Genomic DNA, 107,548 nt, shown 5'->3' on the forward strand with positions numbered 1-107,548 from the left:
TGGGAGCAGCCGCCCTGCTGACAGCATGTGGTAGCTGGCACACAGTAGGCACTCAGTGGCCCATGACACTCTGCTGAGGCTTCCCCAGCACCTGAAGCCTGTGGGCCGTGGGGGCAACTGCTTTGCCACTCCCTCTCGCCTACCTCTTGGCTACTTCAGATTTCAGGGTCCATCAAGAATAGTAACCCCTTCCCCTACCTGGAAAACGCAGGTGCTAGGACAAAAAAAGAGAGGGCGAACGTTTTTGAAAACCTACAGCCGGGCACAGTGGCTCATGCCTGTAATCCCATCACTTTGAGAGGCCGAGGCGGGCGGATCACTTGATTTCAGGAGTTCGAGACCAGCCTGGTCAAAATGGTGAAACCTCATCTCCACTAAAAATACAAAAAAAATTAGCCGGGCATGGTGGCACACACCTGTAATCCCAGCTACTTGAGAGGCTGAGGCACAAGAATCACCTGAACCTCAGAGGTGGAGGTTGCACTGACCCGAGATCAGGCCACTGCACTCTAACCTAGGCAACAGAGTGAGACTCTGTCACAAAAAAAATAAAAAATAAATTAAAAAAAAAGAAGAAAAAAAGAAAACCTACTACCTGACAGGGACAATGTTAGGTCTTCACACCTATTCTGAGGATTTAATTACTAGATTAGTTTAAGAGTAAATGAATTCCTATTTACTTTTTATTTTTATTTTTTTTAGAGACAGGGTCTTGCTCTGTCACCCAGGCCGGAGTGCAGTGGTGTGATCGTAGTGATAGGGGCAGGAGGTAGACAAATGCCTAGGCAGATGGGGCGGGTCCCCCATGAAAACCCAGCTCCAAGCCAAAAACAGCCTGGATTGCTGGTTCCAGATGAGTGAGAACTTCTGTTCCTGTTTGCCTACCCTTTCCCAAACTGTTTTTTTCTGAATAATGCTCTTTAACCAATCAACTGTTGCATTTTTCAATACTAACTCCCCTATCCTTTGCCTGTAAAAACCCCAGACCTCAGCCATATTGAGGGAGATGACTTGACTTCAGGTGAGAGACCACCTTCCCATCCCCTCTCCTCTGAGAGCTGTTTTGTAACTCAATAAAATTCCCAGCCCTCATCACCCTTCAATGGTCAGCATCAGCATGACATCATTCTTCTTGGATGAGGGACAAGAGCTATGGATCTACGGAATGTGAGTACCCAGAAGGCTGTAGCACTGTGGCCTTCTGCCCTCTGCTGGTGGAGGGCAGCCGTTCCACCCAACAGAAACTGGTGGGGCTGAGCCAGTCCTGGAGCCCCGGGCCAGAGCAAGGCAAGGAGCTGACTGACCTGCTAACATACTGCTGTCCATCAGGCTGCAGATGGCAAAACTAAGAGCTAATTAGCATACTGTAACACCCCCTCTGGGACTTCAGGGTCGAAGACACCCCTGCCTGGGCACCATGTTCCCTTCTGGGCAACATGCCTGGTCCAGCCACAAGCCTTGCATGGAGACTGCTCCCTTGTTGGCACTCAGCACTTGGAAAACCAGCCGGACTCCACAGTCACTTATTCACACACATGCTCCCGTCTAGGGCTGAGTGCACAGTTGCAGGGACCACAGGATCCACACTGGAAGCTTGCTTTCAGACACGGCCCAGTGGATCAAGTTGATAGGGCATCTCCTGCAGTAAGCCTAGCAAAGGGAGAAAAATCCTGCATCAATAGCTCACTGAAGCCTCGATCTCAGCCACCTGAGTAGCTGGGACTACAGGTGTACACCACCATGCCCAGGTAACTTTTTTGACTTTTTTTTTTTGAGATGGAGTCTTGCTCTTGTTGCCCAGGCTGGAGTGGAGTGGCACAATCTTGGCTCACTGCAACCTCCACTTCCTGCATTCTGGAATTATTCTGCCTCAGCCTCCCGAGTAGCTGGGACTACAGGGGTGTGCCACTATGCCTGGCTAATTTTTTTGTAGATTTTTTAGTTGAGACAGGGTTTCACCATGTTGGCCAGGATGGTCTCAATCTCCTGACCTCATGATCCTACTGCCTTGGCCTCCCAAAGTGCTGGGATTACAGGCGTGAGCCACTGTGCCTGGCCCTTTTTTCTACATTTTGTAGAAATGGGAGTCTCACTATGTTATCCAGGCTGGTCAAGGAGGATTGCTTGATATCGGGAATTCTGACCTCAAGCAATCCTCCTGCCTTGGTCTCCTAACATGCTGAGATTACAAGCATGAGTCAAATTCCCATTTTTGTAGATAAGGAAATTGAGGTTCAGAGGGGAATACTTTCGCTTGAGTGGACACAGGCAGCAAGTGACAGGGGCGAGTTTCCAACTCCTGTCTGTCCAACTCCTCAGCTTGAGCCCTTTCTGCTGCAGGCAGGACAAGAACAAGGTATTGGGTCAAAGAGGTCAAGGTTGGTTCTGAAGCTCCCCAGGGTTCAGAAATTGTGAAAAGTAAAGTTAATGCTGATATAATTGGCAGAGTTCAATTTCAGTTCCCTGCTGGACCCCTTGAGAGTAGGGAGGGGACAACATTCCCAAGCAGAGGAAAGTGATTACATTTCATTCAAATGCTTGGCAACCTGCCCCTAAGGGTAATTAGCATTGAATGCTGAAAATAGGGAGAGATCAAAGGCTGGCTGGGGCTCCTGGGAGAAGTGGCAACAGACTATTGTTTAGAACTGTGGTTTCAACAGGGGTGGTGATGTTGCAGAGAAGAGATCTGCCTCGGTTTCAACAGGGGTGGTGGTGTTGCAGAGAAGAGATCTGCCTCGCCTTCCTCTCCAGAGCCCTCTAGGTTAGTGGGAGTGATGCAGGTGAGCCCCTTCACCATCTGCCAGCCCTGCTGTTAGGACCCTAGGACCCAGTAGCAGTTCACAACAGTGAGGCTCTGCTGGTAACACTTTTATCCATAGGCTCCCTAAACCTCAAGAGAGCCTGTTGGTCTCTGGATTGCTGTGTCTCGTGGCTGGCTGCTGTTGTGTATAGGGCACCCAACTGCAGGAAAGGTTTACTGAGCACTTACTATGTGAAAGACATTCAGCTAGTGCTTTGTGGGGAACAGAGGTTCAATCCATCTCTGTCCCCAGGGAGCTCACAGCCTCATAGAAGAGCCTCCTTGCCCAGAATAGAAAACTCTCTGGGGTGGTACTCATCTGTGGTCTTAAATAACCCCAACCACAGATTAGGAAGGTTTTCCTTTTTCAATTTTGTTTCCGTCTATCGGAGCCATTATATCTTCAACACTTCCCTACCGCTGGCTAAAAGTCTGTGGCAGGCAAATGAGATTGGTGTTCCACTTATACAATGGTGATTTAATTCTAAAATAAATACATTGCAGATAAAAGGTGGCTGGATGCTACAGCTCACTTCTGTAATCCCAGCACTTTGGGACAGGAGACTCGCTTGAGCCCAGGAGTTTGAAACTAGCTTGGGCAATATAGTGACACCCCGTCTCTTCCAGGAAAAAGGATTAGCTGGGTGTTTGGTGGTGCACACCTAGTCTCAGCTACTTAGGAGGCTGAGGCAGGAGACTGGCTTGAGCCTGGGAGGTCAAGGCTGCAGTGAGTTGTGATTGTGCCACTGCACTCCAGTCTGGGCAACAGAGCAAGACTCCGTCTCAAAAAGAAAAGCAAAGAAAAAATGCACCCAGTTGAAGAAGTCTATCTACCGAGTAACAGTGCAGGTGGCGACCCTTGGACATGCCAACAACTAAGAAAGAGGGAAGCAGCTACCTGGAATTTGAGAGAACTCTCGAGAAGTGGAACACACTGCTTCCACCCAGCACCACCGACTCACAAGTATCCTGTAGAATTTCTGTTCCACGTATTTCCAAAATATGATAAAGATTAGAGGACTTTTTTTTCCCCCTGAGATGGAGTCTCGCTTTGTCGCCTAGGCTGGAGTGCAAAGGTGCCATTTTGGCTCACTGCAACCTCCACCTCCCAGGTTCAAGTGGTTCTCCTGCCTCAGCCTCCTGAGTAGCTGGAATTACAGGCACGTGCCACCACACCTGCCTAATTTTTTGTATTTTTAGTAGAGACGGGGTTTCACCATGTTAGCCAGGATGGTCTTGATCTCCTGACCTCATGATCCGCCTGCCTTGGCTTCCCAAAGTGCTGAGATTACAGGCGTGAGACACCGCGCCCAGCCTGAGAAGACTTTCCTTTTGGCCCAGGATCAACTGGTAAAGGACCAACTTAGGATAGAGCCATGAACAAGTTTGGTATTGTTTTCCGTGGGGATGTTTCCCTCCCCCCACTAACTCCACTTCCTGGGAAAAAAATTAACATAAACAAAAGCACTTGGACTCAGTTAGCACTGGGTGAGCTGAACACTGTTTCGAAACTAAAGTTTTAAGATAATTCAAGGAGCAGTGGTAAAACAGACAAGGTCTTCCACCCAGACAGGGAGAGAGAGCAGTGAGGACTTGGGGCCACCAGTTCTGTTGTTGAAGACTCAACTCTCAGCACCAACGCTCGCTTCAAACCTTCGCCTTCCAGAACACGGGAGACTCCTCACCCACCTCTTCTGTGTAATTGGAAACGGCAACAACATTCAACTACACAAGCCTAACATACATGCCAGCACTAAAACTAGTTTATACTTTGGGATCGTTAACTCACTGAATGCAAAATTTTTGGGTAAGACGGTTGAATGGACTTTTGTTCTTGGGTTTTGTATAGATTTGGGGGATTCTCCCACTCTACTGCCCTCACTTTTTATAGTAAACCCTGGTTCCTAAGGGAGGGTGGAGCTGTGACCTGGCCTAGCCCAGGGGCTGCCGCTGAGGGTCACTCTGCTGTCAGTCCTCTGCCGGTGTTTTAGCCAGTCAGTCAGGAGCCTGCCCTGTCTCCTCTGCACCAGCTAGATTCCCAGGCAGGCAGTAATCATCAGAGTTTTCTCCACACAGACCCCCTGCACTGGGGATACTGGGAGATCAGGAAACAGTGTCTGCCCTCACAGGTAAAGAAAATGGCCCAATAATAGGGAACAAAATAGTCTCTCATTGGCTGGGCACGATGGCTCACACTTGTAATCCCAGCACTTTGGGAGGCCAAGGTGGACAGATCACCTGAGGTCAGAAGTTCGAGACCAGCCTGACCAATATGGTGAAACCCTGTCTCTATTAAAAATACAAAAATTTTCCTGGTGTCGTAGCACGTGCCTGTAATCCCAGCTACTCGGGAGGCTGAGGCGGGAGAATAGCTTGAACCCAGGAGGTGGAGGTTGTAGTGAGCCAAGATTGCACCACTGTACTCCAGCCTGGGTGACAGCAAGACTCCATCTCAGGAAAAAAAAAAAAAAAAATGTCTCTCATCCATTGTCACGACACACAGCAGCGATGAGACACATTCCTGGACTGGCAGAGCAGGGTGGGGGCCCAGACCATGCCTCATCCAACCTTATCGTTTTACAAATAAGGAAGTAAGAGTTCTGTGTTGCTAAGTGGCTCACATAAAGGAGGGCGGAGCGTGTATGCGTGTGTCATTTAATTATGGATGAAAAAGTCTTCACCGAATCAGAATAGATCTTTATTGTAAGTTTGCTGGAGAAAAGAAGAGGTTGGAACCAGGTCTGGTCGAGCTACTTAGGCATGGTGGGGAGACCGTGCGGTGGAAAGAGCTGGGGAGGAGGTACCTGTGGCGGACTCTGACCCACCTTCATCCCTGCAAATGGCTGCTTCGTCTATGAGCAGCCTCTGTATCTCAGCAAGCACAGAAGCACTAAGATCGGTACTCCTTGGAGGAAATATTTGACATGCCATGACCAGCCCAGTTCTGAGACCTGGAGAGGGCTCCCTTCTGCCTGCCCAGTTCTGGGGAACATCCCCTTCTGCCCTCAGGGATGCAGTGCCCACATTCTGGAGCTGGTGGCCATAATGGTTGTCTCTACAGACCATTTTGGGTAAGTTGCTTTCTGCCCCCTGTCTCCTGACGGGAGGTCAGGTGATCCTGGGATGCAGAGAATATTCAAGTGTGAACCATCCTTAAATGGAGATGATTCTGTGCACGCTCCAGGCGCACGCAGGGCCACATGCCCGCCCACACGCCCACAGGACTTGAAGCAGGAGAGGTACGGGGGTGGCTGGGTTGTGTCTTCTCTCCTTGGAGAAATAAAAAAGTTGGATGATTTATGGCTCATTTCACAGAGAAATAAGGAAGTGAATTTTTTTGGGTAGGACATTTTTTAGTAACAGGAAACTAACGTTTGGGTGGGGGAAGCTGTGAGGCTATGACTGGAAATTCTGGGGATCTCCATTGGCTTAGGAAAGCTCCATTCGGCCAGGCTTCTCCCGTACTGGAAGTGGGAATCAGAAAGTCAGACACTGAAGCTATTTGCCCAGTGTCTTGGGCTGTAGATCTCTTACCTCAGTTTCTCTCTTGGTAACTGCTCTCTTCTCTTTTCTCAGCTCCTCAGATTCCATCAGATAACCTTGACCCTCAAGACCCAGGAGCGTCTGATCTTTCATCCCTCATGGCCAACAACTGCCCTCCTCAGAGTTTCTTAGTTCAGATTCTGATCGTGAATCTGATTGGCTCAGCTCCTCTCTCTGAGTCAGGGGACAAGACCAGGGACTGGCTGAATTCCATCTAGTCAGCTGTGGCTAGAGGGGTGTGTGTGTTTATGTGTGTGTGTGTGTGTGTGTGTGTGTGTGGTCCTGGGATGGCTGCTTAGTGCAACAGGTGCTGTGGATGGGGTATCCCCAGTATCAGGGAAGCTGCGAGCAGGCCCTCTAGGTGTGTCTGAGTTTGTTTTTTGTTGCTTATAATAGAATACTTGAAGCTGGGTAATTTATAAGGAAAAAGAATTTATACCTTACAGTTATGGAGGCTAAGTGCAAGGTCAAGGGGTTGCCTCTGGTAAGGGCCTTCTTGCTGGTGGAGTCTTGAGGCAGTACAGGGTTTCACATGGCGAGGGGCTGAGCACGCTGGTTCAGACCTCCCTCTTCTTTTCTTTTTCTCTGTTTTTCTTTCTTTCTTTCTTTTCTTTTCTTTTCTTTTTTCTTTTTTTTTTTTTTTTTTTGAGACCAAGTCTCACTCAGCTGCCCAGGCTAGAGTGCAGTGGCATGATCTTGGCTCACTGCAACCATCTCCTGGGTTCAAGTGATTCTCCAGTCTCAGCCTCCCAAGTAGCTGGGATTACAGGTACCTGCCATCATGCCTGGTTATTTTTTGTATTTGTGGACAAATCTCCCTTTAATAAAGTATTTTTTCTTTGGTTATGCCAATGGAGAGGTTTTTCATTACCTGCAACTAAAATTCTCATTAATATAGATATCTAATAAAATAATGCTTGTAGGTCGGGCGCGGTGGCTCAAGCCTGTAATCCCAGCACTTTGGGAGGCCGAGGCGGGTGGATCACGAGGTCGAGAGTTCGAGACCATCCTGGTCGACATGGTGAAACCCCGTCTCTACTAAAAATACAAAAAATTAGCTGGGCATGGTGGCTTGTGCCTGTAATCCCAGCTACTCAGGAGGCTGAGGCAGGAGAATTGCCTGAACCCAGGAGGCGGAGGTTGCGGTGAGCCGAGATCGCGCCATTGCCCTCCAGCCTGGGTAACAAGAGCGAAACTCCGTCTCAAAAAAAAAAAAAAAAAAAAAATAATAATAATAATAATGCTTGTAATAGCAGATATATCTCTTCCAAGGGACTTACAGGTATTATTGTATATAAACGTCTCAACAATCCTGTGTGGAAGTTCTTATCATTCCCATTTCACAGATGAAGCAGTGAGGCACACAGGCTCACTTGCTCAAGGTTACACAGCTCGTGGAGCCAGATTTGAGCACAGGCAATCTGACTTCAGAGCCTGGGCCAGGATCCATCACTACAGCCTTTTTATTTGCAACTGCTAGGAGCTGAGGGCTCAGGCCTTCTGAGCCCACCCCATCACGCGCTCACTCCAGCCCTGCACCCACACAGAAAACTGGAGGAGTTGGAATCTGAGGAGGGACGTTTGCCCTCTGTCCGCCTCTGCCCTAAACACTCCCACCCCCTGGAGGTAGGTGAAGAGTCCAGAGTCCCTGGGTTTCCTGGCACTGTGCACTTCAGGGTGATAAACATTAAACCCAACACTGGTCTTCCTTCCTCTGAGTGCCCAGAGACATCAGGGACCATGTAGAAGGCAGGCAAGGAGAATGGACTGTCCGGGAGGTGCGGCAAGCAGTCACTGTCACCTTCCAGAAGGGCTCGTGGGCACACCCTCTCTCCCCTGCCAGAGACCGTGAGACCCAGTGGTTAGGGGCCGAGGCTGGGAGCTGTGTGCTGGGTGCCTGATCTTGGTTTGGCCTCCAAGCCTGTTTTCATTCTCTGTAGAATGGGAACCGTAATAACCCCTACCCAGAGGGTTCAATGAGATCATGCATCCAAAGGGCTTAAAACCTGGACAAGATTGGGAGAATGATGGCGTATGATGGGAGAAGGGCAGGGATTGTCTTATGCGCCTATCCTTTTAAAGTTTTTTTTTTTTTTAAATTAGATCTGGAAATATAAAAACCAAGATGTTGGTGCCAGGGAGCTCCCACCCGCTTCCAGCCGGGCCCCCAGCGCTTGCTGGCTGGAGTCCGGCGCCCGCCCCGCGAACCGAGCCTGCGACCTGGCGTCCCGGGGAGAGGACGCGAGAAGACAGGAGGCGCCGGCCTGCGAAGGTGGTGGCGCTACTGCTCGGGCTGCTCTTGGAGTTCCACGTGTACGACGTGACAGACATTCCAAAGGGAGGATCGTGGATTACGATGACACAGGAAACTGCAGCTTCTAGACATTGTCACAGACAGACACAGACTTTGGAAACCAGCAGACCTGAAGTCAAATACCGATTTCCGCCTTGCTCCTGTGGCACGTTTGCAAGTTGATTCGCCCCTCTGACACCTTAGTTTCCTCGTTTGTAAACCACCTAACTCCCAGGGTTGTTATGATGTTAAGTGAGGTTGTTACATGAAAAGCACCTAGCGGATCACAGGCATTCCATGTTGTATGGCAGCTACCGTTTTTGTCTTCTGACTGAGCTGGAGTGAAAAGAGTCTCAGGCCAGTCACGGTGGCTCAAGCCTGTAATCTAAGCACTTTGGGAGGCCGAAGCGGGCGGGCCACCTGAGGTCAGGAGTTCGAAACTAGCCTTGACCAACATGGTGAAACCGTCTCTACTAAAAATACAAAAATTAGCTGGACATCGTGGCATCCGCCTGTAATCCCAGCTACTAGAGGGACTGCAGCAGGAGAATTGCTTGAGCTCAGGAGGAGGAGGTTGCAGTGAGCACAGATCATGCCATTGCACTCCAGCCTGGGCAACAATAGGGAAATAATGTCTCAAAAAATAAAAAATAAAAAATAAAGAAAAAAAATAAAAGGGTCTCTACATCATCAGTCATTAGGGAAATGCCAATTAAAATCTCGATGATATACCACTACAGTACCAGACGGCTAATATCAAAACACAGATAATAAGCGTTAGTGAGGATGTGGAGAGACTAGAGCCCTCTTACACTGTTGGTGGGAATGTGAAGTAGCGCAGATGCCTTGGAAAACAGTTTGACAGTCTCTCAACAAGTTATGTAAGGAGTTAACATGTGACCTGGCAGTTCCAGTCCAGGTCTTGGAGTGGAATGTACCCATTCCACTTTTCCTGGTATGAATCCAAGAAATGAAGACATCTGTCCATGAGAGGACCTGTATGCAAATGTATACAGCAGCATTATTTATAATAGCCAAAATGCAGTATGAACCCAGATGTCCCTGAGCTGGTGAATGGATAAACAAAATGTGGTGTCTTCACAGAAGGGAATATTGTCCAACATTAGAAAGGAATGAATTGCTGATACATGCAGCAACATACCATCCAGACATAAAAGACTATGGGTTGTGTAATTTTCTTTAATTAAACTGTATAGCAAAGGCAAGACAATGGATAAAGACAGAAAGCGGATCAGTAATGCTTGAGGCTGGGGAAGGAGTTGCAGTTGACTGCGGAACAGCATGAGTGAACTCTCTGAAGTGAATGAAAGGTTATGAAGCTGGACTAGGGTGACGGAGGCACAGCTGTATACACATTTCCTAAAACTCATCAAACTATACCCTGAAAATGGGTGATTTTATACCGTATAAACTAAACCTCAGTGAATTGAGCTAGAACTTGGAGCGCCTGATCCAAGTATCATAAAGTGTGATTTATATCGATAAATGTTTTAAAAGAGAGCCTTTGTTTGTCTGGTGTTTGTTTGTTTTGAGACAGAGTCTTGCTCTATCAGCAGGCTGGCGTGCAGTGGCGCATTCTCAGTTCACTGCAACCTCCACCTCCCGGGTTCAAGCGATTCTCCTGCCTCAGCCTCCCGAGAAGCTGGGACTGTGGGCGCGTGCCACCATGTCTAGCTAATTTTTTGTATTTTTAGTAGAGACGAGGTTTCACCATGTTGGCCAGGATGATCTCGATTTCTTGACCTTGTGATCCGCCCGCCTTGGCCTCCCAAAGTGCAGGGATTACAGGCATGTGCCAACGTGCCTGGCCTGAGAGCATGGTTTTCAGAAAGCTTGTGTTCAGTGGGCATGAGGAGGAGCTCCTGAGTGCACGTGTGGGTGTGTGTTGGGTCTTGCAATGAATCCAGTCCTTTGCACTCACTGAGGACTCTCGTGTCCTCTGCCTCTTGCCACAGCAGCCCCATCATCAGAATTGAAGGCTTCAGTAAGGAGATATTTAAAAAAGAAATCACACCATCCAAATATAACACTGTGAATTTAGGCTTATGCTGTTACATTCTTTCTCCTATGAATATATTTATTTTTACATTGTTGAAATTAAATGTATATAGTGTGTTTTAAATTAACTATATGAAATAAACATTTTCCATGATGTTGAAACAAACAACCACGGTGTTAAATGGGATATCTCTGTGTGATAATATTGCTAGGTATTTTAGACTACTTGACTTTTTGCATTTACACTTTCTAGTGTGAACCTAGATGATTTACATATTTTAAAATACATTGGACTTTACACATATACAATATTTTTATTATTATTTACTTCAAGATGCTTTGGCAAAGTGCTTGCCTAAATCCTAAAGCCACTGTGTGTAGGACATTTGGGAGTTGCCTTTCCAGCATCCATCCACTCCCCTCTTCTCTTTTCGGGGCAGATTGGGTGGGTTGGACTCCATCTCCATGGGTGGGCCTGGATTGGCTTAAATCAGTCATTGTGGTGACAGGCTTAGGGAGCTCAGCATGGAGACTGAGTCCAGGAGATACAATTTCAAGACTTGTGTTTGGGGAAATAGACTTATTTTCTTTCTTTCTTTCTTCCTCCCTCCCTCCTTTCCTTCCTTCTTTCCTTCCCTCTTTCTCTTTCTCTTTCTTTCTTTCTTCTTCCTTCCTTCTTTCTCTCTTTCTTTTTCTCTTTCATTCATTCTTTTCTTACTTTCTTTTTCCCTCCTTCCCTTCCTTTTTTTGATATATTAACAGTGACTTCCATGTATCACCTGGGAACCTCCATTTGGGTGAGAATGTGGCAAAGGGGAGGAGGATGAGCTGAGAAATAGAAAGACAGAAAAGCAAGGTCCTGATTGCATCATTGAACCACTGGGAAGACGCTCTGAATGTAGATTTTTTTTTTTTTTTTTTTTTTTTTTTGAGACAGGGTCTCAGTCTGTCACCCAGGCTGAAATGCAGTGGCCTGATTACTGCTCGCTGCAGTCTCAACGCCCCCATACCCTCTCCCCCCGCCAGCTCAAGCCATCCTACCACCACAAAGTAGCTAGGACTACAGGCACAATGCTCAACTACTTTTGTATTTTGTTTGTAGAGATGGAATTTTGTCACATTGCCCAGGCTGGTCTCCAAGTCCTGGGCTCAAGCCATCCTCCCGCCTTGGCCTCCCAAAGTGTCAGGATTAAAGGCACGAGCCATTGTGTCCTGCCTCTGGTTATAGACTTTTCAGTTTAGTGAGCCAATAGCTTCCATTATTTTCAAAACCAGTTTGAGAAGTTAGATTTTTTTGTTACTTGGGACTTCCTAACTGGTGATGAAACTGGTACCCGAAGTGGGATGTTACAAGTAACAGACCTTGCACTGTGGGACTTGTAGAGCTGACAAGGTAGGTGCAGGAGACCTGGACCCGAGGCTCTTGGCTGGGAGGGTGACAATTCTCAACTAGCTGGTAAAGAATTGGTTACTCCATAGCCTGCTGAACCTTGGAATTTAAACCATGTGCCCACATAAGGCTCCTTCTTTAGGAGACTTGTGGGAAAATTTTAGCATTTTAAAACGGTTGGCTGGCACTTCTTGCGGTCGTTAGTAAATTCCTACAAGAAAGAAATATGCTTCTTTTGAAATGGGCCAGCTCAAAGGAGAGAGGGAAGAACTATGGCTTTGCTAAGAGAGGCCCTTTAGACCTGAGTCCTGCAATCCAAATTGGTAGAATGTCCAGGAGTCCAGCCAAAAAGGCTGAATTCTCTACTCCAAGCTATACTTAGTGTAAGGGAAGGCCAGGAGGTAGAAGACAGCAGGAGAGAAAACTGAAGAGTCTTCGGGGTCCTCGCAAACATGTGCTGTTAAATATTCTTTGTTTGACAAGCAGACGAAGCTCCTCTCACGTGTTTGCTGGAATGTAGATGGTAGGTAAGAGGCCAATTACTGGTACCTCTCTGCCTCTGTCTATGGCTTTGACCTGCCAAGATAGAGACCATCCATTAAAACAAACCTGGAGGAATGCATAGAGCTCAAGGTCACTTGCCAGGAGATATATACTCCAAGGTTGTGTTCTGGACACAAAGACGTGGAAGGTCGCTGGGTTGGGCTATGAGTCCATGCATTTCAATGGAAGCAAATAGACTGGACATCTAGTAAGCCTTTAAGAAGAATATTGCTGGCCGGGGCTCGGCATGGTGGTTCACACCTCTAATCCCAGCACTTTGGGAGGCCAAGGCAGGTGGATCACGAGGTCAGGAGATCAAGAGCAGCCTGGCCAACATGGTGACATCCCGTCTCTACTAGAAATACAAAAATTAGCCTGGCATGGTGGCATGCGGGAGGCTAGCTATTCAGGAGGCTGAGGCAGAAGAACCTCTTGAACCCGGGAGGCGGAGGTTGCAGTGAGCTGAGATTTCGCCACTACACTCCAGCTTGGCAACAGACAGAGAATCCATTTTTTTTTTTTTTTTTTAAAGGAAAGAATATTGCTGACCGGGTGCGGTGGCTTAAGCCTGTAATCCCAGCACTTTGGGAGGCCAAGACAGGTGGATCACTTGAGGTCAGGAGTTTGAGACCAGTCTGGCCAACACGGTGAAAAATTAGTGGGATGTGGTGGCATGTGCCTGTAATCCCAGCTACTTGGGAGGCTGAGAGAGGAGAATCGCTTGAACTGCGAGGCAGAGGTTGCAGTGAGCCAAGATCATGCCACTGCACTCTAGCTTGGACCACAGAGCAAAATTTCATCTCAAAAACAACAACAACAACAACAACAAAGGAAGAAGAAGAATATTTCTAAAAGAATTCCTCATGTGGCCAGCAACAGCCTGCCATTGCCCAGGCCCTAAAGCCTCCGTAGGTTCCTGAATTTGCATCTAACAGGAAGTGGGATGCTGAAGTGGGGCAGCCTCCCAGGGGAAGCATCTCCAAGGTCCATCTCAGCGGTGTCCGCAGAAGATAGGGAGATGACGGCCAGCTGCAGTGGCTCATGCCTGTAATCCCAGCATTTTGGGAAGCCAAGGCAGGTGGATCTCTTGAGGTCAGGAGTTTGAGACCAGCCATGTCTACTAAAAATACAAAAATTAGCTGGGCATAGTGGTGTGCACCTGTAATCCCAGCTACTCTGGAAGTTGAGGCAGGAGAATCGCTTGAACCCGGGAAGCAGAGGTTGCAGTGAGCCGAGATCGCGCCATTGCACTCCAGCCCGAGAGACAGAGCAGGACTGAGTCTCAAATAAAATAAAATAAAATAAAATAAGAAGATGACCAGGCAGGCTTAGGTACAGGCAGGAAGATGGATGAATCTTGAAGAAGATTTTATGAGAGACGGTGAAAACCCTGTGTCAGAGGTGAAGATCTTCTCTCTGCATCCTGGGTATAGCCAAGCTTTTGTTCTACTTATCAGGGATGGCTTTTTTTGTTTTGCTTTGTTTTGTTTTGTTTTTTGAAATGGGGTCTCGCTATGTTGTCCTGGCTGGTCTCAAACTCCTGGGCTCAAAAGCAGTACTCTCATATCATCAGCCTCCTGAGTAGCTGGGATTACATGTATGTGTCACTACACCTGGAAGAAATAGGTTCTTTCCTGCCTCTGTTCTGGAAAATACCATGACCTGCTAAGGCTAGGCCTGCCTGAATCTGTCTTGGCCTCTGAATGCCGCCCCCAGCTCAGTGCCTTGACCCTTCCTCTTGGCATGCGGCCTTCGCCAGGGCTGAGAATAGGAAGCAACATGCTCTCTCTGAGCTTGGTACTTGTTCACAAGTCCTTTTAGAAATAAAAGACAAGCCGGGCGTGGTGGCTCAAGCCTGTAATCCCAGCACTTTGGGAGGCTGAGGCGGGTGGATCACGAGGTCGAGAGATCGAGACCATCCTGGTCAACATGGTGAAACCCCGTCTCTACTAAAGATACAAAAAATTAGCTGGGCATGGTGGCACGTGCCTGTAATCCCAGCTACTCAGGAGGCTGAGGCAGGAGAATTGCCTGAGCCCAGGAGGCGGAGGTTGCAGTGAGCCGAGATTGCGCCATTGCACTCCAGCCTGGGTAACGAGCGAAACTCTGTCTCAAAAAAAAAAAAAAAAAAAAAGAAATCAAAGACAAAATAAGGACACTGTTTGCCCGACAATGGCGTTTTCTCACAGGGCAGGCTGCGCAGGCCTTTGTTAGGGGGACTTCCTTTAAAGGCAGCTGGAGCTGGAAGATGACCCAGGCCAGGGGCTGGCCGGCTCTTAGGGTAGTGAGCTCAGGGCTGACTGCTGGGAGGGACCTGGGGCCTGGATGGAGCTGTGGATGTGAAGGGACACGGTGGGTGTCCTGTGACAGGAGGAACGGTCTGTGACAGGAGGCTGACTGAGCTGGAGAAGATGAAGCTAGCGCAAAGGCTGGACTCAAGAGAGGTTGAGGTCAGGAGCTGGGGCAGGATTAGAAGAACAAGCCTGGGCTGGGGGAAGGCTTGAGGGTCATGGCTGGTCCTGGGAGGGCATGTCACGCACTGCTCAGGAGCCCAGGCATCAGACACAGGAGGCCTGAGTTCCAACCCTCCTCCTTCCCTGGCTATCTGGGCAGTCTTCATCTCAGCCCCTCCCTCCCTCAGTCTTCACTCCCCTCACCTTCCCTCCACTGAACACGCTATTTAATGCCACACTCTGCCCTGCTTGGCACTCCCGTCCCGCTTATTTGCTCCAACTCCTTGTTCATAGCCCTATTGTTTTTTTTTTTTTTTTTTTTTTTTTTTTTTTTTTTTTTGAGACAGAGTCTCCCTCTGTTGTCCAAGCTGGAGTGCAGTGGCACGATCTTGGCTCACGACAACCTCTGCCTCCTGGGTTCAAGTGATTCTCCTGCTCAGCGTCCTGAGTAGCTGGGATTAGAGGCATGCATCACCACACCCGGCTAATTTTTTTGTTTTTGTTTTTGTATTTTTAGTAGAGATGGGTTTCTCTACGTTGGCCAGGTTAATCTTGAAGTCCTGACCTCAAGTGATCTGCCCACCTTGGCCTCCCAAAGTGCTGGGACTACAGGTGTGCACCACCATGCCCAGCCCCACTATCTTACTAACTTACTTATTAATATTATCTACCTTCCCAACTATAGAGTGTCAGTTCCATGAGGAACAACATCTCTGTTTTGTTCAGTAGTGTGTCCAATTCTTCGAGTGGTGCCTGGTGCAGAGCAGGCATCCAATAAATATTTGTTGAAGGAATAAGGTTACCAAGCCTGTCTGGGGTAAGAGCCTACTCACTGGAAAGGTGACGATGACTATAGTGACGGTGCTTCGGTGCTGCAGAGAGGAGCAAGCTAAATCTCACCTATAAAGAGATTTGCATCAGGCTGCAGACACAGAGGAAGCACCCAGCAAAGGACAGCTCACACACACCTCAGTTTCCTCATCCGTAAAGACAGAATAAGAGTTGTTGCTCTGTAGGGACTTGAGGATTCGATGGGTTAATGTGTACAAGCAGAAGAGGCGCTTCCCTGCAGCCAGCGTCCAGTTGCCCTGGCCATGGCAGTGTTGGTTCAATGATGCTGCTTCGGCTGTTGTAATCTCTTCCATCTCCTGACTTTTTGTTCATTTTTTGGGGGGGGTTCATTTTGTAACTGAGTTAAAGGTGGGGCTGGAGGTGGCACTGGGAATCAAACCACTGAATCTGAGGTTAGGCCTGGGCTTGAGACAAAATGATCCCTCAAGCCCAAGCATCAAAACAGACCTAGGTTTCCAGGCAGGCCCCCTTGCCTTTAAATAGATTTCAGGCATTCTTTTCTCCAGCCCTAGGCCACAGCTGACTCCTCACTGCCTCTCCATGAGCAGATCTCACCTCAGAGTTTTGTTTTTCTGCCTCTTTCCATTCTTTCTCCTTTATCCCTGTCCACTGAGGTCTTGGCTGTCTCCCCTTCCCCGCTACCCTACGCCCTATGCTCATGGGCTCCTGGCCTTCTCGTCTCTAACTTGGTTTTTTTTTTTTTTTTTTTTTTGAGATAGGAGTCTCACTCTGTCACCCAGGCTGGAGTTCAGTGGTGCAATTTCAGTTCACTGCAACCTCCGCCTCCAGTGTTCAAGTGATTCTCATGCCTTAGCCTCCCGAGTAGCCTGGACTACAGGCACACGACACCTCACCAGGCTAATTTTTATATTTTTAGTAGAGACTGGGTTTTGCCATGTTGGCCAGGCTGGTCTCAAACTCCTGACCTCAGGTGATCCACCTGCCTCAGCCTCCCAAAGTGCTGGGATTACAGACGTGAGCCACCGCACCTGGCCTAACTTAGCTTCTAATTCTAATGTCTGATGAACTTCTCTAAATTTCTTTTTTCCAAGGCAAAGTCTCACTCTGTCGGCCAGCCTGGAGTGCAGTGGTGTGATCATAGCTCACTGTAGCCTCTAACTCCTGGGCTAAAGAAACCCTCCCACCTCAGCCTTCCAAAGTCCTGGGATGACAGGCATGATCCACCATGCCTGGCCTGCCTAGTGAACTTGAAGGTCTAGTTTGAGGCACAAGCTCGTGGCATGCACTTAACAGATATGGAATAAATGAATGGGCAGAAAAAGCCCTGGGCTGGGAATAGAAAACCTGGCATCCAAACCCAGCTCTGGCCCTGACCTGTAAGTAACTACTGTCTCCGGCCTTGACTTTCCCCATCTGTAATGGGGACTATGAACACCTGCCGGGCACACCTTATGATGCTACTGTGAGACTCAAAAGGCATCATCAGCTCTTAGACACAGGGAGCTTGGAGGTTACATCCAATTTGCTTAGTTTTCAACAAGGAAGTGGTGCCCCAGGGATAGTGATGGAGAGAAATCTAATGTAATGAGCTGTTGCCATCAGCTGAGTGGTCCTGAAATCTTGGCACCTGGGCTGCACTTAGAGACTGTCCAGTTCAAAAGGCCAGAGGGAATCTGAACCTTGATGGGAAAAGTGACTTGCTCAGCTCCCCAGCAAGCCAAGGAAGAGCTGGAGGGTGGACTTGGATCTCCTATTCGAGGTCCAGGACTCCCTTCTGCTGTGTTGACAGAGCCGGGAGGAGGGGAACCGGGGAGCAGAGGAGGCAAGGGCTGCTGGCTGCCTCAATCTCAGTTAAATTCTCCTTGAGGGACCCAGCCCAGGAGCAGAGTAAGAAGGTGTGAGGGCAAAAGGTGGCAGGGCTGGTCAAGCAGTACAGCACCTGTTGCTGATAACCAATCCCTGGACTCGAAAGGCGGAGGGGACTTGAGGGCCAATCACAGACACGGGGGCCTAATGCTGGCCATGTGGCTCAACCAGAAGTGCCTGTCCCTCATAGCTTTAGAGAGATCAGAAGTCAGGTGACGGTTGGGCAAGGTGGCTCATGCCTGTGATCCCAGCACTTTGGAAGACCGGGGCAGGGGGATCGCTTGAGCTCAGGAGTTTGAGATCAGCCTGGGCAACATAGAAAAACCCTGTTCTCTACAAAAAAAATACATAAATTAGCTGGGCATGGTGGTGCATACCTGTAGTCCTGGCTACTGGGGAGGCTGAGGTTGGGGGATCGCTTGAGCCTGGGAGGTTGAGGCTGCAGTCAGCTGACATCATGCCTCTGTATTCCAGCATTCCAGCCTGGGCAACAGAGTGGGACCCTGCCTCAGGGAAAAAAAAAAAAAAAAAAAAAAGAAAGAAAGGAAGGTCAGGGGTGCTGGCTCCCTGTCACCATGATAGGTGCAAGGCGTGCCTCCAGTTCTCTCTTGGCTCTGCCTCCCAGCCCCATTCCAATAGCAACAGGCAGAGATCTTCCATGCCTGGGGGCTTGCCCCTGGCTCACTGATGATGATACCATCTTAACTTTCCTGGAATCCTTAAACCCTTCCTTGGCATTTGTGAGCAAATTACTGAGCCTCTTACATGTTTTAGGGCCGGCTCTGGGTGCTTCTACCTGCAATTTCTTACAGAGGATGGCATTTCCTAAACTTCAGTCTTTCGCTATCGCCACGATCTTTGCCATCATCGCCTAATCCATGAAATACATAAATAAATAGTATTTACTCCATATTTAGACTCACTTTTTTAAAACATAAATTTATCTCAAAAGGGAAACTATATCGCTCCTATAAATAAACAGTATCAATGAAAAATGCAAAAAGAAATAAAAATAAATACAAAGACATTCTTGGTTTCTGGCACCAGGCCCCCGTTCTGGCTCTGACCTTCCTAGAAGTCATGTGATCTCTCTGGGCCTTAGTTTTCTCCTCTGGAAAATGGAGCTGTTGGGAGTTAATGCATGCCTGGCCCTGAGCCTGGCACGGAGTGGGTGGGAGAGAGATTGCCTGACCTGGCTAAAATTGGTTCTCTGGGCACTAACACTTTCTCTCTGCTTCAACCTCAGCTTTCTCCTTCTGATCTTCAGGGAAAAGGAGGCTTCAGGAAGATTGGGGCTTAGATGCCGAGGAAGTCAGGGCTCCCAGCAACTCACAGTCCTCATCTTTAAATTTCTGACTGGCTGCTGTGGCTTAGAGGCACAGATTGTTCCAGGCAGCCGCAAAGGCCATAAGACCCTCGTGTTAGGAATCAGTGATCTCTCTGTTGCTGGAGGCATTCAAACAGAGTGTGTGGACTTCTCACCACGAAGTTGTCTAGAGAATTCAGTGCTTAGAGGAAAGGGAATGGTGATTCCATCAGGACTGGCTCCCCAGGAGCAGGAGCGGGGCCAGCAGCACCCAGCATCTGCCTTGGCTCCCATCTCTCCAGGATTTTGGTGTTTGATCTGTACTTCTCAAGCACTGCATCATATGGCTCTTGCACCAGCGAGAGGCCAGGAGAGACGGTGTCTGTCTGCTAAAGAGGGCCAGGCTGGTCCACATAGGTCAAGTGACTTGGCCAAGGTCACCAGAGGGGAGTTTGGAACCTGAGCTGTCTGACTCCGCTGCCTGCCCCTCCTCTGGCATCCAGGAGGCATGTCCTGGGGCTCTGGCTGGGACATAGAGGGATCCCTGCCTGGGCCCTTTACTTCTCTAAGAAGAGAGAAAGAGGGTGTCTAGGGGGTGGTTTCCCTCCAGATGCCACCCCTCCGAGGTCCCCTTCTGCTTCTTCTTGCGATAGCCAGAAAGGCAGCCCACGGGTAGGGAAGTGGGGGTGGAGGTGGAGAGTCAGAGGTGCACGTGGACAGAGACAGAGAGACAGGGACACGTGGGCAGAGACGGTTTAAAACAGAGACCTAGAGAAAGCCAGATAGGTAGACACACAGTGACAGACGACAGAAAGGAAGGAAGACAAAGACGGACGGACGGGTGGAGACAAAGACTCCCAAGAGACGCAGAAGGAAGATGCCGAAGGTAAAGACAAACAGAAGACGCGCACAGGTAGCGGGTCAGAGCCCGGGCTCGCGGAGAGAGGAAGAGACAAGCCGGGGCAGCCCGGAGGCAGAGAGCCCGAGAGCGCGGGGTGCGCGAGGGACGCCGGGGCCGAGCCACCCGTCCCTAGTTCCGTCCCGGCAGGTGGCGCCCTGGCCTCGTGGCGCGACCCGCCCGAGGGACGCGGGGCTCAGGCCGGGGGCGGGGCCGGGCTGGGGAGGGGTTGGGGCCGGGGGCGGGGGAGGGGCGGGCTGCCCCGGCCCGGCTCGGGCCCCGCGGCGGCCTTTATAAGGCGGCGGGGGAGGTGGCCCCGGCCGCGTTGCGCTCCCGCCACTCCGCGCCCGCTTTCCCGGCTCCGCGCTGCCACGAGCTTGTGCCTGGACAAACCCTCGCCAGTGCTCTGCGCAGGTAAGGACTCGACGCTGCCGCCGCCCCGGCTCCCAGGGACCCCAGCGGACGTGCTCGATCCCCGGCCCCTTCTGCATCCTCCGCTGGCCTCGTGGTTGAACTGTAATGGCAGGGCCGGGGTCTCCTGCGCCACGCCGCTCACAGCAGCCCAGACGGGACTCCCCGCAATTGATCCTGTCCCTGTCCCCGCGCGCATCCCAAGCTCCCGGCGCGCGCGCTGGGAGGGACGGGAGGTTGGACGTGGCGCCCACGGAGCAGGCGAGCTCAGGGGACCGTGCTCGGGACCGCCCTGCAGTTCCAGGGTCTCCTACCTGCCGGGCCGCTGCCTGGGACCCCAAGGTCTGGGCACCTGCCCTGGGTACCCCGTCACTTAGCAGCCCTCCTGGTACCTCCTTAGCCTTAGCTCTAGAGACTTGGGCTGCCAACCCCCAGGTCCCGTGCCTGGCGTCCTCCCAGGCCTAACACCTGACCCGGTGGGGTCTAAAGCAGTTTGGTTTGGGAGGAGGAGAGGGAAGGAGGAGCTTGGAATGGGGGCATGGCGGGAGACAGAGGACCCCCCGTGGGTGTCTTCGGGGGTGTCTTTTTGAGAGTCGGGTAGGCACTGCAGCTGTGGAGCAAAGCTCTGGAGCCCGTGAAGCCAAAGGAGCCTGTTGCCCGCTTTGGGCTGTGAGAGGTGGACTGCCTAGGGCTGCTTCCCTGCCCAGTCTTGGTAAGAAAGGGTTAAACTCATGGTCACAGTGGAAACGCCTGAGCCAAGGAAAGCCTCCCTCACTCCCTATTGTGCCTTATGACTCTTTTTCAACTCATAATGGGGTTGAAGGCGGGGCCTTTACAAAGGCCAGTGGGTGGAGGGTGAAAAATCCTTGAGATCAAAAAAGGGGGTGATTCTTAGGCCAGGAAGGGCGTTGGACCCTGGGAAAAACTCGGAGACCCCTCAGGTGGACCCAGCTACCCAGGGAGGGAGGGGTTGGCTCCCAGCCTCAGTGTAGATGACTGCAACTGTTTATTGAAGGCCTACTGTGCGTAGGGGCACCTGCTCTGACATCTCACATGCAATATTTTATTTGACAAATAGGGAAACTGAGGCTTAGAGAATTTAAGTAATTGGTGGGGACCAGGGCTTGAATCCAGACTTCAAACTCTGCAACGCTAGCCTCCTACTCCGACTCTGCAGCCTAGGAGATGTGGGGCTGGGCCTTAGATTTTTCTCCAGGCTCCTCCTGGGCTCCCCCTGGTCATCCTCCACTCTCCAGGCCTGCCCTTTCCAACTCTTTTTTGTTTTGTTTTGTTTTGAGCCCGAGTCTCACTCTGTTGCTCGGGCTGGAGTGCAGTGGTGTGATCTCAGCTCACTGCAACCTCTGCCTCTCGAGTTCAAGCGGTTCTCCTGCCTCCTGCCTCAGCTTCCTAAATAGCTGGAATTACAGGCACCTGCCACCATGCCCGGCTAATTTTTGTATTTTTAGTAGAGACAGGTTTTACCGAGTTGGCCAGGATGGTCTTGATCTCTTGACCTTGTGATCCGCCCATCTCAGCCTCCCAAAGGGCTGGGAATACAGGCGTGAGCCACCTTGCCTGGCTGCCCTTTCCAACTCTTTAGTCCTCCCCACCTGTGACTGTCCCCACCCCATCCTGCCCCAGCCATCCCACTCTCTGTCTCCAAGTATCTTGTTCTTCTGTCACCTTTTTCTTTCTTGAATTGAATGCCTGTGAATTCCCTCAGAAGAGGCCCCTGGGCGCAGCTTCTTAACGGCCCAACTGGTGAAGTCTAGGCCGAATAATGGTCCCTGTCTGTGTTTGTGGGCCCATTTGTAAAAATGGGTGTATTCCGCTTAGGGGACCATTGTGAAGAATAAAACTGAACCGAGGCCAGAACAAGATGCTCTCTTCATTCAACAAATACTTAAGCATCCACCATGTGCCAAACTCTGTTCTAGGTGCCGGGAATGCAGCAGTAAATCAAACAGACAAAGCCCTCTTCTGGAACGGATGTTTGCGTAACAAAATTCTTTCAGGCTTTGAACCTGTCAAAATTCATGGTGTACACTTGAAATCAAGCTGTTCACAAGGGAGGAGATTAAGATGCAGTCACCTGTAAAATGGATCGGCAAAACACTGGCCTTCACTTTAGCAAAGGCAACCTCGCTGTGGCACCTGGGATCAGTTCCATTCCCTCTCTGTGCCTCGCATAAGCTGTGGAGATCAATAATGTCTACCAGTGGTGAGGTCTAGAAAGGATGAATGCTTGCAAAGGGTTTTAAGCTGGTACCTGTGCTTAAGAAAATCTTGGCTATCACCAGCTCTTTTCTCAGCAGAAAATGCAATGCCAAGACTGGAGGTTGAGTTATGTCCCTGACTCAAGCTGTCACCCACTTTTTTTGTTGTTGGAGACAGAGTCTCGCTCTGTAGCCCAGGCTGGAGTGCAGTGGCACGATCTCTGCTAACTGCAACATCTGCCTCCCAGGTCCCGGTTCAAACAATTCTCCTGCCTCAGCCTCCCACGTAGCTGAGATTACAGACATGTGCCACCATGCCCAGCTAATTTTTGTATTTTTAGTAGAGATGGGGTTTCACTGTGTTGGCCAGGCTGGTCTTGAACTTCTGACCTTGTGATCTGCCTGCCTCGGCCTCCCAAAGTGGTGGGACTACAGGCGTGAGCCACCGTGCCTGGCTGTCACCACTTCTCCCCAGGCCCTTCCCATTCTGTTGGGTGGCACGTGGGGTGGCATGGTGCCCTCCGTGCTCACACTCATGCCACCTTTTGTCACCATTTTAACACAGCCTGGGCTGGGAGCACAGAGCTCCATCATGACATCAGCCCTGGAGCCATCAACTCTGCAGTGCTTCCTGTCCTCTGCCTGTTCTTGTGCGTGTCCCAGCTCAGTACCAAACTCAGCCCTGTTCTGTCCTGTGACTTACATGCACCACATTCCCTGCAAGCCAGATATAATCTTGGAAAGAGGAAGCGAGTTGCCCAAGGGACACAGATGCTACCTGGGGAGCTGGGGCTGGATCCTGCGTATCTAGAATTCCAAATCTAGTGATCTCCATGCTATACCCATCTCTGAGCATGAGACCTTTTAATCCAGGGAGTAGGATCTGGTAGCAGAGCTAGAGTTTTCACCTTGCAATCAGTCTGACTTGGCTTTTTAATGTAAAACCAGAGCTCCGAGAGAACATTGCTAGGAGAGTGAGCGAGCTGGGCTGAGAACCAGCACTCAGAAATCTCTGTGTGGCCACAGGAATGCTGACTTGGCTTTCCAGCACCATGTCGTCCTCGCTGGCAGGCTGGAGCTGGGCTTTGCGGTATGTTAGGTTTGTTTTTTTTCTTCTGGAGATGTCCTCACTTTCAGAGGGCAGCTAGGGGCAGTAAGTAGACTGGAGGTTCATTCCCAGCACTGCCACGTGACCCTGGACGTACCACCTTCCCTTTTGGAGCCTCAGTTTTCTCATCTGCAATATGGGTTAACATTATATACGTTTCAGGGTTGCAAGATCATGAATGATTTTCCAACCTTGGTTGAACCAGTGTTGATTGTTATTAAGACATTCATATTTCCTGTGGAGCAATTTCAGAAGCAGTTAACGTTATCATCAGCAGGTGAGCCTGAGGGCCCAAGGAGGAAAGTCCATGTGTAGGTTACAAAAGTCTACACAGCAGGGAGAACACTGGTTTGGGGGCCAACATCTTGGATTCCAGTTGCCAGCTGTGTGACCTGAGGCAAGTCACTTTCCCTCTCTGAGTTGTCGAGCTCTTTGGAGGCCCTCGACATCATGATGTGATGCTCAGTGTCTGATGAACAGAAAGAGTCTCCATATTTCTCTGCCTCCTTGTACCAGCCCCCATGCCCCCGCCAACACTTCGTTAACTGCTCCCAGAAAAACTCCACGCTTAAAGTTTTCCATGCTTAAATTCTCAACTTCACTGTGGCATGAAGTCAATTGTTTGCATTGAATTTGACTTCTCAAATTAAGGGGTAAAATTTGAGATGAGGGTAGGGGGTTAGGGAGGAGATGAAGATGAAGTTAAACCAGATGTGTTTTTGTTTAATTGTAGGATGGTGGTTAAGCTGCTCAAGTATTACCATCGTTCTTTCTAAATTCCAGTAACCAGGAGTCAGGTTTCACAAAAAATTGTAGTGTTCTTTCCTGGCTGGTGTGGACTCACCCTCTCTATTATTATTATTATTATTATTATTATTATTATTATTATTACTATTTTATATTCATTTGGGGCCACAAAGGCTGGCCAGAGAGGAGACCTCATAGATGCCCAGAATTTCTGTTGGAAGGCCTTTAGAAGCTGGCTTCGTCAACTGGGCTCTTGCAGACCAGGGAGACTGAGGCCCAGAGAGGAAAAGAGGCTTGCCCAGGGTCACACAACTGCCCAGGGCAGAGTGGACTGGGAATTCCATCTCCTGGCTCTAAGGTACATGATCTTTCTAAAGGCGAACACTCTCCTGAGTTTGGCGTGTTTCATTTTCCACAGTATATTCTTGGCATATCTGTTTTTTGAAAGCATTGTTTGAGGGAGGCTGCAGATGGTGTGGGTGGGTGGAGAAAGATGTTAAGCTCAGGAGAGCAGAGTTTAAGTCCTTGAACTACCTCTGTGACCTTGGGCAAGTGTCTTCTCCACTTGGGAAGTATTCCCTCTCTGAGTGTCAGATTCTAAGCTATCTGAGGAGTAGGAGTGGAGAGACGAGACTTCCCTAAGACTTGGAATGGGTCTCATTTATTCAACTGGTCCTCAAATATTGATAGCCTACTGTGTGCTGGGTTATGGGAGGTCTGTCACAAACTGCCTTTCCCAAGCCTGCAGGGGGTGGGGGATTGTTGACTTTTGCAGTGATTAAACAACTTCCATTTAGTTGCTGGTAAACCAGGCAATTTCATTTGACATAAAAATAAGGGTTTCTGGCTTCTCTGGAAAGATCAGAAGATGTGGCCATATGGGGCTATGTGCCTGCCTGGCCACAGTGGCTGGAGCTGATTAGCGGCTGCTCCATCCACTTTCCCACAGTCTCCACCACGCTCCACTGCCTCACGCCAGCCCACTTGCCTCCCTGACATTACCTGCCTGCCTTCTGAGCTTGAGGTTTCTGGGCTAGATACTGGGAGGCCATGTAAGAGAGGCTCATTCCAGTTGAATGACTGTAAAGGGCTTGGGCCAGCCCTCGGGGGGCTCAGGGTGAGAATATGGGACACGTGGACACCAGCCCCTCTTCCATAGCCTGGCAGCATCTACAAAACATGTCAGCTAGGTGGGGGAGCTTTCTTCCTGCTTCAGTCTTCCTCAGCAAGATTCTGACGGCTCTGGAGGTTTGGGGGAGATAGAACATCCGCCTGTCAAGGCTTAGTGAGCGGGGCCCAGGGTCTAGCTGGGTCAGGCATCCCTGGGTGTTTCATTCTAAAGATGGCACAGCCACTGCAGGGAAGACACACCCTGGACATCTGCCACCTTACTCAGTGCTTCCCAAAAGCCCTGTGCATTGGAGCATACCCACTTCCCAGAGACGAAACGTGATCTTGCACTCTGAACCCTCTCTGTTCTACCCCCTTGCTGGGAGCCAGGGCATGGCGATGACAGGCAGGGACCGTGGTGTCTGAGCTGGAGGGCTGCACAGGAGGCTGTGATGGGGGCTCTGGAGGCAGCTGCTGTGATGTGAGATTCTGGGTCTCCACGAATCTGCTGCTCCAGGGGTTACGAGATGGACAGGGCAACTGATTGATCGTTGATTGCTGGTAGTAACCTCACGCCCGTGGCCTTTACACCTGCAGACCAGTTCAGAAATGTGCCCTGTGTGGGAAGTGGCATTTTGTGAGCACTGTTGGGTGCCCGTGTGAGCACTTTCAAACATTACCTTTGATACTCATCTATCCCCTACCCTCTGGCATTTTGCAATTAAGGAGACTGAGGCTCAGAGGGCAGGCACCTTAGGATCACCCCTCCCCTGGGTCTCTGTCTCTCTGCTTTGACCCAGGGAAGGGAGGGGAGGACAGACTGAAAGGCCATTTCTGGGGATAAGGCGTTGGAGACCCTGTAGTGAGGCCCTGAGCCTCCAGATTTTCTGAGCCGCCCCCTCCTCCTCTGCTCCAGCTTGGGTCAGCGCTGCTTCCCCATCCTCCCAGAGTTTGTCACTCAGGTGCATGAACTTCACTGGGTCAGGTCTGCAAGCTGCTGGGCAGAGCTCAGCAAATATTTTATGTTCTTTAAAAAAGTGTTTAGGTGGCCAAAGCAAATTGCTTTGCCTGGAAAAACCATAAGTACAACCTTTATTTTTGTAGAGATGGGGTCCTGCTGTGTTGCCCAGCCTGTGTTCAAGAAGTCTACCTCCCAAAGGGCTGGGATTACAGGCGTGAGCCATTGTGCCTGGCCCATAAGTGCACCCTTTAAAAAGATCTACCAAGTGACTTTTTTTTCTGAGACTGAGTGTCACTCTGTCCCCCAAGCTGGAGTGCAGTGGTGCAATCTCAGCTCACTACAGCCTCTGCCTCGTGGGTTCCAGAGATTCTCATGCCTAAGCCTCCTGAGTAGCTGGAACTACAGGCACATGTCACCACGCTCAGCTAATTTTTGTATTTTTAGTAGAGACATGGTTCTGCCGTGTTGGTCAGGCTGGTCTTGAACTCCTGACCTCAGGCAATCTACCCACCTTGGCCACCCAAAGTGCTGGGATTACAGGTGTGAGCCACCACGCCCAGCCCCAGTGACTTTTTGTTGGGTCAATCTCTTGGCTTCTCTAGTGCACTTTACTGGATCAGTAAAACCACAGGTGAGTACTCTCTTAGTTCTCCAGCTGAGGTTCTCAGGCCTCATGCTGCCACAAGTGTCTCAGGCTTGTTTTTATTGTTGTAGTTGTTGTTGGAGACAGGGTCTGGTGGCTCTGTCGCCCAGGAGTGCAGTGGCACAATCACAGCTCATTACAGTGCAGCTTTGACTGCATGGACTCAAGCAATCCTTCCACCTCAACCTCCTGAGTAGCTGGGACCACAGGTGTTTGCCACCATACCTGGCTAATTTTTGTATTACTTGTAGAGCTGACGTCTTGCTATGTTGCCCAGGCTGTGCTCAAACTCCTGGGCTCAAGTGATCCTCCTGCCTTGACCTCCCAAAGTGCTGGGATTATGGGTGTGAGCCGCTGCATCTCGCCAGCCTGGCCTTTTGGAGGATCTCATCCCCCCTCCACCTGTCTCCACATTGACTTACCTGTCTCAGCATACAGGAGTTACTAACTTACCTGTCTGCTGCCGTTCTGGCTAGAAAGCGTCTCATCTGAGATTGCGTCTGCTGCCATTCTGGTTAGAAGGTGTGTCATCTGCGGCCCATTTCCCCTCCTCCACTCCTTCTGAGCCCTAATATAACTGCTGTTCTTTCTTTGCCTCATTCTGCTGGCCCCTGCCATGCCACTGCTAACTAAAAGTCTGTAAATGCCGACATGCATGTACTAGGCACGGTGCTCAGTGCCTCGCCTGTGATTACTCATTTGGTCCTATAGCAGTGCTGGGTGGCAGGTGCTATTATCCCCACATTACAGATGAGGAAACAGGCACAAACTCCCCTCGATGGGAAGTGAGAAACAGATGTGTTCATTCTCCACCATTACCCGTCCATCCACTCAAGGCTGCTGCTTTCTCCATGATGCGAATGACATAACCCATCTTCCCGGAAGAGTCAGTTCCCTATTTATCGTAAAACCATCAAACATAGAAATTCACGTTCTAGGTCCGTTAGCCTATCAAGATACCAGAGATAAATAGGGTTCCTATCAACAGCTTGTCCAAGCTCTTAATCACCTGAGTGATTTTTGTGTGTGTGTGTGAAAATGCTGGGTTTTTTTGTTTTTGTTTTTTGTTTTTTTCCGACTTGACCTAATCCTTATACAGACACTCCTTGATTCACCAAAGGGTTCTGTCCTGGAATTGTAAGTTGAAAAATATCGTAGGTGGCAAATGGATGTAACACCTAACCTGTCGAACATGGTAGCTTAGCCTAGCTTACCCTAAATGTGCTCAGAACAGTTACATTAGCCTGTTGTTGGGCAAAATCATCTAACACGAAGCCTATTTCATAATAAAGTGTTGATTATTTCATGTCAATTTCTTGGCTATACTATGTTGAATGTGAAAAACAGAATGGCTGGCTGGATACTTGAGGTGTGGTTTCCAATGAACACTATAGCATTTTCGTCATCGTAAAGCAAAAAAACTTTTTTTAAAATTTGAGACGGAGTTTTGCTCTTGTTGCCCAGGCTGGAGTACAATGGCATGATCTCGGCTCACTGCAACCTCTGCTTCCCATATTCAAGTGATTCTCCTGCCTCAGCTTCCCAAGTAGCTGGGATTACAGGCATGTGCCACCATGTCTGGCTAATTTTTGTATTTTTAGTGGAGACAGGGTTTCTTCATGTTGGTCAGGCTGGTCTTGAACTTCTGACCTCAGGTGATCCACCCGCCTTAACCTTCCAAAGTGCTGGGATTACAGGCATGAGCCACCGCCCTGGCCAGCAAAAAAAATCTTAAGTTGGAGACAGTCTGTAGTGAACATTTAAGGGCTTACTCGGTGTCAGAAACGGAGCTAATCACTTGGAATGACTCTACTGGATTTCGCTTGTTATTCTCTCCATTTTGTAAATGAGGAAACGGAAGCTCAGAGAAGTTGAGGAATGTTCTCAAGGTTTGGAAAGTGCAGGTGAGACTTAATCCAGGGCTCAGCACTCCTGCCCAATCAGATTGGAATCTGAATTTAAACTTGTATGTTTGAAGACAAGCTCTCAGGGCAACTTGTGGTACACACATGCATTTTTCAGTGGGTGTTCGAAAATGACTTGGGGGTAGGAGGCCCCAGGGGGAGGAGACAGAACATAGACACACCGGGTGGGGCAGCAGCGTCTGTTCTCCCAGGCAGTGGATCTTAGCCTGTTCACCCGCTCATAGGAAATCACAAGCCTAGAAGGAAGCATCCTGAGAAACCCACAGGGGCCTGGGTTTGAATCCCAGCCCTGCCATTTCAAGCTGTGGCCTTTGGCAAGTCCCTTTCCCTCTCTTAGCTTCTGGCTACCCTGCCCACCAAGCATGGTTTATTTGAATGAGGCAAGGCCTTAGGATTTTCTGGTTTGTGGATGGTGAATGGCCAGCATGCCTTCTGCCTCTCTCCTGCCCTGCACCTGCATCAGACATCACTAGTCAATCACTGCTCGCTTGCCTTCCCAGGTTCCTTCTAAATACAGTGTTCCAGGCAGCCATTAGCAATTAACATGGAGTTGGCATACAAGATAAAAGGACATCCCAGAACCAGATTAGATTGGTCATTGTGTGGGTGGAGGTAGGGAAGGGACAGGACCAGGTGGCACCCAGTTCAGTGTCACAGCACTCTTTGGTCTTCTTTTCCTTATCTGGGAAAGCAGAAAGAACTCAGCTAGACTGTACCAGGACCCGCCCCAGGTGTGGGGTGGGAACCTTTATTTTTATTTTTATTTTATTTTATTTTATTTTTGATACAGAGTCTCGCTCTGTCATCCACCCAGGCTGGAGTGCAGTGAGTGTGATCTTGGCTCACTGCAGCCTCCGCCTCTCAGGTTTAAGTGATTCTCCTGCCTCAGCCTCCTGACCAGCTGGGATTACAGGCGCGCGCCACCACACCCAGCTAATGTTTGTATCTTTAGTAGAAATGGGGTTTCACCATATTGGCCAGGATGGTCTTGATCTTTTGACCTCATGATCCACCCTCCTCAGCCTCCCAAAGTGCTGGGATTACAGGCGTGCACCACTGTGCGCAGCTGGTGGGAATCTTTTATGAGGCACGCAGCTGTGCCCAGTTCTCCCAAGGGAGAGGCAGGCTTCTGGGCCTGATCACTGCCGAAGCTTAAAGTAAGAGGGACAAGAAAGAGGCCAGTTTCAGGTCCTCCTGGAAAGTTAGGCCTGCCCCTCCCCACCCTTTGTAATAAAATCCTTAGTAGTAATAAGAGTTCTCAACATTGACGGACTATTTGTTACGCCCCAAGCTGCTCTGTGAAGTGCTTTGTACACATTTATACATTTAATCCTTATACCAGCCCATTTTTCAGGTGAGGAAATGACTCAGAGTAATTTGCCTGGGTTTGCCCAGCTGGTAAGTGTCTGAGCTACGATTTGAATTCACATCTGTGGAACCCTGAATAAGGAACTCTTATTACTACTATGGATATTGTTACAAAGGATAGGGAGGGGCAGGCCTAACTCTTTCCAGGAGGACCTGAAACCAGCCTCTTTCTCGTCACTGTTTAAACCTAGAGAGTGATCAGGCCCAGAAACCTGCCTCTCCCTGGGGACTGAACATGGGTACAGCTGTGCGCCTCATAAAAGGTTCTTACCCCACACTGGGGGCGAGCCCTGGTGCAGTCTAGCATAGCTCCTCCTGCTTTCCTCCACAGGAAAGGCTCAGGGTGGGGCTTGCAGACTCTGCACCTTTCTCTCGGCTTACCATGATCATTTCCCATTCATGAGCATGACACTCCTTTACCTGTGGAAAGTGCAAAGCAGAAAATTGAGGCTTAGAGGCTGGACGCAGTGGCTCCTGCCTGTAATCACAGCACTTTGGGAGGCCTTGGTGGGCAGATCACTTAAAGTCAGGAGTTCGAGACCAGCCTGGCCAACATGGTGAAACCCCATCTCTACTAAGAACACAAAAATTAGCTGGGTGTCGTGGTACATGCCTGTAACCCCAGCTACTTGGGAGGCTGAGGCATGAGAATCACTTGAATCTAGGAGGTGGAGATTGCAGTGAGCCGAGATCGTGCCACTGCACTCCAACTTAGGTGACAGAACAAGACTCCATTTCACACATACACAAAAGAAAATTGAGGCTCAGGTAGAGAGGGTGGTGGGCCCAGGATCACACAGCGAATAAATGGTAAACCCTGCACCAAGGAATTAGGTGCTCTCCCTGTTTCCTAGGTCTTGCTCAACAAACTGCCTAGGGGAACCTGAGGTTAGTGCTGGGAATGCAGGAGTGTTGGCCCAGCAGAGGTGGGGGTTGTGCCTGCCCCCCCGCATCCAACCCAGACACACTCTATCCTATTTTAGTCAGCCATTGACCTTGGACACGTCACTTTAACACTTGCAACCTCAGTTTCCAGGAACTTCTTATATTTTACAGGTTTTTTTTTTTTTTTTTTGAGACAAGGTCTTGCTCTGTCAGCCAGGCTGCAGTGCAGTGGCACAATCATAGCTCACTGCAGCCCTGACTTCCTGGGCTTAAGTGATCCTTCTGCCTCAGCCTCCCGAGTAGCTGGGACTGCAGGCTTGTGCCGCCATGCCCAGCTAATTTTTTTGTTTTTTATTTTGTGAGATGAGGGCTTGCTTATGTTGATGAAGCTGGTCTTGAACTCCTGGGCTCAGGCAATACTCGTACCTCAGCTTCCCAAAAACGTTGGGATTAATAGGTGGTGAGCCATCGTGCTTGGCATATTTTTCAGTTTTTAAAGCCATTTTTTATTCATGAACTCACAGAACCATCAAAGTAACCCAATAAAGTATTAATGTCATTTTGCAGAGTGGCACACTGAGGCCTGGGGAGGCAAGCAACTCGCCTGAGGTCAAATCGATGGTAAAACCAGGCCTCAAACTCAGGTCGGGATCCCAGGCTGAAGGTTTTTCTCCAGATCTGTCCCCAGCCTCTCTCATCTTTGCTTTTGTACCTGCCATCCCTCCCCTGTGGCGACCTCTCCCTGCTTATACTGCCAGTTGGCATCTTGGCTATTTTTCTAGAGCTTCCTTGGAAATCTTGAAACGCTTGTAATCTGATTCTCTGCATAGGGTCTGGCTCTGAGTCTCAGTTCCTGGAGGGCAGGAACCCCATCTGAGTTACTCATGAATTCCTGTAACTAACAAGATGCCTGCATTGAGCAAGCATTTAATAACGCTTTTTTTTTTTTTTTTTTTTTGAGGGGTCTGTTTTGTGGCCCAGGCTGTAGTGCAATGGTGTGATCTCAGCTCACTGCAGCCTCCACCTCCCGGGTTCAAGCGATTCTGCTTCAGCTTCCCAAGTAGCTGGGATTACAGGCATCTGCCACCACACCTGGCTAATTTTTGTATTTTTTAGTAGAGATGGGGTTTTACCATGTTGGCCAGGCTGGCCTCAAACCCCTGACTTCGGGTGATCCACCCACCTTGGCCTCCCAAAGTCTGGGATTATAGGTATGAGCCACTGTGCCCAGCCCATTTAATGACTTGGGTTCATGAAAGGCTGCCCCACCTGGCAAGGGTTTCCACAGCTGGCCTGGCTTGGTTACCATGGGGGAGCCAGGGAGGGATGTCCCACTGGGTGTGACACCTGAGCCACTCCAGGCGAAGCCCGGCCACCCTCCCCAGACCTTCACTGGTGTCCTTCCACTGATGACACCAGCTCCTACATGGTTAGTGATTGGCAGCAGGACAAGCCAGTGTCCCTGGGTGGCAGTTTTCCTGTTGGCAGTTCAAGCCTTTACTCATACTCAGGTACGAGGTGCCCAGTGTCATACTTCTGGCCAATACCTTTGTCCATTTTGTTCACATATGTACTCCCATTCCCAAACAGCCCGAATTTCTTTAATAATAATGATAGGCATAGCTGTAATTTGCTGAATCTGCATGTACCATGCTTCCTGGTGCATAGTAGGCACTAAATACGTATTTGTTGAATGAATGAATACTTGCAGTGAGGAGCATCTCATAGGGATTAAGAGTTGCATGACCTTGCCTGACCTCTACGCCTCAGTCTTCCTCATGTGTCAACTCCAGGAGAGGTACTCAGAGGAGTAACCAATATAGATATAGATATAGATATAGATATAGATATAGATATATGTTTAAGTTTTAAGTATGTCATGAACTAAGCTGTGTTCTAAGCACCTCACATGTATTTATTCGTGTATCATTGCAACTGAGGCTCACAGAGATTAAGTTCGCACCCTCTAGGTCACCCAGTTAGTGTCACGTGCAAATATTTTAATATCTCCCAGGACATGTGTGTTCCAAATAACATAATATGGGAACCACTTCCCCCACCAGCCTCTTCCCATAACATAGACCTCATGCCCCAGATCCTAGAGTCAGAACATATGGGAACAATAGTAGGTGAGTCAAGTGGTCATGTCGCCCCCAAATATAAATGCCTCATCCATCCAGTGTTGGGCACACAGTAGGTCTTATGATCACCATCTGTGGGACAGGCACCAAACACGGTCTGTGTAGAAGCTGGCACAAGAGAGCCCTAAATCTGCTGGAGGAAGCTGGGTGGGGGAGGCTTCAGAGAAGAAATGACAGCAGTCATGAATCATCGTAACGGTAAGAGCTTATATTAACCAAGTGGCAGAAACTATTCAAGCATGTCAGATGCGTTAACCATTTAATCCTCATATCAGCTCTAGGAGGTAGATACTATTGTCATTGTCCCCACTCATGGCTGGGGAGCCAGGCTCAGAAATAAGCTCATCTGGGCTGGGTGCAGTGGCTCATACCTATAATTCCAGCACTTTGAGAGGCCGAGGCAGGTGGATCACCTGAGGTCAGGAGTTCGGGACCAGCACGGCCAACATGATGAAACCCTGTCTCTACTAAAAATACAAAAAATAGCCGGGTGTGGTGTGGTGGCAGGTGCCTGTAATCCCAGGTACTCAGGAGACTGAGACAGGAGAATTGCTTGAACGCAGGAGGTTGCAGTGGGCTGAGATTGTGCCGTTGCACTCCAGCCTGGGCAGCAAGAGCGAAACTCCACCTGAAAAAAAAAAAAAAAAAAAGGAATTAAGTCCAGCAAGTGGCTAGTAAATGGTAGATCTGGGGTGTGAACGCCAGCACTCAGGCTGTGGCCTCTCGCCTTCCTGACTCCTGTAAATATTCATGAAGCTTTCTGCTAGGTAGTTCCTGGTGCCTCTGAGCCACCCTAGCCACTGGCAGCAGGCCCGTTCCCCGTTCTAGGGTGCACACTGGTGCTGCATGATCCCTGGGGTGGAAGGGAGTCTCCCCATCTCAGGGGCCTCCCCTATGTCACACTCTGAGACTGGGCCCAGACAGGTATTCAGGAAAGGAAATTGATCTATTACCTCACGCCTGCCTGGGGCAGCCCCAGCATGTGTCAGCTCCCTAAACCCCTGGTACTGCCCAGGACCAGCAGCAACAGGGATAACTCCAACACGGGGTGGCCTGCAACAGCTCTGGGGCAGAAAGAGGCTCAGGGAGGTTAGCAACTTACCCAGGGTCGTGGAGCTGGTGGCTGGTTGAGCTGGGATTTGGACCCAGGGTTTAGCTCTGGTGAGGGAGGATGTGTCTGCCATGGGGTTGTCTGGTCCAGAGATCCAGGCCTGGCCCTTAGGAAACTTCAGTGTGTTCACTAATAATAGCAAGAGTTGTCAGTTTCTGAATCCTTATGAATACTGCGGCCTGCCTTTTCTCCTTTGGTCCTTTGAACTTCCCCAAAGGGTAGATACTCAGATATCTGCTTTTACAGGTAAAGAATGGAAGCACAGGCTGGGAATGGTGGTACGTGCCTGCATCCTGGCTAATTGGGAGACTGAGGTAGGAGGATTGCTTGAGCCAAGGAGTTCAAGGCTGCAGTGAGATATGATTGTACCTGTAAACAGCCACCACACTCCAGCCTGGGCAGCATAGCAAGATCCCTTCTCTAAACTTGAAAAAAAAAAAAAATAAGAAAAGGTGAACAGAAGCACAAAGGAAGGGAAGGGATCACCAAGGTCCCCTAGCTCATACATGAGTTAATCCAGAATTGGAACCCGGGCAGCCTGGCTCCAGAGTCCTGTCTCACTTAATGAGTACTAGATAAATCTCTGCACGCCAGATGGCTACACTCGTCTCGAACCTGCTAGTTCTTTTGGAGCCAGATCTGGGGAGGGTGAGCAAGTCAGGAGTTGAGCAAATAGCTGGAACAGACTGTCACACTTGCTGGGAGTCACCGAGGCTCTGGCTCCCTGGGCTTAGGCATGCGAAGTTTATCCCCTGTGCGATTTCTGAGGGAAGGGAAGGACAGGGAAAGGGGCACGTGGGGCAGTCCTGGTGTCTCCAGGACGAGGGTCAGTGGGAGGCCAGAGCAATTAGCCTGCCTGAGGCCTCTGCTAACTCAGAAACCTCAGTGGGTGACTGGCTCAGGCCTCACTCCAGGGCTCTGGCCTGGAGCCTGACCCTCATGAGTTTCTATCTGAGGCTTCCAGAGTTCCTGGGGCAGTGAATCTCAAGAGTGCTGGTTGTGTGTGAGAACTTTGTTTTGAAATTTCCTCCTTCAACACCCAAATCCCTGGGCTGGCCTGCCTGCTCCACTTCCCCCTCTTGGAGGAAACGGATGCTTTCCTCTTGGGCAGCTACATGATTTGAATATTCAAGTGTTTCCCAGATGGCCTCTGGCCAAGCAGAGCTCAGCTGGGCAAGGTCCCCAGTCAGGGCACTGAGGCAAGCCTGCCAACCTCCTCATCCCGACACACACTCCAGCCACTGAGGGTAAAATACGGGAAAAATGCATGGCCCATGGACTTGCCTGGGCCGGTCCCCAGACTGTTCCTGTGACAGAGGTGGTGCTTGTCTTGGGCTTTGTCCCGTCTACCTGGAGAAAGCTGAGTGGGGAAGACAGAGGCCGTCCCTGCTCAGGAAATTCCTGCTGGAGTGGCTTCTCGTCAGCTCGACTGAGTGCTGGCGTCTTGGCACCTGTCAGGGTGGGGAGAGGAGGAAGCCAGTCAGGAAGAGGAAAGATGGGTGACGGGGACATTGATCCATTCAGCAAACATCTCGTTAGTCCAACTGCCTGAGAGGCCCGGGGCTAGGTGCTGGAGTCACAGATGGATCTGGCCTGGTTTTTGCCTTCAAAGAGTCAAAAAGTACGTGTAGGCCGGGCTCCATGGCTCACACCTGTAGTCCCAGCACTTTGGGAGGCCAAGGCTGGTGGATCACCTGAGGTCAGGAGTTCGAGACTAGCCTTACCTACATGGTGAAACCCCGTCTCCACTAAAAATACAAAAAATAGCTGGATGTGGTGGTGCGTGCCTGTAGTCCCAGCTACTCGGGAGGCTGCAGCAGGAGAATTGCTTGAACTGGGGAGACGGAGGTTGTGCTGAGCTGAGATTGCACCACTGCACTCCAGGTTGGCAACAGAGTGAGACTCTGTCTCAAAAAAAACAACAACCAAACAAAAAACAAATGAAGTTTACTGCTGACAGTGATATGTGCTGTGAAGAAAACAGATTTGTGAAAGCGCAAGGGACTGGCATGGGGAGGCTCCTGGTGTGGGCAGGAAGAGACTCAGAGCCAGTGGCCTTTGCGCTGAAGAATGAGAATGAATGAGCCAAGAAGACCTGGAGGAAGAGTGTTCCGGGCAGCGGAACTGCAAATGCGAACACCCTGCGGGGAGAGAATGAGGCCCGGGGGGTCTGGGTGGGTGAGGGGGCTTGGGACAGCAGATGATTTCATTCAGAAAGGTGGGCAGGACCCAGAGCTGGTAGAATGACGGGCTGACCCGGCTGAATGACGGGATGAGCATGGGCCTGCCAAGAGAATGAAGGAGTTAGGTGCCCTCTTGTTTGTTGGGTGGCCCCTTAGAAGCAGTTTGGGCAGGAATGTCTTTTGAGGCTGGCCACCATCGCCCTCTCCAGGTACCTGCGGGACATCTGAGGCCGGGAGAGGAAAAGTGGCCCTCTCGAGGTCACAAAGGAAGGCGGCAGGACTCAATCTCGGTCTCCTAATCACTGACTTTGCAATGTGTCCACAGAGCCTGCGTCTGGATTAAGGTGGACATTTATTAAGCACTTACTGTTTGCCACAAAAGTTAGATACTTCTCCTAGTTTGACTGGAGGAAAGTGAGGCTCAGGGAGGTCCAGGGGCCTGGTTAAAGGTCATTCATTCCTTGGGCTCATGTGATTGATTCTGGCCAGGTGACTAACCCTCAAAAAAAGGGTGACAGTAATGGTTTCTAGCTCTTAAGATCATTGAGAATTCAATGCCGTAAGATCGAGCACTCTCTGTAGTGCTTGGCACACTGTAAATTATTTGCCGAGCATTTTTGTTTTCATTTAAATTACTTTGTGGACCCAGGGATCCCTAAATGGAATAATTGTGATTCTTTGTTCAGGCACTCTCACCGTTGGTCCATAAATGGCCTCTTGTCTATTTTATCAGTAAAAATATATTTAAGCCTGGTGCAGTAGCTCACACCTATAATCCCAGCACTTTGGGAGGCTGAGGCGGGAGGATTGCTTGAGCCCAGGAATTTGAGACCAGCCTGGGTAACATAGCGAGAGTGAGACCCTGTCAATCAACAAACAAATTTAAAACACTAATGAACCATCATCCAATACCAGGACTAGAGTAGTGATAGTAATTTACAGCTTCCTTTGGGCTACATCCTCATCCCTCTCCACCTACTTCCCATCATGTGGGGTAACCACTATCCTGAATCCGGGGTTTCTCATTCCCTTACCTTTGTATTGTTTTGCTTTGTTCTTTTTTGTTTTTTGTTTTTTGTTTTGAGACAGGGTCTTGCTCTGTCCTCAGGCTGCGGTGCAGTTACGTGATCACGACTCACCACTGCCTCCGCCTCCTGGGCTCAGTTGATCCTCTCACTCCAGCCTCCTGAGTAGCTGGGACCCACAGCCACCACTCCCATTGCTGAGATGTGTCTATATTGTTTCATTCATTCATGTAGTTTCATGTAGCTGTCATTTATTTCTTTACTGCTACGTAATATTCCGCTGAGTAACTATTCTACAACATTTATTTATTCACTTTCTTGTTGATGGCATTTGGGTTGCTTTCAGATTTTTGCTGGTGTGGGAAAAGCACCTATGGATAGTCATGAAAGTTTATTCCGCATTACACAGTCAGACCAGGCTGTTTTCCAAAATGATTTTGCCAGTTTATACTCCCACTAGTGGTGCATAAGAAATTCTGTTTTTCTGCATCTTCTATCACACACAATATGATTGGACTTTTTAGTTTTTCCAATCAAATGGGTACCATGATTTCTCATTGCAGACATGATCTACAATTCTCTGATTACCAAAGAGGATGAGTATGTGTGATTAAGGGTGTGTGTGTGAGACCTTGCTGTGAATGTCTTTTGCCCATTTTTTTCTATTTGTCCTTTTTTTAAAAAAATCCTTTTCTTATTGATTTGCAATCGTTCTTTATATTCCTGAATCTAATCATGTTTCGGATAAACTAAAAACCTAAAATTTAATGTAGTCTAATTTAGCATTCTTTTATTGTCAGCACCTTTTAGGTCTTAAGAAGACTGCCTTACTCCAAGGTCTGAAAACCACTGCTTATCATTCCTACTGAATGTTTTAAAGTTTCATTTTTCACATTGAAGACTTATTCATGTATGGTTAATTTTTGTGTATAAGGTAGGGATCCATTTTCATTTTTTTCCCCATCTAGATACCCATTTTTTCTTATTTTTTTAGCTTGTTTTATTGTATAGAAATGCCATTGGCTTTTTTTGCATTTTGACCTCATCAAGCTGACTTGCTAAATATTCCATTTCCAATTCTATTTAGAGTCTCTGTAGACAACCAGTTAGAAATAATGATGGTTTGGCCAGGTGCGGTGGCTCACACCTGTAATCCCAGCATACTTCGGGGCTGAGGCAGGCATATCACTTGAGGCCAGGAGTTTGAGACCAGCCTGGTCAACATGGTGAAACCCTGTCTTACTAAAAATACAAAAATTTGCCAGGCCTGGTGGTAGGTGCCTGTAACCCCAGCTACTTGGGAGACTGAGGTGGGAGAATCACTTGAACCTGGTAGGCAGATTGTAGGATTGTAGTGAGCCGAGATCATGCCACTGCACTCCAGCCTGGGCAACAGAGCAAAACTCCATCTCAGAAAAATAAGGAAAGAAATACTGACAGTTTTGTATTTTTGAATATTTGTGCCTTTAACCTTTTTTCTTACTGCATTGCCTCCGACTGCCAGTACGATGTTAAATTAAAATGGTGATATTATTTTAATTTTTATCTAGTTTTTTATTTTAGATGGAATGTTCTAGTGTTTCTCCAATTAGGATATGTGTGTTGTAGGGTCTTTTTTATAAATTGCTTTCTTTAAGTTAAGAAAATTCTTTTCGAATCATAACTTATTGAAAGCTTTTTTAAGAAAATCACAATTTGTGCTGAATTTATTAAATGCTTTAAACAATTGTTTCGAAATGACAGTATGGTTTCTCTCCTTGTAGTTAGTGACATACGTAGGTTCTCTAATATTAAACCATCCTTGCATTTCTAGGATTAGCCTAACTTGTTTATCGTGCATGTATTTGGTTATGCTCTAACAATATCTTGTTTAGAATTGTTACATTAGTTTGTGCTTTTTTGGCTTAGGTATTGCAATTATAATAGCTTCATCAAATTAAATGGTAATTCTCTTTTACTGGTTTCTGGAAAAGTTTGGATAAAATTGAGACCATGTTTTTTTCTTTCTTTTTTTGTTTTTTGTAGAAATGGGTCTCACTTTTTTGCCCAAGCTGGTCTCGAATTCCTAGCCTCAAGTGATCCTCCCACCTCAGCCTCCCAAAGTGCTGGGATTACAGGTGTGAGCTGCCACACCTGGCTGAGCTAATGTTTCTTGAAGTTTGGCAGAATTCACCTGTAAAATCGCCTTGGCCTGTTCTTTTTTTTGGTGAGGTGGAGATTTTAACTACTGTTTCGATTTCCTTATGAGGTTACTTCTGTCTTCTTGAGTCAGTTTTGGTAAATTATATTTTTAATAATGTATGTATTTAATCTACATTTTCAAATTTATTGGCGCAGGGTTGTTGATAGCATCTTTACTTCGTATTTCTTTTCCATAGTAACTCCCCCTTTCTCACGCTCCCTCTCTCTCACTCACTTTTATCTCGCTCTTTCCTGATTAACATTGCCACAGGTTTATGGACCTTTTTGAGGAACCAACTTGTGGCTTTGATCTTCTCGATCTAAGCTTTGTTTTCTGTTTCATATCTGCTCTTTATAATTTCATTTTACTTTCTTTGGTTTCTATTTTTTTCTAAATAGAAACCAGGGTTGATCTCTAAGTTGGTTTCCCAAGTTGGACACCTGGCTTCTTCTTCTTATTATTATTATTATTTGCAATGGAGTCTCACTGTATTGCTCAGGCTGGAGTGCAATGGTATGATCTCAGCTCACTGCAACCTCTGCCTCCTGGGTTCAAGCGATTCTCCTGCCTCAGCCTCCCTAGTAGCTCAGATTACAGGTGTGTGTCACCACGCCTGGTTAATTTTTGTATTTTTCTTAGAGATAGGGTTTTACCATGTTGGCTAGGCTGGTCTCGAACTCCTGACCTCAGGTGATCTGCCCACCTTGGGCTCCCAAAGTGCTGGGATAACAGGTATGAGCCACCATACTCTGCCCAGTTTATTACGTTTTAACCTTTCTTTGCTGCATTATGTATTTTTGATATGTGGTGTTTTTAATCACTCAGTTCTAAGTAATTTTAAATTTCTACTATGACTTTTCCTTGATCCTTGAATTTTTTCATTTTTTTTCTTTTTTCTTTCGTTCTCTTTCTTTCTTTTCTTTCCTTTCTTTCTTTCTTTCTTTCTTTCTTTCTTTCTTTCTTTCTTTCTTTCTTTCTTTCTTTCTTTCTTTCTTTTCTTTCTTCCTTTCTTTCCTTTCTTCCTTTTTTCTTAAAGATGGGGTTTCACTATGATGGCCAGGCTGGTCATGAACTCCTGACCTTAGGTGATCCACCCACCTCAGCCTCCCAAAGTGCTAGGATTACAGACGTGAGCCTCTGCGCCCGGCTCAAACTTTTTCATTTCTAAGTGTATGGATAATGATTTATCCTTTGACGGTCGCAGAATGTAGTCTATGTGAAAACTTATTATTTGAACTGTGATACTTACTTTTTGTCCTGGTAGGGGATGAATTTTTAAAATGTTTACATGTTCCTGAAAAGAATGTTTATGTATTTTGTTTCTACTAGCCTACATTTTTATTTCAATTTATTCTGCTTTTTCTGTTTTATCACTTTGAAAAATTATCTGTGGCTTTTCCCTACAAAGACAGGATTAGCATTTTCTCACGTCCCTTGCTCCCTGACCTCTCTTCAGTTTCCACACCCTTCACTGACAGACTCCCCTCTGCCCCTGTGACGTCACATGAAAATTGTCTAGTTTTTTTTTTGAGACAGAATTTTGCTCTTGTTGCCCAGGCTGGAGTACAAAGGTGTGATCTCAGCTCACTGCAACCTCCGCTGCCTGGGTTCAAACAATTCTCCTGCCTCAGCCTCCTGAGTAGCTGGGATTACAGGCACACAGCACCATGCCTGGCTAATTTTGTATTTTTAGTAGAGACGGGGTTTCACCATGTTGGTCAGGCTGGTCTCAAACTCCTGACCTCAGGTGATCCGCCCACCTCAGCCTCTCAAAGTGCTGGAATTACAGGCATGAGCCACCACGCCCGCCTAGATTTTTTTTAATTGTCTAATTCTGCGGTATAGATCTATGTTCTTTTTGTGCTTTTCTTTGAACTTGAATTTGTTTTGAAAAACTATACTAAATTATTTGCTCAGTCTTCGGCTATCTTGAATGTAATCAGTAGCATTTGCTTCTGCTAATTAAATCATTCCTTCAAAATTATTTGATTCTTTTTTTTGAGGGGCTGAGGGGCTGTCTTTTTGTACAAACCTGAGTCCTTGATGCTGTGACTTTTATTAGCCTTTAACGTGTTTTTTTTTTTTTTGTTTTTGTTTTTTTTTTTTTTTTGAGTTGGCATCTCGGTTCTGTCTCTCAGGCTGAAGTGTGGTGGTGTGATCTCGACTCACCACAACCTCTGAGTTCAAGCAATTTTCCTGCCTTAGCCTCCTGAGTAGCTGGGATTTCAGGTGCATGCCACCATGCCTGGGTAATTCTTTTTATTTTTAGTAGGGACAACATTTTTACCTTCTTGGCCAGGCTGGTCTGGAACTCCTGACCTGAAGTGATCCACCCACCTTGGCCTCACAAAATGCTGGGATTACAAGCCGGAGCCACCATGCCCGGCCAGTCTTTAACATTTAAATGGCTGTCTAGCTGGACAGAAAATACCCAGCCAAATTTTTTTTCCTTTTGTACTTTGGTCAATTCAACATTTATTTCTTTTGTAAGTGTTCTGTTTTTCTCTAGACCTTTAGGATGTTTTCATTGTCTCTCTTTTTTTTGAGACAGTCTCGCTCTGTCACCCTGGCTGGAGTACAGTGGTACAATCACTGCTCAATGCAGCCTCAACCACCCTGAGTAAAGTGAACCTCCTGCCTCAGTCCCCTAAGTAGCTGGGACTGCAGGTGCACACCATAGGCGATTTTTGTATTTTCTGTAGAGACGGGGTTTTCTTATGTTGCCCAGCCTGGTCTTGAACTCCTGGGCTTAAATGATCCTCCTGCCGTGGCCTCCCAAGGTGCTGCGGTTACAGGTGTGAGCCACCATGCCTGACCTATTCAATTTCTTACTGGTATCTTTTGATAAAAAGAGGTTTTCAATTTTGATAAAGTCCAATTTATCATTTATTTCTCCTATGGGGTTAGTATTCTTTGCCTACCCCAAAATCATGATGATATCCTTTTATGTTTTCTTCTAGAAGCTTTGTGATTATAACTTACAGTTAGGTTTATGGTTAATCATGAATTAATACAGTAAGATTGGGGTTAATGTTCTTTTAACTTTTCTTTCAGTGTTCTGTTTTTGGTTTTTTTTTTTTTTTTTTTTTTGAGACAGAGTCTTATTTTGTCACTCAGGCTGGAGTGCAGTGGTATGAACATGGCTCCCTTCAGTCTCAAACCTTTGGGCCTAAGCAATCCTCCCACCCCAGCCTCCCAAATAGCAAGGGCAACAGGTGCACACCACACTTGGCTAATTAAAACCAGATTTTTTTTTTTTTTTTGTAGAGTTGGGGTCTTGCCGTGTTGCCTGGGCCTTCCAAAGTGTTGGGATTCCAGTCATGAGCCACCAAACCTGGCCAATTTTCTGTTTCTTAATTCTTTCCTGCTTCCTCCTGGAAGCGTCCACAAACTACAGCTTAGCTCTCTCCTCCATCATTCAGCAGCTAGATCCACTCTGTAATTTATTCCACTTATGTGTTTGTTATTTCAACTGGTTTTTCACATAGAATGTTTCCACTGGGGTCTTTTAACAGTTCCTCTTTCTGTTTTGCTAACATCTTTGCTCGTTTCTTTTGTATGTTTCTCACAGTTTATGGGGATTTTTTGTTTTGTTTTGTTAGGTTTTTTTGAGACAGGGTCTCCTCTGTTGTCCATGCTGGAGTGTAGTGGCATGATTTCGACTCACTGCAGCCTCAACCCCCCGAGCTCAAGTGATCCTCCCACTTCAGCCTCCTGAGCAGCTGGGACTATAGGCATGCACCACCATGCCCAGCTAGTTTTTTTTTTTTTTTTTAATTTTTTTTGTAGAGACGGGGTTTCATTGTGTTGCCTAAGCTGGTCTCAAACTCTTGGGTTCAAGTAATCCACCCACCTTGGCCTCCCCGAGTGCTGGGATTACAGGTGTGTGCCACCTCACCTGGCCCTGTTATGGTTTTTCTTTAGAATTCATTGTGCTGTGGCTGGTGGTGGGGTGGGCTGGGGTGGGCTGGGGTTGGAGAAGCCATGCACTTTTTGCCCTTAAAATTAGCAGTGAGGGAAGACATGATTTCTGGATCCTCCCTCTCAGATCAATCCCAAATACTGAAAAGCAAGACATCACTAGACCTAGGCAATTAGGGTTTTTGCTAGATCTGATCTAATATGGCTGATTCCAGCGGTATCTCTAATCAGTTTGGCTTTCTTTTGAAGTCATTGTGCTCCTTGGATACTTTTTTTTTCTTTTTTCTTTAAAGATGGGGTTTCACTATATTGGTCAGGCTGGTCTTGAACTCCTAACCTCAGGTGATCCACCCACCTTGGCCTCCAAAGTGCTTGGATTACAGGCATGAGCCACCATGCCTGGCTCTTTTTTTTTTTTTTTTTTTTTTTTTTTTTTGAGATGGAGTCTCACTCTGTCTTCCAGGCTGGAGCGCAATGGCACGGTCTCGGCTCACTGCAACCTCCGCCTCCTGGGTTCAAGTGATTCTCCTGCCTCAGCCTCCTGAGTAGCTGGGATTACAGGCACCTGCCACCACACCCAGCTAATTTTTATATTTTTAGTACAGACAGGTTTTCATCATGTTGGCCAGACTGGTCTTGAACTCCTGACCTTGTGATCCACCCACCTCAACTTCCCAAAGTGATGGGATTATAGACGTGAGCCACCGTGCCCGGCCAGATACCATCTGTTAATTTGTGGGCTTATTCCGTGGGGGGTTTCAGCTATTCTGTTTGGTGCTGTGTCTTTGGTAAGAGCTTAAGGCTGACCTTAGTCTCCCAGCTCCAATGAGTCCAAAGAGACGATAGTGCCAGGACGAGAACCCCCGGACGTCAGAACCGCTTGGGTTTTCACTAGGGTTGACATCACCATTCTCCCTCCCCCATGACTCACTCCTCGGGATTGGGCCTTTCTTTCAGACCCCAGAGAGAAACGGTGAGGGGAAGGGGCTGCATACCTAGGTCAGAATTCTTCAGACTCGGGTCTAAGGGGTGTAAGGGGTCAGGGAGCGATGGTAGATGCCCTGTGTAGTGACTGTGGGGTCCCCTCTCAATTCCTGCAGTTCCACACTGTTTGCTGCCATGTTTTGAATGGTTTTTTTTTTTTTTTTCAGACATGGTCTCACTCTGTCACCCAGGCTGGAGTGCAGTGGCACGAACATGGCTCACTGTAGCCTTGACATCCTGGGTTCAAGCACTCTTCCTGCCTCAGTCCCCCAAGAAGCTAGGACTACAGGCATGTACTACCACATCCAGATAATTTTTTGATTTATTTATTTATTTATTTATTTTTTGAGACAGAGTTTCGCTCTTGTTACCCAGGCTGGAGTGCAATGGCGCGATCTCGGCTCACCGCAACCTCCGCCTCCTGGGTCCAGGCAATTCTCCTGCCTCAGCCTCCTGAGTAGCTGGGATTACAGGCACACACCACACCAGGCTGGTCTCGATCTCTTGACCTCGTGATCCACCCGCCTTGGCCTCCCAAAGTGCTGGGATTACAGGTTTGAGCCACTGCGCCCGGCAATCTTGTTTTTTTTTTGAGATGGAGTCTTGCTCTGTCACCCAGGCTGGAGTGCAGTGGTGCAACCTCAGCTCACTGCAACCTCTGTCTCCCAGGTTCAAGCAATTCTCGTGCCTCAGCCTCCCAAGTAGCTGAGATTACAAGCACCCGCCACCACACCTGGCTAATTTTTGAATTTTTAGTAGAGATAGGGTTCTGCCATGTTGGCCAGGCTGGTCTCGAACTCCTGGCTTCAAGTGATCCACCCATCTTGGCCTCCCAAAGTGCTGGTATTACAGTTGTGAGCCATGGAGCCCAGCCAATTTTTTGATTTGATTTTTGATTTTTTTTCCCTCAACAAAGTAAGAGATAGGGTCTTACTTTGTTGCCCAGGCTGGTCTCAAGCTTTTGGGCTCAGGTGATCCTCCTGCCTTGGCCTTCCCAAATACTAGGTTACAGCCCATGCTTTGACTTTATCTCAGCAGATGCCGGTGTCATCTGCCTGGGCTGCTTTATGCAAGATGCTTTTTGTGGGTTTCATGCAAATGTGGGCTTAGTGATGGGCCAGAAGTTAATTGAGGTGGCAGAACAAAGGTGGGTTGGACAATCTGGGGCTCACGGGACCTGGAAGAGAGAGCCAAAGGGGCTCTGGGAAAAGGAAGAGGATTCTGGGAGGACACTGAGTCAGCAGAGAGGAGGACTGAGTTTCAGCAAGCCCAGAGCTGACACGGGAGACCGAAGTCTAGGGTGGAAGATGTGGGCTTTGCCAAGAGACAGGTCCAGAGGGCGGCTCTGGGGCTGAATGCCAGCCCCGCACCCAGCTCTGACCTTAGGTGTCCCAGGACAGTGGGTGTGTGTGGGGGGGGCCTGATCTTGGCACAAAGAGACAAGAGGAGAGCTCAATCCTGTTTTCTGTTCTGTAATATTCTCTCCACCCTAATGACCATGCCCTGCCTTTTCTCCTGACTGCAGCATCTCCTCCCCACCACCCTATACGCACCAGTTTAAAACTCCCTTCCTTCTCCCCAGGAGATTCTGTTTCCCCATCATTGCCTAGGTTTTTTTTTTTTTTTTTTTTTTTTTTTTTTGAGACGGAGTCTCACTCTGTATCCCAGGCTGGAGTGCGGTGGTGCGATCTCGGCTCTCTGCAACCTCCACCTCCTGGGTTCAGGCTATTCTTTTTCCTCAGCCTCCTGAGTAGCTACAGGCACATGCCACCGTGCCTGGCTAATTTTTTTGTTTTTAGTAGAGACGGGTTTCACCATCTTGGCCAGGCTGGTCTCGAACTCCTGACCTCATGATCCACTCACCTCGGACTCCCAAAGTGCTGGGATTACAGGCGTGAGCCACCGCACCCAGCCCATTGCCTAAATTTAGTGATGTTTTGCTCTGTTGTTACTTGGGATTGATGTTGAGGATGATCCAGGAGCCACATGTCTTCCCTCGCTGTTCGTTTTAAAAGCAAGGAGTGTGCAGATTCCCCCAGCTTCCGCCCCACCACCAGCCAGAGCACAGTGAATTCAAAAGGAAAACTGTAGGGGGTATTAGTATTAAAATACCAATATATTTTTTAAATTTTTAATTTTTTTATTTTTTGAGATGGAGCCTCACTTTGACGCCCAGGCTGGAGTGCAATGGTATGCTCTCGGCTCGCTGCAACCTCTGCCTCCTAGGTTCAAGTGATTCTCCTGCCTCAGCCTCCCGAGAAGCTGGGATTATAGGCACCTGCAGGCATGCCCGGCTAATTTTTGTATTTTTATAGAGACGGGGTTTCACCACGTTGGCCAGGCTGGTCTTGAACTCCTGACCTCATGTGATCTGCCTGCCTCAGCTTCCTAAAATGCGGGGATTACAGGCATGAGCCAATGCACCCAGCCCAAGACCAAGATTTTAAAATAAACAGTAGAAACACACAAGAGAAATAAGGAAAAACATTAGCAACATAAAGTAGAATGAGAGGGCATTAAAAATAAGAGCTGAATGCAAATATTCAATAGGAGAAAACGACCTCATCCTCTGCCCACTGAGCCTCTGCGAGCACCTTACAGCTCCCTGTTCTCCCGGAAAGACGTTCATGGCCTTGACATGGGCTGTTCCAGCAGTTAGACTCCCTTCCCTCCACTTCTGCTGAAACAATGACAGCACATCCTCAAGACTCCTTCCTTGACTATGCCTCATGGTCAAGGTGACGTTGAGTGATGGCATGGGGTTCTGGAGTCAGGATGCCAGGGTGCTTGCCCTGATTCTTCAACTAATTGGCTGTGTGACTTTGGGCAGGTCATGCTGTCTCTCTGGACCTCAGGTTTCTCCTGGGGAAAAAGATGAAGGTGTTGGGTTAGATTATTCCTAGAGTCCCTTTCAGCTTTGTTGTGCTGATACCATGGGGGGAACATAGGCTTTGGCGTGGGGCCGCCCACCATCCCCTCCTGGGTCAACACTTAACGCCGTGTCATGGAGCAGTTCTTTCAACACTGAAAGCCACCATTTACTTAACCTAGCATAAGGGTTAAGAGCTTGTAGTTTGGACTTGGACAATTTGGGCTCAGAATCCCGGCTCTGCTGGCCTGCTGTGTGACCTCAGGCAAGTTACTTAACCAGTCTGTGCCTTTTTCCTCATCCATAAAATGTGAATGATACTAAGAGTACCTATCTCAAAGTGCAGGAGCACAGTGACCGTAGCTGTCCTTCTGCTGGTGACAGTTGTTTCCTCTCTGTGCAGACACATCATTCAGTTCAATAGATTCTTGATGATTATCTGCCCGGCTCTGCTTTCCAAATACACTCTGTTGAATTCAAACTGTTAACACATGCTCTCCACTGCATTGTATCTGTAAAACAACCCTGCAAGGTGAGGGTGACTAGTCCTTGTTTTATGGATAAGTAACCTGAAGCTCCAAAGTTGCTTTCAAAGCTACAGAGCCAGGACTTAACCCGAGGTCCACCTCCCCCAAGACCATCTTTCCACCATGCCACAATATTCAGAAGATTAGACTGGGGCCAGGTGCGGTGGCTCATGCCTGTAATCCCGACACTTTGGGAGGCTGAGGTGGGCGGATCACTTGAGGTCAGGAGTTCAAGATCAGTCTGGCCAACATGGCAAAACCCCGTCTCTACTAATAATACAAAAATTAGCCAGGCATGGTGATGGGCGCCTGTAATCCCAGCTACTCGGGAGGCTGAGGCAGGAGAATCGCTTGAACCTGGGAGGTGGAGGTTGCAGTGAGTCAAGATCATGCCATTGCACTCCAGCCTCTGTTACAAGGGTGAAACTCCGTATCAAAAAAAAAAAAAAAAAAAAAGATTAGAATGGGACTTGGGAGATTACCAAATACAGGCAGATGGGAAAGCACAGTGAGAAGTCTCCCACCCCCTTACATGTGGATGCTTTTTTTTTTTTTTTTTTTTTTTGAGACAGGGTCTTGCTCTATAGTAGCTGCTCAATAAACAGTGGTCCAGGCTGGAGTGCAGTGGCACAATCTCGGATCACTGCAGCCTAGACCTCCTGGGCTTAAGCAATCCTCCAGTCTCAGCCTCCTGAGTGGCTGGGACTACAGGTGCGTGCCACCATGCTTGGCTAATTTATGTAGACACAGGATTTCACCATGTTCTGTAGGCTGGTCTTGAACTCCTGGGCTCAAGCAGTCCTCCTGCCTTGGCCTCCCAAAGTCCTGGGATTACAGGTATCAGCCACCACACCCGGACCTTACATGTGTATTCTGACTGTCCGTCCTTGGCCATTTGCAAGATGCCTTTTGTAGTTTAATGCAAATGCAGGTTTAGTGATGGACCCGAAGTTACTTGAGGAGGCAGAACAAAGGTGAGTTGGACAATTTAGGACTCATTTGACCTGGGATAGAGAGCCAAAGGGGCTCTGGGAAAGGGAGGAGGATTCTGGGAGGACACGGAGTCAGCAAAGAGGAGTTTGAGTTTCAACAAGCCCAGAGCTGACGCTGGAGATAGGTCTAGGAAGCGGACGTGGGCTTTGCCGAGAGGCAGGTTCAGAGGGGGCCCGCCACCCCTCACCCTGGTGTACCCCTGAGGGTCTGGGTTTGTGGTTTCAGTTTCTTCATCTGCAAAAGGGCTGCTAGTAACACTTGGTAGAGTTAGGGCACGTGGGAGCCAGGCGGCCCTGGGCAAGAACCCAGTTGCGCTGGTTGTACTGACATGTGTGGACTCGAGAGTTGATCCTGAAACCTTATCCTTCCTTATCCGTGATTTGGGAATCACGTTCTGGCCTGCGTGGGATTATTGCAAGGCTACGGTGAGATGATTTCTTGGTGAGACCTTCTCTGACCTCTCTATTTAAAACTGCAAACCTCCTGTCCTCCCTGCCGCCTCTTCCCCGCTGCACTTACCGCCACCTGGCGTTCTGTTGCTTTTACTTGCTTCCTTGTCTGCCTGCCCCACAGGCAGGGATTTGGGCTGCTCTGTTCAGCACCTAGAACAGCCCCTGGCATAGAGTGGCTGCTCAATAAACAGTGGTCCAGCAGATGTTGGTTGAATAACACATAGGGAAAGCCCTAGGGCATAGAGCGTGTTTAGTCACGGTCTGCTGGGTCTTAGAGACACAGGGGCAGAGGCTGGAGAGAGGCGGGACAGCTCACTTGGGGTGACGAGGTCTCCCATGAAAGCATTTAGGGCCTGGATCTCAGGGTAGTGCCAGTGCCCTCTCTGGCCACAGCCTGCAAGCAGCTAGCCCTATAGGAGACGAAACTTTGGCTGGGTGCAGGGCCTCACCCCTGGAATCCCAGCACTTTGAGAGGCTGAGGCAGGAGGATTGCTGGAGCTTAGGAGTTTGTGACAGTCTGGGCAACATAGCGAGACCTTGTCACTACTAAAAATTAAATAATCAGCCAAGTGTAGTGCCGCTCGCCTGTAGTCCCAGCTACTTGGTCTTCTGCTGAGGCAAGAGGATCATTTGAGCTCAGGAGGTTGAGGCTGCAGTGAGCTATGATTGTGTCATTGCACTTCAGCTTGAGTGACAGAGCAAGACCCTGTCACAAAAAAAAGAAAAAAAAAGAAAAGAAAAAGAAAGGAGGATAAAGCTGGACAGGTCGAATACTGGGGCTTCGGAAGAAGTCAAGACCTGCAGGCAAACAGGACGCTCGTGACACTTAACTTTCCTGTTTTCTTCAGCTTTGTAAACCACTCTGACTGCTCCTGAGTGGAACAAACTCTTTCAAAGAAATGACAGTCCCAGCCCACTCCATTCCAGTGACTAGAGAAACAGCAGTAGGGTTGGGGCCAGGCAGATCTGGGGACATGGGTTGGCCCTGCCCCTCTTTTTAGCAGGCCCTAGGGCAGGTCACCTCACCTTGCTGTCTCTCTCCTTTCTGCTCTGTGAAATGAGTGTAGTGGTATTCCCCCTCTGAGGGACTTCTGGGGTCTGCTAGAAAGATGAATTATAGCCAGTCATTACCTGAAGGGCCTGGAAGGCAGAGCTTGTACCTGCAGGTGCTATCACAGGGCCAGGCACACAATAGATGCATAGAACCTGGTGGCCAAAGAGTTGTTGAGCTCAGTGGACAACAACCTATCAGAAAGTGAGGGTCTGAGTCCTGCAGGGCTATTAATGCAAGTCCAGCCCGAAAACTTTCTGTAATTCTTTTTTTTTTTTTTTTTTTTTTTGAGATGGAGTCTTGGTCTGTTGCCCAGGCTGGAGTGCAATGGCAGGCTCTCGGCTCACTGCAACCTCCGCCTCCTGGGTTCAAGCGATTCTCCTGTCTCAGCCTCCCAAGTAGCTGGGATTACAGGTGCTCACCACCACACCCAGCTAATTTTCGTATTTTTAAGTAGAGATGGGGTTTCAGCATGTTGGCCAGACTGGTCTTGAACCCCTGACCTTGTGATTCACCTGCCTCAGCCTCCCAAAGTGCTGGCATTACAGGTGTGAGCCACCACGCCTGACTAAACTTTCTGTAATTCCGCAAGTTTATAGATTCCAAGTAGAAAGTGACTTTTAGGAAGTTGGAGTCTTACATTACCTCATACTTGAAACTTGTCAGCTTTAGCTTGTTGGCTAGATTTTTCCTCTGGCAGAAACTGCTGGCAGAATATGAATGACCTGACTTGGTTGCTCACAATCTAAGGGGCTCAGAAAAACTGGCTGAGCTGCAGTTCTGAGGTCAGACTCTGTGTTCCAAGTAACAGAAAAGCCAAGACAACCAATGTGGGAATCAATTGGCTCATGTAACCAGAATGTTCAGAGGAAGGCTTCAGGCATGGCTGCATCTAGGAGCCCAAGTGATGCTATCAAATACTCAAGGTCTCTACCTTTCACTATTCCATCTCTGAGAGGTCGCTTCCTCTTCAGGCTGCACAAAGTGCCCCTCCCCACCACTTCACACCCTCATAACCCAGCAGGCAGAGAGAGTCTTCCAGCTAGAGCCAGTCAGGGTCCACCTGGAGCTAGAGATGGGATCAGTCCCATACAAACCAGGCTGAAAGAGGGAGGGTCACTTCCAAGGAAACTCAGTGGTATTGTTAGGAAGGGGAAACGGACTCTGGGTGACCAAAAATGACAGGAGATGTCCGCTCCGCTCACCGGAGGGAGCACAGTGGAGAGCCGTGGAAACACCTGCATTGTACCTTAGAAGTGTGGTTCCTTCCCTTCTAAGACGTGGATACTGGAAGCAGAATGGAGTTTTATTATCCCTGCTCCACAGTCAAGGAATCAGCCCTTGAGTATTCAGCGCGAGGGTTCCGACTTGTAACCCTGGGCTGCCCCCTCATCTCAGCCTCTCTATGCAGAATTGTACACCCAGAGGAGCTGATCTGGGAGGGAGGGGGCCAACGTGACTGAAGCCCTCCCTTTGTGGAGGGGGCACTCTGTCTAGATACAAGGCGCTCAGGAAGCGGCAATCACAGGAAAGCCCATGGGGAGCCAAGAGAGCGGCCTGACATGACGACCAGCCACAAGGCAGCAGCCAGGCATGGCTTCCTGCGGCTCCTTGCCAGGACCTTTCCCCGCCCCCCACCGTACACACACACATACACACATACCCCGGCAGAGTGAGCTCATGCAGCCCCACTGAGGCAGGGCCCCCTGTGCCTGGGATGGCGGAGGCACTAGGTTTTCCATCGGTGATCGAGGTTGTCCTGGCGCGTGTGTGGGATGGGGGTGGCATGTACACTGGATGTGGAGCTGGACAGGCCTGGCCTGAATCCCAGCCCTCCCACGTGGTTGCTGTGTGACCCTGAACCTCCCTCCTTTTTCTGAGCCTTGGTTTTCCCTTCTGAGCCGGACCTGATCATTCCCACTTCACTGGAACTGGAAGACTGGATGAAAAGCCCCCAGCACGTAGTAGGTGCTCCATGAAGTGTTCCTCCCTCTTCCTCTTTGGATCCTGTTAGCAGTGATGTGACCTTGGCCAAGTTCCTTGACTTCTCTGTACACTGGGAGCAATGAGGGAGGACCAGATGGCTTCATGTGTAAAGCGCTTAGAGCAGTGCCCGGCACACTTGGGATCACTGCTGCTTTGACTAACACCTATTGTTTAATGTGTGCCAGGCCCTGGGTCTGTCTCTCCTTGCTTATTGTCTCACGGAATCATTGTTCCTACAATGACGTAGGCTTTTGCCGGGATGGTCCCCAGTTGATGGGTGAGGTGATGTACACAAGGTCACACAGCCGGTGATCAGAGGGAATGGGGGCCTGCTGAGCTGTGTGCCCTTGAGGGGGACCTCACCTCGTTAGGCCCGAGTTTCCTGTCTTGGGGCTCTAGGCGTCAGCCCCGCCCTGCTGTGTCTCAAGGTCTCCGTGGAGATCAAATGCAGAACCCACAGGAGCTTTCCGGGAGGCTGGCTGGAGCGTCCTCTGGGAATGCGAGGAACGCTGTTATCTGGAGCCCAGCTGCCCTGAGCACTGTCTCTGGGAACACCCGCGTCCTTCCTCCTCTGACCTGAGCCCTCCGCGCCGGCCACCCAGGGATTCGGCTTGTGCTGGCCGCTGCCCAGCAGACTGCAAGTTCATTGCGCCTTTCCCCACAGCCCAGCTCCTCCTCAGCCTCCTCTCACAGGGCCTGTGTGGGGCCAGCTGTGCAGTCAACACATCCTCTGCCAGGGGGAGGGGAGTGGGGAGAGCCGGGATTGGCCAGTGTCCTTCCTTGAGGGTAAGCTGAAGCAGGGGATTATGGGCGGGGGTGTCCGGGGGGCGCCCACCTGGCCAGGGGCAGAGCCAGGTCTTGAACCTGGAGTCCTCCCGTCCCTGTCACTGCAAGTGCCCGAGTGATTTCCACTGCAGGGCCGGCCACAAGATACTGTGCAAAGATCAGAGACTTGGACCATAGATGTGACACTCTCTTGCTGTATGACCTCTGGCAAGTCACCTCACCTCTCGTGTAAAGTTATGATTATTGGAAGCCCTGAAGCCCCCCCGGTCCCAGGGAACCATGGTGCAGATACAGTGAAATAACGTTTGGGAAGAGTCTAGTGAGTATGAATCAAACAGTAGTTGCATGCAATCCCTTCATCTGCAAATGTGTAATGTGTACCTGTGATGTACATACTGCAGCGAGGGTGAATGGTGGTTTGTTTCCAGTCTTGCCTGTTGCTTCTGGAGTTTATGCTTAGTCCAGGAAGACAGAAATGTCCCCAAGTCAGGCTGAATTCCGACTTGCTCACTTGCTGGTTGTGTGACCTTGGGCTTGCTCCTTAACCTCTCTGTGCTTCTGTCTTGCCATCTGTAAAATGGGGATAATGATAGTGCTTACCGTGAAGGTTGTTGTGGGGATCAAGCGAGTTAATATAGGTAAAGTGTTTAGAATGATGCATGGCACGTAGTGAGGTCTGTGAAAGGGTTTGTTATTATTACTCTTATTAATACAATGACAAAATACGTAAAATAAGGATTTTTCTAAAATAGTCTCAGTTTGAAATATTTTCATCAGCGGCCCCCAATCACTAATGTATGGAAGTCTATGACATTGGCGTCCACACTGTGCCTCAAATACTGCCTTGTCTTCCAGTAATTGCCCTCCACATCCTCAGCTGGTTAGTGGGGAGACCTATCCCTGTCCCCGATTTGCTGTGTGATGCTGGGGAGGTAGTGTGCCCTCTCAGTGCCTTCCTTTTCTCAATGTTGGTTGTGAGAGCAAGGATGGGATGGCCATGTCTCCTAGTACTGGGGAGGCTCTGACTTCAGCTCATCCTCAAGGCAGGGTGCTGGGAGAACACCTCGGATGTGCGGTGCGTGACCGCCCTCTCCCACTGCGCTCTCCACTTGGCATCTAGCCTTGGCCTAGAGCGAGGTGGCCTGTGGCAGAACACGTCCTCTCTGTGGCATGGCACAAGCCTGTGTGCCTGCAGAGCAGCCATCCCCCACCCCGACCCCTGCCAGGGTGTTGCAGGCCTCACTCATGGTGTCTCTGGGCCCCACTGTCTCCCTCCCCCGCCATCTCCCTCCCACGCCTCCCTCCTGCTGTCTCTCCGGCCATCAGTCCTCTGGCTTCAGTCCTTTGCTCACACAGTTGATCTGGGGCCTCATGACCATCCTGGAACCTCAGGGACCCTCAGAGAAGCTTTGGCTCCAGAACCCAGACCCTTGGGGTTTCTGATTCCAGCTCTGCTGTGTGGCCTTGGGTAAGTGACAGACAGTCTGAGCCTCACTGTCCTCGCCTGTAAAATGGGGCTGGAGATGGGGCAGGTAGTGAGAGGAGACGCGCAGAGGGCCTGCTGTCGACCAGGCTGTGCTCGGGAAGCAGAGCCCTTTGCGCTGGGTCCGGCCTGCCCCTCTGCCCTGACTGCCGGCCGCCTGCCCGTGCCTTTCCCCTGCCCCCACCCCGCACATTCCCGTCTCCTTGCCTTTGCACACTCAGGTCTTGCTGGGAGCATCCTCTCTTTCTGTTCATCTCAACCCCATCAGCCTTCCAGCCCGCGGCTCGTCCCACCCCCACGGACCCCTCGGGCCGGTACCCCATCCTAGACTTTCTCTCTCTCTCCCCTTCAAGATGGAAAGAAAGTCTCAGGCTACCTGATAGGTTATTCGTTTCTTTCCAAGTGCGTGTTGAGGGGAGAGAGAGATCCGGTTCTCTCTGGGGATGGGAGCCCTTTGACTGGAAGAACGGGGCCTCTGCTGCTTAAGAACATACCCCTCGAAGTGGGGGTGATCGGCAAGCACGTGAGCTTCTGGATTCTAGAGCCTTAGAGCGGGAAGGACTGTCTGCCGCCATCCAGGTGAACAGGTCTCTGGGAAATCCCGGAGTACATGGCAGTTTGGCCGAGTGGGTGGGGAAGGGTCTGTCCGTTCTCAGCTCCAGCCCCTCGTCTGCCCCACTTGCCCATGTCTGCTGTGCAGTCCCTCCACCCCATTTGCCCCCGCTCCCCATAACCCTGCTCCTGACTGACGTTCACTCATCACCTAGCACATCCAGCCTGTTTTATACGCCCTGGTGTGTACGAACACATCCTTACAACAATGTGGTGGCTTCGATTAGGCGTGGAGGGGTGAGGTCACCTGCCCTGAGCTGCCCAGCTGGTGAGGGGCAGAGGCAGGATCAGAACCCAGGCAGCCTGGCTCCAGCACCCATCTTCACTGCTGCTGAGCTGTCTCTTCAGCCGCCCACCCTCTGACCCTGTCATCCTTCCACCTAGTGACATTCCCTTCCCGCCCGGCCAGTGCCGGCCTCTGCCGCCACGGGGCTGCTGCCCTCAGCAAAGCAGGATTCCAGCTCCCTAGGAGCTCGCCATGGCAAGAGGGTGACAACCCGTGATTCTCCAAGGCTCTGATAAATGCCACCAAGGACTTCGTGGCATTGGGTTCTGGGAACTTGGGGAGGAGCCGAAACTGCTGTCTGGGCTGGGGTGAGGTAGGCAGAGGGCAGGGGGAGGGATTCATTGGTTGGACAGCATGGAACATTCTAGGCTGAGAAGCACAGGGTGCAGAGGTGTTGAGGCTGGGAGTGCTTAGGGGACAGCTGGCTTCTCATCAAAGCCCTAAAGATGCCAAAGATGCCATGGCTTGGCACCAGGCCTCCAGGGCCCTTCTGTGTCTGTTTCCTGCCAGGATGTGGGGGCTGCTGTCAGCGACTAGAAGTCTGAGCCTTACTGTATCCCCAGAACTGGCCCACTGCCCTGTAGGGAAGTCCTTCCTTGGATCTGACCTGAAGCCCACTCTGCCACCACACATTCCTGCCCAAGTGCTTCATTCAGCTCTTTATGACAGCCATAAACAACTTCCCCCAGTAATGAACACGGTCTTGGCCAGCAAGGCTTGCCAGAGATGCTGGGCTTGGTGGAGGGCGGAATTCCACGTCCCGTCCCTATGACTCTGCAGCTGCAAGCTTACTGGGCTGGTCTTTAGCAAGGCTCCCTCCCTAGGCAGCCAGGCAGAAGCCCCCCAGCCCCTGCCTCATTCCCAGTGCCCACCAGGACACAAGGGCAGCTCTCCTCTCCAGCCACAGCTCCTTAGAAGAGCCCAGAAGGCTCAGGTGACAGGCTAGGAGACGCTGACTCCAGGCTGACTCTGATAGTTCCTTCCCTGTATGTGTCTCGGGGGCAACAGCTGGGAGATGCAGGGTCTGCTCATAGTGGTTCCTCTCACCGGCAAGGCTTTCCTCCTCTTTAGGCCTCAGTCTTCCCGTTTGGGCAATGGGAGGATCTCTAAGACAAAGTTTCCCAAACGAATCTGCTCAGAAAATGACTTGTTAAAAATACAGCTTCCAGCCAGGCACGGTGGCTGACGCCTGTAATCCCAGCACTTTGGGAGGCTGAGGTGGGTGGATCATCTGAGGCCGGGAGTTCAAGATCAGCCTGGCCAACATGGTGAAACCCTGTCTACTAAAAATACAAAAATTAGCCGGGTGTGGCGGCGGGTACCTGTAATCCCAGCTACTAAGGAGGCTGAGGCAGGAGAATCTTGCCTGGGAGGTGGAAGTTGCAGTGAGCTGAGATCGTTCCACTGCACTCCAGCTTGAGCAACAGAGCAAGACTCCCATCTCAAAACAAACAAACAAACGAAAAATACATCTTCTAGCCAGGCACAGTGGCTCATGCCTATAATCCCAGCACTTTGGGAGGCTGGGGCAGGAGGATCACTTGAACCCAGGAGTTCAAGACTAGCCTGGGCAATGCAGTGAGACCCCCATCTCTATTTTTAAAATGTAAACATTAGCCAAATATGGTAATGTATGCCTGTAGTCCCAGCTACTTGGGAGGCTGAGGCGGGAGGATCGCTCAAGGCTGTAGTGAACTATGATCGTGCCACTGCCCTCCCGCCTGGGCAACGGAGTAAGACCCTGTCTCAAAACAAAAAGTAAAGAACAGCTTCCCAGGCCCTGACCCGGGAGATTCTGACGGCATAGGTCGGGGTAGGAAAGGTAGGGATTTATTTAGGGGTTATTATATCTCTCTAATCTCTTTTTCAACTTGAATATAGTCACATCCCTCCACTAAACCTTTTCTTTCCCAACACTCCGTTTATTGAAATCCAATCAGATCCTCCCTAAAACCTCACAATATAGACAGCGTAGGGACGATTAGGCCCTCGACAACCTTTCACAAATATACATATGTTTAACTATCTCTCAGGTCATGATAAAGAATATTTCTGGGCCGGGCGCGGTGGCTCAAGCCTGTAATCCCAGCACTTTGGGAGGCCGAAGCGGGTGGATCACGAGGTCGAGAGATCGAGACCATCCTGGTCAACATGGTGAAACCCCGTCTCTACTAAAAATACAAAAAATTAGCTGGGCATGGTGGCGCGTGCCTGTAATCCCAGCTACTCAGGAGGCTGAGGCAGGAGAATTGCCTGAACCCAGGAGGCGGAGGTTGCGGTGAGCCGAGATCGCGCCATTGCACTCCAGCCTGGGTAACAAGAGCGGAACTCCGTCTCAAAAAAAAAAAAAAAAAAAAAAAAAAAAAAAGAATATTTCTGGCCGGGTAGAAACGCTGTAATCCCAGCTGCTTGGGAGGCAGAGGCATAAGAATCGCTGGAACACTGGAGGTGAAGGTTGCGACGAGCCGAGATTGTGCCACTGCACTCCAGCCTGGACGACAGAACAAAACTCCCCAGGAAGTGCCCTCATGCACTGCCCAGTCAATCCTCCTCCCAGAATAGTACACTTGGGAACAAGACTTTTTCCTCAAGCACCCCAAGTGATGTTTGTAGTCCAGGGCGTTTGGGAAATCTCAAAAGACCTTCCCAGTCTGGACGTTCTGGGGCTGTGTGCTCTAGACCGGGGGCTCCCTAAGGGCAAATACTTGCCCCTGTGAGTCCTGCCTGAAACAAGCTGGGGCACATCACTAGGCTGCATGATAGAGCCTTGGAGGGTGTCCTCAGAGCAGGCTCGGGAGCTGGGTGGGCTTAAGTGGGGAAGGCCCCTGGCTGGACTGAGATGGAAGACCTTGGTATAGGGGTGTCCCTGGGTAGGTCCCATGTGGAGGCCTGTGCAGGGCCTGGCCCAGTATGTGCCGTTGATTTAACCCTGGGCCATCTTCACCATGGCTAACTGGAGCTTCATTTTCTCACCTATAAAGGACGACAGCTCTGTCTCACTGTCAGGGCTGTTAATGAGGACCACAGGAGGTCAGGTGTGTCACAGCCAGCACCTGGCGCACCGTAGTTCTTGAGTGGGCAACCAGTGTTAGACGCCAAAGGAAACAGTTTCAGAGGTGCAGGGACTGAGCCAACATCACACACCTGGGAAGCGGTGGAGCTTGGGCTTGGGTCCCATTTGCTGGCTGTGACAGCTGACCCCTCACTTTCAAAATCTGGTAACTGAGAGTGGTGCTAGGGCCCTAAGTTTGGGTCACAATCTTACCTAAGTGAGAACCTGACCAAAAAGGGGGAACTTTAAGACAAAATTAGGGGCTGGGCGCAGTGGTTTACACCTGTAATCCTAGCACTTTCAGAGGCTGAGGCGGGCGGATTGCCTGAGCTCAGGAGTTCAAGACCAGCCTGGGCAACATGGTGAAACCTCATCTCTACTAAAAAATACAGAAAATCAGCTGGGCACGGTGGCATGTGCTTGTAATCCGAGCTACTCAGGAGGCTGAGGCACGAGAATTGCTTGAACCCGGAAGGAAGAGATTGCAGGGAGCTGAGATTGTGCCACTGCATGCCAGCCTGTGTGACAAAGCAAAACTGTCTCAAAACAAAAAAAGGGCCTCGTGCAGTGGCTCACACCTGTAATCCCAGGACTTTGGGAGGCCGAGGCAGGTGGATTATGAGGTCAGAAGTTCGAGACCAGCCTGGCCAATATGGTGAAACTCCGTCTCTATTAAAAATACAAAAAATTAGCCAGGCGTGGTGGTACATGCCTCTAGTCACAGCTGCTTGGGAGGCTGAGGCAGAAGAATTGCTTGAACTCAGGATGCGGAGGTTGCAGTGAGCTGAGGTCGCGGCACTGCACTCCAGCCTGGGCGACAAAGCGGGACTCCGTCTCAAAACAAAATGAAAACAAAATTATGAGAGGCTATTGTTTTGGGCTAAATTCATACATCAGGCCCCAACAGACCACATCAAACCCAAATAGAGTCACTCATGCTAAATGTGATATCATCAAACTATAACTTTAAAAAGAACACATAAATGCTAAAACCACGTTTGGTTTGGTTTGGTTTGGTTTGGTTTTTTTTTTTAATTGTAAACAGGACATTCCAACATTAAAAAAACCCTCTACTCTAACCTTTTAAAAAAAAATAACCTAAAGTCCTCATTCCCACCTTACAAAACCCACTGTTCTACTGTTTCCTGTTTCCCAGTGGATTTCAAGACCAAGTAAGTACATTTACAATGGTGACAGTGACATCAATGACTCAAGTTTATTTTAAAAAATAACTAAATGAAGGGAATTGTTAAATCAGATTTAGTCTAATGCGGCTTTCTTATATATTTTAAGTTCAGCCTAAGGGTTTCTCTGTATATTGTAAACTATAAGAAATAGAGGTGTAAATAGACCATAGCCTACACTTGTGCCAGTTTTGGCGGGGGGGGTTTGTTTGCTTTTGAAACACAGTCTTGCTCTGTTGCCCAGGCTGGAGTGCAGTGGCATGATCTCAGCTCACTGCAATCTTTGCCTCCTGAGTTCAGGTGGTTCTCCTGCCTCAGCCACCTAGTAGCTGGGATTACAGGCACCTGCCCCCACGCTTGGTTAATTTTTGTATTTTTAGTAGAGATAGGGTTTCACCATGTTGGCCAGGCTGGTCGCGAACTCTTGACCTCAGATGATCTGGCTGCCTCAACCTCCCAAAGTGCTGGGATTACAGGAGTAAGCCACTATGCCTGGCCGCCAGTCACCAAGTTTTAGCCAGTCAAATGTAGCCAGCTGTTCAAACCGTGTTCAAATAAGACAAGTGCCAAGCTGTAACCAATCTGATTGCACCTTATTTCCATCTTCTGTACCTCACTTTACTTTTCTGTCCATAAATCTTCCAACACGCGGCTGCGCCGGTGCCTACTCTGGCTCAGGAGGCTGCCCAATTCACAGATCGTCCATTGCTCAATTAAACTCTTTTAAATTTAATTTGGCTGCAGTTTTCCTTTCATTGATGGGGCTAATAATCCCCACCCTGCCTGTATCACTAGGACATGGTGAGGATCTGATGCAATTTGAGTTACGGGAGTATTGAGAAAGAAAATGACCTAATGGGGTAACGAGATTAGTTTTCCTGCTATGGTGAGGTCAGTGGCCTTTCTGGGGTCAAGAAGAGGGGACTTGCCTTGGCACAAGAGGGTAACAGTGTCTCCCCCTGACCTTGGGTATTTTGTACCATGGGATCTGAGGTGTACCAGGAGGCAGGAATCGTGATCAGAAATGCCTCGTCTAATTGTGCACAGCTGTGCATGTGACAAGTGGCTTTACCTCTCTGGGCCGTTTCTGAATCTGTGAGATGGGAACATAACCCCTATCCTGACTTCATAGGATGTTTTGGGGACCCAGGAGAGACTGGAGCTGGGTTGAGGGGACAACTTTGGAAGCAGGGCACCTGGCACAATGTCTAGCACACAGTAGGTGCTTTGTCTGCACTGGCTGGTCAGTTACCTCCAAGCTGACGGAAACTATGTCTGTCCTGTTCCCGACTGTTTCCCTAGAACGTAGCACAGAGATATATCAGCAGGTGCGCCGTAAGTGTTTGGGAGTGAGGAATGAATGAACAAAGTCGAATGAACAAGCATTGGCCCTCCCCGGGGCTCAAATGGGAGAGGGGAGCTTTGTAGGCTGCTCCCCCTCCCACCCCAGGACCCCGTTTCATCTCTCCTGACTAATCCACAAAGATTAACCCAGGGATAAATCGGGTCACGGCCACTGACCCAGCGGAGCTAGAGTGACCGAGTGTGTGCAGGGCGTTGTGGCCGCTCCCAGGGGCGCTCTGCTCCAGGATGGCCCTCCTGTCGCCCGTCCTGGACTTGGTCCTCACAGTGGCCCTCAGCCTCCTTCTCCTGGGGCTGGCCCTGGGCCTCCTTTGTTTCTTCACTTGTCGCCTGGCCAGGCCGCTCAGGTAGGAGAACTCACCAGGCCTGACTCCCTCCCCGGCCAGATTCCCCGCCCTAAGCTCATTCCACTTGTTCCTGTGGGATGGAGCAAGCGGGGCACTGGTCTCTCTTACTCTTCATGGTGGGGAAACCGAGGCCCGGAGAGGTGGAGCCCCGGAAGCAGCCTGGGTTTGAATGGCACGTGGTCGACGACTAGCCAGACCTCAGCTCGGTTTCCTAAACTACGAAACGGGGGCTGTTCATCCTTGTTGTGAGATCAGGGATGTAAGCAGCATGGGGCTGGGTGCGGCATGAGTGCCTAAGAAATGGTAGTGATGCTCTGTCCCATATCATTTGCCCTGGATCTTCTGACACCCAGCCCGAGGCTGGCTTTTTGCCCCACTCCAGGACACTCCCAGGCCCTCTTTCCAGGTTGCCAGAGTCAGTCCTCAGAGCCGAGGCCTGGCCCCTCAGCCCCTCCACTGAACTGCCAAGTAGCCGTTCCTCTGGAGCCACAGCCTGGCCAAGGCTTCGGCACTCGCCATGCATAATCAGGCCTCCGAGGAGCCGGAAGCCTGGCAGAGAAGGGAGGTAGGGGGTGGTGATGGGGCTGGCACACACCCGGAGGCCCCATTCCAAGCTGGCAGGACATTGGAAGAGGGTAGTGGGCAGCCGGGGCCCCTGCAGCCCCAAACTGGGCCCCTCTGCTTCCAGGGCTGCCAGAGAGCCTCTGTGCCAGAGAGGAGCTTTAGGCGTGGGACCAGCATCCAGGCCCTGGGTTCTGAAGGCTTTCCCAGGTCCCCACCCCCTCCTTGTCCTGAGCAGAGGCTATGGGAGAAGGCACCTGCCTCCAGACCAAGCCTATCTCAATGCCTGTCCCTGGGGCCAAAATTCAGAGCATCCCAGCCTGAACTGGTGGCACTTACGGAACCGCTACTGGGTGCAAGGGCTCAGGATGCAGAGATGGGCAAGACGGTGGTCTTTATTCTCACAGAGCTTCAGGCTAGCGGGGAGGAGAGACAAACCTATTATAACCCTAAGAATAATCATGTGGGGCTGGATGAGCCTTTCACATCTCCTGGGTCCCTCTTTTATTTTTCTTTACTCACTCATCAGTTTTGGACTCTAGGTGCAGAGAGAGGAGGATGCATTATCTGTTTTAGCATATGACATATCTCATATGACATATGATATGAGCTCTCGGTTCTTGTTTATTCATTTTTTCCTTTGTCCCGACTCCCTGCCCCCCACTGCCATTCTCATGGCTCCCCAAAGTCCCTATGCTAGTGTATTTAATATGACCTTGGATTTGTAAGTGTCCTCGTACATTATGCAGAGTTCTGTCTGTTACATAGTGTTCTGTCCGTTACATAGTGTTCTGTCTGTGGGGGTGGTTTGCACTTACATACACTGCGTTTGAGTCTTTACATTCCTCACTCAGTCCTCTGCCTTTAGACTCCACCATGCTGCTGTTTCGATGTCTAGTTTTAATATCACTGCCACACAGACACTGCCTCCACCACTCTTACTAGTTCATTTCCCTAGTTGTGGACAGCCAGGTTGCCCCAGCTCCTCACCATCATAAGCCAGCGTTAAAAGGAGTTTGCCAAAGCTTTCTCCCATGGATATGATGGTTTCTGCAGGTTATTGGCATAAAGCCTTTTTCAGATTAAAGAAATTCTTTTCAATACCTGGTTTGCTGAGTGCTTCTGTCCCACTGATTCCTATAACCCTATTCCATCTCCCTAGATGACCCTGTCAAGTTTGATCAGGGTATTAGCTGCCACTTCTGTGCCTACAATTCCCAAATTTATACCTCTAACCCAGACTTCTCTCTCAAATGCCAAACACATATTCAGCTGCCTGTCCTCATTTCCAAAAGACATCTCCAACTCAACATGTCCAAAAACAAGTTCCTGATTGTCCCACAAAATCTACTCTACCTCACACCTCAAAAGACCACCCCAAATGCTGAAAGGCTGAATGCTTTCTTCCTTTCTCTCTTTTTTTTTTTTTTTCTGAAACAGAGTCTTGCCCTCTCGCCCAGGCTGGAGTGCAGTGGCGCAATCTCAGCTCATTGCAACCTCTGCCTCCTGGGTTCAAGCAATTCTCCTGCCTCAGCCTCTCAAGTACCTGGGACTACAGGTGCGCACCACCACGTAAATTTCTGTATTTTTAGTAGAGACAGTTTCACCACGTTGGCCAGTCTGGTCTCAAACTCTTAACCTCAAGTGATCCACCTGCCTCAGCCTCTCAAAGTGCTGGGATTACAGGTTTGAGCCATTGCGCTTGGCTCAACAGTATTTTTATGTACTAGTAATGAATAATTTCAGAAACAATGCCATTTACAGTAGCTCCCCCAAAATCGAAATAGGTATAAATCTAGATTCAGAGTGCAGAGTGCTAACCATTACACAATGGAACCCATAGGTATACATCTAATAAAACATATCCAAGACCTACAGGCCTAAGATGACGGAGTGCTGATAAAACCAAAGAACTCTGACAGTGAGCGGAGAGACTTGCTGTCTTCATGACTGGATGACTCTGTGTGGTAGAGACATAAACCCTCCCGCGTTGATCTGTGACTTTAATACTGTATCTATCAAAAACATGGTGGTGGAGGACGGATCAGGGATCACCAGATTTAGGGATGGGGGATTGTGCAACTATAAAGAGCTCAAAGGAGATTTTGCAGGTGGCAGAGCTGTTCTGGGTCCTGATTGTGGTGGTGGTGGTGGTTACGCGAATCCATTCAGGTGTCAAACATCAGAACCGTCGTTTTACACTTGGGGCAATGGAAACCCCTCCCTCCGGAGGGGGTGACTGATGGTAACCTAACTGCTAATTCCAGAATCAGGAACCGGTGGTCAGGTTTCTGCTCTGCCATCTTCCTCTCGGTAACCTTGGGCAAGTCACTGTCCTTCCACAGCCTTGGTTTCCTCATCTGTAAAAGGAAACGACAGGCCCTTTTCTGTCCACTGCGTAATTTGTTTGTGAAACCTTGTGGTGAAATGCCTTATCAAGTGTGGAGTGCAGCACATAGACTTGATTTCATTTTGTCGGTGTCCTTCTGTTTATATAAGCTCCCAAAGAGTAGTGTTTACTTTATTGAAATAAAACACACACAGAGAAAAATACGCGTATCATACACCGACAGCTTGTTGGATTTTCAAACTGAACCCACGGGGTCACCAGCACCCACCACCCAGATCGATAAGAAACAGACCTGCCCCGGCACCCCAGCAGCCCTTTCCTGTTTCCATGCCCTCCACGTGGAGCCTCCATCCTGTCTTCCAATACCCTGGGTGAGTTTTTATACCTTCTGTCGATGGAATCACCCTGGAAGTGCTCCTGGGTTTTGCTTCCTTTGCTCAGCCTTACCTTGCAGGATTCATTCCTGCTGTGAAGAGCTGTGGATCGTCCATTCTCCTTGCTGTGGCGGTTTCTGTGTTGTGAACACACACGATGTATGTATGCAGCCTGCCATAGATGGAGGCGGTTTTGAAGCCATTATGAACAGGGCTGATGTGCACGTTCTGCTAGAGAGAAGCGGGTCACAGGGCGCAGGTGGGCTGATCAGCTTTGGTAGATGCTGCCGGTTTTCCCATGCGCCTTACCGGTCTATACTCCACCGACGGTGAGCGGACGTTCCAGTAGTTACACATCTTCAGGAACTCTTGGACTTTCCTGCACACACACAGGAGAGAATTTGGGTTGGCTCTTCCCTTCCCCCAAACTCCTTCCTTAGGGCACTGGCTTTCAACTGATGTAAATATTTACCGTGCCAAGCACTAGGAGTGCAGAGAAAAACAAGACAAAGTCCTCCCTCCCAGCAGCTCCCGGTGTAGTGGCTGAGATGGCCCAGGAAAGTATTACTACCTTCAAAAAGGGAGCTAGCTACATGTGATGATTGAAGTGGCATGAAGCTCAGCGGGGGTATACAGGGATAAGTGACCATCCTGGAGGCTTCCTGAAAGAGGTGACTTCGGTTTTAAGTGATTTTACATAATAGCTTAATGTGTTAGTATTTTGTATTCAGTTAATAACATTTTTCTGATTTTAGGATTTGCTATAGGAATATTTGGAAACTATAAAGTAGAACCAAAAAAATTAGGAATCATCTGAAACTCCAAATTGTACCACTCAGTTAAGTGCTGTTAGATGTGGGATATTTCCTTTTAATTCCCGCTCTGCACGCCCACTCCCAGCCCCTACCCCAGAGCCCTCACTTCTGAGTGCAGCTTGCATGTTTTCAAGGTTGAATCAAGATCCCGTCTTCTGATGGCAGCGGTTTCTTTTTTTCTTTTTTTAATGTATTTTTAAATTAAAAAAAAAAAAAACAAAACTTTTTCCTTTGAGCTGGAGCCATAAGGAGAATTTTTTAAAAGAAAAAAATCTAAAAAAACCTAAAATACAAACATTTTTCCTAGAGGCAGGGTCTCGCTGTGTTGCCTCAGGCGAACTTCCTCCAGCTTCAGCTTCCTAAGTAGCTGGGATTACAGGCATGCACCGCCATGCCTGGCTTTTTTTCTTTAAAAAACTTTTAAAAAATGTTTTATTTTGTTTTTGCTTAACGTATAATAATTGTACTAGAGTGGGATCTTACCTGTCACAACACTTTCCTAATGGTAGAGTGTGTGTTACTGCTGCTTCCCACAACAAATGTCGTAATATCTTGGTCTTGGTTGAAGCAGTAATATTATTTCCCTGTGAAACTCTTGCCATTTAAAATTCTTCATCCTGTAACTCATGGGCACCAGGTTTAATAAGTTTCTCAGCTGCCAATGGGGTTGTTCCTTGCGATTTAACAGGATGACCACAGTGTGAAAACATTCTTATGCCATTAATACGCGCTCGATTTAGGCTACTTGGAAAATTCAAAAAAAATTTAAAAAGAGGAAATAATCACTCATAGTCTTACCACCCAGAGAAAACCACAGTTAATATTTTGGTGTATTTCATTCCAGCCTTTTTTTTTTTTTTTTTTTTTTTTTTTTTTGCCTAAGCTCTTCAATTACATCCAACTTTAAAAATATATAAATCTAAAAAAATATATAGATAGATAATACAGTATCTCAGCACAAAAGAAAATTTGGGAAATGCAGAAAAGACAATGAAAAAGAAAAATCCGTTATCTGTGATGTCACCACCCAGAAATGGCCACCCTTATCAGCCAGTCCGTTCACATATGTGACTCCTACCGTTTTTATATCTCTTAACATAAATGACAAGCTCTAGGAGAGAATGTAGCAAATGTCGGGGTCCCGAAAGAAAGGGTGTCTTTGCTTTACCCCTGGTTTTCCTGGGACTCAGTTAATTACAAGGCTAAAAGACGGAGTGCTCTAGAACAGGACTTCTCAAGGTGTGGTCTGAAAAGCAGCAGCCTCCCCTGGGAGCTTATGAGAAATACAATCAGAGCCTGTGGAGTGGGCCTGGAATCTGTTGTAACAAGCCCTCAGGGGATTCAGATGCTTGCTCTCCTTACTGTTTGAGAAACACTACTTGAGAAAGATTGGACTCTGGGAGGTGGTGGGCTTCAGATGAATTGAGTGGAAATTCACTTAGGAAATGGGCGGAACTGTTTTGCAGCGCGGAACTCACTGATGCTGACCCAACTGTTTGTGTGATTAAGCTTCCTGAGACAAGGACCACCGAGGTTTGGCATCCCAATGTCTAGCCCCATACCTGGTCTGTAATTGGTGCTCACCGAATAACTTGTTGAATGAACCAAGGAATGAATGAGTGAGTGGAAAAGTGATCTCTAGAGCTGTGCCCCACATGCTTCTTTTTCTCTTTTAATTTCTAGGATTGGAGCATCGGTTAACATCTGACCATTGCCAGCCCACCCCACCCGTGTCGCTTGAATTTCTGGGCTCCAGAGATAAAGCAGGTCTTGGGGTGCACCATGATTTCACCATTCTTAGTACTGGCCGTTGGAACCTGCCTTACCAGCTCGTTAGTGCCAGGTATGCCTGGGGACACAAGTGCAGGGGTAAATAGGTGGTGCTGATGGGGTAGGATGAGGGCAGTGTCTATGTTCAAGGTCACAGAACCAACCAAAGTATTTAAGAGCTGAAAGCAGTGTTAGAGCAGGAAACCTCAGCTCTGCTAATGCACATGTAGGTCACTATTTTCATATATATATGTATTTTTTTAATATAATTTTTTTTTATTTTTTGAGACAGTCTCGTTCTGTCGCCCAGGCTGGAGTGCAGTGGCATGATCTCAGCTCACTGCAACCTTCACCTCCCAGGTTCAAGTGATCCTCCTGCCTCAGCCTCCCATACCTGGCTAATTTTTGTATAGAGATGGAGTTTCACCATGTTGCCAAGGCTGGTCTCAAACTCCTGACCTCAGGTGATCTATCCACTTGTCTCAACCTTCCAAAATGCTGGGTTTACAGGCATGAGCCACTGCACCCAGCTTTTTCTCCTTTATATTGTACTAGTCTTTGATTGGGGTTTCTGTTCTCTCTTTTATCTTTAATCATCTGAAATAGAATGAATCCTCTGGACTCTTCTGAGTCTAGGTCCATGGCAACTCCTGTGGGTTTTGTCTGCTCATTCTCCCTCATGGGATTGCACATTTTGTTGTCATTTATAATTCTCACTAGTGAACTCGTCTTCCACACTGAGTTTTTTTGTTTTTCTGTTGGAGACTCATGTGGAAGCACTTCCATAGTGTGGCATGGTGTTTTCAGGACGCTAGGGGTTCAACTCATTCTAGACCAGTTTTTACTTTGATTTCTTGGTTTGCAGTTCTTACACTATAAATTCAGATCCCTACTTAGTCCTGGCTCAGAGTTGGACTTGAATTCACATTTCTTATGAATGACTGTCTTTCTCCATCCCTTCCATAGCTCCAAGGCCAAATGTGTACCTTAAAACAGCTTCAGCAGGCCTGGTGTGGTGGCTCATGCCTATAATCCCCATGCTGTGGAAGGCTGAGGTGGAAGGCTCACTTGAGCCCAAGAGTTTGAAGCCAGCCTAAGCAACATAGTGAGAACCCCATGTCCAAAAACAAACAATTAGCCAGACACAGTGCTGCATGCTTGTAGTCCTAGCTACTTGGGAGGCTAAGGTGGGGGGATCACTTGAGTCCAGGAGTTCGAGATTACAGTAAGCTATAATCAAGCCATGGCACTTCAGCCTGGATGACAGAATGAGACTCTGTCTCCTTTTTTTTTGAGACAGAGTTTCGCTTTTGTTACCCAGGCTGGAATGCAATGGTGCGATCTCGGCTCACCGCAACCTCTGCCTCCTGGGTTCAGGCAATTCTCCTGCCTCATCTTCCGGAGGAGCTGGGATTACAGGCACGCGCCACCATGCCCAGCTAATTTTTTGTATTTTTAGTAGAGACGGAGTTTCACCATGTTGACCAGGATGGTCTCGATCTCTTGACCTCATGATCCACCCGCCTCGGCCTCCCAAAGTGCTGGGATTACAGGCTTGAGCCACTGTGCCTGGCCCGAGACTCTGTCTCTTAAGAAACCAGCTTCCGGCCAGCCACGTTGGCTCATGCCTGTAATCTCAGTACTTTGGGAGGCCGAGGTGGGCGGATCACTTGAGGTCAGGAGTTCAAGACCAGCCTATCCAACATGGCAAAACCCCGCCTCTACTAAAAATACAAAAAGTAGTCTGGCATGGTGGCGTGCGCCTGTAATTCCATCTACTTGGGAGGCTGAGGCAGGTGAATCACTCGAACCCAGGAGGTGGAGGTTGCAGTGAGCCTTGATTGTGCCTCTGCACTTCAGCCTGGGCAACAGAGCGAGACTCCATCTCAAAAAAGGTAAGAAACCAGCGCAGCCTGAACCTGTACCTGCCCTGCCATTCCAAGCATTCCTCTTCGCATCAGCTCCTGTAGCCCCTCTGGTTTTAGATTTCCTCATTGATGCCGCCTCCTGAGGATTTTCCTTCCCCCTTTTCTTCCTTTTTCAAGCCACGTGCTACTTTTTATTTTGTTCAGCATTTCTGTATCTGGAGCTGGAGGAGACAGCCTTCCTCGGCTCCGTCCATTATGTGGCTAGAAGTCCCCACTTCCCTTCCCTGCACCCCAGTGTCTCCATCTGTCCAGTGGGGATAAGAATTCCTCCCCTTGGCCAGGGGGGTGGCTCATGACTATAATCCCAGCACTTTGGGAAGCTGAGGTGGGCAGATCACGAGGTCAGGAGTTTGAGACCAGCCTGACCAATATGGTGAAACCCTGTCTCTACTCAAAATACAAAAATTAGCTGGGTGTGCTGGTGTGCGCCTGTAGTCCCAGCTACTTGAGAGGCAGAAGCAGAAGAAGCGCTTGAACCTGGGAGAGAGAGGTTGCAGTGAGCCAAGATTGTGCCATTACACTCTAGCCTGAGTGAAAGATCGAGACTCCATTCCCCACCCCCCCAAAAAAAATTCCTCCCCCTTAGGACCGTCATGAGAGTCACATGGATAGTCAGAGTGTCTGGCAAGGAGGGATGCTCAGTGAATGTTGATCTCTTCTCTTAGGACGGCTGTATTTGAGCAGATGAGGAGATGGGGTGCAGCGGGGCACTGAACTTGAGCTGGGAATGGAACCCAAGCCACTGGGCGCTCAGGCCACTGCTGCCTCTGAGATGGCGGTGCCTTTTCTGTTGCATCCCCGGGGGCCAAGGTCATTCTGGGGTGAGGTCCCTGCTTTCTCAGCACTTACAGCCCACCTGGGTGAAAGATGAACTAAGGGATGAAAAGAGAAAAGGCGAAAAAGTGACATGAAAAATCTTCACACATTGAATGATTCCGCTTTTTGTATCTGCTATCGCCAGGCTGGAGTGCAGTGGCACAATCATGGCTTGCTGTGCCCTCAAACTCCTGGCCTCAAACAACCCTCCCACCATGGCCTCCCAAAGTGCTGGGATTACAGGCATGAGCCACCGCCCCAGCCTTTTTTTTTTTTTTTCCTTCTTCAATTAGGTATAACTTACAGAAAAGGGCACAGATCTTAAATACATAGCATGAATTTATTTTTATTTTTTATTTTTTTGAAATGGGAGTCTCGCTCTGTCACCAGGCTGGAATGCAGTGGCAAGATCTCCGCTCACTGCAACCTTTGCCTCCCGGGTTCAAGAGATTATTCTGCTTCAGCCTCCCGAGTAGCTGGGACTGTAGGCATGTTCCACCATGCCCAGCTAATTTTTGTGTTTTTGGTAGAGACGCAGTTTCACCATGTTGGCCAGGATGGTCTCGATCTCTTGAATTCATGATCCGCCCGCCTCGCCTCCCGAAGTGCTGGGATTACAGGTGTGAGCCACCGTACCCAGTGCATGGAAAATTTTTGACATATATTGATACCCGTGTAACCACCACCCAGATCAAGACAGAACATTTCTGGCCATGGGGCATCTGTGGGTTTTTCTGTGCCCTTCCCAGCCAACCCCCTCCCAAAACCAGAGGAAGTGCCCAGGCTTGCCCTGGCCACTAGAGACTCACTTTGCCTGTTTTGAGCTTCATATAAATGGAATCATACAGCGTGTACCGATCAGTGCTCTTTCCCTGTGGCATTCTATCGTCAGCATTTGCATATATCATTTAATAGTCTCCAAAGAGACTGACCTCCTGGAATCCAGTTATCCAGAGCCATCGTTGCTTAAACCAGGGACAGACCCTTCTCACGGACAGGCCCTGGTTGGCTCTGGTGGAAAATACAAGGACTCTACCCTCTCAGGACTCCAGTCTAGAGGGAATACGCACTCGAGGGAGAGGGGACTGGTGGTAGAGCCTGGGCTGAACAGAGCAACAGGTGTGGAGCGGGCTGACATCAGCCCAGCCCCGGGACCTCCAAGCTGTTAAGTCAGGGACAGGCTGTAGGGGGTCAGGGTGGGTAGAAGGTCTTCACCACCCAATGGCACCCAATTGGCCAAAGAGGCTTCATGACCAACAGCATTGTGATGTGTTTTGAGGAAGGCAGGGGGGAGATTGGAACCAGCTTGGGCCTGTGGGACCTCCAGGCGAAACCCTGGGCCTGGGACTTGCCCAGGCTCTATCTCATGTCATCCTGGAACTGCTCATGGATAGCTATGGGTCTCCCATTTCCTGGGGCGGAAACTCTTGTCCAAAGGCACCCTGTCGGGCAGAAGGGACAAGGTGCCCCCGATTCCCAGTGGGGCCCATGTGGGGACGTCTGATGTTGACGCCCTCAGCAGACACTTCCAGAAGAGCGAGGGTGGACCTGGGGCTGTCGGAGTGAGGGCAGTGGGCTAAGGGTTGGGGTGGCGGTGGCATAAGGGGAGGCCTCTTGGGGAGGGGTGTGGGGTGTGCTTGTGTCCGAGGCTCCTCGCCTGTGCTGTCGTACACCGGGGCAGAGCCACAGTGACGTGTGAATTTCCATTTCTCCTGCCGCCACCCTAATCTCAGCTTCTCCATTTCCTAATGTGGAGGAGACACTGGTGCCCACCCACCAGGGCAGCTGGGAGGAATAAGAGAAGCTGTGTAGGGGGTGCCTGGCACCTCACCCAGAGCTGGTGCATATGTGAGGGAGGAGGACTATTCTTCACCCATGGCCACCCCGAGAGCCACGCGCCGGTAGGAGCTGGGCCAGAAGATGAGGATTGTGTCCCCAGCCCACGAACATGCCACATGGCCCTGCACAAGGCCCTCCCACCCCCCTCCTGACCTCTCCCCCTGTTCTGTGTAGTGGGAGGCATCCAAAGAAGAAACTGCCAGGGAGCCTCTCCAGGCTTCCGAGCAGATTTGACCCGGGACAGAGGGGAGCCCCGCAGACTCTGGGAAGGACTCCAGCTCCCATAGCCAGGATCCTGGTCCAGCCCTGGAGGTGGGATCATGGGGGCGGGAGGCAACTTTTGAGCCTCTTCTGTACATCAGCTATGTCACTTGCCTTATCTGGCCCAGTCCCTAGAGAGACCCTGAGGGGATGAGGCATCGATCTCATTTAACAGGGGAAGAGACTAAGGCTCAGGCAGGTGACACAGCTAGTTCTTAGCAGCTCGTCTCCCTGCTGGGTAGAAGGAATGAGCACGAGCTTTGGAGAGAAGCCCAGCTCTGCCAGTGTCCGCCTGTGCTGTGTGGCCTTGGGGAAATCGCTCGTGGTCTCTGAGCCTTGGTTTCTTCATTCTGAGATGTGAGGAGAAGACCTCATGGTCTACAGGCTTTTCTGGAGGATCTGGATGGCAAAAATGTATAAACCACAGGTGTGTTGTCTGTGTAGGCAACTATTGCCCCCGCTTCCGGGTTCAATTCTTGGAGCAGCTGGGGTTTTCATTGAGGTCTGTCAGGCACAAAAGCTGTGGATTGGTTGCTGGACACATGCACTCAGGAGAAGGAGGGAGAGAGAAAGAAAGAGATGTTCCTGGTTCTCATTTTATCTAAAACCATAAAGCCCCATACAGAAGTCATTAACAGCCAAAAGGGAGGGAGGAGGGGAGGATTAGAGAGGCAGGGTGTCATCTTGCTAACTAATCCTAACAAAAGTGAGATCACTTGGCTCCTTTAAATGTGATACATTAAGCAAAAGGCAAGCTTAGCTTTCCAGCACTGCTATTAACTCCGCCACCAAGTCAGGCTCCTGTTGAGCCTACTTTAATGAATAAGCTAAGCAGAGTTTATAACTGATGGCTGATTACATCAGGGGACCCCCGCTGTTGTGTTGTTGAACAGGTGAAACGTTACTCTCTTAATTGTGCTAGCACAATTCGTCTGCTGCCTTAGCAGCCCGTCTCCCTGCTGGGTAGAAGGAATGAGCACGAGCTTTGGAGAGAAGCCCAGCTCAGCCGGTGTCTGCCTGTGCTGTGTGGCCTTGGGGAAATCGCTCGTGGTCTCTGAGCCTTGGCTTCTTTATTCTGAGATGTGAGGAGAAGACCCTAGGGTCCACAGGCTTTTCTGGAGGATCTGGATGGCACATGTGTATAAATAAACCACAGGTGTGTTGTCTGGGTAGCAACTATTGCCCCCGCCTCCAGGTTCAGGCATTCCAGCCTGAGCAATCAGAAGTGGGGTGATCTGTACGTCCGGGGATAGGAGGCTTCCTCAGCCACCAAGTAACTGCCTCTCCCTCTGTTTAGAGAAAGAGAAAGACCCCAAGTACTGGCGAAACCAAGCGCAAGAGACACTGAAATATGCCCTGGAGCTTCAGAAGCTCAACACCAACGTGGCTAAGAATGTCATCATGTTCCTGGGAGATGGTGAGGCCCGTGGGAGGGGTGGGACAGGGCACCTAGCTAGGGGTGCGGAGAGCCAGGCTGAGTTGAAGGGGGCAGTGTTGAAGCAGCTGGGGCTCTGGAGGAAGAGTGTTTAAGACAATGGAGGGCCAGGCAGTGGATTCAAGAGGTCTGCTCTGCCAGGCAGCCCCCCGAGGATCTAGGAGGGAAGGGAGAGAGGGCTGTGCCCTGTCGCTTACAGAGCCATGCCCGGTGCCAACTGCCTGAACCTGTCTTGGTACCAAACTAGAGAGCTACTGGGGACCCGAGTAGGCTGACCGGAGAGGCAGGAGCACCAGACACTGAGGCCCCCACTCCCCACTGCAGGCATGGGCGTCTCCACAGTGACAGCTGCCCGTATCCTCAAGGGTCAGCTCCGCCACAACCCTGGGGAGGAGACCAGGCTGGAGATGGACAAGTTCCCCTTCGTGGCCCTCTCTAAGGTGAGCCCCGTCCCCAAGCCCGCTTCATGTCTGTATGACCAGTGTCCAGGTCGAGCAACTGAACATGACAGCAGCCAGAGGTCCCCTGACCCCCTCCATGTCCACTCCCCACCTAGAGCAGCCACCATCCTGACCTCTGATACCACAGCGTCACTGTGCGTGTGCGTGTGCATGTGTGTGTGTGTGTGTGTGTGTGTGTGTGTGTGTTTAGAGACAGGGTCTTGCTCTGTTGTCCAGGTTGCAGTACGGTGGTACAGTCATGGCTCACTGCAGCCTCCAACTCCTGAGCTCAAGCCATCCTCCCATGTCAGCCTCCTGAATAGCTAGGACTGGAGGTGTGCACTACCACACCTGGATAACGTTTTAATTTTTTGGCAGAGATGGAGGTCTCTAATTCTTGGGCTCAAGCGATCCTCCAGCCTTGGCCTCCCTGTCTTGGGATTACAGGCGTGAGCCACCATGCTTTGCCTATATGTGCTTTTGCATGCAGTTCTAGTTCACTCATTCTTTCCCGAGGCAGTTTGTGAAGTTAATTAGGCTATAGGCCTACCTTAGCTATACTTTGGTTTGGTTCCAGGCCACTGTAATACAGCGAATATTGCAATGAAGCAAGTCACACATTGTTTTGGTTTCCCAGTGCATATAAAAGTTATGTTTGCACCCTACAGTAGTCTTTTTCAGTGTGAGATAGCATTATGTCTAAAAAGATGTATATACCTTAATTTAAAAACATGTTATTGCTAAAAACACAAATGAGAAGCTGGGCATGGCAGCTCATGCCTGTAATCCCAGCACTTTGGGAGGCCGAGTCAGGTGGATCACGAGGTCAGGAGTTTGAGACCAGCCTGGGCAACATAGTGAAATCCCATCTCTCTAAATAAAAACAAAACAAAACAAAAACAAAACACAAATGAAGTGAGCTCATGTTGGAGAAAGGCGCTGATAGACCTGCTTGACACAGGGCTGCCACCGATCTTCAGTTTGTAACAAACACGATATCTGTGAAATGCACTCAACAAGGCATGCCTATACTGACCTAGGCTGTTCAAGGCGGTGTGCACTGCTGGGTAGCTTTCATTGTTGGTGGTGGTGACAGTGGCTTTGTGTAATAACCTCCAGACCCTGGGTCAGGCCCCTGGCTCACTTCTGGGGGAGTAGCAGGGACTATGATGCCTTCTGTGCCTTCAAGGCACTCTCAGGCTGGTGGGGAAGGGAGACAGGCAGATCGTTTCGGGGTCTCTGCTAAACATCTGAATGTAGAGTGACCCTGTGATGGTGGCCACAGGGCAGGTGACAGAGAAGTCAGCACTGGTCTTGGCCCCACCCTTCCCTTCCCCAGTCCCCCTCCTCCTCACTTTCACTACCCTGTCTTCAGACCCCCCGACACCCTCTCCCTTTTCCAGGACTCTCCTGCTCCCCAACTCCTCGCTGGCTCCTGCAGCCCCAGGCCCAGAGAGAGGCCTCTGCTGACCCTGCCTGAGCCCCACTCCTCCGCAGGACACTTCTCTGTACTTTGGAGAGTTGGGGTCCTGCCCCAGTGCTGCTGGGGTGCAGGGAATGATGGCAGGAAGCAGACCGCTACGTGGTACTGTGGCTCTGGAGGGCTTCAGTGGGCAGTGGGCCTGGTCAAAGGCTATGGGGTCCTCTCTGTGCCCCTCCCGCCCCAGTCCCCATGGTGTGAGTCGAGGCGGGGTGGGCGGCCGTAGGGGCGAAGGCCTGGCCATCTCCTCACTCTCCTCCCCCACCCGCAGACGTACAATACCAACGCCCAGGTCCCTGACAGCGCGGGTACCGCCACCGCCTACCTGTGTGGGGTGAAGGCCAATGAGGGCACCGTGGGGGTGAGCGCAGCCACCGAGCGCTCCCGATGCAACACCACCCAGGGGAACGAGGTCACCTCCATCCTGCGCTGGGCCAAGGATGCTGGTGAGTTGGGGGAGCAGCGGGGGGCAAGGCCAGCCTCAGGGCCTGTCTGGGCCTCCGTCTTTCCGACTGTGTTGTGGGGAGGGGTGGAAAAGGCTTCTCTGCAGAGCTCCCGGTGCTGATGTTCTGGGAATCTATGAAATAGCTATGGGATTCCTTCCAGGACAGGGGAGGCTGGTGTTCTGGGGTTCACTCAGTGGTGGGTTCTGGTCCCAGGTCATTTTCCTGAGTCTATTCTTTATTTGACTATAAAATGAGTGGGAAACATAGGCCCTCCTAGGTTTGGTGTGAGGAGGGAGAAGACCCAGCCAGAGCTAGCACGTGGGGTGCAGTCCGTGGCCACTCCCCTTTCCTCCTCGGAATTGGGAGGCCCAGCCCATGCCCCCAGGAACGTCAGTCAGGGGCCAAGGCCAATACACAGGTGATGGAGCCACAGTCCACTGGAGCTCCCTCAGGGGTCCTGTGGGCGCCTTGTGGTAGGGGAAGACTCCAGCCATGTGCTCACAGCTCAGGGGCCTTTGCGGTGAGGGAAGAGGGTCCCAGAGGCAGTGCTCCAGCTGCTCGGCTACTTGGAAGCCACCCCCACACACCCACTGCTGTGGATGGGGAGATGGAGGCCCGGGCAATCCTTGGAACTGAAGGGAGGCCTGTCTTTAGCGGGGAGTGGGAGGGAGGAGGCAGTTGGGACACACCGATCTGTGGATGAAGCCGATCCCGCTCCTCCGGTCCCCCAGGGAAATCTGTGGGCATTGTGACCACCACGAGAGTGAACCACGCGACCCCCAGTGCTGCCTATGCCCACTCAGCTGACCGGGACTGGTACTCAGACAATGAGATGCCCCCTGAGGCCTTGAGCCAGGGCTGCAAGGACATCGCCTACCAGCTCATGCATAACATCAGGGACATCGAGGTGAGTCCTCGGGGGCAGCCGGGGAGGGATGGGTGGGGCAGGGCCTCAGGTGGGCAGGAGGCCTCAGGCCCAGGCTGGCCCAGAAAAAGTGGCCTGGCCTGGCTCCCCACACCCCTGGGAGGCTCCCGGCCCATTAGGGGATTTGCGGTTGAGGCAGGCAGGCACTGTGGGATTTCTCTGTGGCAGGGCTTTGGGAGGAATGCTCATGTGACCGCCACCACACCCCAAGAACCAGGCACCCAGGGATTCTTCCATAAATCGGAACCTGGTGCTGTGCCCCACCTCTGCCCCCCACTACACAGGGAGCTGGTAGTGGCAAAGTGCCATCTGCCTGTCCTGTGCATTCACATGGGCACAGATGGGCACATATCTATACACTCAGCCAGCACACCCCGCAAACAGCTGGTGTGTACAATGGTTGAGTGCCAGCTCTCGTGTTTAAACTTCCCGAGTTCCAGACCTTACCCTGCGTTTTGCTAGCTGTGTGACTTTGGGTCAGTTACTTAACCTCTCTTAGTCTTCCCTTTACAACTCCTTCGTGAACTGTACCTGCCTCGTAAGCTCATGCCAAGAACTGAATAAGATAATCCCTGCGGAGCTCAACACAGGGCCTGAGGCTTAGCGAGTGCCCAGAAGGTAGTAGCGCTAGGCAGGAGCCACATGTCCTCGCCCTGAAACACGCTTCAACAAACTGAACTGACTCATGGAGGCAGAAGTCAGCCGTGTGATGCTTACTCTCTGCGCTTAAGTGAGAACGTGCAGCTCATTCCTTTTCAGGCTTTTATTGCCAACTGTGGGCAAAGGCTGAGGGCATCTGGGGACTTCTGCTACTTGAGCCTGGAATGGGGATTCCGTGAGGGACAGAGAAAGCTCCCCGCCCCCCGCCACCCACCTATCCCTAACCTCTCTCCCCACCACCAGACTCACTCACCTGCCTTCAGCCCTCCATGCACTGCCCCCACAAATGTCTGGGGGTCACTTGGCCCCTCTATAGCAGAGACCCATGTCTGCCCTTTTCCCAGTGTGGTAGATTAAGCACCCCCTTTTAGGACACCCAGTGCTGTCAACCCCTTTCAGTGAGCAGATATCTGAGGCCAAGCCACCCATCCTGGCTTGCCTTCACCAGACACGTGGCCTGGGGCAAGTCCCTTCCCCTCCCTGTGCCTTGGTTTCCCCACCTATGCAACAGGAACAGAGAACCACACTTGACTGCTCCCAGGGCCGTGGGAGGCCGTGATGAGGTCATGGAGGTGAGAACATTTGTTGGACAGGCACAGGGTGTAATTACATGGGGCTGCTCCTCAGAGGGGTTTGTCAGGGACAGCCCGAGCAGGGGACAGGCGCTTAAAGGAAAACCGAGGGGAGGGGAGATGTTTCAGGTTGGCGGGGGCAGGAGGTGAGGAGGGGGCCACAGGGGCCACGTCAGGGGGCACAAGCCAGGGAGTGAATGGGGAGGGAGGACCTGTGTGAGAACCCCTTTCTCTCCTCCTCTTCCTTTCTCTCCCAGCCCCACCTGCCTCTCTATCACCACCCCCCTCCAAAAGCCCCTCAGTCCCCAGACTGTACATGAAACAAAAATCCTGGTGTCCACCCTGAAAATAAATACTGTTGCTTAAAAAAAAAAAAGAAAGAAAGAAAGAAAGAAAGACACAAACCCAAACCCCAAAGCCAAACAGCAAGTCTGTTATTTGGGAGTTTAATGAGCCCGTGTAAAGTCCCTGCCTGGCTAGAAACGATGAGGCTCCCTCCAGGAAGATTGGGGGCTTCGTCTTCCACTCGGAAGATGCCAAGAGGTCAGGTTCTGTGGGAACTGGGTGGGGGGCAAGGGACCCGTGACCTGGGGTCCTGTTCTTCTTCCCCTCCCAGCCCGCCCTGCCCCCTGAGCTCCCGTCTGCTGCGGGGAGCAAGGACTTTGCGTCTCCAAAGTGCTCGGCTCCCTACTCCTTCTGGCAGTAGGAGTGCCTTCCAGTGGCAGCCACCCCCCGGGCGCTGGGGACTTCCCTGGATGACTGTCTTTCCTCCTGTAGTAGTTCTGTGGACGGATGTTAGTTAGATTTTATTTTGTTTTATTTTTGAGACAGGGTCCTGCTCTGTTGCCCGGGCGGCAGTGCAGTGGTGTGATCACGGCTCACCGTAGTCTCAACCTCCTGGACTCAAGTGCTTCTCCTGGCTCAGTCCCTTGAATAGCTAGGAGCACAAGCCTGCACCACCATGCCCGGCTCATTTTCGAAACAAATTTTATGTGTATAGACAGGGTCTTACCATGTTGTCCGGGCTGGTCTCAAACTCCTGGCTTTGAGTGATCCTCCCACCTCAGTCTCTCAAAGTGCCCAGCCAGATGCATTTTATAGATAGGGAAACTGGGCTCACAGAGTTTAGGTGGCAGGCCCTTGGTCAGTAGGCGATCGAGTCAGGGTTCAAACCCAAGTCTGACTTCAAAGCCCATGGCCTTTCCAGGGCCCCATGAGTCAGGCTGGTCCTGGGGCGCCTTTCTACCTCACCTGCTGTCCTGTGTTCCTGGCTCCCTATGCACCCTGCAAAACTGAGATTCTAAGGTGGGAGATGGAGTGGAGGATAGAGCGGGGGACCTATGAGGTGCAGGCCTGGAATGGTGGATCTGGGGCCAGCGTCAGCCAGGCTCTGCGCTCCCAAGGTGTCAGCCAGGGGCAGTGGCCGGGGCTGGCGCCCGCGGTGACAAAAGAACACTAGTGTGGTGGTCACCTCGGGCGGCTGCTGTTATGCGCTTGGCCCTGTTTTAAAAATAGTCAGGACTTCAAACATGGACTCCCAAGGAAAACAAACAGTCCCGCGTCCGTCTGCCCGCACACAGCAGCCGGTGGGTAAAATTAGCCTGGTGGTGACTACACAGCCGTGAGGCCCGGCCCTGCTGTTTGCCCAGGCTGCGGTGGGCTGGCTCCCAGCTGGGCTGCCCCAAAGACCTCCCTGGCTGGAGCCTCTCCCTGCACGCGTGCAGCCTCTCACCATGGGAGAGGAGGCTCTGGGAGTCCCTGCCCTCAGCTGCATGGATACGGCAGGGCCCTAGTGCCATAGCTGGAGAAGCCCTGGGTTTGAATCCTGACTCTGCCACTTCCTGGCTGTATGGCCTTTGGGGGAAAAGAAACATTATTTCTGTGCCCAGTTTTTTAGTTGAAAAACAGGTGACCAGGGTTAGTTGCAGCCTTGGTATGAAGTTGAGTAAGAATGTATCTTTTTTTCTTTTTTAAATGGAGTCTTGCTCTGCTGCCCAGGCTGGAGTGCAATGGCACAGCCTTGGCTCACTGCAACCTCCGCCTCCTGGGTTCAAGTAATTCTCCTGCCTCAGATTCCCAAGTAGCTGGGATTACAGGCACGTGCTACCACAACTGGCTAATTTTTGTATTTTTAGTAGAGACAGGGTTTCACCAGGTTGGCCAAGCTGGTCTCAAACCCCTGACCTTGTGATCTACCCACCTTGGCCTCCCAAAGTGCTGAGATTACAGGCATGAGCCATTGCGCCTGGCAGAGTAAGAATGTATCTTAAGAGCTTAGTGCCTGACATACAGTGAATGCTCTGTACACCGTGTGATTCTTATTCAAGTGGGAGTTACATGGATTCTGGGAAGCCAAGAAAGGTAAGTTATCAGCTCCTCTGATACCTCATCTGGAAGCACCAAACCACAGCCCCGACAGATTCATGATTTCATCTCCCCACACCGGACAAGTAGGGCCCAGAAAGGACTGAACCCCGGCTCACCAGGCTGGGAAAGTGTCCACGCCATCCCCAGGGACGCCAGGAATCCAGGTTCCAGGCTGAGGTCACTGAGGCTTCTGGGCATCTTGGAACCCTGCAGAAGTGATGGCTCCTCTCTTTTAGGTTATTATGGGAGGTGGCCGGAAATACATGTACCCCAAGAATAAAACTGACGTGGAGTATGAGACTGATGAGAAGGCCAGGGGCACGCGGCTGGACGGCCTGGACCTCGTCGACATCTGGAAGAGCTTCAAACCGAGACACAAGGTATCGGTTTGTGCTGGGGCCATGTGGCTGCAGAGGTGGCCTGGGACGGGGAGAGGCTGTGTGACCCCCCCCCCCGAAGCTCTGTTGTCCTCTGTAGAAAGGGCATCAGAATTCTTCCTCCATGGGCTCAAATGGCCTAAGAGATATGTAAGTGGTCCATGGTCAGTGACGGATCATTTCCTTCCCTTGGAGGGAGGACCAGAGAGAGGAGGGCGGTGAGGAGGAAGCCGGGTCAGGGAAGGACCTGCGTGGACAATCAGTCGCCCTGAGGACCTACTGTGTGTAGGCCCCTGGCAGGGCATGCATGAGGCACAGAGGCTGATAAGGAAACATGGAACGCTGTGTGCCTGCTTGGGGGGGCAGACCACAAGGAGGGGCACGAAGCCCTGGGCAAGGAGGAGGATGAGGAAAGAGGCAGCGCCGCCTGGATCAGGGGAGGGCATGACGGGGAGGCCTTGGTTGGCCCCGACGTGTGAGCCATGGAGGGAGGGGGCGCCCTCCACAGTGAGTCCCCCCTTGGCTCCGGTATGGAATGGATTGGGGCAGGGAGGCTGGAGCTCCGGCAGGACCCTAAGCTCCGGCTTCTTGGAGCGGCCTCTGGCCCTTTAAATCCCAGCTGCTGGCCTGCGGGCCTGGGGCAGCTGGGGTCTGGAAATGACTGTGGTCAGGGCTGAAGACAGTGGGGAGTAGCCTGGCAGCCACTTTGATGTCACTCTGGGGTTGGGTTTCTGCAAGTTCCAGGACTGGCCCCTGGGGAGGCCTCGTGGGATGAGGCTGGGCCAAGAATGAGGTGGGGGTAGGGACCAGGGAAGGGCCCCGTGGGGTCGGTGGGGGTGTGGGACCGAGTGGCTTTGAACCCTTTCCATCCCTTCTGAGTCAGCTCAGGCTGGACCAGAGCCCCCTCCCAGCTCAAGCCAGAGAGACACCAGCCTCAGTTTCTCTATGTGGTACACGGGGCCAGAGCTTCATCCTTCTTGTCCAGGCAAGGGCTTACCCAACCAGGGGCTTGGTCTGGACCCCTAAGATGGGTAGAGAGCTTCGACACCATGGCCCCAAGCCTGCCCACGCTCAGTATCATTTAGGTCCCATGTAGACCACATACCCCTAGAAAATGGTGCCTTAAGAGTGGGCCTAGAGTCAGTTTCACCCTTCCCACTTAGTAGCTACGTGGTCAGCGTGCCTCAGTTCCCTCATCTGTAAAGCGGGAGTAACAGGAACGGCCTTGGAGGGAGAGAATATGGGAGCCACCTCCAGGAAGTCCTCCTCCCCACAACAGCCCAGGTGGCTTGAAAAGCCACTGATCCCACTATCATTGCCAAGTGAAGGCAGGGGGTCTCCTAAGGGCACACAGCAGCTCCTCGGCTGCGCTGGAACCTCCGGTCCAGGCCCACACAGGACCCTCTCCAGGCCCAGCCTGGCTGGCTTCTTTCCATGGATTTTATTCCCTTGGGAAACAGCCCTACCTTTATCTTCCCTCCTAGATGGGGTCCCCAAGGCAGAGCTGGGACTTTGCTTCCTCCCTGGCCCTCCATGGCCTCCAGAAAACACAGCCCACGCCTGTCAGCACTCAAGGACCCTGGAGACCTGTGCCTGCCTCTTGTCCCATGATCCCTCCTTCCTGACCCCAGGCTGTTCAATTCCTACATGCCCTCCAGGGCCCCATTAGAGCATCACCTTCACCAGGAAGCCCTCCCTGGTCCTGTGTCTGGGCCCGCAGCCTCCCTGGGATCTATCAGAATTCTCATCCTCTTGAATGATACATTATAATGGGCTATTGATCCATCATTTCTTGAGGTCAGGGATGGTGGGTCCTCAGGGAGGGACTTTTAAGTGAGGGAAGGAAGCGAGTAAATTCCCCGGACTCAGAGCTGCTGGGGTCAGTCCTCCGACTCTCCCTAGACCCCGGCATGTGCTGACACAGCCCTTCCTCCTAGCACTCCCACTTCATCTGGAACCGCACAGAACTCCTGGCCCTTGACCCCTACAATGTGGACTACCTATTGGGTAAGTGGAGGGGGTGGAGTGGAGGATGCGTGGCTTGGAGCCTGGCGGCCGGGGCTGCATGTGGTCAGCACCTGAAGACAGGGCCCCAGCCTGATACCCACTTAGGGGCCTGTGGCCTTAGGCTCCAGCACCTGGGAGGGGCAAGGAAGGGGGTTCTGGTTCCTGGAATTAGGGCTGAAATCCGTTGGCTGTGCAGGGGTATTAGCCCCATTGGGCACAAGAAGAAATCGAAGCTCAGAGAGGGGAGCGGCCCGCAGCATGCAGCACAGCTGACGGCCCAGGCAAGTTCAAACCCTGGCTGGGAACTGGGACTTAACAGCTCCTGGGCTGTGGTGCCTGGGACCTGGAGTCAGCTCTACTGCGTGTGTGGCCAGGACAGAAGCCAGCCCAGTTGCCTCTGTCTGTCCTGATGACTGCCCTCCTCCCCAGGAAATGGGGAGCAGGTGGTGAGGGCGCGGGGGCAGCTTCAGGTCTGGTGGGATGAGGCCCTGAGCCTCTTCCAGCTTCCTGTTGTGCTGAGCAAGTAGTGGCAAAATCTCCTGCAGACATTTCCCAGGGAACATGGCTCCAAGTCCTGGGTGTGTCATTGGAGGTTACAGGCTCAGAGCTGTGCCCCTGGCAGATCCCCCAGACACATGCACACAGCCTCTTGCTCGCCTGGGTCACACGGCTCACACCCAGTACCGCACAGGCTGTGCTTGTACCCATGCATCATGCTGGTTTTGCTCACAGATCTTAGAGCCAGAGTGCTGCGTTCAAATCCAGCTCTACCACCTCTGAGCTGTGTGACCTCGGGCAAGTGATTTCTCCTCTCTCTGCCTCAGTTTCGTCTTCTGTAAAGTAGGGATAATGACTCTCCTATAAATGGAAGATAATGGCAGGGCTGGAGACCACCTCCGTGTTGTCATGAGCATGGCATGAAGTTGTGTTGTATAAGTTATCTGTTGCTGCGTAACAAATTATCTCAAAACTTAGGCCAGGTGCAATGGCTCACACCTGTAATCCTAGTACTTCGGGAGGCAGAGACAGGTGGATCACTTGAGCCCAGGGGTTTGAGATCAGCCTGGGCAATGTAGCAAGACCTCATCTCTACAAAAAATTTTTAAAAACTGGCCAGGTGTGGTGGCACACATCTTTAGCCCCCACTCAGGAGGCTGAAGTAGGAGGATCTGCTTGAGCCCAGGAGGTCAAGGCTGCAGTGAGGTGTGATTGTGCCACTGCACTCCAGCCCGGGTGACAGAAAAGACCCTGTCTTAAACACACACACACACACACACACACACACACACACACACACACGCCAGATGTGGTGGTGCCAGCCACTCAGGAAGCTGAGGTGGGAGGCTTGCTTGAGCCCAGGAGTTTGAGGCTGCAGTGAGCTACGATCCTGCCATTGTGCTCCAGCTTGGGCAACCGAGCAAGACCCTGTCAACAGTTTAAAACAAGAGTAAACATTTATTGCCTCACTCAATTTCTTCGGGTCAGGAATCTGGGGACAGCATCGCTGGGTCTCCCGTGAGGTTGCGGTCATCTGAAGGCTCGGCTGGGGCTGGTGCTTCCAGGATGCTTCACTCACATGGCTGGCAAGTTGGTCTTGGCTGCTGGCAGGAGGTCTCAGTTCCTTGGCACACTGCTCTCTGTAGAGCAGCTTGAGTGCCCTCATAACATGGTGGCTGGCTTCCCACAGAGATCCCAGAGTACATAAACAGAAGCTACAACATTTTATGCCCTGGCCTTGGAAATCACACACTGTCATTTCAATGGCATTCTATTGCATACAAAGGCTAGCGTCGGAGGAGACCACACGAGCGCATGAATTCCAGGAGGCAGGTGTTACAGGGCACCATCTTGGAAGCTAGCTCTTGCCTGCTGCCAAAGCGCGTAGAACAGCATGTGACACAAAGTGAACGCTGTGTGCATTGGAGCGATCGTTTGGCTGTGTACACACTCACAGAACAGCAGCATGTTCTGGAAGGACACGAGAACCAGAAGCACCAGTATAGGACACAGGGTACTTTGTGCCATGGGCAAGGAATGGATCATTCTCCTTATGTCACAAGTGAGAAAACATCCCACTGAGCAGGAGGGACGGTGATTCCAAGCCTTCTGCTGTTTCGATGCACAGGCCACTGTGCCCTTCAAACCCAACATGTAAATGCACACACACCCAAGCTGCACCATCAAGTCCAGGCTATGGTCCTCTGCCTTAGGGCCATAGTACTGTGTCCTGGGCTCTGCAGGCTGGAGGCAGACTGACTGATGGGTTCGAACCCCAGGTCTACCACTTCTCAGCTGACAATAGCTAGCTATGGAACACCTCTGGGCCTCAGTGCTCCTCATCTGTAAAATGGGCATGGCGATCCCTCCGCACCATACTGGCAGGAGTGAAGATGAAAGGAATTGGGGCTGGGCGCAGTGGCTCAGGCCTGTAATCCCAGCACTTTGGGAGCCTGAGTCAGATGGATCGCGAGGTCAGGAGTTCAAGACCAGCCTGGACAACATGGTGAAACCCCTTCTCTACTTAAAATACAAAAAAATCAGCCAGGTGTGGTGGTGCATGTCTGTAATCCCAGCTACCCAGGAGGCTGAGGCAGGAGAATCACTTGAACCCGGGAGGTGGAGGTTGTAGCGAGCTGAGATTACACCACTGCACTCCAGTCTTGTTAACAGAGTAAGACTGTCTCAAAAGAAAAAAGAAAGAAAGGCCGGGCGCGGTGGCTCAAGCCTGTAATCCCAGCACTTTGGGAGGCCGAGGTGGGTGGATCACGAGGTCGAGAGATCGAGACCATCCTGGTCAACATGGTGAAACCCCGTCTCTACTAAAAATACAAAAAATTAGCTGGGCATGGTGGCGCGTGCCTGTAATCCCAGCTACTCAGGAGGTTGAGGCAGGAGAATTGCCTGAACCCAGGAGGCGGAGGTTGCGGTGAGCCGAGATCGCGCCATTGCACTCCAGCCTGGGTAACAAGAGCGAAACTCCGCCTCAAAAAAAAGAAAGAAAGAAATTGGGGGCCTAATTTTGGGCCCACAAGAGCCACCCAGATAAAGATCCTCCCGGCCACCATACACTACCCCCAAGTTGGCTGTGGAGAGCCTGCATTCCCTGAGACACCCCAGATTCCTTGGGGTGCTCCTAGCAGGGTCACGCCTCTCAGCATCCACGTCCTCCTCAGGTCTCTTCGAGCCGGGGGACATGCAGTACGAGTTGAACAGGAACAACGTGACGGACCCATCGCTCTCTGAGATGGTTACAGTGGCCATCCAGATCCTGCAGAAGAACCCCAGAGGCTTCTTCTTGCTGGTGGAAGGTAGGGGTTCCAGGTCTGCTGAGAGGGGGCTGCCGGAAGCACAGCCCTGCTGTCACGAAGGAGAAGTCCCTCTCTTAAAGGGAACTGACTGGTTTTGGGGTGAAGGGAGAGATCCCTTTGGGAGAATGGGTTGTGGAAGGAGACTGGGGCTGCTGTGGACACTCCCAGCCCAGCAAGCTGCTCTCCTTTGAAGATTAATGCAGGTCAGGCTCACTAGTCCAGGAAGGCTTCCTGGGAGAGGAGGTGGGCTTCTTCCTTCTGGTAGTCTTTCTTGGAGACCTGGCCCTGGAGGGACCAGCAGCCCCTCAGCCTCACTGCCCTGAAAGGCAAATCTGCATGCCCCAGCTTTCCCACACTGTGCGCTGACATTCTCAGGCTCTCCCAGCACTGGCCAGTGGCCCAGCAGACAGACCTGAGTTTTGGCCTGGCGCTGCCATCTGCTGGCGCTGTGACCTTTACCTGTGCGCTTCTCTTAAGTGAAGCCAAAAATAGTCTCTCTCTCTCCTAAAGGGTGATTCGCCTCCATTTGTTCATAGACAGAAAGTACTTGGAACGGGACCCAGTAAAGAATAAACCCTGTGTTTCTATTATTAGCCTTATTATGGCTACACAATAGCTAAGGCAGGAACAATAGGAAGTGTAACGAAGTGATAGAGATTCCAGAATCTTCCAATGCTAACAACCCTTGCCCACAGCTGTTCCTCGGGTTGCCCTGCTGAGATCCACATGTATACACACATGCATACATACATGCATACACGTGAACACGTTTGCACATATGCTCACCGCACACACGTGCTCAGCCCCTCCGCCTCCCAGAGGCAAGTGTCCTCCAGCCCAGCTTGGCTGCTTTCTTGCCAAACTCCGGGGTTCCCACTCGAGCACAGCGGTCTCGGCCTGGCCCCGAGCAGGCCTCTGACGCCGAGGAGCCAGCCAGAAACCAGCGGTGGCAAGCATGGGCTCCCCCGGGAGCAGTTCCCTTTGTGAGCAAGGCCAGGATGGGCTGGCCAGGCCGGCTGCTCCCAGAGCCACAACAAAGGGGGGATCTGCCCTGCCGGCCGGCCAGGCCCGCTGTGAGGCTCAGGCTGGTGGGAACAGAGGGCTGCCTGGCGCCCAGGACCCTCTGAGCTGGGAGTGTCCGCCCAAGCAATGCCCTCCCGTTAGCAAGCGAGATATTCCTTTAAGGTCACACAGCCCTCTGCCGCTGGGCCAAGTCTCCAGCCGGGGCCTGGCTGCACTCGCCACTGCATTCCCCCGGGGGTGGGAGGTGGGGCGGAGGTGGTGGGTTTAGGCTTCAGCAGGGCTCTATGGAACCTGCCGTAGGCACTGCCAAGACGCTGGGGACTTGGCCACCTCTCACATCTGGGAGCTCCATGCTTGCGTGGTTTTTTTTTTTTTTTTTTTTGAGATGGAGTTTCATTCTTGTTACTCAGGCTGGAGTGCAATGTTGCCGTCTCGGCTAACCAACCTCGGCCTCCTGGGTTCAAGCGATTCTCCTGCCTTAGCCTCCCGAGTAGCTGGGATTAAAGGCATGCGCCACCATGCCCAGCTAATTTTGTATTTTTAGTAGAGACGGGGTTTCTTCATGTTGGTCAGGCTGGTCTTGAACTCCTGACCTCAGGAGATCTGCCCCCCTTGGCCTCCCAAAGTGCTGGGATTTCAGGTATGAGCCACCGTGCCCGGCCCATGCTTTCTTTTCAGAGGGGATGATTCGAGGTGGAGATGAAAAAATGGAGTTAGGATGAATCACATCTGAAATTGACATCCCAGAAAATCCCACTGTGGGCTTCCTCACCCTAGGCCTCAGTTGCTCCATCTGTAAACAAGGCTTATCATATTCCTCTCTGCCAAGAACTGTTGTTCAGGAAAGAAGAGACATGGGTGTGTCGAGCCAGGCACGTTGTAGAGATTCCAGCCTGCCCCTTCCCTACCTCCCAAAGGCTTCAGTGCCGCCTCCAAGCAGCTAGAGAGGCAGTGCCAGGGGCGGGTGGGAGGAGCACATCTTCCCGGCCTGGTGGATCTCATTCCACATCTGGGCTTTGCCGCCCTCACACGTATGCCTTTGGCCCTGGGGCCGTCCCTCTCTGGCCTCTGTCAGGTTGAATGGCTGCGTGAGATGCCTAGGCTGTGGTGCCCGGCAAAGGTTCCTGTCCTTCCTTCGCTAGAAAAGGTTAATCCGGCAGCAGCGTCATGGGGCTGGGGAGCGGGTCTTCCTCCCTGCCTCCTTCACCCAAGGCCTTTGCTCTGTGTCCCAAGGAGGCAGGATCGACCACGGGCACCATGAAGGCAAAGCCAAGCAGGCCCTGCACGAGGCAGTGGAGATGGATCAGGCCATCGGGCAGGCGGGCAGCATGACCTCCTTGGAAGACACTCTGACCGTGGTCACCGCGGATCACTCCCACGTCTTCACCTTTGGTGGATACACCCCCCGTGGCAACTCTATCTTTGGTAGGTGGGCCTTCTTTGGGGTGGGTATTCCTGGGGGTCTCCTGTCTGCCCACCTGGGAGCAGGAGTGGGTGGGAGAGCCAGCAAGCCCAGAGCCTGGTGGGGACTCGATGACAGCTGGGTGGGGAGGAAGAGTTACTTGGGATGGTGAGGCAGGGGAGTGAGCTGCGTTGTGGTCAGGTGGACAGGCAGGTGGGTGGATGGATGACGACCACATTGGCCATGGCTGGGTGAGAGTGTGGATAGATGAATGGGAGGGAGGGTGGCTGGCTAGATGATGGCTGGATGGAGGGACAGATGGATGGGAGGGACATGGGTACTATGAAAATGGGGGGATGGTTAGTTGCAAGTAATAAGGTTTAGAAGGTGGCTTAGTAGCTTCATGGAGGCATTGCAGGGCCCTTCAAAGAAGATCCCAGGGGCTGCCAAGCCACCAAGGAGCCCAATCTGGGGGCTGGGGACTGTATTCCTGCTGCTCCAACATGACCCTGAACACCCTGTCCCTGTGCAGGTCTGGCCCCCATGCTGAGCGACACAGACAAGAAGCCCTTCACTGCCATCCTGTATGGCAATGGGCCTGGCTACAAGGTGGTGGGCGGCGAACGAGAGAATGTCTCCATGGTGGACTATGGTGAGACCTCCAGGACCCAGGGCTGGGAGGAGACAGGGTACCCCTTGGGGATGGGTTTGGGAATAGGGTGTCAGCTTGTGGTCAAGGTCAGGGGTCTTAGAATGGCTGGGACTTGAGTTAGAACAACCTCAGTTTGAATCACCTTCCACAGTTTAGCAACTCTGTGACTTTGGGCATGGGACTTCACCTTTCTCAGCTTCAGTTTCCTCTCTAAGAGGGTTCTACCTTCTAAGGTTGTCTGAAGGACCAAATGGGTCTGATGAGCTTAGCATGGTACCTGGCACATGTAGGTACTCAATATTTTACCCTCCTTTTTATTGGCTCTATAATATTCCAGTACGTAAGTCTTTGCAGTTAGTTCATCCCATCCCCTATCAATCATTTGTTCTTGATACTCCCAGTGGCTCCAGGGGGTCTAAAGACGCAGCCAATGGTAAAAGGGTCTCCCTCTCAACTCTCCCTAATCCCAGCAGCCCAAACAAGGTGAACGTTCTCTGCAGACTCCTGTGTCAGAACAGGCTCCGGTTAAATCCTGTGGCCTTAGACAAAATGACTTCCCTACATGGAGCCTCCCTTTCCCCTTCTATGAAATGGGAGCATTCAAGCCAGCCTGGGAGACGGGAGAAGCTGCGTGCGCAGCGCCAGGCCCCCGGCAGGCTCTCAGCAGGCGTTTCTCCTGGCCCACAGCTCACAACAACTACCAGGCACAGTCTGCTGTGCCCCTGCGCCACGAGACCCACGGCGGAGAGGACGTGGCGGTCTTCTCCAAGGGCCCCATGGCGCACCTGCTGCATGGCGTCCACGAGCAGAACTACATCCCACACGTGATGGCGTACGCGGCCTGCATTGGGGCCAATCTCGACCACTGTGCCCCTGCCAGCTCGGCAGGCAGCCTCGCTGCAGGGCCCCTGCTGCTCCCGCTGGCCCTGTTTTCCCTGAGCGTCCTGTTCTGAGGGCCCAGGGCCCGGGCACCCACGAGCCAACTTCGGATGTCAACTTCCCACTCCTGGTGCTGCCCATTGCCCGGCAGCCCGCCCCTCAAGGGGCAGGGAAGTGGGGGCCTCCTCGGCCTCTGCAACTGCCAGAAAGGGGACCCAGGAAACCAAAGCCTGCCGCCTGCCCACCTCGCTCCCCTCTGGAATCTTCCCCAGGGGCCAGACCCACTTCTGACCCCCAGCCTTTGCTCCCTCCCCGCTGCCCTTTGGCCAACAGGGTAGATTTCTCTTGGGCAGGCAGAGAGCACAGACTGCAGAAATTCTCAAAGCATCTTATTTTTCTAGCAAACATATTTCTCCAGACCCAGAGGCCCTGAAGCCTCCATGGAACATTCCGGATCTGACCCTCCCACTCATCTCCTTCCCTCTGGAACCCCATGGGCCCTACCATGCTCATGTCCCTGTCCCCAGGCCCAGCCCTCCTTCAGGGAAGATGAGGTCTTTCTCCTCAGGACAAGGCCTTGCTCACGCCCTCACTCCAGGGCCACTGGGGTCCCAGGAAGCCAGTGCCTGGGTGGCCGTCCTGCCCGGGGTGGCCCAGGCTGGGAAGAGCAGGCTGGCAGGGCTCACAGACCTGGGCTCTGAACACGCATGCCAGCTCCTCTCTGAAGCGACTCTCCTGTTTGGAACAGCAAAAAAAAATTTTTTTCTCTTTTTGGTGGTGGTTGAAAGGAAACACAAAACATTTAAATAAAACTTTCCAAATATTTCTGAGGACAGAGCTGAGTCTTTGTGGTCAGTGAGAAGAAGACTATAAGGAGCTTATTTATCTGGGAAGAACTGGCCTCAGGGACCAGGGCATAGGTGGGTTGGGCAGGGGGCAAGGGCCTCTGTCCTGGGGGCTTCACACTCCCTACCTTCCCACTTTGGACACACTGCTTTGTGCAGTTTTCTTATCTGTGAAATGGGAGACAACCCATTTCTGGGTTGCTATGAGGATTAAGGAGGCCGGGCGCAGTGACTCACGCCTATAATCCCAGCACTTTGGGAGGCCGAAACAGGCGGATCATTTGAGGTAAGCAGTTCAAGATCAGCCTGGCCAGCATGGTGAAGCCCTGTCTCTACTAAAAATATAAAAATTAGCCAGGCATGGTGGCACATGCGCCTCTAGACCCAGATACTCCGGAGGCTGAGGCAGGAGAATGGCTTGAACTCGAGAGGCAGAGGTTGCAGTGAGCCGAGATCGCGCCACTGCACTCCAGCCTGGCTGATGAAGCTAGACTGTGTCTCAAAAAAACAAAGGATTGAAGAGGAGTGGCTGTGTACCCAGAAACCCACAGCGAGGAGAACTTCAGGGGCCCAGCAGCAGCCTGGTTGCATGACACCCACAAACAGCACTGCATACCTTGGCCATTTCAATTATTCAACAAATATAGTCAATATTTGTTGACTGTATGGCATATATATATATATATATATATATATATATATATATAAATATAAAAGCTAGGCACGGTATTAGGCCCTAAGAATTTAGCGGTGAACAAGACAGACATGCTCCTTGCCCTCACAGAGCGTCCGCCTAGCTTAGTAACTGTGACCATTCCATTTCTGATATTCATACCTCGATACTATAAAGTCAGGGCTCCATCTGACGCTGTGGGCATACAGACTTGTCCAAGTTTGCTCCTTTTGCTCCACTGAAATGAAAATTCCTTAAATAAGGATAACAATCATGATTAACCCTGATCATGTATGACGGGCAGAGTCTGTGCTTGATGCTTTATGTGGATTCACTGCATTTAGTCCTCATGAGGAAACAGGTCCCCATCATCCGCATGTATATCGATGAGGACCCCGAGGGTTCGGGAGGTGAGGTGATTGCCCAAAGGCCCCAGGTAGTGGAGCCAGGATTCGAATCCAGGTGTTTTATTCCAAAGCTCCTGTACTTAGACCATCCTTTATTTGGTTATAACACACTTCAAACCTCCCTACAGCCAGGTCCTAAGGCTGACAATGCTAATGACTCATGACATACACCCGTTAAGTAGAAACTCAGGAAGATGAGAAACCGTAGGTCAGAAGTGGACTTCCTTCAGGATTGAAAATGCAAACTAAGCAGATTTGCCTCTGAGCTTCCTAGCAGTCCTGACAAAAAGGGGAAGCACAGCCAAGCTGACGCTGGGATAAAAGAAGAAACTACAGGTCAGGCACCATGCTGCGTACCTGTAATCCCAGCACTTTGAAAGGCTAAAGTGGGAGGATCACTTGAGGGCAGGAGTTCAAGACCAAGCTGGGCAACATAGCAAGACCCTGTCTCTACAAAAAAATTAAAAAATTGGCCAGGCATGGTGACAACAGGCCTGTAGTCCTAAGCTACTTGGGAGGCTGAAGCAGGAAGATCACTAGAGCCCAGGAGTCAGAGGCTGCAGTGAGCTATGATCATGCCACTGCACTCCAGGCTGGGTGAAGGAGTGAAATCTTGTCTCTATTTAAAAACGAAATAAACTGTCAGGAGTGGTGGCTATAATCCCAACACTTTGGCAGGCTGAGGCTGGAGGATCCCTTGAGTCCAGGGCTTTGAGACCAGCCTGGGCGATATGGCGAAACCCATCTTTATAAAAAATACAATAATTGGGGGGGTAGGTGGGGGCTTGGTGGCAGGCACCTATAGTCCCAGCTACTTAGGGGGCTGGGGGAGGATCGCTTGTGCCTGGGAGGCAGGGGTCACAATAAATCGAGATCGTGCCACTGCACTCTGGCCTCGGCAACAGAGTAAGACCCTGTCTCAAAAAAACAGTAATACATGGAAAAATAAACCATATGCATACACTCTGGCCAGGACCAAGAGGAGACCTTATCTTGAACTGTACAAGGCAGTGTTTTCCAGGTGTTATTTTCATACCATCTTCACAATTGTTGCCATATTCATACTATTATTTCCCAAACGCTCCTCTAAATTCACATTGAAGCAGTTGATTTTTCAATGTTCCCAGTATCACTTGAAGTCAATTTACATGTCTCTGGAGTGTGCAAACCATACTTCATTTTGTTTTTATTTCCATAGGTTTTGGGGGAATACGTGGTATTCGGTTACCTTACTAAGTTCTTGAGTGGTGATTTGTGAGATTTGGGTGCATCTGTCACCTGGACGGTTTCACTGAGTCCAGCTTGTAACCTTTTATCCCTCATTCCCTTTCCACCGTTTCCCCCAGAGTCCCCAGAGTCCACAGTGTCATTCTTATGCCTTTGCATCCTCGTAGCTTAGCTCCCACTTACGAGTGAAAACATACGATGTTTGATTTTCCATTCCTGAGTTACTTCATTTAGAATAATAGTCCCCAATCCCATTGCTGCAAATGCCCTTAATTCATTGCTGCAAATGCCCTTGATTCATTCCTTTTTATGGCTGAGTACATAAACATATGTATACATATATACACTTTTGGGATAGAAGATGAAACTACAGGACCATGGTGCCTGGCCTGTACGCTCAGCTCATCTTTTATCCCAGCATCAGCTTGGCTGTGCTTCCCGTTTTTGTCAGGACTGCTAGGAAGTTCAGAGACAAATCTACTTAGTTTGCATTTTCAATCTTGAAGGAAGTCCACTTCTGACATACAGTTTCTCATCTTCCTGAGTTTATACACACACACACACACACACACACACACACACACACACACACACCCCACAGTTTCTTTATCCACTTGTTGATTGATGGAGATGCTTTGGGCTGGTTCCATATTTTTGCAATTGTGAATTGTGCTGCTATAAACACGCGTGTGCAAGTGTCTTTTTTGAATAACGACTTCTTTTCCTCCGGGTGGATACCCAGTGGTGGGATTGCTGGATCAAATGGTAGTTCTACTTTTAGTTCTTTAAGGACTCTCCACATTGTTTTCCATAGTGGTTTTACTAGTTTACATTCCCACCAGCAGTGTAGATGTGTTCTCTTTTTACCACATCCATGCCAACTTCTATTTTTTTTTTTAATTATGGTCATTCTTGCAGGAATGAGGTGGTATCACATTGTGATTTTGATTTGCATGTCCCTGATCATGAGTGATATTGAGCATTTTTTTCATATCTGTTGGCCATTTGTACATCTTCTTTTGAGAATTATCAATTCACATCCTTAGCCTACTGTTTGACGAGATTGGTTTTTTATTGCTAATTTGATTGAGCTCCTTGTAGATTCTGTATGTTAGCCCTTTGTTGGATGTATAGATTGTGAGTGTTTTCCCCTGCGGGTTGTCTGACAAACTGTACTTTGTTACCTTGTGTTGGGTTTCCATGAACAGAATCTGAGACAGGAATCAGCAGAAGTAGTTTGTTTATAAGAAGAACCCAGGGGCCGGGCGCGGTGGCTCACGCCTATAATCCCAGCACTTTGGGAGGCCAAGGCGGGTGGATCATGAGGTCAAGAGATCAAGACCATCCTGGTCAACATGGTAAAACCCCGTCTCTCCTAAAAATATAAAAATTAGCTGGGCATGGTGGCGCGCGCCTGTAGTCCCAGCTACTCGGGAGGCTGAGGCAGGAGAATTGCTTGAACCCAGGAGGCGGAGGTTGCGGTGAGCCGAGATCATGCCACTGCACTCCAGCCTGGGTAACAAAAGTGAAACTCCGTCTCAAAAAAAAAAAGAAGAACCCAGAAAGCAGCACCAATCGGGGAATGAGGAAGCAGGAGAGGAAAGGGAAGGACGTTGAGAAAGGTGTGTTTTTAAACAGGTTGCCACTGAGGCTAGCCAGGACTCAATCCCACGAAGGACCTCTCTGGGAGACAATGTAGGAGTGACACTTCAGAGACATCTCACCCAAGAGCGAGGGAGCTGGGGTATTTATTCTTCAACTCTCATCTCTCATTGGCCGAGGGCTGCTTCTGGGGAAATTAACACGGGCTCTTTTGACCTTCCCCATGAAGGGCTGAGAGAAAGCCCCCAGGCCTGGTGCTGGAGCATCAATTGCTCCAAGGACACAAACCAACAGCTTCTGCTGAACTTTGGGATATACCGCTGGGGGAGAGCGCACGGGCTGTGGGTCAGATAGATGCGGGTCCACATCTCTGCTCCATCATTTTCTCAGTTCTATGAACTTGGTCAAGGGATTCAACTTCTCTGACACCCTGTGCCTAGTGGTGCTTAGCATGTAGTGAAGACTTGGGACCCCATTAGGAGCCAGGAACTCTTCCTGCCCACACTCCGGCTGTGAGACGATGTGTCCTTTGAGAAGTAGGCATTGAGATGCTCAGGCACCCAAGGCTTCAGGGTCTCTTCAAGCCTCCCTCACTCAGACTGGGCCCCGGGTCACTCATCACCTTATGTTTTAACTGTTGTGGGCTCTGAGTCCTAATTGGAGACAGGGGTTCAGGCATAGGTCCGAGTTCCATTCAAGACTATGGTCTGTGGCCATGGACCTAGACACTAAGAATGACAGTCCAGACCCCCAGCACAGGGGTTTCCGCTGCCCTGAGATGCCTTCTCCAGGAGGAAGAAAAAAGATAAACTGACACACCTTCTTGTATTCACTGCGATAACTCTCCCTTCTGTTAAAGGTAAATTCAGAAAGCTCCATAACTTGACACCAAGGATGTAGTTCTACCCCCACTATCAGGTAGTGCCCCTGCCCTGGTGGCTGAGACCCAGGCTCTTTCAAGGGGTGGCTCTGCCACCCACTGTAAGTTCTGAATGTCCTTCCCATCCGACTAGCACCTTGATGGTGGGAACCACGCCTGCTTTTTTTTTTTTTTTGAGATGGAGTCTCACTCTGTCACCTAGGCTGGAGTGCAGTGGCACAGTCTCAACTCACTGCAACCTCCGCCTCCCAGGTTCAAGCGATTTCCTGCCTCTGCCTCCAGAGTAGCAGGGATTACAGGTGCTACCACTCCCAGCTTATTTTTTGTATTTTTAGTAGAGATGGGTTTCACCATGTTGACCAGGATGGTCTCGATCTCCTGACCTTGTGATCCGCCTGCCTTGGCTTCCCAAAGTGCTGGGATTACAGGGTCAATGCCTGCTTTTTAATCACTTCATTCTGGAAGTGACACACATCACTTTCACCCTTAGTGCATTGGCAAGAACCGGTCCTAGGATCCCTCCCGGATGTAAGGAAGGCTAGGAAATGCAGTCTTCGCTTGGGCAGTGGTTCCCCCGAAAACCAACCCAGTAGGTTCTCATCCTGGGGGCAAAATTACTTCCACATTAGTTGAACACCTCTGCTCTGTAGGAAGGAAGAGGTGTGGGAGGCTGGGGTGGTCCACTCGGCTCAGGCTGGAGACATCCTCCAACCCACCCACTCCCCTGTCATCACTGATTACGGCATTGTGCTTTCAAACACTGGGGGCCAGGCACAGTGGCTCACAGCTGTAATCGCAGCACTTTGGGAGGCCCAAGCGGGTGGATCACTTGAGCCTAGGAGTTGGAGACCAGCCTGGGCAATATAGTGAGACCCTGTCTCTACTCAAAAATATACAATGACCTGGGCCTGGTGATGCAAGCCTGTAGTCCCAGCTACTCAGGAGACTGAGGTGGGAGGATCGCTTGATCCCAGGAGGCAGAGGTTGCAGTGAGCCAAGATTGCGCCACTGTACTCCAGCCTGGGTGACAGAGTGTAACTCTGTCTCAAAAAAAAAAAAAAAAAAAGAAAAGAAAAAAGAAAAAAATTGGGAAATTCTCTATAAGATCTGGGTTTCTGGCTTAAAAAAAAAAAAAGTGAGATCCAGCTAGCAGCGGACCCCACATGCCTGCAGGGCAACGGTCAGTTTGAGCTGAGCGACAAGCCTGTCAGGAGAGTACGCTTTTCTGGGTGCCATGGCCCCCAGCATGCCCTGTATTCTGACACTGGGCCTTCGGATGTGTGTCAATACCTGTCCGGTTGTGGTGGAGAAAGCCTGCGGCCCCTGCCTTACTGAGTACCATGTCCCATGCCACAGTCTTGCCCAGGGAACAGACAGTAGACAAGTCCAAGGCTGTCCTAAGTTCACATCTCAAAACAGAGACCTACAGAGACCACCCAGTGTGTGGGGAAGCCAGGAGCTGTGGGGACAGGAAGGGAACGTGGTGGGGGCGGGTGCACAGGGCACAGAGGACAGTGAGTGAGCTGCGGCTTAACAAGGGAAGAAGGACTCAGGGCACGAGGATACCGCGGAGAATTCAGAGGGAAACACTGCAGGAAGAGAAGGGCAGAAGGGCCTCAAATGCCATTTGGAGAAGCTGGGGGTTGACCATGAAGACGCTGGGGAGACATGGCAGGCTCTGGAGCTAGGGAGTGAGCATTGTTTCTGAAAGATCATCCTGGCCTGGGCATGGTGGCTCATGCCTGTAAACCCAGCACTTTGGAAAGCTGAGACAGGTGGATAGATCACCTGAGGTCAGGAGTTTGAGACCAGCTTTGGCAACATGGTGAAACTCCATCTCTATGCAAAAATTAGCCAGGTATGGGAGGCTGAGGCAGGAGAATCGCTTGAACCCAGGAGGCAGAGGTTGCAGTGAGCTGAGATCATGACACTACACTCCAGCCTGGGTGACAGAGGGAGATTCTGTCTCAAATAAATAAATAAATTAATTAAATAGATAGATCATCCTGGCTATCAGTTCCAAGGGTGCTTCAAGTAGGGAAACTGGAGGCTGGGAGACCCGCCCAGAGACTGCTGTAATAGACCAGGCAGGAGAAACTGGAGATGTGGAAATGGAGAGGGGAGGGACAAGCCCCACATGTGGCCCTGCGAATCCCAGCTCCTGTTTATCAGGAAGGAAGCCAGCCCAGCAAGTGAATGGAAAGATTCTCAGCAAACCACACACTCTGGGATGCAGAGCAGGAGGCAGGAAGGTGCCTACTGTGTGCCACATACCCTACTGAGTGCTGAGACCTGGCAGTGAAGTTGTTGCCTTGAGGGTACATGTTCCATATCCTCCTGTCCTCTGAAGTATTCACCCTCCATTTTACAGATGGGAAAGTCGAGGCTTGGCAGGACATAGTGACCTGCTCCAGAGCCCATGGCTTGTAAGTGGCAGCTGCACGTTGAACCCAGGTCTCCTCGGCTCCCAGCTCATGTTCTTCTCCTTGTCTCTGGAGCTCTAATCTCTCCAAGGAAAACAACCTCAGCCCTATGAGCCACAGAGCTGTGGGCTCCCTAAGCCCCCCAGAAGCCCAGAAGCGACCATGGGGGGTGATGAGACAGCAGCATTTGTAATTAACCCCATGGCTGAACCGAAGACCTCCCACCGGGATCCAGTCCCAGCCCATCTTGGGAGAAGCGGGGTGGGGATTAAGTTCTCAGAAGAGGATTTGGGCTCCCGAGTTCCCGTGTGGCTTCCTCTGAGCCTCGCCGGGACTCTGCCTTAATCACAGCGCCAGGCTCGTTTCTGGCTTCTCAGCAGTCTGTGTGACCCTTGAGATGGGGTGGGCACACGTGGCCTCTCCGCCAAGCAGGAGACCGGCTGGAACCGGTCCTCCAGTGTTGCCTCTCCCTCCTGCCCACTGGAACCGAGGCTTAGACTCACTGAGGCGGTGGGAACATAGCCGCGGGCACAATAGTGGACATTGCTACGGTGTTCCACGCCGACCAGGCGCTGTTCCTACGTGGCTCACAGCACACATGAATTCATCCTCCCCCCAACCACCCTGGAGGGCAGGGACTGTGATTATCCCCATTTTACAGATGAAGAAACAGAAGCAGAAATGATTTAACTTATTGGAAGTCACACCCTAACAAGGGCTGGAGCCAGGACTCTAGCCACGCAATGTGGCTCCAGAGTACAGGATTTTAATCACCCTGCTGCATGCTCTGGCGTCAGGCAGGGCTGGACGTCAGGCCGAGCTCTCCCAGTTGCCAGCTGCGCCCGAGTCACGTTCTCCTCCTAAAGCCTAAGTTTCCTGCGCTGGGACTGCAGGGGGAGAGGAAGGCCCAGTGCCTAAGGGTGTCACCACACACCGATTTTCTGCTCCTAGGGTCAGGGCCTGGCTGGTCACTGCCACCCACTGGCTGAAGTCCAGCTCCCTCATCTGCGGACTCCTTGATCTTGAAGCTGCGGCCTCCCACGTGCTGTGGTGGGGTGGGCAGGGTGCAGGGAGGGCTCGGTGGCTGTGGGTGGGGAGGAGGAGGATTTAGGAATCTAACTGCAGGGTTTGAGGTGGTGCAGGGTGGCGGTGGGAGGTGGGAGTTCAGTGGCCGGGAATCCTGTCCTCCCGGCCTGTAAACGGGGCACCCATGGCTGTGCCCTTGACCTGTGAGGAGTGCCCAGCAGCCTCCATCCACCCATGGCAGGGGGCAGCTCCAGAGCTTCTGGGTCCCCAAGTCAGCCCAGGCTTGACCACACTGCCTGTGGGCCTGTCATCCACCTTCAGCCCACTCAGATTACCTGCTTGGGGAAAAACAGCAGTGAAGGGGCAGTGAGCCTGGTCGGGATGAGAGGAGTGGCCTGGGGCAGGGTCTGGAGAGCTTTGAGATGTGATCATTGGCCCTCTTTGCCTGCTGGTGCCCGGGGCCAAGGCCTGAGTAGCAGCTGCCTCCTCTCAGGATGTGACAGGTACCACCATGACACCCGGCCTCAGGGAGAGTTTTGATGTCAGATGGGCTCTTTGTGCTCAGAGCCCTCCACTATTGAAGAGTCTCCTGGGGCACAGGCCTCTTTCCAGTTTCCCAGACAAAGCTCAGCCTGGAATGGGCTTCTACAGTCCGGGGAGGAAGGCGACCCAGCAAGAGTCAGACACCAAGTTGCTGCCACACAGTAAAATGGCCAGAGGAGTCCAGCTTCCATCTCCAGCAAAGGGTTCTCACAGCCTTCTGACCCTGGTCCGGCTGGTGAGGAGGGACTCGCAGGTACCCAGTGCCTGTCTCACTCTGGCACTTCAGCCTCCAACCCCGACAGTCTCTTCCCACACTCTTAACACCACCAGTGCCAGCCCCATTTTACAGATAGGAAAACCAAGAGCTAGAGAGTGACTGGGGCACCGCTCCAGCTGGTGGCCAGGGAATACCTATCTGAGGAAGTGACATTTGCTCAGTCAATGTCTTGCAAAGACCTGGAGGAACGATTGCTCCAGGCAGGCACTAGATCAAGTGCAACCTGGGGCAGAAATGAGGGACAGAAATCAGGTGATGTGGCTGCAACCCAGAGAAACGGAGTCAGTGAATGGGACAGAGGGTGCATAATGGGGGGGAGCATGAAAGGAGCTGGCATTTTCTTCTGGTCCCAGAGGGGAAGCCACTGGAGGATTAGAAGCAGGGGAGACAAGTAACCAGCCTGTGCTTTGATCACTCAAGCGGTTGTGGACCAGAGGAGGCCCAGGAGCTCCGGAAGCTGATGCCAGAGCGCAGCCTGGAGCCTTCTGTGTCTGGGTTGGAGGTGGTGGTGGCTTGGACCAGGCTGAGCGGGGTGGCAGTGGGAAGGAGCTGGATCCTAGACATGTTGGGAGGGAGAGCCAGCAGAACGCCCTGCTCCCTGGCGGACTGCAGGTCAGGAGGGGAGGGAACAGGGGAATCAGGGCTGGGCACCTGGGTTGCTGGAGGTGCCGTTTATGGATACGAGGAACGAGATGTGGGGAGGAAATAGAGAGGTGGGCTTGCATCATATTGGGGTGGAGGTGCCCATTGGATCTTGGAGTGGAGAAGCTGGGTAGGTGGGAGGAAGAGTCTGGAGTTCCAGGGAGGAAATAGAAAGTCGAGGGTCAGGATGGTATTTATAGTTATGGGCTGCAGAGGGCAAGTGACTTGCCCAAGGTCACAGAGAGCCAGTGGTCAGGATTTGAACTGGGGTCCGTTGACTCTAAAACCCATAGGGGCTCTTTCCACTGCAGCGGGCGCTCACCCGGGACAGCTGGGAACAGAGAGGCTTCGTCTAAGGTACAGGGGGTGCTGCAGGACTCACAGGTGGGGCAAGGAGATGCCCCTGAGGAAAATAAATAAATAAATAAATAAATAAAGTGAATGCAATCCTAATCAAAATCCTATTGGTCAGGCCAGATGCAGTGGCTCATGCCTGTAATCCCGGAACCTTGGGAGGCTGAGGCAGGAGGATCACTTGAGCCCAGGAGTTCGAGACCAGCCTCAGCAACAAAGTGAGGTCCCGTTTCTACAAAAAGTTAAAAATAAGAAATCGGCTGGGTGTGGTGGTACGTGCCTGCAGTCCCAGGTGTGGTAGTGAGATGGGAAGATTGTTTGAGCCCAGGAGTTGAAGGCTGTAGCTCTGAGTTATGATCGTGCCATTGCATGCTGGCCTCAGCGACAGAGTGAGACGCTGTCTCAAAAATAAATAATAAATAATAAGACAAGTCCCTGAGAAGGAATTTGAGAATGACTGAGCCTGGTCAGCTGGAAGAGCCCATGTCAAGCACGAAGCCCTGTCCCCTGCCCATTGTAAAGATGGGGAAACTGAGGTCTTAAGGAAGGCAGGGCTGGGGTCTAGGTCTTCTGTCTGCCAACCCTGACTCTTCTGCCCTAAAGTGGACTCCTGTCTGAGCCAAGTCAATGGCTGGGTTGAAACCTTCCAACTGGGACATTCCTGAAGGGGTGAGTGTCTCTCTTGAGGCCCACAGATGGAACTGGGGCCTAGAGTCTTCCCTCCTGGGTCTCCCCCAAGGCCTTCTTTGCCCACGCCTGCCTCTGCCCCTGGTCCAGCCCTGCCCTGGCCTTCAGGACCCCTCTATGTCTCTGGCAGGGTAGCCCCACGCCTGGCTCTGGTTATGATTCCTGCCCTGTGGCCAGGACCAAGACCCCCCTGGCCCCTGCCCAGACCACCCAGCGCCAGGGCCTGGTGGAGCCCGGGTGGCTGGCGGGCAGTGCTCCCAGGCTGGCCAGCCGTGGTCTGGCCCCGCCTGAGGGGCTGTGGCCTGGGAACCGCCAGCTGTCTCCTCGGGAAGCGGCTGGGATCTCCAGAACAAACAGGGAAACCGCAGGCTCCCCCACCACACCCCCAAGGAGGGGTGCTGCCTCTGGCCTCGCCCGCCAACACCCCACTCTCCAGGCCCGGCTCCCACTTCTGGGCAAATAGAACGGAGGCAGGTCCCAGTAGAGCCTGATCCCCAGAGCAGCGGTGAAATGACACAGAGTCCCCCGGATGGAAGTGCACAGCACAGGGCACTGCCCACGGCAGGCCCCTGAGAAACAGCAGCCCTGGCCTCCTCCACCGCTGGCTCAGTGGGAGCCACAGCAATCCTGGGGGATTCCCGGAGCTGGCAGGGCAGGCTGGGACAGCTGCCCTGATTCAGACCAGTGGGGGCATGGGGCACATGTGACTCCACTAAAAGCCGCAATTAGAGCCCAATTTAAAGAAACGCTGTGTTAGTTCCTCCCGGGGGTAGATGTGATTATAGGCTCGATTGGAGCTAAACCGTTTCTAAAGGGATGACACACGGAGAGGCCCCTTCCGGGGCCTGGCAGGATGCCCAGCCCAGCCCCCAGCTGTGTGACTGGGGAAACCAAGGCCCGGAATTCACACTGCAGGTGAAGAGGGGGTGGGGTGTGAGGCTCCAGCCCCACCCTTCGCTTTTCTCTGGAGGATTTCGTGCTGCATCCAGAAGCCAAGACACTGACACCCCTTGAAAAGGAGGGCCGGGGACTGAGATGATTGACACCACGAGAGGAAGCGGGCGCTTCCCAGAATGGCCTCAGTGCGACCTGGACCTGGAGCCAGGCGGCTGCTCCCTGCCCAACCCATGGGGGCCTTGAAATGATTACTAATAATAAAGGTGCCAGCAGCAGCCACGGCTCCCTTTGGAAGCGCTCCCTGGAGGCAGGCATCATCTCATGCATTCTCCCAGGAACCCTGCCAGGGAGCTGCTAGGGCTAGCCCCATTAGGGATGGGGAAACCGAGGCTCCGAAGGATCAGTGACTTGCCCAGCATCACGCCAGGAGCTGGTGGTGTGTTCCTGCTGGGATTGGACAAGCCGCCGAGATCTGGAGCAGGGGGTGCAGTTCGAGGAGCGCTGGGGGGTCATCTCAGTGAATGGCGAGGATGAGGGAGTAAGTGAGCCTCCTAGCAAGTGAATGAAAGATGGAATGAATACAAAGGCTGTTTAAGAAACTCTGCCCCTGGGAGGCCTGAAAGGGCCACAGGGCTCACCCTAGTTGCCCCCACTCCAGGGAGACCCCTGAGATTAATGGGCCACAGATAAAGGCCCAAGTCTCACCTCCCCAGAAACAAGGATCCCTCACTTCCCAGGTTCCAGGGGTCCCTTGGCTCGTCCAATGCCCCCCACTGAGCAGCGCCTCTCTGGCCTGCCCCCCAACACCACCTTCATCCCAGCCATCCCCCAAATGCCAGAAGGGTAGATCACCCGCCCTGGTCCCCACTGCCACCTGCACCCTTGCCCACATAGGATTGGGGCCTGGGGAGAGGCCGAAATAGGGGAAAAGCTGACTTCCCCCTTCACCCACTCTACCCGCTCCCATCCCCTTTGCAGCTCATATTGGGGAGTCCCTGGGTTAGGGGTGGCATGCACTTGCTTCCTAGGAGCTTGGGCAGTAGGGTGCTAGAGCCCCCTGCTGGCCACGCATCCCCCTCCATTCCCTGCCCCATGGGGATGGGTTGGGAGGAGTCTTCATTCACTCAGCAAGTATTTATGGAGCGCCTACTGTGTGCAAGGCCCTGGGCCCAACCATTCCTGCACACACAGAGCCTTTGTGTGTCACGTGTCTCCTCACCACGTTCCCAAGGACTGTCCCCACGCCAACTACTTGTGTGCTGGAGCTGTGCCTCCCTCATCAGACTGGGATTTCCCCAGGACATGGTTGTGACACCACCATCAGACCTGAGAAATGCAACCTGCCTTTCCTGAGAAACCTCTCCCCTCACTCTTAGTGCCTCCCTGGAGAGGGTTGCCAGATAAAATACAGGCCACTCAGCTAAATTTGAACCTCAGACAAACAAAGAATAATTTTTTAGTATAAGTATGTCCCAAATATCACACAAGGTATACTTAAACTAAAAATTATTCCTTGTTTATCTGAAATTCAAATTTAACTGGGCACCGTGGGTTTCTATTAGCTAAATCTGGCAACCCTAGACCTGGAGCTCTTTCCTCCTGCTGGAAGTGGGCTTGGCCAGATGGCGCAGGTCGTGTCTGGACTTGGCTCCTGCCTGCCCAGTTATAGCTCCCATTGGTCCCCAGGACCGCTTCCCTCCGTCACTGGGCCGCACCTGAACCTCCAGCTCCTGGGCGGACACAGCTGCCCACCACCCGGTGCACATAGCCCAGCGTATGGACCGTTTGGAACGCTGTGTCCCGCCTCCTGCGTGATGGGTCCAGAGAGAGAGGGGGACAGAACCACAGCTACAGAGGGACCACGAGTGTTAGAGACGAGAGATACAGAGACACAGAGATAAAGGGACACAGAGACTGAGCACTGGAGACAGAGGGGTAGACAGCTGAGAGGGAGACAGACAGAGAGCTTCGGGACCCCTGCCCAGAGCTGCTTTGGGAGACTGGTAAAGGGGGTGGAGGGTCCTGAAAGCCCACTGGGATTTGCCTGAGTGAATCGGGGCAGAGGAGATGCGGGGTCCCTGAGCCACAACACTGGGCCCCAGACGGGCCGGTCCTGGGAGGCAGGGGCGGGAGTCCATTCGGAGGCCGGCCCTGGCCCCTGAGCTCTCCCCTGGCCCTGCCTCCCAGGGGCAGACACAGGGACATTCATGGCTTCCCAGAAGGGCTTATGGGGCAGCCAGAGTGGCTTTTAAAATTAGCCTCGCTAACCAGATCTGGTTATTTCAGGAGGCTCCATCCCCTTGGCAGGGCGGGAGCAGGGAAGAAGGGAGGGACCTCCGCATTCCAGGGTCCCTGGCTGAGCACCCCCTGTGGCCTGGGCAGCAGAGAACATCCAGCTCCCAGCCCCCTGGCACTGGGCCGGCTTGGGCCTGTGCTCATCTCCTTGGCAAAGTTGCCCTAAGGTTGGCTATGGATGCCCAGGGACACCCCAGCTGGCGGGGGGGGCAGGGGAGGACCCCCTCGTATTGGGCATGGGTTCTGTGCCAGCAGCCACCCCAGGTACTTTAAGGCCAAGACAGCCTCTTCAGAGCAATAGGTAGGGGCCTTGTCCTCATTCCCAGGTGAGGAAACTGAGACTCAGAGAGACAGGAGGCCCCTGCTGTGAGGCAGGGCAGATGGGGGAGGTCGAGGCTTCCAGGCACCCAAGTCCCTCCGCGGGAGGCCTCTTCCCTCCTGTGTGTGGAGGAACCCCCTGGCTGCTGTTTCCACCACCAGAGTAATTTCTAAGCAGAGTCCAGTGCTTCCCGGAGCCTGGTACCCCCGCCCAAGTCCTAATTCTAGCCTCGGGTCAGAGTGTCCCGGCTCGCCCTCCCACCTCAGAGCCCAGGGCGAGCACAGAGCTGGCGCGGGCACAAGAGAAACAGCACTGGACACTTTGATCCCAGAGGCCTGATCCGTCGCCAGCCTCCCCTGACCCCACCTTGGAGCCTGGAGGGGTGCGGTGGGGTGAAAGCCTGCCCAGAGGCCTTCCTTCCTGCAGACAGGCCTGACACCAGCCAGACGGGGATGGGGCAAAGGCAGGTTCTGCCCACCGAGCTGCCCACCGAGGTGCCCACTGAGCTGCCATGGCATATCCTGCTGTTCTGTCTCCCCTTCGGGATGGAATGGAGCGGGGGTGCATTGCTAAGTACAGGGAGACACGCTGGGGACTCCCCCAGCTCTGTTATGGAAGCATCCTCACCCCAGGTAAACCTGGCCAGCTGAGGCCCAGGGAAGCTCCTGACATGGTCCATTCCCAAAGCCTCACATCCAGGCGCCTGCTCTGCGCCCAGCAGCAGGTGGGCATCCTCCACAGCCCGACCGGACTCCACACACTCTGAATCACGGACGTCGTAATCCCTCCCTCCCTGCTGCGGTGCACACTCTCTTCTTTGAGCCCACCATGTGCTGGGGCTGCACAGAGAACTTTATGAGGTGGCACCTCATTGAATCCTCACACCAGGGTGCCAGCGAGGGCAGGGCTGTTAGCACCCCCACTGCACAGATGAGGAAACTGAGGCCCAGAGAGCCAAAATCATGTGTCCATGGTCATAGAGCAAGGGGGCAGTGGAGGAGCTCTTCACCGTGCTGCTGCACTGTGGGGCCAGCGCTGCAGAGGTGGGGCGGGAGGAGAGAGGGCACAGGAATGCAGCGGAGGGGGAGCTAAGGGATAGGGAGCAGGAGTGAGGCTGATGGGGGAGCGGTTTGCAGGGGACTCACTGAGCCCAAGGAAGCCTAGAGCCAAACCCAGTTGGGTGGTGCTGGGGTTTGGGTGTGAGTCACCACCCATGGGTGGCCTGAGGCATCAGAGGGTCACAGAAGGGCCCTGTCAGGAAAAGCGTGGCACTCTTCGGACAACCCCCTGGGGTGCCTTCAGCATCATCCTGGGAAGGGGGCAGGGCCAGCAGGGGCTGGGAGGCACTGCCAGGCTGTTAGGGAGGCCAAGCCATGGCTGATCCTTCTGGGGCCCAATTTGGTGCCTGCTCCCAAGCCCAACGTCCCCAGTCCACCCTGCAAACCTGCTCTCCTCTGTGGTTCTGGCCCTGAGGAGCCCCTTCACTCACTCAACACCCAGGCTGTACTACTGGGAGCCTCTCGATTCCCTGCTCAGCCCCACAGCCCATCAGGCGCTCAGTCGCCCCGCCCAGGCTCACCCGGTGTCCTCCTCAGCATCCTCCTGGCCACCCTCTTTCCCCAGCAACAGCCTCCTTGGTCCCCTCCTCCCTCTGCTGCTGCAGCCTCCACCAGCAACTACGGCTCCTGCCTGGGCTCCCCCTGCCCTCCGCACAGAGCCCTGGCCCCTCAGTCTGGAGTTCAAGGCCATATTGCCTCTGGCCTCATCTCTACCCACCTCCCTGTCCCCTCCATTGTCACCTTCCCACCATTCCAAGAGGGCTGCCACCTTCGGGTTCAAAGGTGGATTGGGACAGAGGAGAGGTGGGGTCCCTAGGCCCCAACACTTTCACTCAAGGCCCCCTCCTGCAGGGCCCCTCCTCCCTAGGCC

The 107,548-nt window shown here is 51.3% G+C and overlaps 1 protein-coding gene and 1 long non-coding RNA gene across 8 annotated transcripts; one reads left to right on the forward strand and one right to left on the reverse strand.

Annotated features, from left to right (window-relative positions):
- Positions 1-19,817: 19,817 nt before the first annotated feature.
- Positions 19,818-91,352, forward strand: ALPL (alkaline phosphatase, biomineralization associated). Of its 7 annotated transcripts, XM_074380232.1 has the most exons (13): positions 65,182-65,791; positions 67,402-67,468; positions 67,619-67,778; positions 73,847-73,966; positions 74,309-74,424; positions 76,176-76,350; positions 77,082-77,257; positions 81,111-81,254; positions 83,189-83,258; positions 86,432-86,566; positions 88,823-89,014; positions 89,524-89,643; positions 90,331-91,352. In XM_074380232.1, exons 3-13 carry the CDS (start codon positions 67,718-67,720, stop codon positions 90,594-90,596), a joined length of 1,575 nt encoding a protein of 524 aa, XP_074236333.1. In that variant the 5' UTR covers positions 65,182-65,791; positions 67,402-67,468; positions 67,619-67,717; the 3' UTR covers positions 90,597-91,352. The 7 variants fall into 7 exon arrangements, with proteins under 7 accessions (XP_074236334.1, XP_003934953.1, XP_074236335.1 ...); XM_074380233.1 differs by lacking the exons at positions 65,182-65,791; positions 67,402-67,468 and adding an exon at positions 19,818-19,912; XM_003934904.3 differs by lacking the exons at positions 65,182-65,791; positions 67,402-67,468 and adding an exon at positions 20,244-20,338.
- Positions 64,386-65,579, reverse strand: LOC120366036 (uncharacterized). The gene is made up of 2 exons (XR_005580813.2): positions 65,194-65,579; positions 64,386-64,756 (listed from the first exon to the last, which is right to left on the reverse strand). It is a non-coding gene; the product is annotated as an uncharacterized LOC120366036 (long non-coding RNA).
- Positions 91,353-107,548: the final 16,196 nt, after the last annotated feature.

The sequence above is a fragment of the Saimiri boliviensis genome, chromosome 11 (assembly GCF_048565385.1).
Source record: "Saimiri boliviensis isolate mSaiBol1 chromosome 11, mSaiBol1.pri, whole genome shotgun sequence".
Lineage (NCBI taxonomy): Eukaryota > Metazoa > Chordata > Mammalia > Primates > Cebidae > Saimiri > Saimiri boliviensis.

Bases quoted from the DNA above. Each gene is read 5' to 3' on its own strand.
- ALPL (XM_074380233.1), top strand. From the start codon at position 67,718: ATGATTTCACCATTCTTAGTACTGGCCGTTGGAACCTGCCTTACCAGC. The intron at 73,967-74,308 runs GTGAGGCCCGTG...TCCCCACTGCAG, and splicing joins CATCATGTTCCTGGGAGATG to GCATGGGCGTCTCCACAGTG. The intron at 86,567-88,822 runs GTAGGGGTTCCA...CTGTGTCCCAAG, and splicing joins CTTCTTCTTGCTGGTGGAAG to GAGGCAGGATCGACCACGGG.